This window comes from Heteronotia binoei, chromosome 7 (assembly GCF_032191835.1).
Source record: "Heteronotia binoei isolate CCM8104 ecotype False Entrance Well chromosome 7, APGP_CSIRO_Hbin_v1, whole genome shotgun sequence".
Lineage (NCBI taxonomy): Eukaryota > Metazoa > Chordata > Lepidosauria > Squamata > Gekkonidae > Heteronotia > Heteronotia binoei.
In genome coordinates, this window is record NC_083229.1 from 106,589,917 (window position 1) to 106,734,095 (window position 144,179).

The 144,179-nt window shown below is 43.3% G+C and overlaps 1 protein-coding gene across 1 annotated transcript; it reads right to left on the reverse strand.

Annotated features, from left to right (window-relative positions):
• Nucleotides 1-19,502: 19,502 nt before the first annotated feature.
• Nucleotides 19,503-76,268, reverse strand: RNF144B (ring finger protein 144B). The gene is made up of 8 exons (XM_060244153.1): nucleotides 75,818-76,268; nucleotides 55,891-56,078; nucleotides 36,364-36,468; nucleotides 24,583-24,643; nucleotides 23,007-23,211; nucleotides 21,678-21,822; nucleotides 21,087-21,176; nucleotides 19,503-20,342 (listed from the first exon to the last, which is right to left on the reverse strand). Exons 2-8 carry the CDS (start codon nucleotides 56,053-56,055, stop codon nucleotides 20,202-20,204), a joined length of 912 nt encoding a protein of 303 aa, XP_060100136.1. The 5' UTR covers nucleotides 56,056-56,078; nucleotides 75,818-76,268; the 3' UTR covers nucleotides 19,503-20,201.
• Nucleotides 76,269-144,179: the final 67,911 nt, after the last annotated feature.

Genomic DNA, 144,179 nt, shown 5'->3' on the forward strand with positions numbered 1-144,179 from the left:
CTTAGAGGTAATAATATGAGACAATTTATGTATTTTAAGAAGTATTGCAGATGTAGGCTTGTATTTTTTTTAAAGTAACTTTATGCAGAACAAGGTTAATATGTTTTCTATTCTGTTTTCTATTCCCCCTATTCCCTGCCCCTACTTTTTTTCTTTCTGAAACTAATAAAACTTTTTAAAATTGAAAGATGATAGATAGATAGATAGATAGATAGATAGATAGATAGATAGATAGATAGATAGATAGATAGATAGATAGATAGATAGATAGATGACAGACAGACAGATTCCCTGAAAATCACACTTGCTGCTGTTGCAAGCTCATAATTCACCCCACTCGCCTCCCCCATGGGATCAAAGCAGCTGGAGTGGTTTCCCCCTTAATTAATGTATCTACAGGACTGTCTTCTCCCTGGATAGCAATCTGTGGTGGTCCATGGCTCCAAAGACATATTGCTGTCCCCAACCTGGGCCAGGGCCTTTTCAGCTCTGGCCCCAACCTGATGGAACTCTCTACTGAACACCATTAGGGCCCTGTGGGACCTTATGCAATTCTGCAGGGCCTGCAAGGCAGAGATTTTCTGCCAGGCTTTCAGTTGAGGGCAGCGACAGTCTCTAAACTGGCTGGCACCCTCCCTTTTCTTTCCAAACTTACTTGTTCCTCCTCCCCACTACCTGCGGGGAGGTCAGCAGTCCGGAATGAGAAGAATTATAAACGCATCATCTGACTTTATTAGATTTTGTATTTTTTTTTCAATTTATATATCCTATTTTATGGCTTTGATGTTTTCATTATATATTGGACAGCACCCACAGCCCTGCAGTAGCAGGGATTGGGTGATTCATAAATTTAATAAATAATATAATAATTAGTGTTGCCAGGTCCTCCCTGGCCTTCAGCAGGTGGGAGATAGGGTTGCCATCTCTTGGTTGGGAAATTCCTAAAGATGTGAGGGTGGAGCCTTGGGAGGACAGGGATCTCAGTGGGGAACAATGCCACAGAGTCCACTCTCCAAAGCATCCATTTTCTCCAGGAGAAGTGATCTCTGTAGTCATTCTCTTGCACCACCATATGTTATGCCCAAATCCAGGCTATTGTCAGAGAGGCAATACCCGGTCAAACAAAATAGTATGGTTCTTCTTCTTCTTATCCCATGCTTAATAATACCAATTTTAACTTAAGGTACCAGTCCGTGGCCTGTTAGCAACCGGACCATGAGTTGTATAATTATTTCATTATATATTACAATATAGTTAGAAGAAGAAGATGATGATGACATTGGATTTATATCCTGCCCTCCACCTCAAATTTCAGAGTCTCAGAGTGGCTCACAATCTCCTTTACCCTCCTCCCCATAACAGAGGTGGGTGCGGCTGAGAGAGCTCTTGCAGAAGCCGCCCTTTCAAGGACAACTTTGCGAGAGCTATGGCTGACCCAAGGCCATTCCAACAGGTGTAAGTGGAGGAGTGGGAAATCAAACCCAGTTCTCCCAGATAAGAGTCTGCACACTTAACCACCACACCAAAATAATAGAAATAAAGTGCACAGTTGTATCATCTCAAAACCATCCCTCCCCCCCCTCCATCTGTGGAAAAATTGTCTTCCACAGAACTGGTCCCTGGTGCCAAAAAGGTCGGGGACCACTTACTTAGACAGACATTCAAATGCAGATTTTTTTTCTGACATAGTATCCTAGATTACTGACACCATGAGCCGCCTGAGCCTGCTTCGGTGGGGAGGGAGGGATATAAATCCAATAAACTAAACTAAACTATATATTTACAGATTATTGATGGAAGTATGACTGCAGCATTTTTCACACTGTGCTGTTTCTGTAGAAGGGAAAATACAGGGCAAAGTAGGAATTCATCAGTTGAGAATGGCTTTGTCTATTTGTGTGTTATCTTGATTGGGAATCCATTGGAAGTGACAAGGACATTCTGGCCATTAGTGATAAGATTTAACCAAAAGCTACAGCTTCAAAGTTTCTGTTAACAAAGACTAATACAAAATCTATTCACTGTGAGGGGAAGAATATTATCCTGTGGAGGCTATATTCTACAGTGAACTCTGTTTGACTTGAACCTCCTGAGGGTAGTTGGGAAAACGTACCAGAACTTTTTGACTTTGAGAATCCATTTGAGCTTTGTATATCCCTCATATTCAAAAGGTACCAGAAGCCTATTACAGAGAAGATGGATACACCTTTGGAGACACTCAGTATTGCTTTACTGTCTTATTATGAGGTTATCTGCTCCAAGAACATCTCTGATACATGACTCCCAATTCCACTGAAGTGTCTTACACTTCTCCCATGAAACATGCATATCTCTAGCACGTGCAAAAGACTGGTCTCCAGTGCCCAGTTCTCTAAGGGGACATGGGCATTGATTCTGTAAGTAATAACCTCTTCCTTTTATTAAAAGAATACTACATCATTGTAGTTTGGGAGGAATTATATGCTTGTTCTTTGCAATAAAACATTAACCTTGTTTCAAAGTGCTCCTTGCAATGTGATGGCAGAATGAGATATTATGCCTCAATGCTCTTTCTCAAATCCACTCACTCTGAAATAAAGATTGAAGTAACAAGTTATTAGGGAAAATCTACAATGGAGGTAACTTATATCACCAAGAGCAATGTTCTCCTATCGAAAAGGGGAAACAGTATACATTTGTTAAGATCCATGTCCACTGCATATCAGTGTCACTTAAAATAACTACCAACATTCATTTTGCCGACAAAATTTAACTTCTGGGGTTTTTTTCTGTATTGAAAATAGTAGAAAAATAGATCTGTGTGGACTATGGGAAAGGCAGTAACACAATTTTAAGAGAATAGAATTCAGGTGATTTTTTTGGGGAACCATAAGCTGATCATAACCTTTGATCACTTTTTTCCCCAAACCAGAACCTAAACTAGCTGCCTTAATTCCTTCTCTCTAAATTCTAGCTTTTGCTATGCACACAGGCAGTCACTAATAGCCAGATACTGTCATAAGTCCTAAATTGGAATTAACCTAAACTAGGTCATTTGACAGACCTCCTTTTGCAAATTGAGTTTGCCAGAGAACATATTTCCACTGCATTTTTACAGCTCCGTGAATGTTAGAAGAGGGAGAAAGAGTTGTCCGGATTCATACTGTGTCACCACAAGGTGGTGCAAAGATACTGCACTTCAGTAATGCTGTGCTCTGTTGTCTACACAGCATCAACTTCCTTTGTCTAGAAACAGACATAAACAAAAGCAGTTTGCAATGAGTCTACAATGAAAGTTCATGAACACATCAGACTGGTCTGCTCCAAGAAGGCATAATTTGGTGCTTCTGTATTATTCTAGAAGATGCCATATAGGTGTTCAAGTGAGTGTTAAGCTGAAGGTACATTCACATTTAAGAAATAAAGCCCAACCCATTTCTGTTTGAGTTGGCTGCCAGGAGTTTAAGATCCAGGCTGAGTTTTTTGATCACAAGGACTGTGTTTGGGAAAACACTGGAACAAAAGCTTCTCAATATGAAGCGATTGTGAAATTGTGACTGTCCCATCAATCAAAGCAGCTCGTTTGGTGGCTACACAAGATAGGGCCATTTGGGTAGCAGCCCCATCATTATGGAACTACTTTTGTGTAGTGGAACAAACAACAAATACTCAGTTCCATTTGGCTGAAGGCGTATCGCGTTTGCAGTCTTTCTCTGACCTATAATCAAAAGCATTCAACATAATACTCCAAGACTGCATACAAAGAGACAAAATGGGAGGTGCTGGTTTGTCTTTGGTGAAAATTCCAAGTGGCTAGTAGTTTGTTTGGATTTCAAAAGATGACTATGTTGGAGGGAGGGAGGGAGGGAGGGAGGGAGGGAGGGAGGAAGAAAGAAAGAAAGAAAGAAAGAAAGAAAGAAAGAAAGAAAGAAAGAAAGAAAGAAAGAAAGAAAGAAAGAAAGAAAGAAAGAAAGAAAGAAAGAAAGAAAGAAAGAAAGAAAGAAAGAAAGAAAGAAAGAAAGAAAGAAAGAAAGAGAGAGAGAGAGAGAGAGAAGGGAATGGGAGCAACTCACCTTTAAAACTGCTGACTCTCACGGGAAGCCCACCATACAGCGCAGCTTGGCCCCGAGCCCCGCAAGCCAGCGGGACATCAGGAAGACACCGCGCAAGCGTAGCTCGGCCCCATGAGCCCTGCCAGCCAGCTGGAAAGCTGCCTGGGCTGAACAACTTAAATGGACTCAAGGCATTTTGAAATTCAAAATAACATTTTATTTAACATTGAGGGAAAAGGTCAGGTAAAATCAAGGGTTGAAATTTCTGAGGTAAATCAATATAGGTAACTCCGAGGTAAAATCAGTACACACACTGACTTTAGTTCTTAGGTTCCAGGCTAATGAGACTTTCTTAAGCTATTCACAGTTACTTAAATGTTCATGTTGAGAAGTTTTTGTTCCAGTGTTTTCCCAAACACTCTAGTACACTTTCTTTGTATACTCTCTGACTCTTGGTTTCCAGAAGGGAGGTACAGTCTTTCCAGTACCCAAACCTCTTCTCTTGAAACTCCAGTATTCATCTTGAGTTTTTAACTGATTCTTAAGATTTCTACAGGCAGTTTCTAACCACACTGGACCAGAGATCTCTGTACTTTTTAGAGCAATTTTCCTGTTTGACTGGGTAAAGAATTCTCTCTCAGAAGATCTATCCCCGTTCCTTGGCCTGAATGGGACTCTTTTCCTACTTCCCAAACTTCCTTGCCAACTTTTCCCAAATTATCTTGTCTATATTAAACTGCTCTCAGCTAAGGCTAAAATCAGACTGGATTCAGTCAAGGCAGAAATCTGACTGAATCTGTCCTCAGCATGCAGCTTTCTTAAGACTTTCTCTGCTCAGCTGATGCTAACCAATCAGATTGCTTGGAATAGCCTCAAGGCTCTCTGTATCCATGAAGAATTAACCCTTCACAGTCCGTTGACAAGCTTTTTGAAAGTGTAGTCCATCGCAGCACTGTTCCTTGGAGGAAATTTCACACACGTACACACTAATGCTTCTGGTTAAGATACAGTCCATGTGACTGCTACAATTTATATGATGTAAGCACAATTAAAGAAAACAAATCATCATTTATTACAGTTTCAATAATTATTTTCGCTAATCTGATATCCCAGTGTCCCAGCATGTTGCTCAGTTTCTTAATTGCATCACAGCTATTTATTGGAAGAAAATGCAACGTATCAAAATATTAAATTTAGAAAATGGACAGCAGCAACATTTTTTTGAATTGTATCAGCTCAGTGATGGGACAGGGATTGATTGCACCATGATTATCTTTGAGTGCAAGAGTGCCAGACAGACCATGAATCAGAATGGTTGAAGAGGCAATTATCACATCTAAAGTGTTTTGAAATCTACATGTCAACAATGATAAAAGCCTTGTTTAACGTTAAGCAGTGGGTCAGGAAAGGGGTTTTAAAAGGAACAACAGCTGAGAAGAATTATTAATCTCATGTTGCTTTTATTTCCTTTTGCCCTCATCCTCCTGTTCTTGCTGCTGGCCTGTACTTTGATTCTGCCATTATGAAAAGCATAACCTCTTGGGAGCAAGCAAGAACCTTATCGCCCCAGTCATTTTCAAAACACTGTATGAAATATAGATGGAAGTCATTAAAATTAATGACAAGCTTTTAGCTACTTTGGACCATAAGTAAACATTGTACTGCTGATATGGGCTGGATCTTTTCCCCCTGCACACATGACACGAAGCCCTAAGGCGTGTAGCATTGCATCTCATGGAAAGAAGTGTCCAACCCTGTGCCCCAGTCAACCACTTGGTCAACCCTGCCAACATTGCCCAGCACTGCCCATCCATCTGCTTATATGGAGCACTGATGTTATGTAGTGCTGATTGACTCCATTCTATCTGCCCAGTTTAAGAGCTTACCTGTGATTGTTATTTATCTTTCACCACTTTTTAGTTGATTTAAATTGTATGGCTATTTTAAGATGTTCAACTGTTTTTAATGTTCATTGTTACCCACCCTGAGCCTTTGGGAAGGATGGGATAGAAATCCAAAATAAATAAATTAAAAAAAAATCTATCACAAACCCACTGAAGGACCTCCTAATGGCACCGGGTTTTATTTTAGATCCAAGCAGGCAGCCATGTTGGTCTGAAACAGTTGAACAAAGCAGGAGTCAAGTTGCACCTTTAAGACCAACCAATTTTTATTTAGAACATAATCTTTCGTGTGCTCTTAAGCACACTTCATCAGACGAGGAATCCAGCACAGTGAGCAAACAAAACAGCAGTATGCAGTAAATTTAACAAATTAAGCAAACCTTTGATCTGAGTAGCATGAGCATGCGAAAGCAACAAAACAGTAATATGTCAAAATGTGAGATTGTCTGTCAATGATAATGGGAGATGAGTTCAATATATGTAATGGGATAAGCAACTAAAGTCCCTGTTTGAGTGTGTCAATACAGCTAAAATAGAAATATCCAATGTATTTCTCTTTTAGCTGTTTTGTTGCTTTTGCATGCTCATGCTACTCAGATCAATGGTTTGCTCAATTTGTTAATTTTACTATTCTGTCATTGTACCATTTTACATTCTAAACCACTGCCTACCAGATAATTTTACTTCACTGTCATTGGTTCTTAAATCTGTACCATGTTGCATTCTGGGCCACTGCCTACCAGCTATGTATGGCTCTGCTCAGCTATGTATGGCTTTGCTCACTGTGCTGGATTCCTCGTCTGATGAAGTGTGCTTAAGAGCACATGAAAGATTATGTTCTAAATAAAAATTGGTGGGTCTTAAAGCTGCAACTTGACTCCTGCTTTATTCAACTGGTTTTATTTAGTTTGTTTTGGCCACTGTGTGACACAGAGTGTTGGACTGGATGGGCCACTGGTCTGATCCAACATGGCTTCTCTTATGTTCTTAACCACCATCATATAAACATATGAAGCTGCCTTATACTGAATCAGACCCTTGGTCCATCAAAGTCAGTATTGTCTACTCAGACTGGCAGCAGCTCTCCAGGGTTTCAAGCTGAGGTTTTTCACACCTTTTTTGCCTGGACCCTTTTTTGGAGATGCCGGGGATTGAACCTGGGACCTTCTGCTTACCAAGCAGATGCTCTACCACTGAGCCACCGTCCCTTCCCATCACACCTTTTTACTGTCAGAAGGGCAGAATTGTCCAGCAAAGTCGGGGAGGCGGCGTGGCAGCAAACGCGCTCAGAGCTGGCGGCTCTGAGTGTGCCCACTGTCTTTGACCTTGCCAATGCTTCAGCGAGGTCAGGGGCGGGGAGCGAGCATGCTCAGAGCCAGCGGCTCTGAGTGCGCCCGCTGTTTTCCCGCCCTTGCTGAGGCTTGGCCCAGGCCCAGGCCTCTCCCGCTTCAAAGGGGGAGAGGGCCAAGAAGTGGGGGGCTGTGTACAGCCTAATGACATCACTTCTGGTGATGTCATTGGGCTGCAAGCACAAAAAATAAAAAAAGAGCAGGCGGGGGGCGGATTTCGGCTTGAAGCACTGGAAACCCCAGCACCGGGCCTGCATGCGTGTAAAACAGCCACATGTGGTTTGGCCACTTCTAGTCTAGAGTCTGAAAGAGCTGAAGCCTAGAAGAGCTTTTCAGAGCTATATACAGTTTTATACAATTCTGAACAGATTAAAAGAAACTATGAAAAGACGCAGGTCGCTTATGCTTTCCATGCATGAAATCCATTTGCCTTTTTTAATTACAAAAACTCCTTTGGTACTCTGGCCTGAATAACAGAGATAAGGGATAATAGAAAATCAAACTCCACTGTCCTGTGTTTGTGATCTTGATGTTTAGAGTTATATTTCTTCTGCTTGTAATAATTTGAGGGTTACAAGGGCAAATATTGTATTTAAAAAGTAACAATGGAAGAAGTTATTTCCCTTGAAAGATAAGTAGATGTCACAACTCAGTACTGTTCCATTTTTAATAGTAATGGACGTGACATCCTTACACTGAGGAAACAGTCTAGGATTCACTTTAAACTTCGAGATGACATCACTTCCAAGTTTTTCACTGTGAGTGATGTCACCTGTTGACACAACATTGAGAAGAGTGTCCCTACCACCCAAACCTTATAAAATCAATACGTTATGTCAAAGGAATGTATGAGCAGTCATGCTGTATCCAGAGCCGGATTAACAATTAGGCCAAGTAGGCACTGGCCTACGGACCCCCATGCTTTTAGGGGTCCCAGGCCAGCTTTTCTCCCTGGTTTCCCCACTGCTTGCAGCCCTTCCAGTCTGTACACACAGCCAGAAACTCAGTCACTCTTTGCCCGACTTGCCTGGTGCAGCTGCTGCTGGAGTTGTCACCAAGTTTGCCTCTCTCTGCCTCTCCTCCGCAGCTTTGTCAAAGGGGTTTTTAAGAAAGTGCCTGCAGGCTGCAGTGGGGACTGTGGGTGGTGGGTTGGGCACTCAGACTCTGAGATAATTTGCAGAGGCCCCCCAAGATTTTGACTGCCTAGGGGCCTCCACAGGGTTTAACCCAGCACTGGCTGTATCAGACCTGTGATCTGACATCTAATTTCACACAACAGCCAACTAGTTGATCTGGAGAGCCAAAAACAGGGCATACAGACTAACCTTCCCCTGATGCTGCTTCCAAGTATTGGTATTCAGAGGTTTGTTGCTTCTGTATGGGCGTTTTCGCACTGACCTTAATTGGCAGCGACGCCCCTCTTCACCGCGCAGGATCTGCGCGGATTTCACACCAATTGCCGCGGAGCACCCGGAAGAGCCGCAAAGTCCCGCGGCTTTTGTGGCACAAATGGAAACCGCCAAAAACCAGTTTCCGTTTGCGCCGCAAAAGCCGCGGGACTTTGCGGCTCTTCCGGGTGCTCCGCGGCAATTGGTGCGAAATCCACGCAGATCCTGCGCGGTGAAGAGGGGCGTCGCTGCCGATTAAGGTCAGTACGAAAACGCCCTATGTGAAAGTTCCCTTTACTCACCACAGCTAGAAGTGATTGACAGATCTTTCCTTTATGGATCTATTTAACTCCTTTTGAAAGCCATCTCTGCTCCAGGCCGTCATGTCCACTGATAGCCTTTACTGAATGAGCAATTAAATTCTATTTCCTTTTGTTTCTTTTGAATGGTTCATCAACTTCACTGGGTGCCCTTGAGTTCTAGAGTTATGGGAGGGGGGAACTGTCTCTATACACCCCATGCATAATTTCATAGACTTCTATCATACCCCCATAGTCTTTTTTCTAAAGTGAAAAGCACCAGTCTCTAGTCTTTCCACAAAGACTGTCATCTTGGGTGTTTTTCATTGAAGCAGACATGAATTTGCCATATTTCAGAAGATTACATCAATGCCAGAGTCTCCAACCTTGTCAAGCCTCCTGGCATTTTTAAGAGTTTTGAGAAAAATCAATGGGAATGGTGTATGTGGTTACTACTCTATACTGGAAAGCAAACCATCATGTTTGGAGCTGAACATTTGGGTAATGTGAACACCATTATCCTCACCCAGAAGAGATAAGTGTTCCCTGCTCTCTCGCAAAGCAGATGGCAGTGCTATATTATGCCACTGTCCGTGGAGTAGGGTGGGGAGTTCTTGCCCAGTACTAGCTAGATTGTATTATTAAAAATGACTCTCTGATGCAGGGGTAGCCATTGGTAGCTCTCCAGATGTTTTTTGCCTACATGGCCAATGGCTGGGACTGATGAGAGTTGTAGGCAAAAAACATCTGGAGAGCTACCAATGGCCACCCCTGCTCTAATGGACCAGCTGTGATTACAAAGTTAAGGGGCAAAGTGGAGGGTGCCTGGGGCTCTCCTTTCTTGCGTAGGGTTGCTTTTCGCTGTTTTTCTACAAAACAACCCCTGGTGGAGTTCATTCTTCAGTAGAGGAAAAAAACCCGTAAGTGATACACAATTGGAGAGAAGAGTTTTTCAAAAAAAATTCCAGTGTCGTAAGACAGAGGTATCATTAGTATCCAAGAAAACAGGTAGGAAACTTCCATCTGCATCATGGACAATTTCTGCTGATTCCACCTTATCACTTCCAGCTCTAGCACCACATCCCACACTGTTCCTCACCCCCAGGAATTGCATGCATGTGTGAAAGAAAGGATACAATATGAAAAGAGAGGTGGCAAACATTTGTTCTACGAGGCGAGAGCTACTCCTGGCTTTTCAGATCAAAGCACTTCAGTATCCTTCTCAAATGTGGTTTACTAAAAAGTTGCTTTTTCTTGAACAAAGTCCTGGGACGTTAATGCAAACACCATCTTCCCATTTTCCATGTTTTCACATGTTTATTAATTCTTGATTCCCATTGAATGTTGCATTCAGTGACTGTGATGCAACCCGATGGGACTTCCCCTTTCTTTGCAAAGGCAGGATAAACTCTTGCATGTGCTTGGGCAGCTCTTATAAAGGAAAAACAGGTGGTAGCCATAGAAACATTTGTGGTCATTGCAGTCAAGTCACAGCTGACTTATGGAGACCCCATAAGCAAGGCATGTTCAGATAGGGTTTGGTGTTGCCCGCTTCCTCATAATGACCCTGGATTTCCTTGGTGGTTTCTCATCCAACTAAAGAGCCCCATGGTGCAGAGTGTTAAAGCTGCAATACTGCAGTCTTAAGCTTTGCTCATGACCCGAGTTCGATCCCTGGTGGAAGCTGGGTTTTTAGGTAGCCGGCTCAAGGTTGACTCAGTCTTCCATCCTTCCGAGGTCGGTAAAATGAGTACCCAGCTTGCTGGGGGGAAAGTGTAGATGACTGGGGAAGGCAATGGCAAACCACCCCATAAAAAGTCTGCCGTGAAAACATTGTGAAAGCAATGTCACCCCCGAGTTGGAAACGACTGGTGCTTGCACAGGGGACCTTTCCTTTCCTTCTCATCCAACTACTAGCCAGGGCCAACGCTGCTTGGCTTTCAAGATCTGACAAGATTGGGCTTGCCTGGGCTATCCAGGTCAGGGCATATAGAAATGCCCTATAAATATATAGGTCAATATTGGAAGAAGAAACAGAGAAGTACTAGTTTTGTTACTGGATCTTTTAAACACACGTGCATTCACACACAGATTGGCAGCACAAAGGTAATATGGGATTGGGATGCCCGGCTGTGTTAGAGGGCTGTACCACCAATTTGCTTCATAAGACATTAAGTATTTGGTTTCTTTAAGAAAACAATGCTTATAGCAACATGGACAACATGATTAGTTAAATCGATAAACTTTTGACTTGTTCAGACATGCTGGGAACTCTTTACTGGAAATACTATGCAACACAAAATGACATTCTGTTCCCCTGCATTCATTGCAAAAGCGAAATTCTCGGTTAGGTGTTCATGGTATTTCTTTAGTAAAAAGAAAGAATGTATGCCCTTCGGGACAAAGGTAGAACAAGTTGGCTCATTTTGCACTCTCATTTATTCCGTTTTCAGAGATCTCAGCTCGCCTTGGTTAAACTCAGTTATTGTGATAGTGTTCTGCACACAAAGTAAGTTTGTTTCTGACATTGAAAGCAAAGCATTTATTCTATGCACCTGATTGAAATCCTGGCATTGGTGATGAGGACGGGGTGGGTGTACATTTGGCTTGCCACTGCTGCATATAACCTCTAGCATGCCGCACTAATGATCCCCACTGCCACAATGTTTGTGGATGGGCTTCTTGTTGGAACACTTATGTTGACTTCTGACCCCTTTCCCTTGGCAGCACTCCATAAAAGAGTAGAGAACACTGTTGTTCCTTCACCGACTCATCACCGTTTATACTGAAAGACTCTGAGATTGGGTTGGGATTGGCATTAACATTGGGAGCACTAAAACAGGGCTGAAGAGAACTGTGGACATTTGAGAAATGTGTGGCAGGGGAAACAGCTTCCCAGAGCATGGGTGAAGAAATTGCCCCCTCTTCCTCCTCTGCCTCCCATTCCATTCCCACAACTTCCTCCAGTCTCTGGAGTTGGTGCTCTCCTAGCAGTGGCCATTGAACTAACATAGAAGTAAAGGCAAAATGATATTTTAAATGTTCCTAGTTTATCATATCGATAAACTAACTGCACTTGGGGGGAAAGGGGAGAGAGGCTGCCCCCTGGTGCCAGACTGGTCTTTTTTCCAGTAGTCACAAGATGAAGGAGGACAAATGAATAGATCAGTAGGAGGAACTTCACAGAGATTGGCTTAATACCAGGGGGCATGGAAGGAGGGGGAAAGCATTTGAATGAATACGTCCGCTTGCAAGGAAACCATAGGATCTGGAAGTGGATTTGTTGTTAACGCAGTCTTGAGAAACCTGCAGAAAATGGGGTTGAAAAGCAAGTTGGAGGCTGAAATCAGAAAAGAAAAGCAGAACTAAAAATAACCCTGCAGAACAGGTGACTGAGAAAATCCAAGAGAACTACAATGAAAATGTGAGGGAAAGGAGATGTGCATAAAAGAGCACCATTCAGCATTTAGAGAGTAATCCTAAAGAGATCTATTCAGAATCCTTCTCAGGTCTATTCAGTATGGCTTACTTCCAAGAAACTGTTCTTAGGACTACACTGTTAGCTAATCAGAATGACAGTTCTACATCTTTTATTTTAAATCTCTCCAGTGTACTATGAAATTACTCAAAGATTTCAGGTTTTCACGGCTGGTAACATCATTAGGGTTTGTAGAAACTTTCGGGATCAAGTGCCGTGTTCTACTGGAGAAAGTTGAGAAAGCTGAGAACAAAACGTCTGGAAGGAAAACTTTCTCCAGTAGAACACGGCACTTGATCCCGAAAGATTCTACAAACCCTTATGAAATTACTGTTGCCCATTTTGTAATTAATAATTCAAGTGTCCTTAGAGTCACCTTGCTTCACTCAAAACTTAAGGAGAGAGTTAAAAGAGAAGCCTCCAAGCTTAAATTCCTAATGCTTGTCTTCAATACAAAGCTTCCTTAAATATATATTAAGCCTTCTACTCTATTGGAGCAACCATATCCTTTCCTCCTTGGAGAATAGAGATTTTGATCAGATAAATGGCCAAAGTTTCTTTTCATTCTTGCCCCCACCAGCAGCTATTCTACTGTTGAACTCTGCATATGTTGGCAGAGTAATTAACATCACAACTGTGCACAACCTGATTAAAGAGTAGGTAAACGTTTATTTAGGAACTAACCTACTTGATAGGAAAGAAGACAGACAGAGGTAGGTTCCTAACTACATCTCTAGCTGAGAGAGAGAAAGAGAGAGAGACTGACTCATTGACTATATAGAATGTTTATAATGTATGTTACACAGGAACATCACTAGGAAAAACATGTCATTTGTTTATTCCAGACTTGCAGCAATAAAGCAATTAACGGGAAGCTTTTATTACCTTTTATTGGTTTCCCACGCAAATGCTATCCAGACCAAATGTTCTTCCAATTTGTTAATTACACTATTTTGCCATTGGATTCTAACTTTGTATCATTTTGCATGCTTAACCACTGCCCACCAGCCATAAGTAGCTCTGTTCACTGCACCCCATTCCATTGTCTGAAGAAGTATTCATGCATACGAAAACTTACATTCTGAATATAACTTTGTTGGTCTTAAAGGTGCTACTGGATTCCTACTTTGCTCTATTGCTTCAGACCAACACGGCTGCCCACCTGGATCTGACTGACTGACTGAGACCAATTTCCCACTAGCCTTACGCCAATCTCACACTCCTCTTTTCTACTGGGCTTCCATCAGATTTCACACTATCTGCCCTGGGGCTGCAACTAGCTTCGCCTTTTTCGCGCAGCATCCCCTAAAAAACAGTCTCTGTTCGCCATATGAAAAAGGCGAAGCTAGATGCAGCCCCAGGGCAAATAGTGAGAAATCTGATGGAAGCCCAGTAGAGAAGAGGAGCATGAGAGTGGCAGAAGGCTAGTGGGAAATTGGTCTGAGTTCGGCACTTCTGAGAAGAAAGAGGAAATTGCCCTAAGAGTAGCAATCTGGAATGAGACAAAGAATTGCATTTAACAGGAGAGAGAAGGTGCTGTCCTCACTATCCTATCTAAATGTCTTCTTGCTGTCCCCTGCAGGGTCTTCTTCTCTTCTTCTTTGGACATTCAACATTGCCTTTTCCAACAGCATATATTCATATGTTTCCCTTGACAGTTTTTAAAACTGCAAGTAGACTTGGGAGACTACAACTGCAATTTGCATTTACTTTGGACTTCAGAATGGTGATCAATGTGGAGTGACAAAGAGATCCTTTGTAACGATTCTAAAATATTGGTTTCTTGGCAGTGATAACAATCTCCGTAAACCAGAGACTCCAGTAATTTAACAAGGCTGTTCGGTGAAATGAAATAGTTAAACGGGGACAATATTCAGGATTGTTGTATACAACACAGGCATTACAACATAATATGACTTTCCTTGAATTATTAGATTTATTTACACTAGCATTCAGCCCCTGCATTACATAGTGCAAAACAAAATGAGATGACAAGTCAGGATAGCAATCAGGCCAGAAGCTGCAACCAGTAGCAGATGAAAGTTCAACCAAGCAAGAAAAAAAAGCTGCTACATCTTACTTATACAACACCACTTTTTACCACAGAATTTGGAAAGCAGTAATTTGCCCTGTTGAGGATAGAGTGATTCAGGGCATTTTTTTTGTAGCAGGAACTCCTTTGCATATTAGGCCACACACCCCTGATGTAACCAATCCTCCAAGAGTTTACAGGGCTCTTCTTACAGGGTCTACTGTAAGCTCTTGGAGGATTGGCTACATCAGGGGGTGTGGCCTAATATGAAAATACGTTCCTGCTACCAAAAAAGCCCTGGAGTGATTGTTGTTATGCAACTCTGAAGCCAGGAAGAAGACCAACAAGGACTGCATTCAGATCGGGAGTTCCGTGTGCGAGGGAGGCATCATAAATCTCACCACCACAGAATGGAGTGAACAAATCACACGGACACACACTCCTGCACAAGGCTGCCATATATCACACAGAGGGGGGCACATTCACACGGTTGTTGCACACCATCCCCTTAGCACAGTTTGGGGTTTTTAGTTCCCTTACATTTTTAGTAGTCATCATGTGTATATGCACTCATAAATTCATCTGCTCCATGGCAATGATTTTTTTAAAAAAGAATACCGGTGAGCATGTGGAGCAGATTGGCAGATTTACACTGCCAATCTACCTTGCTTGCACACTCCTGCGGTCAGACGCCAGGAAACGTGGGAGGAGTGCAACAGAAGACATTGCTTCCGCTTCCCAACTGGTAGCTATTTAATGCATCTCAAAGATGTGGGATAATAGGATGAGTGTGATGACAGTATGGGCAGCAGCTGCACATCTGACCTTGACTTTTTGACCCACCTGGGGGAAGTGCCTATGTTGGCCCAAATTGCCCATCTGAAACCAGCCATGGAGTCTGTCTCCTTGTTCCTTTCTTACCCTTATTTTTCTCTGATACAGCTACAGACATGTCTTGTGGGAAAGTTGATGCGACTCTAAGTGGAAGGTATAATTAAAAAAAAAAAAAACATGTTTGTGTACATGTTTGTTGTAATGTTCATTGTATGCATCAGGCCTCGGATTCAGCAGGAGATCACAGGAGCACAGCTCCTGAACCTTTCTGACAGTTCCCCTTCCTCCTCCCCACTTTGTCGATTGAATAGTATGTGCAGCTGCATAACAGTACCTGGATGAGCTCCACCACCTATTTTTCTACAAAACTACCCCTGGTACACATTATAAAAGTATTGGTGTAATGTTCATTGTATACCAAGGTGGCAAGTATGCTGAAGGCACTCTAGTGCCACCACAGTACTTCTGATCTCCCCATCCCTTGAGGTGGCTTTAACTCATCTCCTGAGCCTCAGAGTAGGACACGGAGGGAAAGAGATTCAGGCCTGTGCCCCTATCCTATGCCTTAGCCCCCCAAGTGACTCTTCTGGTCCTGTCCAGGCATACCACAAGCTCTGGTTACTTAGTTTATTTATTTATTTAAACATTTGCATGCCACTTTTCCACCCAATGAGGATTCGCAAGGCAGCAAACATTTTTAAAAGCAGTTAAAAATACAGTTAAAATTATAAAATTCAATCAAAACACATCCACAGCACTAGAAGAATGGTCAATACTGTTATTAGGGGTCTTCCAGACAAAACAAAAAGACCTTCATTTGCTGGTGAAAGACTCTAATAGAGGGAGACAGACAAATCTCTCTGGTCAAGGAGGTCCAAACTTTAGGGGCCATGACAGAGAAGACCCTTTCTCAGGTTGCCACCCATCTAGCCTCAGATGGCAGAGGCAACTGAAGCAGGGTCTCCATGAGTTAGTGGGTAAGTTCATATGGGAAAAGGCGGTCCTTGAGGTATATTGGACCCAGGCTGTAAAGGGCTTTAAGGGTCAATACCAGCACCTTGGATTGAACCCAGAAGCAAATTGGAAGGCAGTGTGGGCAGGGCCAGCCGTAGACTGTTTGGCGTCCTAGGCAAGGCTAACTTCCAGTGTGCCCCCTCCTGCACTGATAACATCATCAAGTCACATGGGAAGTGCCCAATTTGGTGCTCCCAGATGGCCGGCGCCTTAGGCAATTGCCTAGCTTGCCTAGTAGCAGATGAGTGTAGATGGAACAAGACTGCAGTGATGCATCAGGGCCAGTGTCAACATTCCCTCAGGTGGGGCAGCTGCCGGAGCGTGGGTCTTTTGCCCTTTTGGCAAGGCCCACTACTGCCAGCCTTTTTGCTGCTTGCTCTGTTGTGGGCACTTCGCCACTTTATTTAGACCAAAGGGAAGATCTCGATCCTCCTACATCTTTTTTACTTGAATTGGTAGATCTTATAATAGAAAAAAACTATTTTCGTTTTGGTGAAGAATGCTTTCTGCAACGCAAGGGGGTAGCGATGATAGCTCTCTGGCGCCATCTATTGCTTGTTTATTTATGGCCATGTTAAGAGTCGGAATATTATTGTAATGCGGTTAGGAACCCTTTTTTTGAGAATATAATATTCTATGTTAGGTTTGTGGATGACATTTTTTTGATTTTGAAACATGGGGTAAGAGTAGAAACATTAGTGGAATGGATGGATGCATGCCATTCTAGCATTAAGTTTTCTTTCAAAGAGGATCGAGACATGATTGTATTTTTAGGTACAGTTGTGTTCCGTACCACCCACAACACATTGGCAATTAAGAACCATAAGAAACCGGGTGCCAAGAATGGTTATCTTCACTATACTTCCTTTCACCCCCACCCCGCATATTTACGTAATAATGTGCCTTATGGCCAATTCTTGCGTATGAAACGGAATAGCACATTGAGATCTGATTATGTGCAAGCAAGTAACCAATTAGTGGCTCAATTTGTAGAACGGGGATATCCGGAAGCAATTATTAATAAAGCAAGAATGAGGACAATGGGACAAAACCGGGCTCAGATGATACAAGGTTGGAAGGGGCGGGAGGAGAGAGGGAGATTTAAAGAAACAAAAAATATTTTTTGGTCTTTACAGTATACCCCTAAGGCATTCGCTATAAAAAGTATTATTTATCGCCATTGTTTCTAGTATTACGGGATGTAGGTCCCCACCTACAGTGGGCTTTTGGCGCTCACGGAATCTACATGATTTTTTGGTTCGTACTGACTTGCAGAAACTGCCAAGACTATCCCACCTTCCTATTGGGCATTATCGTTGCAAGGGCTGCAAAGCTTGTAAATATTCTTTGCAGCTTAAAGAATATGTGGATGTAAGGACTGGAATTACTTAAAGAATATGTGGATGTAAGGACTGGAATTACTATTAAGCTAACTGGTTTTACAAACTGTGACTCTAAGGGAGTCATTTATGCCTTAATTTGTGGGGTTTGTTCAAAAATTTACATAGGATGCTCTCGGAGAGCTGTTAAGACTCACGTCTTGGAGCACATTTCTAGGGTTCGTCACCAAATTCCTGGCATTCCTCTTTCCCAACACTATAAGGAAACAGACCATGATTTAGAATTGTTGAGATTTTTTGTGATACAGAAGGTTGAACTTTGTAAGGGTACAGGCGGTGATATACAAAAAATTTTGTTACAGAAAGAGGGTAGGTGGATACATCGCCTAAATACAATAGAATCCTTTGGCCATAATTTATATAATGATCTCTCATGTTTTGTGTAATTCTGGGGTAGGTGCTTTCAGAAATTTATTGAGATCCCCTTGAGTTTCTTATTGTTATCAGCTGTGACTTGTCTTTTTAGGACGGAGAGTCTTGTCATTGATGTGATTATCCTGTATGCGCTGGGAGAGATATTGGTCTGAGGACCTTTTCAGGTTGTATGTTGGAGTAGTTTCTATGTCTATTTATGTATTTAATTATTGTATATTAGGTATTTTGTTATTATATGTGTTGTCACATTTGGTTTTAGAGTTGGCTTATGAAGAAGCTGTAAAGGCAGCGGAACGCAATTCAAACCGGTGGTTGCCGACGCCATGGAAGGCCTCCGTTTGAACTTTACACTTGAGTCTTAGTACTCCTTACAGACTGTATGAAGATTGTTTCGGAGTCATCCTTTGATAATGTTTATATGGGATTGTTCTTTAATGTCTGAATTAAATTGTTCTTTAATGTCTGAATAATGGTATTCGGTCTGGATATTTTCTATAATACAATGTATTAATTTTTGGAAGTTGTCAATTGTTTCTTGACACAATAGGTTTTGTTTTTCGCATTCCCTCAGGCGGGGCAACTGCCGGAGCATGGGTCTTTTGGCAAGGCCACTACTGCCAGCCTTTTTGCTGCTTGCTCTGTTGTGAGCACTTCGCCACTCACATTCCCAGTTGCATACACTGCCCAGTGCCCTCAGGCAAAGGTCTGCAGGCAGTGCAGATTGCTCTGAGCATGGGCAGCAGGAGGGCCTGCAATCAGGGCAGGGGAAGGATGCACAGGGTTGTAGCGAGACACTTGGGTGTGTGGGCAGGAAGGAAACTCTCTGTCCAAGGGCCCGCAATATCTGGAACCGACCCTGTGATACAGTCCCTACAACCCATTCCCGTTAGCACTCTTGCTGCAGCATTCTGTACCAACAGTAGCTTCTGGATAGCTCTCAAGGGAAGCTCCATGTAGAGAGCATTGCAGCAATCAAAGCTAGTTGTTACCAGGCCATGCACTACGGAGACAAGATCTTTTCTGTCCTGGAAAGGCAGCAGCTGGCTCACCAGCCAACACTGGTGAAAGGCACCCCTGGACACCACTGCCATCTGTTTATCCAACAGGAAGCTCATAGCTCATCCCCAGCTATGAACCTGGTCCTTTAGGGGGAGTGCAACCACATCCAGAACAGGGGAAAACTCATTTCCCAGGTCAGATCTTCCCCCCACCAGTAGCATCTCCATTTTGTTGGGATTCAATTCCAGCTTGTTAACCCTCACCCATTCCAAACCTGCCTCCTGGCACCCATTCGGTGTCCACAGCCTCCCTGGGATTTAAAGGTGGTCTTCTGGCTACCCATAGTTTCCATGATGCTTGATTATATTTTATGCTCCAAGTCTAAATAGCACAACAGGATTATTTGCTTGGTTTATTGAATGCTGCATTCCTCCAACAGCTTACGGTCATGGTTGGCAAAGTTGCACTAGTGCAGATACCAGTTCCAAGCACTTTTCGCTGCTGGTACAGACTTTTAACTGGGTTTTTTTTAACAAATGCATATTGTCAAGATCCCAAACATATTATTCAATACATCCCCCCCCCATCAAATTAAACAAAACTATCAATCGCCAGGAAACAAGCTGTTCATAGCAAAAGACGCCACACCATCCAAATAAATCTGTAAAATAGGTCTAGATAGCTCACCTGTATTCCTATACCTTAAAAATAAGACTACTTCAGAGGACGCAAAATTAAAGTGCTCAAAAAACAATATACATTCAGAGTCTTGGCTTGAGGGTGGGGGAGAGAACTTCATCTGCAGACTTCGGGGAGATTTAAGAGCAAAGTTGCTTTGAAGAGTATTAAAATATTTTGCAAGCCCTACTTCTTTTTTTAAAAAAAAACCTGGATCCAGCACACGCAGCTGCCCAATCCATTGATGAACTGCAACTTCCAACTAATACAGTGTCCTGTGAAACTGTAGGCACTTTGCTTGCACAAAAGTTGGCAAAGAAGGGGAAATCATTTGATAACACACTGGTACCATTAATCAGTTTTCATGTCTCTTTCCTCGCGTGTGCTAGGCAGACATTCACGCCCGACAGACGGAGAACTTTAGGTTGTCAGTGGATCATGTTTTTTCTTCTTGCCTCGGCAGGATTTGCAGACACAACAGATGATGCAGGGCGAAGCTAAGAGCAGCAAGGGAGATGTCACCAGGGCAATGATACCAAGGCCCACGAGAATCCCAACAACCTACAAAGTTGAATAGGAGAAAAGCAAACGTGAAACAGGAAAATTGTATGCATATGCTCACAAAGTTTATACATTTAAATCCAACACATGAAGACACCTTAATACTGAATCAAACCATTGGCCTATCCCTATCGATCTTGTCTACACTTATTGGCAACAGTTCTCCAGGGTCTCAGGGCTTCCACAGGAACTACTACCTGATCCTTTTAATTGGAGGTGCTGGAAGTTGAACCTGGGACCTTCTGTAAGCAAAGGAGATGCTCTGCTACTGAATCATAATAGTAAAGTGCCATCAGGTTGCAGCCAAGGCCAGCCCTAGACTGTCTGGCAACCTAGGCAGGGCTAACTTCTGGTGTCCCCCACCCTGCACTGATAATGCCACTAAGTCCCATGGGGGGCACCCAGTTTGGCACCCCCAAAAGGCCAGCGCCCTAGGCAATCGCCTCGTTTATCTAGTGGCAGGGCCAGCCCTGGTTGCAGCCAACTTTACAGTGATTCTTCATAGGATTACTGTAAACTGTTACTTCAATTGCAGGAGATGAGCAGAAGTGGTTTGCCATTACCAGGCTCTGCATAGGAGCCACACTCTTTCTTGGTGATCTCCCATCCAAGTAATATCCCTACCCAAGTCTGCTGAGCTTCTGAATACTGACAAGCTCAGTCTAGTATGTGCTATTCAGGCTGCTCCAGTGAGCCATTTCCCCACATTAAAGAAAATTAAGAATCCATTTTATTAGCCTATACCTGTGTTCTGTTCCACATAACCGAGGCACGGGAGTGGCCCAGTTTGTTTCGGCATGGGCCCTTGTCATAATGTCTTAAGAAGATATCATTCTGAAAGGCAAAGAAAAGAGCACAGTGAAATCATGGACAGGAAATCTGTAGGACAACCAGCCATTTTCTCAGAAGAGGAAGCAGCCACATCTGGTTCATCACGTCTTTAATTCCAGTCCTGGGTTGCTGCAAATCCAAGTTTCACAATCTGAATAGCACAGAAAAGTCATATCACTTGCACTGACATATACACAGCGATCGCTGACTGTGTTTATTGTGAAAACAATCAAGGACATAAGGTGGGAAAAGAGAAAGACGCAGGGCTTTTTAAAAAGCAGGAATGCACAGGAACACAGTTCCAGCTGGCTTGGCACCAGCGGGTGAGGCCTAATATGCAAATGAGTTCCTGCTGGGCTTTTTCTACAACAACAAAAAGTCCTGGAAAGATGTACTTGCAAATGTGAAAAGCCAGCTAATGAAACTGACCAAAAGGAAGAGCATCCCTCTTCTGAAAACTTCTGTACAATCCCTGCCCCAAATCCTTTGCTATATATCACTTACATCCAAGTTTTGTAGACAGTACCAGCAAAAGGTATGCTTGCAATTCTTACACATCATTTGAGCGCAGCCTTCATTTCGCTCAATGTAGATCCGGCAGACTGGGCACTGCTTAATTGGCGCTTCTGTGTCAGTCTTGATAAGTGATCTAGAAAAGCAGAGGGAAAGGGAATAGTTCAGAACCGTGGCTTAGGAATGCCTGCTGTGAGGCTGCTGCACAATTCCTTCATTCTCACTTAGCTGTGCTGCCTGGGCATGCAGTATGCGGAATTCCCCTAATGAATTTGGATCAATGTAAGCATCCTTGCCTCTGTGTAAAGGCTACAGAAAAGCACTTCCTTGTGACAGCACTATGCAGTGAACATAAGATTAAAATACCCAGCCATCAACCTAAATGTGTGAAACATCTGTATATCAGTGGTGAGCAGCAGCACATGGATAATATGCGTTGAGGACATTTTATACATTAGCTCCATTAGAACGGAATACTTTTTTGTAGTCTATACACAACGGTCATTATCAGGGCTTCTTTTGTAGCAGGAACTCCTTTGCATATTAGCCTACACCCCCCTGATATAGCCAATCCTCCAAGAGCTTACAGTAGGCAGTGTAAGAAGAGCCCTGTAAGCTCTTGAAGGACTGGCTACATCAGGGATGTGTGGCCTAATATGCAAAGGAGTTCCTGCTACAAAAAAAGCCCTGGTCATTATGATCAAAGAAATTTGCGTAAAAAGGCTGACGGTACTAGAAGACAGCACAAACTTGCTCTGTGCAGTCTCTTTTTGGAAAAGATTAGAAGCATCAATTCATATATGCTGTTTCCATGCAACCACATATTGCACACCTATCCCCATTGGAGAAGTGTGTATAAAGTTGAAGCACATGCCCCCCCCCCCCAAGACAATAATTGGTATTTTTTTCAAAATGTACAGATTACTGCATTTTTCACTACCATACTATGCAAAACGGTTCCCAGAAAATTCCTTATACAAGTTACATATTCCTACAAAAGCTCCTCACATGGGTGCTGCAGCATGCAAACATAACATGTTCTTATCACAGAAGATCAGACACATGGAATCCACAAAGAACAAGCACTGGAGGACACTGCCTAACCAGCATGGCCATACTCATGCACCTGGATGACAGCGATACGAAACAGCATATCGAACTCCTGCATTAAATGTATCTGGATGTGCCATAGCTTGTATCAGAAGTTGTGTGAATAAATTTTGTCTGCACCTAAAAATTGCATTTAAATAAAAATGGAATGTATTGCATTTGACAATACGGAAAATTTACACACACACCCCAAGTCAGTCCTTCGCTTACCCTTGTTCATTTGGTACCACAATAAGATGGCTTTCCAGACAGGATCTCTCCAGATGCCAAGGTTCTTTGCATGATGAACAAAACGTCAAATGGCAAGATGGGCAGTTTACAGGCACTGGTAGTCCAGATTCACTGGGTTCAATTTGGCACACAGTCTGACAGTCAGCAGAAGGGCACCAGGCTCTGAGTGGATCCAGGTGGACTTCTGAAGAGGGTTAGTTTAAAAAAAATCCAAATTCATACCACTTTAACTTGCATATTTCATTGTCTGCTTCTCAGCCTGAATTCTTCTACTAGCTTTATAAGTCAAATCACTGACAGAAGTATCTCATTTGTATATAAGGCCAAACCCCCTGGTATCATCATTGTTTTGCACAAGCTTTTTTTGTAGAACAAGCCCAGCAGGAACTCATTTCCATATTAAGCCACACCCCTGACACCAGGTTAGTCAGAACTGTATTCCTCTGCGTTCCTGCTTTTAAAAAGCCCTAGGTCAATCTGGCTTGGAGGCAAATTCCTTCCTGACCCCAAAGTGGAGATTGGCATAACCTTGGGCATGTAAGAAAGAGCCACAAGAGCTGAGCAGTCTTGTGCTCCCTCCCTCCCTCTCATACTCTGCCTAAGTTTAGAGAATCAGCACTACTGTCAGATGGCCATCTAGCCTCTACTTAAAAACTTCCAAAGAAGGAGAGCCCATCACCTCCCAATGCCTTAAGCTTCAATCAAACAGTGACTTAGGACTCACCAGGGCTCATGCTTTAAATCTTTTCCCTTAAAGTACAAGGATACTGCATGGGAAAGTAATCAAGACAAATTGTCCAGTAACTGCTTCTGTAGCCATTGCACTTTCTATAAGTGAGGAAGCCCATTTTATCTCCTTTTCAAAAGGATCATTGAAAACGCAGAATGATTTTGACAAGATAGAAATGCCACAAGCAAGGAAATTTTGCACAGATCCATTTTTGAGGCATCATATAGATTTAGTAACAACTTTTCTGTAATATATGAAATTTTATGTAAAATGGAAAACAAGGAAGGTATTCAACTTCCAGTCTCCACCCCACCCCCCCCCCCCCCACACACACACACACCTTCTTAAAACTTGGGCGCTTTATAGGGCTTTTCATACAGAGCTGAGAAGAGAAAAGGTGGAATTTCTTTCTTATCCCTTATTGTCACTTTTCATAACATAGTGACCTATGTGTGACAGCTGCAAGCACTGCCAAAGTAGAACTGTGTAAGCACGCACCCTTACTAAAAAGGTACTTACCAGTTATGCTCACATACAGAAAAACTTTGTTTATTGCACACAAAAGCAAGTCACTTGCATAATTGCTCCATTAGACATATTGTATCAAGAGCCTCACTTTATTTAAAGATCCCATGATTTGAAAGAAAGGTGAAATGCATGAATATCAGCATAGCCAGTGTTTGAATGTCACCACTAAGTGTAGCTTGAAGGTTTCCTACCAATTCTTTGCTTGTTGTTATGACTATTTTGCTACTCAGTACCAAATGTGACAAGACAGTCAGTATTAACATTATATAAAGTGAAGGTAAAATTAACAATGCACACCTCTCTCAAATTTCAGTCGCTGATATAAGTGAAGCTGATCGACAGGCACCAAATGGGAGATCTGAAACAAAAAGTAACAGAGAAAAAGACAAACATTAGAAATCAAAGAATAGGAATTATTTAACTTAAAAGATTATTTGAAATCTTCACTGACCCACAGTCCTTCCCAATATTATATTTTATGATGTCTCCCTTTTTTTTTAATCTGTCTTTAATTTATGGTTTCCACTATGTATCCTAGAAATCATAGGTCAACATCTTCCATTCACCTATTAATAACAACACAGTTATTTTCATGTAGTCAGCTGACCCATGTTTCTACACAGTTTGGAATACGTAACTCACATATGAAAGGTGGATTTTTCCCAAGCACTGAAAACGTTGACTTTTTTTAATTCTGTACTAGCATCCAATTAGTAGTGGAGACCAAAAAATAACTGGAGAAGGAACAAGATAGAAGAGGAATCTTCTAATCTACGTCTTATCTGAAATGAATCATTAGTTAAAGTTTAAGGAGAAATAAAGATGGGAGAACTCAGCAAGAGCAGTGCAAGCATTAGTTACTACACTTTTACATTCAGTCTGATTTGGCAGTTAATGAGGAATATAAATGTTAAGTAAACTAAAACAAATAAAATAGGTTCATGTTTGCATGCACTTCACTGCAGAACAAATATAATTATATAAACAAATTATGGGTTGATCATAGATTTTCGGTACAACCCATCAGAAAATTTTACATGACTTCTACAACCATTACTTACAATTGTGACAAAACATTCACATTGATGAGATCTTTTGCAATTAGAATGGAAGCACTTTTTTCTTAATTGGCTATTAACAACTTTTTAAATAAAGGTTGGTGATCAGCTAAGCTTGCCAATCCCCAGGTCCCAGCGGGAGTTCTTCCGCTTTCCCAGGCTCCTTCCCAACCCCAGTCAGCTGGCCAGCAGGGGGAAGCCCTGCCCCCAGAGGACCATGTGCCTTTGCACCTCCGGAGGCTTCAGTCTCCGATTGAAAGGCTTCCTCTTGGGATGGGGTGTCTGTGTTATTTTGGAGAAGTTGGCAGCAGCTCATGAGTAGAGAGGTCAATCCCTCGCTTCAGCGTGCCAGACAGGGGGAGGGAGGGAAACGTCTACTAAGCACTTTATTATTCCCTATGTGGAGATCGATTCTCATAGGGTATAATTGAGAATTGATCTGGAAGTTTTGGGGGCTCTGGGGGAGCTGTATTTTGAGGTAGAGGCACCAAATTTTCAGTATAGTATCTAGTCCCTCTCCCCAAAGTACCCCCCAAGTTTCAAAACGATTGGACCAGGGGGTCCAATTCTATGAGCCCCAAAAGAAGGTGCCCCTATCCTTCATTATTTCCTATGGAAAGAAGACATTTAAAAAGGTGTGCTGTCCCTTTAAATGTGATGACCAGAACTCCCTTGGAGTTTAATTATGCTTGTCACATCCTTACTCCTGGCTCCACCCCCAAAGTCCCCAGATATTTCTTGAATTGGACTTGGCAACCCTATGATCAACTTCCACTCTTTTAAAATACCCCAGCTCCAATGGAATTTGGACCAAGGATATAGTGGTAAAGGTAGGTAAAGGTAATCCCCTGTGCAAGCACCAGTTGTTTCTAACTCTGGGGTGACGTTGCTTTCACAACGTTTTCATGGCAGACTTTTTTATGGGGTGGTTTGCCATTGCCTTCTCCCATCATCTACACTTTTCCCTCAGCAAGCTGGATACTCGTTTTATCGACCTCGGAAGGATGGAAGGCTGAGTCAACCTTTAGCCAGCTACCTGAACCCAGCTTCCACCAGGATTGAACAGGTCGTGAGCAGAGCTTGGACTGCAATACTGCAGCTTATCAGTCTATGCCATGGGGCTCTTATAATGGTAAAGGTCACAGCCTAATTTTGCTGAAAAGTTTACTCAAAGCGCCACTACATTGTTACCCCACCTATATGCCCTGTTCACACATGTGCCTTTTGGAGGGCCAATCAGGCTGCATCGCAGCGTAGGCACCCCTCAAGAACACATGGCATCCATGACACAGACTCTGAGATACTCTCTGGCAGGCTTGGCACACAAAATGGAGCTTGGCAGCACCTTGGACAGGCTGCTCCAGCTCCAAATATGCTATTGTCCTCAAGGTTCAGCACATGCAAACACTGAGCAAGTCCAATAAGGATTCACATTATCTCTGGCTAAGGTGCAGCCCCGGTCTTGGGAGCAAACAGACACCTAGCTAATCTCATAGTTCTTTTCAGCTTCCATGGAATGCACAGACCAAGAAAAGTCTTTTTCACTTGAATTTGTCTTCTTCTCCAACCATTTGTCCCTATCAATGACATTTCCAGTCATGTCAATAACTTACAAGTGTTTCTTGTTAGTACATCGTTCCAGTTTGATTCCTTCTGCCTCCATCCCAGAAACTTGCTGCCTCCACCCAAAAAATCTAATCACCCTGCCCTTCTTCAGTTCTTCTCCACTCACCTGTCCAGCCATGAGCTATCAACACCTCTTATTCGCACCCCAAACCCATCACCCTGGTTTTCAGAGACCCTTTGTTTGTCTCAGCAAAACCCATCTTCTTGCCCTTGCATACATTGTCTCATAAATTCTTAGTCCAGTTTTAAAGACACACTCTGAACATGCTCAGTGTGTCTGTCTTGGTGTCTTCAGACTTACACCACCAAATATGTTTGGGTACTCTCCAAAGTAGGACTCTGGTCATTCTGCTGCTCTTCTCTGCAGATTTCAACTCTCCTGAATAGCTATCGATCTTACCCCTCCAACCCCATCCCTTATCTGCTCCACTAATTCCTATTTTCTGATGATTCTCGTGTGTGTGCAAGTTCAAATTCTGCATGCGTGTATTTCCAAACATTATTTTATTTTCTTCCAATAAAAAATCTTTTAATTAAATTGTTTGGGTCTTTTCAAAACCCCTTTCTCTGACGTTATTACTGGTATACATTATGTGGAGATTTCCACTCCATAAGAGCTCTACCAGGCTCAGTCTCCACTAAATTCCCCATAAAAAGAGGAGAACCCCAGCACTTCTGGTAATACATTATCATTACTTAAAATAATTCAATACATGCAAGACAATGTCAAGTCTTCAAAATCCCTCAATATGCTAATTGTTGAGCACTGTTTAAAGTTATTCTAGATAGTAGCACATTTAGGTTGTATTAACTTCTGTTAATATCTTGTATACAATTTCAAAATCAGTTGTACCACTATAATGAATGCTGTAGAGCCCTTATTTTGTTCCAAAAGACACACTTCAAAAAAGGTTTGACAAATAAAAATTCAGAAAATATTTACATGGATGATAAAAGGACCAGGAGAATCTATCTCCTTCCATTATGGGAAATGTTTGTCAGAATTATGCTCATTTATTCTAAATCTTGTATTAAGGGCTAGTTTTTCAAATCTTCTGAGATGATGCCAAAGAGGAAAGGACGTATTCTGGAGCAGTAGTATGAATCCAGTAGGAAGGGTCTTGAAAGCAGTTTGATGGATTTTATCTTTTTTCCCCATCTCCCTGTAGCAAGTATTCCTAAAATCTTCTCTGAGACCCTCCATTTTGCTCAATTCACCTGCCTCACTATGACCCCTCCTCCCATAGTGTAGTGCATTTTATAAGAACGTTGTGCATTTTGTGCATAAGGACTTTCCATTGGATCCAACACAATGGAAATCCTTGGACTAAATATTCAGCAAGATTTTTCCAGGTTTAAGGCTCTAGTCTAAAGGATGAGAAGCCATGGAAGAACAGCAACCACTGAAAACTCTATTTCTCATCTCCTGTCCTAGTATAAACTTGGGATGCTCTTTGAAATGAACTAGTGCTGGAATCCCATGAACTAAGCATAACCACTACACAATGTGTAAGATAATGAAAGGGTTACCTCAAGGAGAGACCAACCTATCAGTTGATAGTCCAGACTCCAGGGTATTAATGCTGATAGGCATAAAGGGAATGACACTAAACAACAAAACATCCGACGAGAACCATAGTGAAGAAATTTAATAGGAAGGTCTGATAAATGCCCCATGGTTGTTAGCAGAAATAATGGTACTACCAAAGAATTCCACACTCATTTAACTTCCTTCAGGACAGGTCCGTGTAGAACAGCTAATGCAGGCTGACAAAGGTAGAGTCAGATACCCACTTTTAATGGGAAGTTCTAATATGTTGAGTTTCTTTTGTTTACAGTGGTTATTCTAAATCAGTACTACCAAGGAGTTAGTATGGGATGGAAGATTCATAGGGCCTAGAAATCATATCTAAGAGTCCCAGAGTGGTAAAGCTGCAGTACTGCATTCCAAACTCTCTGCTCACGACCTGAGTTCGATCCCAGAGGAAGCTGGGTTCAGGTAGCCAGCTCCAGGTTAACTCAACCTTCCATCCTTCCGAGGTCAGTAAAATGAGTACCCAGGTCTTGAAAGCAGTTTGATGGATTTGATCTTTTCCCCCATCTCCCTATAGCAAGTATTCCTAAAATCTTCTCTGAGACCCTCCATTTTGCTCAATTCACCTGCCTCACTATGACCCCTCCTCCCATAGTGTAGTGCATTTTATATGAACATTTTGCTGGGGGAAAAGTGTAGATGACTGGGAAAGGCAATGGCAAACCACCCCATAAAAAAGTCTGCCGTGAAAACGTTGTGATGCAACGTCAAAAACTATTGGTGCTTGCACAGGAGGCTACCTTTACCTTTTTAGAAATCATATAATCGTCATCACTTCCTGAATCGATCCTACATATTAGCTGCAAGATACTAACCATTCCATCCTTAAGCTACTTCTTGACTCAGAGCAAACACATTTCTGTACATCAATGAATTAAAGAGAGCACAAACACTTAGCATCTCCCTTAGATGATTAATCATCTGGACTTCGATCCTGCTTTCACCTAAGCAGAAGCATCAAATTCTCCTGAGTTGTACCAGATGGCAGAAAAGCTATTCTAACTTATTCTTCTTGGAGATAAAGAGGCGGGAAGAAAACCAAATAGTTTAATTCCTACAAAATAAGCTGCTCTTTTTATTAAAAGAAAACCAAATAGTTTAATTCCTACAAAATAAGCTGCTCTTTTTATTAAAAGATATGAATCAGTCTGTTCAGAATATAAAATTGTATCAAAGAGACAGATGTTTCAGTTGCTCCGTTACATTACAAAAGTAACAACAGTAATACTAGAGCCAATAGTTTAGGGTGCTTAAAGGAATTAGAATTGAGGCAAGTGAAAGAATTCGGTGGTGCACTTGAAAAAATGAAAAGCTGTTTCATGGAAAGGATGAGAATGAAAATTCAGAGTTCAAGATTTATATTCCTTTGCTTTTTAAATTCAAAATATCCTATCTAGTATATCTTGAATTTAAAAGGCAAAGGAATTTAAAAATACAACAGAATGATATTTAAAAGGTATAGGTTTTGTTTCTCATAATATATCTGTACGGTGAAGTAAGATTCCAAAGGAACTTGCATCCACATATTATGTTTATTAATACATCACCTTTCTAAAGTTCAAGGTGAATTACATAAAAAACACAACAACTCTGCTATTCAGAGCAGTCTCCTCCTCCCCCCCCCCCAAAAAAAAACTACTCTTCCTCCAAAAGCCACCTGAAAAACAAATGATTTAAGGGAAGAGCTTCTTAGGGTAGCTCTCCCCCAGTAGATTATGATTGACACCGTCATTTTAGAACACCCAATTCCATAAAATCGAGAGCAAAAGTTTAATTTGCCTTCTTTCTGATATCACCACCATTACTTTTGGTTTCTGCTGTACGTCAGATGATTACTATTCCTACCCTGACCACAGACGGTGTGCATCATGATCATAAAATATTCATTTGTTCCATTAAAAAGCTCCCTTGCCATTTAGATTGTGGCTTTATTAGAAAACAGCAATGCACGGCACAAGACAGAAAATAAATAACTGGATATTCAAAAGCAAACACCTTGGGACAATGCATCATGTCTGATGCTCTAGGCTCTCAATTACAAAGCAGCACATGAGATGGTATTAAGGAGGAGCACCACACAAAAGGCAAACATATTATCCCCCCTCCCAAAAAAAAAGGTTCAGAAAGTATTCTCAGGTGCTTATCCGTCTCTTTGTCAAATAGCGAGTTTGATCTATGCAGCATGGTCACTAGATACCAGTAGAGGCTCATCTTCCCCACTTTCCCCCAGCAACTTCCTGTAAGAGGTTTAAAGTTTACTGGATTTATATCCTGCCCTCCCCGCTGAAGCAGGCTCAGGGCATCTCATGATGATGCCAGAAGTGAGGGTCCTGGCTGGAGAAAAAGCCACAAACATGGGCAGCTGCAAGAGACGCAGAAGAAGTTGCTCTTGCAGCAGTGTTGCTGCTTCAGCTAACAAGGCCAGCGGTCTTGGACCAGCAGAATAGGTTAAGCATCCAGCCTAATGAAGCTACTCTATGCAAAATGTTATGACAGTTAAAGAAAAGCAATGTTTGCATTTTATTTGTAACTTGAAGGAATTAAAAGCTTATCTTCACCATCACGACTTTCCAGATATCCCATTATGATGTCAGAATGTTATCAAGCGCATCTTCTGAATCATACCATTTAAGTATTAGGCACAGGATTGCCCAGTTGGCCATGTTTTACCTGGCATCTCAGCATGTCGCACAGTAGCCATTTGGTTAATTACCAGGCCAGATTCTGAGGCTCTAGGTCTCTAATGCTGTGTCCTGCTTGTTCTAGGGAATGAGGGTTATCATGGCTGTGATTGACAGGTATGAGAAGCAACAAGGAATGCTTTGTTTCCATGTTGTCAGGAGGCTTTGCAGCAGCGGTTCGTAGAGCTGTCTGTATTTTCCGATTTTTGCATTTTAGCCAGCTTCTACAAGTAAGCAGTTTTAAGGAGAAAAGTTCTTCATGCCTTCTTGTGCATTTTGCAAATTATTCCAAAAACAGTAATGAAGTCTCTCTCGGGTATTATGTGTATGTCTTTGAGTGTGCGTGAGAACAATGTTTATGAATCCCTTCCCCAGCTCTATCTTTAAGAACAGCAGAGATCTTTACAGGGCCTTTTTTTGTAGCAGGAACTCCTTTGCATATTAGACCACACACCCTTGATATAGCCAATCCTCCAAGAACTTACGGTAGATCCTGTAATAAAAGCCTTGTAAGCTCTTGGAGGATTGGCTGCATCAGGGGGTGTGGTCTAATATGCAAAGGAGTTCCTGCTACAAAAAAAAGCCCTGGATCCTTGTATTTTCAGCACTAGAAAAGAACTGTAGATGAAGAACTAGCAAATCAGAAAGAACCAAATTAAAGCATACTGAAGTGAATTTTTACATGTATCAGGGAAATTTAGTAGTTTTATCTCCTTTCAGTAGCCTGTCACTCTTTGCCTGGAGTTGCCTACATTCCCACCGTTACCAAGTTTGCAATGGAAACAAGGCTATGCTGAAGCTCATGGCATATTATAGGGTTGTCAATCCCCAGGTGGGGGCAGGGGATCCCCCAGTTTGGAGACCCTCCCCCCACTTTAGGGTCATCAGAAAGCGAGGGGAGGGGAGAGAAATGTCTGCTGGGAACTCCATTATTCCCTGTGGAGATTGATTCCCATAGGAAATAATGGAGAATTGGTCCACAAGTATCTGGGGCTCGGGGGGCTGTTTTTTGAGGTAGAGGCACCAATTTTTCAGTATAGCATCCAGTGTTTCTTCCCAAAATTCCCCCCAAGTTTCATAATGATTGGACCAGGGGGTTCAATTTTATGAGCCCCCAAAGAAGGTGCCCCTATCTATCATTTTCTATGGAAGGAAGGCACACAAAAAGGTGTGCAGTCCCTTTAAATGTGATGGCCAGAACTCCCTTTGGAATTCAGTTATGCTTGTCACACCCTTGCTCCTGGCTCCACCCCAATGTCTCCTGGCTCCACCCCCAAAGTCCCCAGTTATTTCTTGAATTGGACTTGGCAACCCTATGGCATAATCCTCCAAATCAGCAAATATGCCACACACAAAAAGCATCATGCGAATGATTAATTAGGACAGGAAAAATACCAAGTATAGTGACAAACATTGGGAGGAAATTTTCGGAGTGGCTCCCAGCTTTTCACATTCTTCATGACATATGATGATATCATGATTCAGATAATTCAGAATTAGCAGAGACTTGGCTTTAAAGCTGTTGTGCTCTGCAAGTAGGGCTATTTTCAACAGAGGCCTTGTAATCCCTCTCTCCATTTGCTTGCTAGTTTTGAGGAGACATTTGATAGTGTGTCAGACTCACCATCCTGGCATGGAGAACTAATGGAAGGTACAGGCAGCGCAGCAGCAAAGGCATCAAAGAAGATACACTCCGTGTTAATCGCAGGGGTAGAATTCTAGCAGGAGCTCCTTTGCATATTAGGTCACACACCCCTGATGTAGCCAATTCTCCAGGAGCTTACAAAGCTCTTTTTTGTAAGCTCTTGGAGGATTGGCTACACCAGGGGTGTGTGGCCTAATATGCAAAGGAGCTCCTGCTAGAATTCCACCCCTGGTTAATCGTAAGAGGCATCAGCTTGTTAAAACTTTATTGTACAAAGCACTTCACTTCTTACTTTTGTTCCTGTTCTGCTTTGAGTTATTATTCTTGTAACACACATGCCATGAAGACCATAAATACAAGCAGAATAACAACACTGAACAGAATCCATAGCATTCAATCATTCACGGGCCATTAAATACATGCTTTGGCTGTTTATCTGTTCAATCCTCAGCCCCACAGAGTACTAAGGGAAATGTTAATGGCCCATTAATGCATACCTTCAAGTGCCCTCTTGCTTAGCTAACTGAAATGGATCTCTAGATTTCAGGGGCTTTAACAAACAAAATCACATTTGAAAAATGATTACAAAAAAGACAAACTTTGTGCCAGTTTTCTGATGAAATATTACAAAGGGATTACTAATAATTCATATTTATATTAGCACAGCAATAGCTGGTATAGACCCCACTATCACACACTACCACACTACATAGACCACTGACAGTCAGTTTGGTGTAGTGGTTAAGTGTTTGAACTCTTATTTGAGAGAACCAGGTTTGATTCCCTACTTCTCCACGTGCAGCTGCCGGAGTGAGCTTGGGTTAGTCATAACTCTCTCAGAGTTCCTCTCAAGAACAGTTCTTGGAGAGCTCTCTCGGCCTCACCAATCATACAGGGTGTCTGTTGTAGGGAGGGGAGGGGAAGGGAAAGGAGATTATAAATTGCTCTGAGACTCTAAGAGAACAGGCAGAGTATAAATCCAGTGTCATCATCTTCATCATCCTTCTCTTCTCCTTCGCTCTCCACCAAAAATATGGAAACTGTTAGTTCAGCTTCAATACCTAATCTGACACTTGCAAACTGGGTATATAAAATCCTATAAATCACATGGGATCCACAAGTTTTTCATCCAAATGTGTGCCACAGAAGTAAATGGAGAGCTTTCTAAAGTAAGGACTTGAGGTGAATTTAATTTAGAACTTGCTCAGAAGGCAATGGGCAAAGAGAAAAAGCTGCATGAATGAAGTAATTAACTTTCTTCTTGTTTGTTGAGTGCATTCTCCTCTTTGTTCCACAAATGGAATGGTTCAGTTGTGCCCCTTCAATGGAAGAAGGAAAATATGGTGGAGAAATGTGATACCCAAATGGACTGCCATTTTGCCCACAAATCCTTCAGATGCCAGATTCCAGCCAGGTTGGTAAATGACTTCTCCAAAATATTTTAATTGCAGATGCTTTCCCACTGCCCTATCCAAATTAATGAAGCCACTGTGTGCCATTGGATTTTATGCCACAACAGCAGGACTGATGGGGAAAATATAGGGGAGGTGTTGGTAGGTATGCCACCTTTTAGCTATCCTGGCTGCAGTTCCATGTCACTCTCCACAAGGGAAATCCACAATTATAATTTTTATTCTATCAGTGTAGATTGAACTGAAAACCTTGTAGGAGAAAGACCAAGGCCAGGTTGTTTAAATAAATAAGTGCACTGTCAGCTCTAAGTAGCTTGAGCATTAAAAAGAAGAAGAGATTGGATTTATACCCTGCCCTTCACTCAGAGTGGTTTCAATCTCCTTTCTCTCCTGCTCCCCACACCAGAAACCCTGTGAGGTAGGTGGAGCTGAGAGAGCTCTTTTGAGAACTGCTCTTGAGAGAACAGCTCTGAGAGAACTTGCGACTGACCCAAGATCACACCAGCAACTGCATGTGGAGAAGTGGGGAATAAAACCTGGTTCTCCCAGATTAGAGTCCGCGGTCCTAACCACTACACCAAACTGGCTGTCTCTGGCCAACCCTATAAACACTGCCCCCTCACACACATTCTTTGTCACATCTCTCACCTTGTGAAACAGCCTGCCTAATCAGACAGAATGGTCATGCAGGGTGCCTTTATGTGGGAGAGAGAAAGGGTACTTCATTTCTTATATCTTTGTAGTCCCACATTCTGCATTGCTTTAACTACGCTGACTTGGGAAGTTGGCTGCTCACATGGTGAATTAATTTTGTATTCCTAGTTATTGCCTTATTTAGTGTGTATGTTAAACTGTATGGTTGCACTGGCATTTGCTTTATTCAGTTTTGTATTCCTAGTGCTATTTTGTTAGCCACTCAATATCCTGTACTGTGTGATTACATATACTCTCTCTCTCTGTGTACTTTATAACCTGTGTGTGTACTTCATAACCTGCACTGAATCTTAGTGAGAAAGGGCAGGCTATAAATAAGCTAAAGAAAGAAAGAGCCAACTCAGAAAACCCAACTGGTGCAGGAGCTGTGGTTGTATTAAGAGCGGTTATGCGTCCCTGCCATTGTTCAATCTACTTGGGCAGATATACAGTAATGCATAATTCAGACTGAGTTGCCAATTATATTCATGATTAATTGATTCTAGATTGGGAATACAACATTCTGGAGGAATAAATTAGAACAAAGTTTGAGTTCAGTGGCACCTTTAAGACCAACAAAGTTTCATTCACAGTTATGAGCTTTTGTGAGCACACTTCCTCATACTTCGAATAAAACTTCACTGGTCTTAATGGTGCCACTGAATTCAAATTTTATTCTGCTACTTCAGACCGACATGGCTACCCACCTGGAACAAGAATAGAGAACAAGGCAGAAAACAGCAGTTAGCATAGGCAGATGGGCTCTATGGAAACTACTTGCAAATTGCTTTAAATGGAGTATATGCATGGACTGTTGAGGCGTTGGAGGCTTTTTACTTCTTGACCTTCAGATTTCTGCAGATTTTTGTTTTGAGCCATCACAGTTTCAAGTTGGTAGCCTTAGCAATTTGTTGCTAAGATACACACCCACCTTTGTTTATACCATCACTTACCTCTATAATACTGTCTTTACAACCAGCTCTCTCAAAGAGTATTCTCACACTGCTCCACTTTACAATTTAAGCAACAAGTACCGCATTTAAAACTTTCTGAAACCTGTATTTTGCCATCCAGCATGCCTTACGTATCCTGGTTCATCACTAAAGGAGGAGAACTGGCGAAATTCAGAGGGGACTCTTGTAGCTTTTAAGCAGGTAGTTCTGAGATCTCCGGATGCCAAGTAAACATTTCCCCAGGAAAGGAAAAACAAGAGGGAAACCATCTGGTTGTTGCTAGTTTTCCATGTCAAGTGGGCCTCCCGCCAAGTAGTCATTAGAGGTAATTAAGGGGAGGAAACAGTCTAATATATTCATTATGTAAATGAACAAAGACGATTAAAAGAAAGAAGAAGGATGACAAGTGTTGATACCTCCGTTTCTTGCAGAGTCCCACGGTTTAAACACATCATGTCAGGACAAGTGATGGGAGAGCCGCATGCTTCACGAATTGCCAGCTGCATGTACTGTTTTAGGCACTAAACATGAGACGGGGAACAGAAATTTAAAAAGATACAAATCAGTTACAATCCATATTTAACACAGGAGTTGTCATAGTGGATGCATCACACAGGGCGCCTTAATTGGCTGACCTGGAATCCTAAGAACATTCCTTGTTATTCCAGAGAGGAGATTAATTTAAGAAAGCAATGCAGAAAAAAATTCATTATGGATTACGTTATCCTCCAGGTAGTTTGTTCAAGTCACAGAGTCAGAGTCAAATCCATCTGTGCTAATTTTTTTTTTCCTGTACACAGCCTTGAAAAGCATCAAGAAGGATATATTTTGGTTTAATTAAAATGTGCACAGGGCGGTTTTTGTTTTGTTTTTTTCTTTCCTAGTCTACCTTTGTGTATTCCTAATTCAAGCACTCTCACCTAATGACTAAGACCATATTGCCTTTGTTTGCTTCAAGGGTACACTTTTCTTAGTGAACTGCAGCGTAAGCAATTATGCAGTTTAGCAGGAAAGTCCTTTGGTTGTCATTACTATAAGCTTTGCTCTTTAAAAAATGTGCCTTTTGCAAGTCCATCCCTGTTGTAAATGTACGAGATGTAAACGCACTTGCCCATGCCCACATTATTTAGGTCTCAAAATAGGTCACTGTAGATTGAGTTTAAAAAAAAAAAAATTAGGATATTTCTTCAGCAAAATCAGCAGTGAAAATTAATTGCAACTACAGAACTGATAGTTAGCTACTGCGCTTTTGCAGATCTAATAAACCAAAGCAGTCATGAAAAGATGACACCCATGTGAACTTGAACTGGGGGTCTGATGAGATGATACATTAAACATAAGTTGGATTGTTCAGCGGGCACATGAAACCAGCAGTGAGACAAAGAGCCTGCTCTCCTGTTCATTTTCTGCTAGCAAAAGCACATGGGGAAAAGGGAGGGAATGAGTAAGCTCCTCCTGCCACTGTGCCTGGCTCAGGAGTTGAGGGTTCCTCTCCACACAAACACACTTAGGGTTGTTGGCTCTGAGTTGAAAAATACCTGAAGATTCTGGGGGTGGACCTGAGGATGGTGGGGTTTGGGGAGGGGAGGGACTTCAATGGGTTATAATGCCATAGAGTCTGCCTTCCAAAGCAACCATTTTCTCCAGGGGAGCTGATCTATACCACCTGAAATCAGTTGTAATAGTGAGAGAACTCCAGCTGGGGACCCCACACACCACATGGAGACTGGCACCCCTACGCACACTATTTTTAAGGTGAGTCCCAGTTAACACATGAAACACAATTTGGTGAATTCCAAAATGATGCAAAGCCTCCTCTCCTTTGCAAGTTTGCAACAATTTTGTATATGTATGTTTCATGCCCTCTAGCAAATTCTTGAAGCATCTTCCATTGTTCATCTTAAATGAAATCTCTAAGCAGCATGACGATCAAAGCTGAAATCAACAGTTATCTGTGAGAGAACACAGTTTTGGTATTTCCAAACCACACCCCAACATCTGAAGATCACAAAAGGAGAGAGCTGTAAGTGACTAGTCAGGCACACAAAGACATGCACACCGACCCAACCTGCTTCTCACAAATTTGTTAGGATGAAAGATAGTGCCGCATGGGCTGGAACACAGGAATCAGAAAACAAGTCTGCTGCCCATAAGAACCTCCTCAAAAGTCTATATACGTCAATCGAACACATAAAGCTGCCTTATACTAAGTTGATCAAGGTTGGTATTGTTTACTCTGACTGGAAGTGGCTCTCCAGGGCCCCAGGTTAAGGCATTTCACATGACCTCCTGCCTCATCCATTGGTTTAGTTGATATTCAAAAGTGCTTGCATAGCTAGAGGTAATCTCAGGATCTTAACCAGAAATGCATCTATGCTTATTTCCAACTAGTTGTGAAGAGTATAATGAAAAGGAAGAATACATATACCTGATAATTAATTGTAGGCGGCCACTGCCTCCCATTTGTTGCCTCCCCCAAACTCCATGCTCACAGGCATTCTAGTCTTAAGTGTTTCAAGAAGCAGACCTACATTTTACAGGATTATAGCTTGTAGAATCAAGGAGGTAAAATTAAACTAGCATTCCTGACTGAACAACCGTTTGTGAGTATCCTCGTTTGACTACATTCCCAAGAAAAGCTAAACTTGCCATTTTTAAAGGCTTCTTTGCTGCATTGTGTGCATTCCAAAAGAACAATCTGAATATTTTAGTTCATATTTGTTTGAATTTGTTAAATATTTCCTTGCAATGTACTCAGCAATACCAATATAAATAGTACCAAGGGGGGGGCAGGGTTAGGATGTTCTAAGTTTTGAAAGCTTAGTCTGATCAATAGTACATAGTATACAATCGTCATTTCTATTATCATCAAAGATTTCAGGTTTTCACGGCTGGTAACATCATTAGGGTTTGTAGAATCTTTCGGGATCAAGTGCCGTGTTCTACTGGAGAAAGTTTTCCTTCCAGACGTTTCGTTCTCAGCTGCGGAGAACATCCTGCAACGCCACTGAGGATGTTCTCCGCAGCTGAGAACGAAACGTCTGGAAGAAAAACTTTCTCCAGTAGAACACGGCACTTGATCCTGAAAGATTCTACAAACCCTAATTTCTAATATTGTTACTACAGAGCATTATACTAACATATGTTGCATTTCATATATATCTTTATTCTTTATACCAGGGGTGGCCAAACTGTGGCTCTTTCACACATACTGTGTGGCTTTCAAAGCCCCCAACACCCCATCAGCAAGCTTGGAAAAGGTATTTCTCACTCTAAATCACTGCTCCAAGCCAAGCCAGCTGATGACTTTGAGAATGCATTCAAAGTTGCTTTCTTTCCACCTCTCCTTCCCTCCTCCCTCCCCCATCTATATTCCTGCCTGCCTTCCTTCTCTGAAACATCTGACGTTCATATCTTGCGGCTCTCAAACATCTGATATTTATTCTATGTGGCTCTTACATTAAGCAAGTTTGGCCACCCCTGATTTATAGACATACATACAAGCAGGGGACTCACAAGATTCATGAGGGGAAACCTCATCCTCCCCTCTCAGTTGCTCACTAGGCCACCCACTTGCCAGATGGACCATTTGCCTGTAGCACCGCCACCTCCACCTACCTGGCTCCTACACCAGTGCTGGCTCCTGCTCCTCCCTTGGCTACCTGTAATGTACTGAGAACTGAGACGGTTGGAAGGCAACATTCTTTATTGCGAGCACATTACAAGAGAGAGAACACGCGGGCCGGGCCCCGCTTATATACATTGCCCGGAACTGCCCCCTGGAATTGACCAGGCCAATCCTGGCCCATCCAAACTTCCCGCCGCTGGTCTTGGTGGGCGGGGTGAATGGCAAGCTACATCCGGGGACCCTGGGTCGCCTTCTGTAGAGCCCGCTGTAGTGTATCGCAAAGACGCCATAACGAAATAACGCAATAACATAAACCAGCCACGTGCGGCCTGGCGCGGAAGCGACAGGGGCTGTCCCCAAGCGACTCCGCACAGGGCGCAAACACCCCACCAATCCCCAGCTAAGGTGGGAAGTTTAACGGGCCTGGATTGGGCCGGCCAGTCTGGGAGGCTGCTGCGGGTGATGTATATAAGCGGGACTCGGCCCGCGTGTTCTCTCTCTTGTGACGTGCCTACATTAAAGCATGTTGCCCTACCAACGTCTCCTGTCCCAGTACGTTATACCCGCCATGCAATACACTCTAAGGTACACTTTAAGGTCAATACATAACACTACCTGCAGTGTTCAGGGCCAGCCCTCCCACTAGGCAAACTAGGTGGTTGCCTAGGGCGCCAAGAGGTGCGGGGTGGCAAATTGGGCTCTTGCACCCCCCCTCCGGTGCCCCAGGCAAGCGCTTAGCTTGCCTCCCTCCCCCCTCCCCGCCGCTGCTGCTGCCGCTAGCCCCCTCCAGGCTGCCACCTGCCCACCTCCCCGACATGGCATCCCACCCCCGCCCCCCCAGGCACTCCGCTCGCCTGCCCGCCACTGCTAAAAGCAGCAACACTTCACTCTTTCCCTTCCCCCTGGGGCTCGCCGGCTAAAACTAAGCTTAGCCAGCTTCGCAGCTCATGCCTGCGCGCTTTGTCTCTTAACAAAATGTTTAGGCACAGGCTGCGAAGCCAGCTAAGCTTACTTTTAGCCGTTGAGCCCCAGGGGGAAGGGAGCGAGTGGAGTACCACTGTTTTTAGCGGCGGCAGGCAGGCAAAGCAGAGTGCCCGGGGGGGTGTGGAGGAGGAGAGGGGGCGTGGAGCCGCAGAGGGGGAGCCGTGGAGGGGGGGGGCGCCAGGCAGCAAGTCTGCCTAGGGTGCCCCAGGGCATCAGGCCGGCTCTGGCAGTGTTAGCAGTCAGACCCCGCCCCCCTTGCTGAGGGCAGTTTATAGACAGAAAACCCATAAACCCCCTCCTTTTAGATAGAACATAGAAGGGGCTGGAAGGGTGCCAGAAGTTAGCCTTGCCTAGGGTGCCAGATAGTCTGGGGCCGGCCCTGCTTCCATCAAAACAGTGAATACAAGCAAGTTTTTCTACGGCAGAGTTGTCACTCCTTAGTAGTATATTTCCATGCCACTTGTGTAACTTTGAAGTTACGGAACCAGGTGAGGAGTATCCCCTTCGTTAGTTCTTCCCATCCTATTCTTGTTACCAACATACTGCAGAACAGGGAGCAAACAGTAGTCCGGTAATGTAAGAACAACTGACTGATGTGTAGTAACTTTTTGGCAGGGAGGAGACAGGGCAGGAAGGAAATTAACAAATCCTGACTTGGTACAGTTCTGGAAACAACAACGTAATTCCTTTTAAGAGGTCTGTCGCTCTTTGGTTGTAGGCTGTAAACTAACACAAGATGTGTCTGGAACAAATCTTCACTGTCCTAAAGCTGACACTGCTGAATAAGTTTGTGATTTAAAACAAAAAACTCTGTGAATAAATTAGAACTAAGTATAGTACAATTGATAATGCTTTGACAGCGCTAGGGTTTTCAAAAGTCGTATTTTAAGGGATCTACAGTGCAAACCTAAGTAGAGTTATAGCTGTCAAAGTCAAATGAAGCCAATAGGCTTAGAAGGGTGTAACTCTGTTTAGGACTGTACTACTAAGCTTTTGAAGTTATACTCACAGGAATTTTATTTATTATTAATTTACTTTACTTATAGCCCACCTTTCTTACTGATTTCATCTAGTTTTGCCCCCTGCCTTGGTATGGTATTCAACCCATAAGATAACTTTTTTTTTAGATTAAAAGGGGGGGGAAACTGTGCAAAAATACACATTCCACACACAAAGTAACAAAATACATACACACTCAACAGCCATAGTTTGGAATGGATGGGTAAAGAGGTCTCTGTCTTTTCTACACCAGCTGTTTTTGCCGCTCAAAGTTCTTCACTGCCAGTAACCACAGTTCCCCCATAGGGTTTCATACATATATTTAGAAAGACAATTTCAGATCTATAACCCAGTGAAGAGACACCAGTTTAGGGTAAATCTGAGAAGAAAACCAGTTGATGGAGAAAGGGTTAAACAACACAATTCCTTTTTACCCCTCTCCTCTGTCAGGGTTCATTCCACCCATTGGAATGTACCATTCAGTATGCCCCTTAGGGAGGGCATTCAGATCTTATGTTGCTAGGTGATGAGTCAGCTTGGCTCCTCTCACCAAAAGTTCAGGTTACTATTAGGGATCCCACCCCCCACTCCCAATAGCTAAACACACACACAGAAGATTGATCTCAGTCATCATACTATGTAGCTTTTTCTGAGTACATCCAGTCCTTCATTCAGTATGTTCCATTAATTCTCTCCACTTCAGCCTCAAAGATTTCCATCTATAACCCTTATTTCTTTTGGAAAGTAAAACACCCAAAGTAAGAAAAACTACAAATGCTATGGATGACAAATGTTGCCATCTGGCTTTTAACTGTCAGGAGACAAGTAATTAGGCAAAACAGAGGCCAACAAGAGAATATATACATGATACACCAGAAATACTAAAGCTTGTACACATATCATACCTGTGTACAGGTAATGCTTATGGGGGGGGGAGGGCAGGCTGTCATGGAGCCCCATTTCTGCATGTTCAACCTATCACAGATACAAAGTGATAGAAAGCAGATCTACTCAGAATTCTACTCCCATCTATTTAATAGGGCTTAGTCCAAGGAAAGTGGGAAAGTGAGTGTCATAGGGGTGGCCAACGGTAGCTCTCCAGATGTTTTTGCCTACAACTCCCATCAGCCCCAGCCAGCATGGCCAATGGCTGGGACTGATGGGAGTTGTAGGCAAAAATCATCTGGAGAGCTACTGTTGGCCACCCTGTGTCAGATTAGGATTTGGGTGATCCAGATTCAAATTCACACTTTGGCATTTAAACTTGCTGGGTGATTTTGACCCAGTTACACACCCTCAGCCTAACCTACCTCACAGGGTTGTTGTGAGGATAAAATAGAAGAGGATACTGATGAAAAAAGGAGGGGAATAAATGAAGTAAATAAATAAATGAGATGCACACACACACTATTCACACATAGGCTCTTCCCACAATTGGAAGTGCTTGAAAAGCAGCATTCCAAACCCAAACATTAGGGTGGGCACAGATCAAAAGGGAAGAAGTCTAGAGAAGCAACCCCATCTCCCCTGTACTAGTGTACAGAGATATATCATGGACACAGATCTTAGAGACCTCAATCCTCCGTGGTAGCCACAGAAGTATGTGAATTTTTGAATAACTACACAGTAACTTTGGAAAAATAAGACACAAGGAAATATTCTACAAACTAAGGTAGATGACAATATTAAGTAATCCTTGTATATCTCTGTGGCATTTTGTATGCTGAAACCCATCAAGCTTACTTAGATTTACAGCACTGGACTTAATTGCTTTGCCATTCAATAGAGGGTTCTGATAAAAAAAATAATTGCTGGATTCTTGACAAATAACTGAAAATTTATCCAAAACTGCTTAATAAGGCATGTGGTAGTCTATTCACTCTTCTTTTCCCAATACCTCCAGGTTGTGGCTGGAGATCTCTCGCTATTATGTCTGATCTCTGGGCAACAGAGATCAGTTTATCTGGAGAAAATGGCTGCTTTTGAAGGTGGACTCTATCACATTATATCCCATTGAAGTCCCTCCCCTCCCCAAACTCCACTCTCCTCTGGCTCCATCCTCAAAATCTCCAGGTATTTCACAGCATGGAGCTGGCAGCCGTACTCTCCATAGAAGCAAAAATGACTAAACCACCTCTGATTTTCAGAAATATTGCTCAGAATATCCAATAAGTTTAGACTATTTACACAAGTCACTTATCCAATGCAGTTCAAACAAGCTGAGTGCATTGCATATGCTCCCACTTGTCCAATTGGCCCACATGCAGTGTTAAATTACTCCGAGTCTAAAACGGGAAAATTCTGTTCTGTTACAAAACTACATCTACCAATTTGATGACACAATCGGTTTTTTTTCTTTGCTATATTTCCCAATGCAATTACTTGGTATGCGTCTAAAATCCTAGGCCATTCTGAGAAGGATGAATCATCCCACTACCATCTAGATACACAACAGCTGCCTATTAGTTAAAAGATAAAATTATAGCTAGTTTTCAAACAAGATTGGCCTCCTATTTTCTGCATAACAAGAGACTGCACAAACACTGCTTTCAATGGGATCGCACAAGTACGTGGTAGATTTCTTAGCATGCGCAACGGAGCATGCTGACTCATTGCAAAATATCATTTAACTTTAAATGGGACTTGAAAAAAAGCAAGAAGGAGCCTTGGGGCCCCATAAATTACAGAATTATTGTGGCATAAGCTTTCATGGGTTTGAGACCACTTCCCCAGATACATGAAGTATGATCTCAGTCAGCAAATATATATCTGACGTACATGGGCACTAAGAGGGGAAAAAATAGCAAGCAGCTGGACCAAAAATCAATGAAATGCAAGAACTCAAGTCTCACATTCCTATGCAAAGCTGAGTTATATACCAGTACAGTGATCATTCAACAAGGCAGTAACACATGAAAACACAATCTTCCTGGTCTAACCTTGATGGTTTAAAGTTGTCAGAATGGAATCCTGGGCCTCATAAACAAATTGAATATTGTGACTTGTAACAACACCGAGGATAATCCGGTCTACTCCTGTTAAGCCTATGAACTTACTTTATGTTATCAAGTGTACACTGAACTATGAATTTGTGGTAAGTTACCTACTGCCCGTTCAGAGCACAGGTCTGGCCAGTATCCAGCCAGTGTACAGCATACAGCAGGAGGGGCAGATGTAGGCTTCCCAACCCTCCTGCCCTGGTGGGGGACCCCCGAATTTTCAGCGTCCTCCCCCGCTCTTAAAAAATCTGGGGGCGGGGGGAGACAGAACATACCTGTAGGCATCATGTTGTTTTACAGCTTGGGATCCGTTTTTTAAAATGTGTCCCTTTAAGGCTGCACAGGAAACAGGAACGGCCCCTCCCTTTCTTTTCCTGTGCAGCCTTGCTTTCGTTTTCACAGCGAGCAAATTCTGCTGGAAGAAGACCAAGTACGTTAAGTATTTGTGTGTGAGAGAGAGAGGGGGGGGGAGGGGGCAGGGAGGGGGGATTCCCTGGTATGGAGGCCCTCCCCCCCTTTGGAAAGCATGGGGGGAGGGAAATGTCTACTAGGCACTCTATTATTCCCTATGGAGAACGATTCCCATAGAGAATAATACGGAATTGATCCATGGGTATTGGGGGCTCTGGGGGGGCTATTTTTTGAGGTAGAGGCACCAGATTTTTAGTATAGCAACTAGTGCCTCTCCCCAAAATACCCCCCAAGTTTCAAAAATATTGGACCAGAGGGTCCAATTCTATGAGCCCCAAAAGATGGTGCCCCTATCCTTAATTATTTCCTATGGAAGAAAGGCATTTAAAAAGGCGTGCTGTCCCTTTAAATGTGATGGCCAGAACTCCCTTGGAGTTCAATTATGCTTGTCACACCCTTGTTCTTGGCTCCGCCTCAATGTCTCCTGGCTCCACCCCCAAAGTTCCTGGCTCCACCCCCAAAGTCCCCAGATATTTCTTGAATTGGACTTGGCAACCCTAGCTCCTAGTAAGTCCCCCTAGTAAGTCCAATATTTTTAAATGTGATGGCCAGAACTCCCTTGGAGTTCAATTATGCTTGTCACATCCTTGTTCCTGGCTCCACCCCCAATGTCTCCTGGCTCCACCCCCAAAGTCCCCAAATTTTTCTTTAATTGGACTTGGCAACCCTAGGCAGATGGGAATCAAATGTCTAAATCTCACTGAAAGGCCTAGCAGGCCCCTTACAGTTCCTTACAGGCCCCAAGGAACTGCAACAGATCCCGCAGGGCCCTGATTTCCATAGGGAGCTTGTTCCATCAGGTGGGTGCCAGAGCCGAAAAGGCTCTTGTCCTAGTATAAACTCGGCGGACATCTTTTGGGCTGGGGACTTTTCACAAGGGGAATTTCAAACTCTGCACCCAGACTAGTTGCCAAGAGCAACAAAAAGCCACAGCTACACTTTACTACACATCTCGCCCTACCACTTGTCGCATCAGTTTGACTACCGACCACAGACCTACGCAAAAACCTCAGTGACAAATATATGAGCACAAAGTAGACCAAATTACATGTGAAGCTCCAGAAAAGTCACTATTACAAGGAAAGATGTTGTACAACACTGCAGCACTGCAGAGGTCATTTCCCAAACTCTCCTTCTCAGCTGGCCTTTGCAGGTTCACAACGTTCCTGTCAGGTTGCAGCAGGAGGACACAAAACCAGACCCCATTTTAGGCAGAAGCTCACAGGAAGAGCTCCGGAACCTCTAAATTATATTGTGCTCTTTCTTCCTTACCACCACCACCCACATACCTGCTTCTAGGCTCCATTGTTCAACCCCCCCTGTGAGAATTTTGATGAACTCTAAGATTTGACAAACTGTTTAATGTTTTTCCCTCACAAAAAAAGGGAAAATAATCAAAACATATAAAGCAGACAGATGGAGATCTTCATCATGCCACTGTGGCCATATAGGAGAAAGTCATTTAAAAAGTATGATGGGAGTAAGATTCTATTAGGACAACCATAATTCAAGAAGCATTTTAAGGTAGATGCTGAGCTGATATAATTTAGTCCACCTTCCGGTGATGTCAGGGGTGTGTGGCATATGCAAATGAGTTGTGCTATTGAGTTCTGGCAACTCTTTTTCTATGAAATGGCCCCTGCACAAAACCATGACCAAACTACCACTGGCCCCCTTGAGCAGTACAGAAACATTACCATTTCCAAGGGATTTTTGCCAGTTCTCCCCTCCTATTGCAGATTTCTGATTTGCTTCCTGCACTGTCCTGAAAGGGCTGCCAACCTCCAGGTGCTGGCTAGAGATCTCCTAAGAGAACAACTGGTCTCCAGGCAACAGAGATCACTTCACTTAGAGAAAATGGCCACTTTGGAAGGTAGGCTCTGTGGCAGTATAACCTTCTGAGGTCTGTCCTCTCCATGAACCCTACCCCTCTCAGGCTCCAACTTCAAAATCTCCAAGTATTTCCTAACCAGAAGCTGACAACCCTATGAAACAGACAAGTTCCAGAGGTCACAGAAGGATGTAGTGAGAGGAAGGAGTCACAGAAGTTGCCTTCCTCAATGTTTAAGCCCAGTCCTGGCTTTCTCAATGATTCATTCTATTAATATGCCCTGTTGGAGAACCATCAGCCTATTAAAGTTACTGTGAATACTACTGAAAGAGTGATTTAGTCCACTTGTACCCTAGGGTAAGCTGTGGTGCATTCTCCAGTGTTTAGATGTTTAAAAAAAAGGTAGTCCCCTGTGCAAGCACCAGTCATTTCCAACCCTAGGGTGACATCACTTTCAGGATGTTTTCATGGCAGACTTTTTAGGGGGTGGTTTGCCATTGCCTTCCCCAGCCATCTACATTTTACCCCCAGCAAGTTGGGTACTCATTTTACTGACCTTGGAAGGATGGAAGGCTGAGTCAACCCTGAGCAGGCTACCTGAACACAGCTTCCACCAGGATCTAACTCAGGTCGTGAGCAGAGCTTGTTATTGAATACTAAAAATAATACCCATTGTGGGTGCTAGAAGTTTGCTGTGAGTGTTCAAAGGGGGAAAAGAGTCCACTGGGCTGGGCTAAAACCTAAAAAATAAAGAATAAAACCTATAACCTACCTAAAGTAGACTGGATCCTGGTCTTTAGCTGGTACAGAGGGTCAAACTGTTCATAACATCCACAGGTCCCTCTGAGGCATGCTTACCAATAATAACAGCCAGGAGTATGCCTTCCCACTTCATCATTCTAAATGGCACTTCTACCAGCAAGTGTCAAGTCACTGCTGCTAGTAGAGAAAGTTAGACATCAACAACTTTCCTTACAGGATGGAAGTAACAAATGCCTGTCCACGAGAAAGCAGACCTGACCATGCCTGTTAAAGGTGCACAGACTAATTACACCCCATCCACAATTCCAACAACCAGGGCTTTTTTTGTAGGAAAAAGTCCAGCAGGAACTCATTTTCATATTAGACAACCCCCCTGACATCACCATTGTTTCACACAGAGGCCGTTTTCCCACTGACCTTACTCCGGAGCGACGTCCCTCTTCACCGCACAGCGCCTGCGTGGATTTCCCACCAATTGCTGCGCACAACCAGGAAGAGCCGCGGCTTTTGCGTCGCAGATGTAAACTGGTTTTTAGTGGTTTACATCTGCGACGCAAAAGCCGCGGCACTTCCTGGTTGTGCGCAGCAGTTGGTGGGAAATCTGCACAGACGCTGTGCGGTGAAGAGGGACGTCACTCCGGAGTAAGATCAGTGGGAAAACGGCCAGAGTCTTTTTTTTTTAAGAAAAAGACCTGCAGGAACTCATCTGCATATTATGCCACACCCCCTGAAGCCAAGCCAGCCAGAACTGTGTTCCTGTGCATTCCTGCTCAAAGAAACCCCTGCATGACCCTTTGTTGCATATCATCATTGTGTATTTCAAAAGGCTGTAGCAATAAAAGTTTTTTTTTCTGCAACTCAAACCATTTGTTCGAAGTACTTCTGCTTCTGCAGAAACCAGCAAATTAAAGGCAGCTTACCTTGGATGGGAAGTGGTAAACAGGCTTTCCTGAAATGGTCAAAAATAAACTCCCCAAAACAGAAATGAGATTAGATGGATTGACTCATCAAAGGATGCCACAGCCTTCAGTTTGCAAGACCTAAGTGAGGCTGTTCATGATAGGAAATTTTGGGGGTCATTAATTCATAGGGTATATAGGACCAAGTTCCAGAGTTTGGTTATGACATGAGAACTCTAGATATTATGTAAGACTTCAGAAGTCATCTCTTTGTGTGGTTTAAAGACTTACTCTTTGGCAACATTAGGGTTGCCAGCCTCCAGGTGGGGCCTGGAGGTCTCCCACTTTGACAACTGATCTCCAGCTGGCAAAGATGAGCTCCCCTTGAGGAAAATGGATGCTTTGAAAGGGGGACTCTATGGCATTGGCCCATGCTGAGGCCCCTCCCCTCCCCAAACCCCTCCCTCTCCTGGATCCACCCCCAAAGGCTCCAGGTATTTCCCAGCACAGACCTGGCTTGTGTATTTATATATAAACTATATATATATATATATATATATATATATATATATATATATATATATATATATATATATATATATATATATATATATATATATATATATATATATATATATAGGTTTAAAATTAGAGCTGCCAGGCCTGATCGTTTCAGGATAATCTCCCCCCCACACACACACTTTTTTTCTTTTGCCAGTTAAGCTGTAATGACAGTGGGAGACTGTTCTGCAGCTACAAAATCAGTCTAAAATATGTGCTGTTAATCCTAATTACCGTATTTTTCGGACCATAAGGCGCTCCGGACCATAGGACGCACCTTCCTCCTGGGGGGCGATCCGCTGCCTCCACCTCTGATCCCGGTGCTTCCCCCGCGCCTGCCTGCCTGGCTCCAGCTTCTTCCAGCAAGCGCTGGGATCGCTCCACGCTGCCCCCACCGCAAACCCAGAGCTTCGCGAGCGCCGGCTGCGGAGAGGGCAGCGTGCTTCCTCCGTGCCTGTCTGCCTGGCTCCAGCTCTGACACTTACAGCAAGCGCCAGGATCGCTCCCTCTGCCCTCCGATCCCGGCGCTTGCTTTAAGCATCAGAGCTGGAGCCAAGCAGACAGGCACGGAGGAAGCACCCGCCCCCTCTGCAAACCCAGCGTCTTATGGTCCGAAAAATACGATAATTTGCTCTGACCATTGTTTCCTTTGGCCTTTTGCCCACCATTTGCCACCCTCTGCCCTACCAGCTCCACTGGGTGCCAGCTACCACTGCATTGTGAATTTCAAACATGATGTGGTATTGTTAGGGTTGCCAAGTCCAACCCGAGAAATATCTGGGGACTTTGGGGGTGGAGCCAGGAGACTTTGGGGGTGGAGCCAGGAGACACTGGGGTGGAGCTAGGGGGAGGGGGAAACGGCGCCGGGGAGCGTGGCGAGCGCTGCTGCCTCTTCTCCGCACTCCTATCTGCTTCCTTCTTTCCAATGGAGGGAAGGCATTTCCAAGGCGTTGAGGTCCGTGCAGATGTGAGCGCCAGGACTCCCTTGGGAGTTTAATGGTGCTTGCCAAACCCTTGCTCCTGGCTCCCCCCACCCCAAATCCCCTGATATTTCTTGAGTGGGACTTGGCAACCCCGCATGGAGACAGCAGCCTGCAGCCACCTCCTCCTCTTCCTCTGCCCGAGGCTCTGTTTACACGCCAGGCGCCCAGCCCCAGTCCACCCCCCACGTGGCCCGGGCAGACCTATCGCTAGCTGGCGGCCGCCTCCAGCCAGGCCCGGTGTCCCCCTTCTCCCCGGAAAGCCCAGCTGGTCTTACCTGCTCCGGACCGGGCACACGCGGGGCTCGCCCCGGGCAGTGCGCAAAGGGTGCACTTGGCACGGCAGCGCACAAGGGAACTTGGCACGGGCCGGCGGGGAAGGCGCGAAAAGGAGGAGGAAGAGGTGGCCGTGGGCGGGCCGAGCGGGGGCCCAATCGCCTGGCTGGGCCGCATTCCGCGCTGGAGCCTGAGCGGTCGGGAGCGGAGCTGGAGCCTCCGTAGCGGGTGAGCCGAGCAGGGGCGCGCAGGGTGAGGGCGCATTGCTGGCTGCATGCCCAGGGGGCGCTGCTCGGATGCAAGCGCTTGGGCGTGCAGTGCAGCGGTGCGGCGGCCTCGCCCCCTCAACCCCCGCTGGTGATGCTGTTCACCCCCAGCATCCTCCCCGACGCCGCCAGCAGCAGCAGGAGGACGCTGCTTCTCCCCCCGCTTCCGTTTTTGGGGGGAGCGGGGGAAGAGGCTCGGAAACCTGGGGTCCCCCGGTAGAGCGGGGGGGTTGGGACCCCTAGGTATTGTGTATGTTCACGGTTCCATGCTGCCTGTTTCTGCACTCCATCCACTCATTTCAAGGATACTGTTCTTGTTTGTGGCACCAGAGAACATTTGAAATAGAAACAGTTAAGACTGAGCTAGGTGGCGCATGTGAATGTTCCTGGTTCTCTGGCAGTAAATAAACTTTAAAAATAAAAACTTATTTGTTTAATGTTAATGTCATTGAAAGCACAAGTGCAATTGTAAAAATGGTTGTACCTGACTAAAAAAATGGTCACCAAAAAAAATGGCCACAATTTTATATTCTTGCCTAAGGCACAGAATTAGTTAGTTACAGTTCTGGGGCACATATCCTCATATGCAAATGTTTGGTATTTTGACTTATTAACAGGGTTGCCAGGTCCAACTCAGGAAATCCCCGGGGACTTTGAGAGTGGAGCCTGGAGACTTTGGGGTTGGAGCCAAGAGATTTTCCCATTCCCTTTAAAAAAACAAACAGCCAGCAGTGCAGCTCCCCTGAATACATTTCCTCATCCTCTTCTTTACCTTCAAAGGCTTCCCCAGCAGCTGCACTCCCACTAAATGAAAGTGAAATCTGTCATATCACCACAAGTCCCTTTATTAAGGAACAGACGAGAGAGAGAGAGCAGCCAAAATAAACACAGTTTGCAAGCCCACACTTTTGTGATCTCACTGGGGCAATTTACTCATGGGAGCTGTTGAATGTAACAGTGTGCTGTATTTCAACCAACCTTTTCAAACTAACACAGGAAAATGAAAGTAAGGAACAAAGGAGTCTAGGGGGTGAAGTTTTCCTCCATCCCATAATCAGGTTCTAGTTTAATCTTTACTATTTTACCATGTAAATAACTTCTGAAATGAATACAAAACAAATGGAGGGATTCTGCTCTCGTCCTTTCCCACAGCTTCACACACTCACTAGGAAGAGCCACATGGATCTTCTTGCTCGTCCTGACCCCATCCAGCTTTCCCCCCTACTGAGGTTTAAAGGCAAATACACCTTCCAAAATGCAAGCAGTTTCCAAGCTTCTTCTAAGCCTGCCAAGATTTAATTGCACATGGTAGCTGTTGGGGCGGGGCTTCCCCTCCACCAGTCAGCTGGTTGGCAGTGGGGAGGAGCCTGCAAAACCAGGGGACCCCTGCTGGGACCTGGGGACTGGCAAGCCTACTTATTATCTTCCCCAATACCAAGGGCTTTGGCTTGGTTCAATGTTTTTAACCTTAAAAACACAGAGATGTCTATGTAAAACAAAGGTACAAATAAATGCACTTTCTAATGTTTCAAATTTACTTTCCAGTTGAGTTCTTCAAACTCAAATCTGGTATTGTTTATTATATAGTTCTTAGCCTTTTCCCATGACCATTTACTCAAAAGTTCTGCTCAAATAACTGAAAGCTTCTTTTTAAAAAGAGATAACAGTCAGTTGCTTAAATTCTTAAGATCGAAGGATACTAAAAGGCACAGATATCTGACAAAGTTATCTGAAGAAAGGAGCTCTGACTATCGAAAGTTCATACCCTGGACAGATGTTGGACTCTAAGGTGCTACTGGACTGGAATCCAGCTCTAAAAGACTAGATCACAGTAAGATTCCACAGAAGTGATAAGCCTTGTTTGTAGACATAGACCTGGAAAACACCTCCAGGATCACTGAGGTTAATTGCTAGGCATTGGCAGGATGCCCAGGGCCGCTACTGAACTTCTAAGAGAAAAATGTGGGGAAGTTCCATGAGATTGCACAATGTTAACAGAGTCTTTTTGACTGGACTGCTCGTATTACCACAGAAGAAACTAACTTACCCACTGTACCTCCATTTTTAAAAAATTAAAAATACACAACACAACGTCCTCAAATTGTTTAAAAGTCATTTAAAGGATGCTACAGAAAACTGCAGAGATGGATGGATGGACGGACAGATAGACAGAGGGGTAAAGGAACTCCTAAAAACAGGATTTAGATTCTATTCAGAGCAAGGATGTTATGTATGTGAAGGCATGCCTGGACATGTTGGATGTTGTGTCCTGAGCTTGAGGCGCAACACAACAGACTGAGGGGATCCAAAGATCTGCATCCCGATTGGCTGCATAATTCAAACTGGCCAATCAGGAGGCCGTATCAAAGGATCCTAGGATCTGCCAACGGGTATGCATATTCTAATGAAGGATCTAAAAAGGGCACAATCACAGGATATTTTCTGCGTCTTGAGGGCTGGGCTTCCCCTGCCCCAACTGTATACATTGCCATATATTCTGGTGCTTGAGAGTAGTTTGTAGTCACTTAAATAACATGTTAAATCACTAATAAAGAGCTTTGATCACTAAGCACTGAGCCTCCTCATGCATCGAACCCAGTATTTAACAAAGGATAAAACAAGTTTTCCAAGTAGGGTTGCCAATCCCCAGGTGGGCGCAGGGGATCCCCCGGTTTGGAAACCCTCCCCCCGCTCCAGGGTCGTCAGAAAGCGGGGGGAGGGGAGGGAAATGTCTGCTGGGAACTCTGTTATTCCCTATGGAGATTTATTCCCATAGGAAATAATGGAGAATTGATCCACGGGCTCTAGGGGGGCTGTTTTTTGGGGTAGAGACACCAAATTTTTCCCCAGATATTTCTTGAATTGGACTTGGCAACCCTATTTCCAAAAGCTATTATGGCAGATGCCACAGACAAAAGTGATAACTTGTAGTTGTAGCCACAGACATAGTAAGACAAATTACCACCCCTCCTTGGACAAACTTACAAGCAAAGGCAGAAAATGGTGGTAATCCAATCATGCATCTTCCAGTCTGACCCCTTGTTTCCGCTCATGTTAGGAAAAATATAAAGTGCACCAATAGGCACACTCAGGATTAGAATATACAAGAGTGGATTCTGACACTAAACTGTGTTTGATTTCAATATCAAGGGGGACTGATATTTACCTTCCTTTCTTAACGACGCACAGATACTGCTGAAACATACAGAGATGTTGTTAGACTACCTCCATTTGCCAGGGTTAAAAGTCAGTCCTGCAATATTTACCCAGCAAAACAAACACTGCCTTGTGTACTCTCGATGGTAAATCTATTTCAATGTAAGAAATTGATAGCAACCCGAACAGGACTCCTATTTAGGCCTATCATGGTGAAGACTCCATAACATGATGTACTAGCATTATTCTTAGATAGTGGACTTTTTTTGAACTTGTCTTCACTTGCTTAGATGAGATTTACTACTGCTTAAGGACCTTTCAAACAATAAAAAGACTATTCTCTACAACTCAAACTCCACCACCATTGCTGTATTCCCACGTAATTGGGAGATGGAGCAGGAAATATCCTGTTTCCTCCAAAGACAGACTCCTGGAAAAAGAAGCATTTCGGCAATGGAGGGGAAGCGCTTAAAGCGTTCAAAGAAACAAAATCTATTAAATGGTACAACAGTCTCTTTTGGCATTTGCCGCTTTAAGAACCATACAATCACATCTCTGTTGGCTTTGGCCTTGTTTTAACTCTGTTATTTTTAAACATATTGTCAGCTGCTTTCTGGGTTCAATAAATTTTAAATTCCCAAGATGGCAAAACCATGCAATCAAAACTTTATGATTCATATGCTTTAAAAATGGGGGGCAGGGAGTATTTAGCATCTAAAGGGAAAAAGATACTATCTACTTAGAGCAGCCTGGGGGTTGATCTCACATCATTAATAATCTCAAGGGCCACACCCAACAGCAATAATATGATAGTACTTATGCACACATATTCCATGTACATTCACTATTGCAAACTACTGAGATAGATAGATAAGAGCTGGAGAGCTGGATCTTGGAGGAGATTTCTGTAGACAGAGATCTTCCAGGATTACAACTGATCAGCAGGCAACAGAGGTCACTTCTGAAAAAAATGGCTGCATTGGAAGGTGGACTCTATGGCATTACAGCCCACTGAGGTCCCTTCCCCCACCAAACCCCTCCCTTCCCAGGCTCCATCCTCCCAAATCTCCAGGGAAACCCACCCGTCATTTAGAAGCAGCACTGGGGGGCATTTGGGACTGTAGTGAGCGTGCAGACAAGAAAGTAAAGCTTTGCTGATGAAAATCCTTCCATCACCAGATATCTTTAGGAGGATCCAACTCATAGTCTGATGTCGTTTTTGGTTCTTCGTCATCAAATTACAGCCAACTGAACCACAGGGTTCTCAAGGCAAGAGACATTCAGAGGTGGTTTTCCATTGGCTTCCTCTGCATAGCAAGACTAGACTTCCTTAGTGGTCTCCCATTCAGGCCTCGGATTCAGCAACAGGTCACAGGAGCACAGCTCCTGAACCTTTCTGAGGGTTCTCCCTCTTCCTCCCCACCTTGTCCATTGAATAGTAGGTGCAGCTGCATAACAATCCCTGGATGAGCTCCACCACCTATTTTTCTACAAAGCAACCCCTGCTCCCATCCATATATTACGTGAGCTGACCCTGCTTAGCTTCTAAGATCTGACAAGATTGACCTAGCCTGAGCTTTCCATGTCAGAGCATATATTCAGTATAAGCTCCATAAATTCAGAAATATGGCATTATAGCCCACTGGGAAGGAGGAAAAGAAAAGGTTCTATAATCAGCCCTAGAAAGTGCTTTATTGTGTCCTAAAGATTTGTCATATCGTAAGGCCACCAAGAGGGGATATTTGTAAGAAAAGCTCCACTCTGTTCCTTATCAATGAGTCTACTAACCTGCTGAAAATTAATACAAAATGGTTTGATTGTTTCAGCCCACTCTGTTCCTTCCATCAGGATTAATGACGTTAACGTCAGTGCTTTTTTTTAATTGTGGGGTTGGGTTTGTTTCATTTGGCATTCCCTCAGTGATCCCACCTTCCTGACCAGTGTTTTAATTGTTGTTTTTATGTCTTCATAGGAATTTTAATCCTGTTTTAATGATGTCTCTGGGGGGGATGATTTTAATGGTGTTAAAATGTGATGTTATCATGCATGTTTTAATATGTTAGCTGCCTTGGTGGGCCTTGTGAGCACCGAAAGGTAGAAAATATTTTTTGTAAATAAAGTAATTGCTTACCGCGGTACAAAAGATGCAGCTGCAATCTTGCAAAGTTGTCATCTTATCCAGCGAATATTCACATAGGCACAATTTGCACAGGATCAAAGGTTCCAAGGATAATTCTCCAATTTCTGAAATTCCATCCATCATGGTGTGATAACAGATCTCTCCAACAGAGGCCATCAACACAATTAGGCCCACCAGATCTGGGGGGGGGGGGGGGGAATGAAATAAGAGATGGTATACTACCACAACTAATGCTTAAAATTCTGGCATTTAGAAGGAGATGCACTGAAAGATGCTGATTTTGGCCCATTATGAACACACAGTTTACTGCAGATTTTCAGAATGGTTGTATTTGCTTTAACTCTTAAGATGTTCATATTTCTTTCTCCTTATGGCTCTACTTTTTGTCTCCTGTGACTTTTTTCCCCTTCTTCCCTCTCCTTTTCTCCCCCACCTCTCTCCAAAACTCAGAGGCAGCAGATGGAGATTGGAATGAATGTAAATGGGGCTGTTAAAGTATATTTCTGCTTACTGATGTTCACAGATGCATCTGCTACATATCTCCTATTTCTAAATTATGCCTAAGATATTCATAACATGGAATGTCAAGGGTCTTAGGAGTCCAAATAATCACAAACAAATACTATATAATCTAAGACGACAACATGCCTGCATTTCCATGTTCCAAGAGACTCATATTTCAGGGAGAATAAGAGTGGCCTACTAAGGGATTGAAAGGAGAGGCCTACTATTCTGGGGACTCTAGTAAGGCTAGAGGAGTTGCAATTCTATTACATAAAAACCTCCACATGGATGTACTTGATTCCACAGCAGACACAGAAGGAAGATGTATTTTCCTTGATTAAACAAGAACTGATGTTTGTGCAACATCCATAAGCAATGACCCCTTTTTCTCTCTCTGCTCTGGTAGCTTTCCGAGAACTTGAGGATTACCCTGTGATCAGGGTAGACAAAAGTGGTAGGGGTTTCCTTACTTCAAGCTGATCTAGAGCAGCCCTTCAAGGCCATAAACTTGATGCTGGTTTGCATGATGTATAGCACTGGTTACTACATCCCTTAAACACAGGCTATGCATACATTTCTCAGACTCACAGAACCTTGACTGGACTATTTTCTTGTCAGTGGCTCCCTGCTACCTTAAGTGCTTTTTCTTGCTCCATTAAGAATTGTGTTATTCCCAAGCAATCCCCTATTTCATTGATAGTCTGGGAGATCCTGAAAAGAAATCTCCTTATGTTTGCAAAGTCCCTCTGCTTCTGTGGCTGGGTTCTTCTCATGCACGCACAGCACAATGACATCACCCAGAAGTGATATCATTGTGTAGGGCACATCACACAGAGACGCTCTAGGAATCATGATAGAACTCTATGATGACACTCCAGGAATCATGATAGAACTCTATGATGACACTCCAGGAATCATGATAAAACTCTGTGGTGTCATAGTTTTATCATGATTCCTAGAGTGTCATGCCAGGGACACTCTAGGAACCATGGTAAAACTCTATGGTACCATAGAGTTTTATCACAATTCCTAGAGCATCCCTGTGTGATGTGCCCACACTCAATGATGTCACTTTGGATGCGTGGATCCCCTTAGCAGCCTCCTCCCTGCCAGTGGGTTAGTGTCCCCCAAACCGGGGGATCCCCCACCCCCTGCGGGAGCTTGGAATCCCTACTTATGGAGATTCAACACATCCCTATTCCATGACAAGGCCTTTGAAAAAGGGATGGAACTACATATTAAGGACTTCCTGTCTTCTACAAAAAAATACACTCATATGACAAGCAAAAAGGGAATAAAAAATTAGAACAGAGTCTACTGGTTTTGACAGGCCTTGGTAGCTTGCTGTTATTTGTGAGTGCTATTGACCCTGTTCCTCTCACCAGCAGGTCTCCTGGGATACATGGAGGACTCTGAGAGGATGGGATCACACCCTAATATTATGCTCTGTTCCAGAGGCCCTTAGATGAAACAAAGAGTTTTTGGTGTTCAGAAGCCCTACACAGAGTTAGAGTCCAGATGAGTTGCATGCCAAGTTTTGCCAGCGGAGCAAGAAGGAGTTTTTTGGGACCATTCAGGTCAAGAAAACAGCAAGGGGAATTCAAGTCCCCCATTCCCAAGCATCATGGTTCCAATCCAAATCAGAAGAAGAAGAAGATGATATTGGATTTATATCCCGCCCTCCACTCTGAAGAGTCTCAAAGCGGCTCACAATCTCCTTTACCTTCCTCCCCCCCCCCAACAGACACCCTGTGAGGTGGGTGGGGCTGGAGAGGGCTCTCACAGCAGCTGCCCTTTCAAGGACAACCTCTGCCAGAGCTATGGCTGACCCAAGGCCATGCTAGCAGGTGCAAGTGGAGGAGTGGGGAATCAAACCCAGTTCTCCCAGATAAGAGTCCGCACCCTTAACCACTACACCAAACTGGCTCTCAGGAAACATGAGATTCTCTTATCTTGCCTATTGTCTGGACCTGAGGAAAGCATACCCTTTAAAGCTAGACCAGGTGTCTGGTCTCTCTTAAGCAGTGCATGTAGCATAAGTTAATTTGTTTAACAATCAATATCTCAGGGCTGCTTTGCCATGATATGTTTCCATTCCTGAAGTAGTTCAAAACCCAGCACCATTCATCCACTCATAGCAAAATAAGAGCCCATACTGCCCATACTTTTGTCCAACATGAAAAGTATTTTCACAAAGGAAAACTGTGAGGAGTGAAGTGGCTCTCTGTGACTGGCCTGAGTAGGAAATGGTTGTTTTGTTGCTGCTGTTGTTTTTCTGATGAAAATCAGCTGCATATAAGCATCTAATAAAAGAGGTAACTTCAGCTGGCAATATTACATACTTTTAAATGAAATACACAGCAAAAGGCTATTGACTGGTTGAGCCTATTTATGGGAAAGCAACCATCTGCCTCTAAATGCATACAACATGCCCTGCATCCTTTTCCATGCCATTAGCCACAAATAATTCCTTGTGAGAACAGGAGTCGCAGCTTATTACCCAAAGCTTTCAGAACGATGCCTTTAATCTAAGTCGGAATCCATAACTGCTACAACCACGATCGTTATAGTGAATCACCAAACAGTGCAATGATGCATCAAAGGCTACCTTTACTTTGATCTGTAGTTCACTCTCGTAGAGACACCAACAGCTGTCTTTGCAAAATTCCTACATTTCATCTCAACAGCAGGTGAGCTCTAACGCTTTACTGCCTGGAAATCATCCCATTCATTTTAGCTTTTGTAGAATAAGATTTCTGGTCTTTGTAAAACTTCTCACAGATTTCTTTCCAAAAATTAAAATGAAGAATTTAGGACACATCAGTCTGCAGATGTGGCCTGCAATCCCACACACACTTGGGGGAGTAAGCCCCACAGATCACAGCAGCCACATTTGTTGTTTCCGTGTCATTCCCAGGGGTACATAAGTACAGTTGCCAGTTCTGGGTTGGAAAATACTTGGAGATGTTGACAGTGTATAATGCCAACAAGTTCACCCACCAAAGCAACCATTTTCTCCAGAGGAAATTTGATCTTGGACATTTGGAGATCAAATGTAATAGCAGGAGATATCCAGGTACCACCTGGAGGCTGGCAACCCTCCAGTTTGGTGTAGTGGTTAAGTGCACGGACTCTTATCTGGGAGAACTGGGTTTGAGTCTCCACTCCTGCACATGCAGCTGCTGGTGTGGCCTTGAGTCAGTCACAAGTTCTCTCAGAGCTGTTGTGCTCAAGAGCAGTTATGGGAGAGCTCTCTCAGCCCCACCTACCTCACAGGGAGTCTGTTGTGGGGAAGGGGAAGGAGATTGTAAGCCACTTTGAGACTTAGAGTTGCCAAGTCCAATTCAAGAAATATCTGGGGACTTTCAGGGTGGAGCCAGGAGACATTGGGGGCAGAGCCAGGAGCAAGGGTGTGACAAGCATAATTGAACTCTAAGGGAGTTCTGGCCATCACATTTGAAGGAACACACCTTTTTTAAATGCCTTCTTTCCATAGGAAAAAATGAAGGATAGGGGCACCTTCTTTTGGGGCTCATAGAATTGGACCCCCTGGTCCAATCGTTTTGAAACTTGGGGGGTATTTTGGGGAGAGGCACTATATGCTATACTGAAAATTTGGTGCCTCTACCTCAAAACACAGCCCCCCCCAGCGCCCCCAATACCTCCAGATCAATTCCCCATTATACCCTATGAGAATCAATCACATAGGGAATAATGAAGTGCCCAGCAGACACTTCCTCCTCCCCCCCCCCCCATTTCTGGCGACTCTGAAACCAGGGATTGGCATCTCTACTCATGAGTTGCTGCCAATTTCTTCAAAGTAATACAGACACACCATCCCAAGAGCAAGCCTTTCCAATCAGAGACTGAAGCCTCCAGAGGTGGAAAATCACATGGTGGCTGGGGGGGCAGGGCTTCCCCCCCCCCCCCGGCCAGCTGACTGGGGGTGGGAAGGAGCCTGGGCAAGCGGGAGAACCTCCGCTGGGACCTGGGGATTGGCAAGCCTATTGAGACTCCTTTGGGTAGCGAAGGGTGGAGTGTAAATCCAATCTCTTCTTTTTCTTCCTGTGTAAACTGGAGATACTGGTACAATTTTAACATCAAATGGGCTACACAGCTCAGAAGAGCTGAATCCTTTCCCCTTATTACTAGCCTGGAGCTGATACCTTTTTCCTCTTTAAAACTGTGTGGTCCAAGTAAATATTTTCCCTCACCCTGATTCAGACAGTGGGAGTGAAGAGACTGGAAAGAAAATGCCTACAGCAACAGGCTAGAATAATGGAAGGCTTAAGTGTTCCCCTTAGGACAAAATGTGAACACTAAAATTAGAGCCCTATGTTTCACACTATGTAAGTGGAGAAGATACACGAGCAAGGAAAGACCTCACTGTCGTGCTTTACTTGGCCCTTACTTCAGAGTAATCAGAGAAACACTATGGCATATCATTCTGGCAGCAACAGTGGTAAGGAATTACATTTCCTTTGCATAGCTCCTCCCTCTTTATTACTTCATCAGAAAATGCTCATTGGAGGGCTACAGAGTAGGGAGACAGACAGCAGTCCATTGCAAACAATATTACTTAACCCACAGTATACCAGAAAACAACACCAACAGCTAACAGTTCACACAAGGCCTCTTAAAACTGGAAACTACAGATCTCCCAGAATTAGAACTAATCTCCAAATTATGAAGGTCAGTTCCCCTGGAGAAAATGGCTGCTTTGGAGGGTGAACTCTATGGCATTATACCCACTGAGGCCCCTCCCCAAACCCCTCCTTCCGCAGGCTCCACCCCAAAAATCTCCAGGTATTTCCCAACCCAGAGTTGGTCACCCTACGCCTTTCCCCTAAACACAGTGAAACTGCCTGGGCAGACAATCTCTTCCCCAAGAGAACTTTCAAGTCTGAACCAAAAGCACTAGAAAAACCTACAGTTCAGACATCGATTCCAAGAGTTGCCACCTCTGGCTTGGGAACTCTTGAAGATCTGGGGCTGAGATGAGGGAAGGTAGTTTATGGAGCCCTCCGGGGATCGAACTCAGATCGTGAGCAGAGCTTAGGACTGCAGTACTGCAGCTTTAACACTGCTCACTGGAGAAGACCCTGATGCTGGGAAAGACAGAAGGCAAAAGAAGAAGAGGACGGCAAAAGATTAGATGGCTGGACAGTGTTACTGTTGTAACTAACATTAATTTAAGCAGACTTTGGAGGATGGTGGAAGACAGGAGGGCTTGGCGTGACTTGGTCCATGGAGTTGCAAAGAGTCGGATTTGACTGTGCAACTGAACATCTGGAGGTCAGCAACCCTATCAACCACCTGACTACATCAAGTAGTTTAAAAGGCCTTGTACACAATAGCAATTTCTTCACTTAGTTTCTAAAGAGACAGTCAGAACTGAAGCTTACAGACCTGACTCTGGGAAACTAACTGAGTGAGGCATGGCATCCTGAAAACACAAAGGTCCACAAAGAAACGTATCACATTTAGCTCAAAAAGATTCTACACAAGACAAATCTACCTCAAACCCCAAGCCTCTTAAACCTAAGAGGAGCATAATTTTCCTTTAAAAAGCTCTTGTCAGTGGAATTTTAATTCAACATATTAGCTACTGTGCACAAATATATTTACCTTCTGCAGTGCACTGCATGTAACGTCATAACTCTGGATAGTCATATCTGATTTTTATTGTTATAGCTCAGAGCTAACACAAATATAACCCCACTAATAAAAAGCCACATCTAAAGTAGACTGGGAAAATGCTGTAGGCATCTGCTTACAACTCTTTAAAAAGCCTGGCCCACATATTTTTAGGATGACACCAGTCTATGCAGAAGCAAATCCTTGCTATTAAGTTCGTGGCATTTAGCACTGGGTGTTAATTAGGCCTATTTGCGTTGTATTTACATCACAAATCCTTTGTAGTCCATTGTCTGAAAAATACACAACATGCAAAAGTGATGTTTGTTCTCCTGTTTCTGTGAACTTGCAATAAGCTGCCGATGAAGACACTCCTGCTTCTATTATTACTGCCAGACCCTGGCACAGTTTCTCCAGGAGATTGTAATCAAGGCACATAGAATTCCCAAAGAACATAGGGTTAGCCCTAGGACAGGGCTGGCCAAACTTGCTTAGCATAAGAGTCACATAGAATAAACATCAGATGTCTGAGAGCCGCAAGACATGAACATCAGACATTTCAGAGCTGCGGGAAGGAAGGAAGGAACTTTTAACTTTAAATGCGTTCTTCAAGCTGCCAGCTGGCTTGGCTTGGAAAGTGATTTGAAGAGACAAATGACTTCTCCAAGCCAGCTGATGGGGCAGTGGGGACTTTAAGAGCCACACAATATGTGTGAAAGAGCCACACGTGGCTCCTAAGCCACAGTTTGGCCATCCCTGCCCTAGGGGAAGTAAACCGCAGAGCTGCTATGAGTTCAAGTTGGAGACCCTCAGCACTGTCCATGGTATCATATATGATGATGATATTGAATTTATATCCCGCCCTATACTCTGAATCTCAGAGCGGTCACAATCTCCTTTATCTTCCTCCCCCACAACAAACACCATGTGAGGTAGGTGGGGCTGAGAGAGTTCTTCCAGAAGCTGTCCTTTTAAGGACAACTCCTGCAAGAGCTATGGCTAACCCAAGGCCATTCCAGCAGGTGCATGTGGAGGAATGGAGAATCAAACCCGGTTCTCCCAGATAAGAGTCCATGCACTTAACCACTACACCAAACTGGCGATCATCCAAACATCCAAACATGGGCTACTTCACTAAGTATGGCTATTTAAGGTACATCAAACCAGGATTTGAAATGGTTTGAAGTTGGTTTACTAATTACAGTCAGGAGAAATAAATAAGATGAGAGTCCATGCTCCTAATCACTAACACCAAACTGGCTCTCAGCTCTCAGATGCTTCCATACTTGTTATATCTCCATCAACTCCAACAGAATTACATCCAGGACTGTTTTGGAATGTGAAGTAGTTTTTACTAATTTTTCTGGTTAATCGGTGAACAAATAATCAGAAAGATATTATGCTAGGAAACAAATTACAGTGGGAAAAGCTAGTCCAGATCTCATCCTTTCTCCAGCCACACTTGGTAGGATCATAGTTCAATGGTTGGATTGTCAACCTCCACGTGGTGACTAGAGATCTCCTGGTCTCCAGGCAGCAGAGATGAGTTCACCTGGAGAAAATGGCCGCTTTGGAAGGTGGACTCTAAGGTATTATAACCCATTGAAGTCCCTCACCTCTTTTGAAATCCATTGAAGTCCACCACCCCACCATACTCAGGCTCCACCCTCAAAATCCCCGGGTATTTCCCAACCTGGAGCTGGCAACCCTAGGTAGAAGGCAAGCTGTGCACACAAAAGTGGACAGTCCTTGGTACCTCTGATAGCAGCTGTTAGGAAAGACCAAGGTCTGGAACCTGGAAAGTACCTTCTGTTCAGAGCTACAGACTCCAACAATCTGACTATATGTAAAGCATCTTCCTGTGCCCATACATGCAGTTCTCATGCAACTTCCCATGCAGCGACTGGTCAAGCTCAAACCTGCTTAGCTTTATTTTATATTTTACAGCTTTATTTATATGTTTTAAAACTAGACCCTCCAAGGGAAAGCTTGCATTGTAGTCTATTGCTTAGAGGAAGCTAAAACTGGACTATAGTACTTAACATTTACTTAACCTTTAAGTACTTCAAGACTCCAAGATACACAGAGTACATTTGCATCCTCTTTATTGGTTCAGGATTTTTCCCTCTATCTACAGTACTAAATCACATGTAGGTCTTGAATCTTTCATGATTGTTTTGCATACATTTTAAGAAAATATATTTTAAAAAATTGATCTGCTTAATAGAACACAATACTATAGGGAAGAAGATACACAAATGCATCACTTCTTTAACAATGCAATCTTAAACAGAGCTATACCATTCTTAGTCCACTGAAGTCAACGAGCTTAAAGGGGTGTAAATCTGTTTAGGTCTGCACTACAAAAACACAGAGTACTTTTAAAAATCTTGTCAGTCTCCAAAAGACTTGGAAAAAAATGAGGAAAGTAGGGTGTCAAGTCCTACCTTGGTTCCAGCGGGGGATTTTTTCTCACGTGCAAAAAGTGCATGGCACAATGATGTCACCCAGAAGTGACACCATCGTGCTGACCATGTCATGTTGGGGATGCTCTAGGATTCAGGTAAAAACTCTATGGTACCACAGAGATTTTACCTGAATGCTAGAGCATCCCCTGCTCTACCTGCCCGATGCATGATGCCACTTCCAGATGACATCATCATGCCAGGCTTCAGTGGATTATAATGCCTTAGAGCAGGGGTGTCAAACATGTGGCCAGAGGGCTGGATCTGACCCTGGAGGGCTCTTATCAGGCCCACAAGCAACTCACTGTCACCTGCTTCCTTCTCTTTCTCTTGCTTCCTTCTGCCTCACAGCTTGCTTTGCCAGGCTTGCTCAACTGCACAAGAGCTACAGAGCAAAGCCTCTATTTTCTCCATTGGCTGACCAGCAACTTATGTACAAAAACTCATAATGCCCAGCCATTTCATGTTTTCCCCTGGGTCTTAGGCTCAAAGCATTGACCATGAGATTTCTGTAATGAATGTCAATAAATCAAGTAGGTTTGCAATTTACACACATACACCTGAACAACATTTGAACAGCATGCTCAGGATTGCTACAGTACAGACATTGTCTCCAGAGTTTGATGCAGTAATTCAGAGCAAGAGGTGTCAGTTATCAGAGACTGTTAAATAAGCAAAATATTGCAAGAATGCTAATCTTTTAAGCATATTTTATTTTTAAGTTTTTAAAAAATCTTTAATTGTGTTTGTGTCCTTTATAAAGCTTATATCTTTGCTACCTGACATTGCATTTTATGACACACATGGCCCAGCCCAGCAAGGTCTTATTTATGTTCGATCTGGCCCTCATAACAAATGAGTTCGGCAACACCCTTGAAGAGCAATGCAGGATCCTGCACTGCCCATTACCCATTTTAAGATTACAGCAGTCATATTCTGCTCATAATGTGAACTGCTCTGCTCAGTAAGGGGGAAATATTAGAGGAAACATTGGTTAGGACCATTTGTAAGTAACAGTTCCTATTTTTAGCATTGTACTTCCCCTCCACCTTCAGCACAGGCAGCATTTTAAGTGCTAATCAAAGGGTGGGAGGGAAAGCTTTACAAAGTCTACCGGCCCTCCCCCTATAAACTGGATGACCATTCAGCAACGAAGATGGGAAGAGACCAGAAGTTTACTATATCAGCGGCAAGCCTGTTTTAGAGTTCTAGCAGGCCACCTGCTAAGAAAATAAATTTATATCAGTGAATAAGTCCACTAGAGATTCTTTTTCTAACTGAAACTGTTTGAGTCTGAACTACCTTAATTGTTCGACTTACTCATAAATCAAAATCTGCATGGAATATGCAAACCTCTAGAGCGATAGCTTCACCACTGCGAAAATTAACAATATTGGCTCTCACTTTCCTCGCACTGACCATTTTTAGCAGCAATAGATGCTAACAGTTTTAGCCTATTTAATGGACAACAGAAAAACTGAGCATGCAGTAGAACTATGAACATAACTCTCCCTGTGGCTTTTGAAATTAAAATTCTCTGCCTTTCAGGGTTAACAGCAAGGAATGCACTGCATAACCCAAGAACCATCAGACGTAAATCTGAAAGTGACAGAAAAATAATGCCACCAGGAAGTGTGTAGGGTGGGGAAAACAGTGAAGAAACCACTCATTTGGCAATGTTTTGAACATGATGCAACAAAGGGAAACGCACAATTATTTTTATTTGAACATAGACCATAACAGCAAGATTAAAAATTAATCAGAAAAGCTAAGCTTGTACTTTGCAACATGGACATTTGTTAATGTTCAACTTTAATGAGCTCTTATAAAAATTAGACAGCTGTGATCTAGTCACATGACATTAAAAACACAGACGTATTACTATTCCAACTTTAGACTAACTAAAACGAACACTAATGCTTGGTGTAACTACGGAGTTTCAATCAAAGGAAGTGGTTTTCAAACTGTATTCTTGGGAAACTCCAAGAAAGCAAAACAAACTTTCTTGAAAGTAAACATTATTCTCAACCTCACTCTTTTTGTTACTATATACAGCTGAGACTGTGCAGTGAGGTGCACTATCAATTCATAGGAGCTGAGGTGAATCTCAAAGATCTGGGCAGCTGCCCAGGTATTCAAAGCACCTTCCCTGGAGGATCTCTAGAGTCTTTTTAAATCCTAAAAGATCCCTTTGCAAACAAATTAATTCACAAAGCATTTCCTGAAAGTGGGAAGTTTGTAAGCCAATGCTCTAAGGAGTTATTTAGGTACATGTTCTGCAATGGCTGCTCCTTAAAGAAAGAGTTACCTTGGTAATTCCTTTTCCTTTTATTTGAGAAAATCAAACACCACAGAAGTTACAAAGGGGCAGTGTGATGTCCTGGTCAGAGCATCAGATTAGTATCTAGGAAACCCAGGTTTGAATGCATGCCTTGCCATGGAAGATCACTTGGTCCAATCTGTCTGTCTGTCTCTCTCTCAATAACCTATCTCGCAGAAGTGCCCCTGGCATCGTCAATCACTGTGGCCAAGAAGTCTTCCTGGATTGAGTTATTTTTGAGTGACATCTCCACCAATCCCTCTCTCCTGTTTCTGCATCAATGTTGCTTGGAGAGCATCCCATGATTGACCCAATGGTTAATGTACTGAAGTCAATGAGACTACTCTCATGTAAATTTGCACTTTAACACACACCATGTATTCCAAGGAAGAGAGGTGAAGGGAAACAGGCTGAGAGGAGCTAGAGTACTTGGCAGAGGGATTGTGGAGCTGTCAAAAAGGAGCCGGAGCTTTTGATACATGCTTATGCTCATGGGTGAAGTTAGTTCAGAGTGAAATGTCTGATCAAAATTTCCCATTACAAAATAAAAAGTTAAAGGTAGTCCCCTGTGCAAGCACCAGTCGTTTCTGACTCTGAGGTGACGTCACATCACGATGTTTTCACGGCAGACTTTTTACAGGGTAGGTGGGGCCGAGGGAGCTCTCCCAGAGCTGCTCTTGAGCAGATCAGTCTTGAGAGAACTTGTGGCTGACCCAACGTTCCATCAGCAGGTCCAAGTGGAGGAGTGGGGAATCAATCCTGGTTCTCCCAGATAAGAGTCTGTGCACTTAACCACTACACCAAACTGGCTCTTTGTGAGCACCCAGATGGTACATTCTAACTCATGCCATATCTACAGACCTTCACGATCATTCCCATAATCCTGCTTATCAACTGCTTCATATTGGCATTCCTGACCTGCTTTGCATGCAGACACACAGGAAGGAGAGCCAACACCTTCAGATGGGTAATAAGGAGGACCAAATTTCTTTAGCCTTTGGCAGAAATCCAGATTCCTCATACCCCATAATTTGACTGCAGGCTTGGATTCATGGGCCTTTTCAGTTGTGCATGCTTATATAATGTGTAGCTTCTGCGTAACATCTGCACCTCCATCTCCTATATATAGTTCCTGAACGGCAAAGGTACAGCAATAGGGCTGCTAATCCCCAGTTGATGTAATTAGTGTAGGCTTCAGCTACATGTGAATGTTTGTGGTGATTCTCATGTAAACGCAAGTTCTTGTTTATAAGATTACAAGCTCTTTGGAGCCTGCTTTGACCCCACTCCAAAAGTGATAACAGTTATTAAGATTGTAAGCTCTCTGGAGTCCAGGTTAAAGGTTCCATTTCAAAGTGATACCATGTATTTATCCATTCATCTTGGACCTGATTAAGATTTGATAAATTGTGCACTTTGGATCAACCCACCATTGTCCATATATGTGTCAATATATTTGGAATTCATTTCTGGAATTTGTGTATCCATACATTGGGAATGTATATTTGGAATTAGTGTTTTGTTGTGTATGACCGGCTATTCTTCATTATTTCCAAAGGGAGGGAAGGTGTTTAGAAGATAAGTGGTCCCTTTAAATGTGATTGCCAGAACTTACTTTGGTGTTCAATCATGCTGGTCACACCCTTTATCCTGGCTCCACCCATAAAGTCTCCTGGCTCCACCTCCAAAGTGCCCAGATATTTCTTAAGTCAGACCTGGCAACTCTATAGAGCAAAGATTTGTCCTGGCTCTCTAAAATGATAGGTCTGAAAAGAATTTCTGCCCAAGAACCCAGAATTGCCACATACGAGCCCCAGTGTCAGCCATGGTAGACCGTACTTAACTAGATGGACTGTTGGTTGAAAGTGTAGTAACTTTTTAAAAAAATGTTTTTTCATTATACCATATAATAACGTCATGACAATTATCTACCACAAACATAAAAGCATATGAATTCGCTTCCCCTTTTTCATTTAAGAGATCTGCAAAGCAGTTTATATGAAATACAAGTTATATAAAACGATACAAAAAAATCATACAAAATGAGAGATAAGAACTGACAAGAAAAGAGCAGTCATGATAAAAAGCAACATAGTTCAAAACTCAGTTATCGTGCTGCCTTCTTGGAAGTTCTGCAAAGTAAAATGTCTTTACTCATCTCCGGGCCTCTTCACTCAAATTTCTGAGTGCTAACAACGAGAAATCTCTGTCCACATTCAGTTGTCCAGAGTAACTACAGTTTGATTGACAAACAAGCCTCAGAAGACCCTGGACTTAAGTCTTCCCTTTTCACCTTGTATGTGGCTTATAGTCTGAAGGCTTCCTACTTTGTAATAAAAGCGAATTTGCTTTGTAATAAAAGCAAATTTGCTATGATGTTCATAGCACACAGCAATTCACTTTGTTCCTACACACATGGATTAGCGGTCCTTTGAATGCCTCATTTGTAGGTGAGGAACAAACCACAGTGCATCATCTCATATGTTAGAGAGGTCACAGCAAACTGGTGTTGGTTTTAAACCAAAAAGCCTACTCTCTATGAGACTCACGCCAGAGGAACAGAGAGCATGTGTCACCCGTGATAAAAAAAAAAGGGACATGGGAAAGGGCCTACAAAGATGACATAGGCAACGGGGCCAGATTGCTGGGAGCAGGCAGTCCTTGAGGTCAGTGCTACTAACTCAGCCCAGAAACCAACTGAGAATTTGCAAATCTATACTACAGTAATATGCTCAGTGCGTCAAGGGCTTGTTAAAACCACTGTCACCTTCTTGACCAGCAGAAAAACCCAATCACTCCCCAGTGAGGCACACTGCAATATACTGACTTGTAAGTTACCTGGGCATGAATGTTAACAGCCTAATATTTCCTACTCAGAACAGCACCTTTGAGCCCAACATGGTATAAAGGCACTCCTGGCTACCACCGTTACCACTCAAGCATCCAGGCTCTCTGGCCTTCTCCAGAAAATGCTCCTAAGCTGCAAGCCTGATCTTTAAGACGCAGTATGATCTAATCCAGAACATGACAAACCCTACTTCAAGGCTTTGCTTCTGCCTCTTACCCCGAGAAAACTCTGCCTTTCATGAATGAGTCATATCATACTCTTCTAATCGTTTTCTTCATTATTCCCATGACTACAACAGAGAAACAGAAGCAAAGCATTATACTAGTCCTGAGCTTCGGGTACTGAAAAGTCAATACCGTTAAGTGGGAGTATGTGTAGGCACTGAAGATCAGTTGATTTTTTTTTCCAGCTTGTGGAAATAAGGCTGCAGTTTGCTCATACCTCCCTTGAAGACATGGAGACTCCTACCTAACAATCCCCTTGCCAAAGTGATGTGAAAAATTCTTGCCTCCTTTAACCATGGAACTCAGTTGCTCTCCTGAAAAGCCCTAAGGGAGAATTCCCTTAGAATTCACCCTTCCCAGTTGATAGCAGCAGCTGTAGTCTAATTTCTAGTCTCACCAACTTCAGTACAGTAATTTCCTTTCATTGCAGTGAAAACGCAAAGAGATCAAAGTGGAAGGACATTTAACATAAAATTGCATTGAATAAGTGCAATTAATAAATCATGAGAATTTGCGTGAAGACTTGTTTTGGAAAAAAGACTACAACACTCTCCCTATCAATGCCAAGTCCTATACGTATTTGTACATGCCGAGGTCTCTGGACAACAGCCAACAACAACAATGCCATTAGAGTTATGATGTCCAAGAGTTTACAATTATTAGTTCCCAAACAAAATATGTAATCAGGTAATACACCTAAAACTGCAATGTGGTCCATTCCTAAGCCTTAGACATGCATCAGGTTTCACTGAGCTCACTGGGAGATTTAGCCTAAGGCCAACACTTGGAGTCATGTGGCACACACCATATGATTTTTTTTATGAAACCACAAAAATTGTGTGTTTTGGCATACAAAGAAGCAAATGTGTCCAACTTTGAGAGTTAATACAAAAGAAACGTGTCCTGTATGATTTGGCAGTTTCTTTTTCAAAAAAAAACCCCCAACACTGTATTTCATTTCCTTTTTATATTACATTAATAGCTAGTTAGAAACTCCTGAACTAGTATTTTGTATGTTCAAAAAGACCAAGACAATGGAACCCTCCAGGCAAAGGCATTTGGCACGGGCAGCTAGGCAAACATTTGTGAACACTGCAAACTTCCCCAGTGCTTCCAATAGTCCACAAACTGCATTTTTAATATAGTTCAGTCTCCAGAGGCAGAAATGCTGGTGCTGTAGTCAAGTAAGCCAGAACAGAATAGAATGTCTTGCAGCTTGTGAGTTTTATTGCTATGAAAGATACCATCCCTTCTGTGTATAACGACAGCCAGCTTCCCATGGTTACCCATGGCAGTTTATTTTCAAAAAGGAAGGGCAAAGTATGAAGTTCTTCATATCACACCAAAGTCCATTGCTCAGAGGCAGATACACAGGAACTCATTAAAACAAATGGTCTAGGAACCTTAACAAATAAGCAATACAGTAATCAAATGGCAAAATCCCCACTCAGACCTGTAGCTCATTGGGGGATCTTGGACCAGTCTCTCTCTCCCCCCCCCCCCTCACAAAGTTGGGAAGGGAAAAATATCATGTATCATCACCCTCTGATAGGGTTGCCAGCTTCCAGGTGGCATCTGGAGATCTCTAACTATTACAATTGGTGCCCAGATGACAAAGATCCAGTGCTGAGGGAGAAAATGGCTGATTTGGAAGGTGGACTGAGGTTCTTCCGCTTCCCAAATCCCACCCTCCCTAGATTCTGCCCCAAAATCTCCAGGTATTTCCCAACTTAGAGCTGGCAATCCTATACCCTCTGCTCTGAGCAGGAGAAAAATAGATAGAATGAACACAGTCACTTTTAGAAAAGACTATCAGCTGTTCTGCATAAAATTGGGGCATTGGAAGGCGGGAGAGTTTCTAAGCCTCCTGAGCTACCAAAAGCATTGAAACAAGTTCAGGCAATTTCAAGCTCTTAAAAGGGGAGGGAATCAAGATCTTCCCATTGTCATACGTGTGCTTTTATTGCCTCCACAAGTTCTGACCTTCAGTCCCACCTGCCCATTTGTACCCATGTCCCTTCCCCCCCCCCCCAGCTTTACCACTGCCAGCCATCCACAAAATCTGAATACTTCAAGAAAAAAAAATACCACCACCTGCAAGAGATGCAACTGGAAAATCTTATCTGATCCATGTTCCAGATCAGCTAAATATGACCTGGAACCAAGACCAGGTTTTCTGACTGTACCTTCTGTATCCTATTTATCAGCATGTAGTTTGTCAGCTAAAACAGGTCTGAAGACAATTCAGCCCTTGATACCATCTTGCCATTTTACCTCTGGTCACCATGTGGAATTTATGGATAAACTCTGGCAGACTCCCACTGAAAACAGTGGAACAATAAACAAGGGTTAGGAAAGCATTAAGTCCTTCTCCAAGATTGCCATCGAGTACAGGAAGGTTGTGGCCAAAACCATATGACAAATCCTGCAGAAGAAAAGCCCAATTCATGCAATAGATAAAGGATGACAGCTGATACTCTATAACTGCCACAAATGCTCTATAATCTACACCCTAACTCAGGGGTATCAAACATGCAGCCTGGGGGCCGAATCAGGCCCTTGGAGGGCTCCTATCAGGCCCCTGAGCAACTGGCTGTCATCTGCTTCCTTCTCTCTCGCTTCCTTCTGCATCACAGCTTGCTTTGCAAGGCTTGCTCAATCCACAGGAGCTACAGAGCAAAATGTCTTTTTCTCTATTGGCTGAGCCTCCTCCCTTGGGGAAGAAAGGGGGAGGAACAGCTTGCTTTGCCAGCCTCTCTCAATTGCACAGCAGAGCTACTGAGCCAAACCTCTCTTCCTTCTATTAGCTGAGACTCCTCCCCCTCCCGGCCCCCTGGGGAAGGAAGGAAAGAGCTTCCTTTGTCCAGTTCCCTGGATCCCATGGGAGAGATACAAAGAAAGCACCTTTCAGACCAATGAGTGCTAATGCTTTAAACATGTTTTATTTTAGTTTTTTTTTAAAAAAAATTCTTTAATTATGTTTGCCTATGTCTTTTATAAAGTTTATATCCCTGTTACCTAATCTTAAATAGGTACACATACAGCCCAGCCGGACATGGCTCGGCCCAACAAGGTCTCATATATGTCAGATCTGGTCCTCATAACAAATGAGTTTGACACCCCCGCCCTAGCTTATCTTGCATCAATTAGCAGTAGGGTTACCAGCAGGGTTTGAGGAGGGGAATATAATGCCAAAGAATCCCCCTTCCAACATGACCATATCCTCCAGGTGAACTAATCTTCATCACCTGGAGATCAGTTGTAATCCAGGGGATCTCCAGCCATCATCTGGAGGTTGGCAAACATAGTCAGCAGTGAGGAACAGATTATTTTAAAACAAACCCAACACATATAACAGTTGAGAATCTACTCCACTCACTGAAGAGTTGGCCACCTCAGAGTGTTCAGTTCTTTATTCTAGGCCTTTAATTTAAATTTATTGGGTGAGCAAAGTGAAATAAGTCATGTCTTACTCTCATATGGTTAGAGGAGATGAGTGAAAGCTGCAGAGTAAACAGGCTGTTATCAGAAAAGCATTCTCAGATGTATCCCAAGGTGGACCAAGAAAGGAATTTAAGATCAGAAAAGCCCTCCTGGATTGGACCAGCATCCTGTCTCACACAGTGGCCAGTCAGTTCCTCTGGGGGGCCAACAACTGGGCATGGAAGCCAAGACCTTTCCCTGATGTTGCCTCTTAGCACTAGGATTCAGAGGTTGGCCACCTCTTAATGTGGAGGTACTCCTCAGTCACCATGACTAGTAGCCATTGATAGACCTCTGATTTATCATACCACATCCCATAGCTCAACATTACACTTTAAAATACTCAGCTTTCACCTTTAAAGGATCACCAGCGGCTATTAACAGATACAGCAGTAAAAAATCCTGTTGTAATCTCAATACACAACCTGCTCATTATTGATGAGTGAAAACAATGGTCATCAAACCAATATTGCTTTTCCCCCCGACAATTTTTTTCCAGACCTGCTGAGAACCTTTTTCAAGAGTGTCCAAGAACTGAATCCAGGACTTTAAAGGGGGGAGGCTATAGCTCAGTAGTAGACAAATACTTCACTTACTTAGACTACATGAAAATATATAAATGGGGGCAGGAGAGACTGGGATCAAATCTGCTAGTTGCATCCCCTTTCTGATTGCAACTTCTGTATGTGTAGTGTAACTCTGAATATAAGATCTGTACTCTTCATTTCTGCAAAGCATGCATCCAAGGCCATGAGTTTTCTGTACTGGCACAAAGATCTGTGTGCAGAAGCTACCACCATTCCTGGAGCAAAGGGTTGGACTGCCAGGTCACTCTTGGCCACCAGCAGAGGGATGGGGGAGGGGGAGGGTCACCAGCTCCTGGTTGGGAAACTCCTGGAGATCTGGGGTGGAGCCAGGGGAGGACAGGGACCTCGGTGGGGAACAACGCTATAGAGCAGGGGTGGCCAAACTGTGGCTCAGGAGCCACATGTGGCTCTTTGACATATATTGTGTGGCACTTGAACCATCCCACACACACTGCCCTGTTGGCCTGCTTGGAGAAGGCATTTCTCTCTTTAAATAACTTATCCAAGCCAAGGCAGTTGGTGGCTTGGAGAATGCATTTAAAGTTAGTTGCTTTCTTTCCACCTCTCCCTCCCCCCATTTTTTGCCTGCCTTCCTTCCTGTCTTGTGGCTCTCCAACATCTGATGTTCATATCTTGCGGCTCTCAAACATCTGATGTTTATTGCATGTGGCTCTTATATTAAGCAAGTTTGGCCACCCCTGCTACGGAGTCCACCCTCGAAAGAATACCTTTTCTCCAGGGGAACTGATCTCAGTAGTCTGGAGATGAGCTGTAATTTCAGGGCTGTCCAGGCCCCACCTGGCTGCTGGAATCCCTAATTCAGAGCCATGAGTGCTCTGTACTACCACACAGACCTCTGAGCAGAAGACACCATCATTGACAGAGGAAGGAGTCGAGGGCAGCAGGTACAATCTCGAGTTGATACTGCCTCCACACAAACATTTCTACCCGGTTTGCTCATCTGCAGAGGGCTAGAGCTATCAGTGAAACTACTGTTTTCTCCTTTGCCCCCGAATACACAAGCTTGCACACTGAATCTATGTCTTCAGTAATAACCCTGGCAAATTTACTAGGGGAAAAAGTGGTGCACTGTTTCTTTAAGCCCTTCAGGATATTTAACTGGAGGTATGGGGCTTGCATTTGACTAGTACTTTATCATATAAAGCCTTAAAGCAACAAATCACTCACAGACTAAAGAGAAGCGGCCACTTTGCACTGTATAAAACAATGTATACAAGAAGTCTATAAATATCCAGACATGCAAACATGTGGCTTTTATTTTCTCTACTGGATAATAAAATAATCCACATGAGGAGTCAAAGATATTTCTATTACATATTTGCCAGCAGAATGCCACTATTCCTAAATTCCTAATAGAATTATAGAGGAAAAAAATGATACTTCAGCATTTATGACTTAAATAGGATACAGGAATTTCTGTTCAGTGGATGAAATTTCAAATGGATTTGCACTGTTGCACTCCTCTGACAGAAAGTTTGGCACCATTTGCAACACGTAAGTTACCATACCATGGATTTTTTTTTTACTTCTGTATAATTATGAACAAGCATTTCCAAGCATTTTTGTATCCTGATAAACCCAGCATTTTTCTCCCCTGCAATTTTAAACAAAACAAAACAAAACACCATGGCATTTTATATCCAGGAAACTACTTTTTAACCTCATGAGATTTTTCTAAACATGGCAACAGTGGCAGCTAGCATTAAAATTATGCACCCCGAATGATTTGTTTTACTTTTACTTTCCCATCCAGCCCTCAAAATGAAGATTAACTAGCTTTATTTAGCATCTCCTTCTGTAAAGAAACCCAAGTCACACCAATAACATACCTTGCAAAAGGAGAGAAAGCTTTAGCCCCCAGCAGTATGACTTTTCAAGTGCTCGACTCGCACTTCGGTGCTTCCAAGACTCATGTCATAGTCAGCAAACGCTCAGAGCCCGGGGAAAGATTGCATTCCTTTCTTTTCCCTCCTTCCTTCTCCGCGTGTCTGAAAGCTTTACACTTTACAGATCTGAAACAGGACTCATCTCCCAACCTTCTTTCTCCTCACTCTGAGAAATAATCTCCTCCCTCCTATTAAGAGCATGTTGTCATTATCTTTGTGGGGTGGGGGGTGGGAAACCACGTCACCATACACATATGCAATAGCTGTGGGAAAGCTGCACTTATTCATACAGGAAGCTTGAGCCGTAGCACTTCCTAGTTCCCAAGTCTCATTTCAACTGCAGGTGATTATTTTTAACCCTCCCCAAACCTAGCTGATGCATACCACAGCTTGCGGGGGGCGGGTCTAAACTCTGTCAGAAAGGTTATCTTGACTCCCCTGGCTGGAGAGCTAAAGATTCAGATCTTAAACGACAACAAAAGTCTTCATATTGCCAAGAGCCATGCAGAGCTTCTTTAAGGTAGCTGTGTTTTCTGTACAGCAGATCCTTGACAGGCAGAAATGCAACCAGGGATGTTTCACCTATGACCATCCCAGAAAAGGCTACGCACTGAACTTCTGTGTGTCACACAATTATTAAAAGTACAAAAGTCATACCACTTTGTGAAAGAAGGTGGCAGTCCTAGCCAAAGAGACAGGAAGATAGGGTTGCCAATCCCCAGGTGGGGGCAGGGGATCCCCCGGTTTGGACCCCTCCCCCCCCCCCCCCGCTTCAGGATCATCAGAAAGCGAGGAAGGGGAGGGAAATGCCTGCTGCGCACTCCATTATTCCCTATGGAGACTGATTTTTATAGGGTATAATGGAGAATTGATCTGTAGGTATCTGGGGGGGGCAGTTTTTTGAGGCAGAGGCACCAGATTTTCAGCATGGAATCCTGTGGCTCTAGTTTCAAAAGGATTGGACCAGGTGGTCCAATTCTATGAGCCCCAAAAGAAGGTGTCCCTATCCTTCATTATTCCAAATGGAGGGAAGGCATTTAAAAGGTGTGCGGTCCCTTTTAATGTGATGGCCAGAACACCCTTTTGGAGTTCAATTAGGCTTGTCACACCCTTGCTCCTGGCCCCACCCCCAAAGTCTCCTGGCTCCACCCCCAATTGCAATGAACTGTAGAGTTTGCATTTGACCCTCTTCTTTCTGATTGATGTTCGCGAATACACTACACTGGCTTTCTGATTTCAGTCTGTTTCCGCTGTGAACAGGCCCTTAGCTATGAGGGGGCCTGTGGGGGCACAGCCCCCTGACAACTAGGCAGGGCCCCCTGACTTGAGGCCCCTAACCAGCCTCCAGTGCCTCGGCTGCATCCTTCTCCATTCTGCCATCATCATACAAGTTGCTTCTGCTTGCTTAGGGGACATGATCATACACAGTTGCTTCTGCTTGCTTAGGGGCCGGAAGAATTCTCTGACCCCTCAGCAAGCAGAAACAATGGGGCACTTTCAGACCCCAGGACTGAAAGTTAAGCTCCATGTTGCTTCTGCTTACTTAGGGGATGGAAGAAATCTCTGACCCCTCAGCAAGCAGAAACAACGGGGCACTTTCAGCGCCCAGGACTGAAAGTTAAGCTCCGCGTTGGACTGACATTGGACTAGAGGGCGCCTGCAAGAAGAGGCCATTCTGTTCCTCAAGTGGGGCAGCAGGGGTAGGGGGCAAATGGCTCCATTGCAGGGTAGGGTAGGCTGGCGCACACAAGTTGAGGTCCCAGCTGCAGTCTGGGGCTGGGGATCAGTGGACAGGTGATGTTCACCTGCAGGGGTGGCCTGGTCTCGCTGTCCACCCGAGCGAGGGTGGGAGCTGCGCTTGGGCAGCCTCAGCTCACCCTCCAACAGGAAGAAATCCAAATTGAAGTTCTTGTAGCCCCAGAACTCAATTGCGATTTGGTGGCGCTTTCCACCACCCCCCCCCCCCGCCAGGCTTGCCTAGCTGGATCATACTACAGGTAAGGGCAGGAGACCATGCGGCACGTATCTAAACCTCTCAGTGGCTCCCCACCAGCGCTGCTGGAAGCGGGGTGGAAAGGGATTACCTTGGGGCAGCTGTGGGGAGGGGGGAGGCTGTATGGCAGTGAGCTGGCAGCTTTCCTCCTCAGCAGTGGTAAGAGAGAGGGCCATGGAGGTTGGGGCCACTATGTGCCCCTTGAAAAAAATCAGGGCCCCCCAATTGTTCAAATCCTGGCTACAGGGCTGACCGTGAAGCTAGACTCCCATAAAGAAGACTTTTCTAGACTTTCAAAATAACTTCAAGTGAAATGGTTTACAAAATAAGGCATCACATTTTGACTGCTCACGTATCTATTTTTATCCAAAATTCACACAATGGGAGGGGAAAAGCTGTTTTCTTTGCTAATCACCGCTGTTGTAGCCAGTTGACGTTTGCAGTGAGGATGTTGGCTCCTACTCTTTACTGTTGTAAATAAACAATTTTATTGGTAACATATGGTAGCAAATCTATATCTATATCTTACAACTTAAAAAAGGAAAGATTTATCTACCCCATATCTTACTTTTTCCCCCACCCCTCCCCCCGTTACTTGACCCCCGCCAGTGTTATTTACTTAGAGAAAAACAAATATTAAAGGTACCCTTAACTATTAAAAAACCAAAAGTTATATTCTTGTTTTTAAAAAACTTAATCATTATCAAAGATTGTCCAATGTCCTTTTATTTTCCACTCTTTTTCTACGTATCTTCTGAACTTCTTCCACTCCATCTTAAAAACTTCTAAATCATAGTCTCTTAATATTCTTGTTAATTTGTCCATTTCACTCCATGACATAACTTTTATAATTCAATCCCATTTCTCTGGTATTTTTTCTTGCTTCCACAACTGCGCATACAATTTCCTAGCAGCTGAGAGCAAGTACCAGATTAAAGTTCTATCTTCTTTTGGAAATTTTTCCATTTGTAATCCCAACAGAAAAGTCTCTGCAACTCTGTTAAACTCATATCCCAAGATATTAGACATCTCTTGCTGGATCATCTGCCAAAACATTTTAGCTCTTTCACAAGTCCACCACATATGGTAGAAAGAACCTTCATGCTTTTTACATTTCCAACACCTGTCTGGCATCTTGTTATTCATCTTTGCTAATTTTTTAGGAGTCATATACCATCTATACATCATCTTAAAACAGTTTTCTTTAATACTTTGACATGTTGCAAGTTTCATAGAGTTCTTCCACAAATATTCCCAAGATTCCATCTTTATTTCTTTATTTACATTAATTGCCCATTTTATCATTTGAGATTTTACTACTTCATCTTCTGTAGACCATTGTAAAGGTAATTTGTATACTTTTGAAATTAGTTTCTCATTGTCTCCAAGCAGAACTATTTCCATTTCTGTTTGTTCTTTCCTTATTCCTTCAGTTTTGATATCATTCTCCACCAAGCTTTTTATTTGTTGCATTTGAAACCAATCATATTTATGACTGAATTCTTCAGCAGTTTTCAGTTCTATTTTCCCACTTTGTATTTTTAATAATTGATTATATGACAGCCACTTTTCTTCACCTGTCTTAGCCATTATCTTTATCACTTCAGCTGGCACTATCCATAAAGGTCTTCTCTCATCTCCATATTTCTTATATTTTATCCATGTATTTAATAGGTTGCTTCTTATATAATGGTGAGAGAAAAGACCATCCATCCTTTTTTCCATAATACAAATATGCGTGCCAGCCAAATTTATTTCAGTGACCTTCCAACACTAAAAGTTTTTTGTTTAACAGTGTTATCCATTCTTTCATCCATAGTAAACAAACTGCTTCATGATACAATTTTAAATCTGGTAGTTGAAATCTGCCTCTCTCTTTTGCATCTGACAGAATTTTCATTTTAATCCTTAGCTTCTTCCCAGCCCACACAAATTCTGAAATTTTCCTATGCTATTTATCAAATTGTTTGGCATCCTTCACAATAGAAATAGTTTGAAACAAATAGATTATCCTTGGTAGAATATTCATTTTTATTGCAGCTATTCTGCCCAGCAATGACAAATTAAGCTTGTTCCATTTTAGCATATCTTCATCCATTTTATGCCATAACTTCTCATAATTATTTTTAAACAGATCAGTGTTTTTCATTGTTATCTCTACCCCTAGGTACTTTACCTTGGAGGTAACTTCACAGCCCGTTAGTCTTTGTAATTCTTGTTGTCTGTTCATCTGCATATTCTTACACAGAATTTTAGATTTTTCTCTATTTATAGAAAGTCCCGCCAACTCCCCATATTCTTGTATTTTCGTTAACAACAAAGGTGTAACTTATATGGGGTTTTCATTTATAAACATTATATCATCAGCAAATGATACAGCAAAGTACATCCTTTTATTTGTAAGCCTTCTATATTTTTTTCTTCTTGAATCTGCATCAATAAAATTTCAAGAGTCAATATAAACAACAATGGTGAGAGTGGACAACCTTGTCTAGTACCTTTGCTAATTTTTATTTCTTCTGTGAGATCTGCATTAACACACAGCCTTGCCCTTTGTTCAGAGTATATTGCTTTTATCATTCTTATAAAACTTTCTCCCAGCTCCATCTTATCCATTACCGCAAACATAAAGTCCCAGCTTAAATTGTCAAATGCTTTCTGCATCTGCAAAGAATAATGCTACTTCTTTTTCTGGATGTCTTTCATAATATTCTACAATATTTACAACAGTCCTAATATTGCCTCTTATTTATCTTTTGGGAAGAAACCCTGCTTGATCTTCCTTTATAAAATTTATCAAATGTTGTTTAAGCCATTCTGCCAAGATTCTTGTAAATATATTATAGTCATTATTTAATAATGAAATTGGTCTGTAATTTTTTACATTCGTGGCATCTCTATCTTCTTTAGGTATCAAGGAAATAACAGCTTCTTTCCATGTATTTGGTACATTCCCTTTTATTCTTATTATATTCATCAACTTCTGCAATTTTGGTATTAATTCGTCCTTAAAAGTTTTAAAATATTTAGCTGTATATCCATCTGGCCCGGGAGCTTTCCCATTTTTCATGGCATTGATTGCTACTTCAATTTCTATCTTTTCAATTGGATCATTCAAAACTTTTTGCATGTTTTCAGTTAGGGGCTCTATTTTTAACTTTTGTAAATATTCATCCATCTTCTCTTTTTTTACTTTAACACCTTTAAACAGTTTGGCATAGTACTTAAAAAATTCTCTTTTTATTCCCACTTGAGTAACCACTTCTCTTCCATCTATCACAATTCTATTAATAATTTTATTTTCTCTCTTTTTCTTCAATTGCCAAGTCAAATACTTTCCCGCTTTATTTGCCCCTTCAAACAATTTCTGCTGAAGTCTTTTCAAATTCCATTCCACTTCTTTATTTAACAAATGTCTCAATTGAGTTTGTAATATTGAAATTTCCCTTAGAATTTTCTTTTTTCCTGGTCTTTTTCTCAGCTCCCCTTCTTTTTTCTTTATTTCATTTTGAATGTCCAACAACTGTTTTTCTTTTTTTCTTTTGTCTTTATTATTCAAAGTAATCAACACCCCTCTCATTACTGCTTTATAAGCATCCCAGACCGTCTGAAAATCGATATCTTCTTTATCATTCACTTGGAAAAAAGCTTTAGTTTCCTTTTCTAGAAATGTCACTGTTTCTTTATTCTGTAGCAAATCTTCATTCAATCTCCATCTTCTCAATTTCTTGGACAATTTTGTAATCCACATTATTGGGATATGGTCAGCCCCAATTTTAGGTAAAATCTCTATCTTCCTTGTTATAAGACTTAAGTCTTTAGTTCCTCACAGCATGTCAATTCTAGAAAAAGTTTTATGTCTTGCTGAAAAAAAAGTGTAATCCCGTACTTCTGGATTAAATTTCCTCCATATATCTTCTAAATTTTCTTGTTTAGCCAATTCAAAGAAAGACTTTGGCAATTTCCCTTCTTTCCCATCATTTTTTTTCCTCCAGATCTATCCAATGAGTTCTTAACTGTTCCATTAAAGTCTCCCATTAACAATACTTGACCATAAGTCAGCTCATCCAACTGTTGTGTAATGTCTTTAAAAAAGGCATCCTTTGCACCATTAGGCACATACAGTCCCAATAACAATGGTTTTTTTCCCATTTAATAATAATAATAATAATAATAAATTTTATTTGTACCCCGCCCTCCCCCGCCGAAGCAGGCTCAGGGCGGCTAACAATACGGTGACCAATGGTGCACCAACAATAAAACAGTTACACTAGAAACATTAAATTAACATTAAACTAACCTTAAAAGCCTGAATTAAAACAATTAACTAAAACATTTTATATTATCTCCGCTGCTACAAATCTTCCATCCTTATCTTTAAATACTAATTTTGGCTCCAATTCTTGTTTAATATATAAAACCACTCCCCTTTTCTTCTGTTCAGCTAGTGAAAAAAACTCTACTCCCAATTGTTTGTTCCATAAAAATTTATAATCCTTTTGTTTAATGTGTATTTCTTGCAAACAAATTATATTACAATTTTGTTTCTTAATCCAGTGAAATGTTGCCCTTCTTTTTTGTGGTGAATTTAGTCCATTAACATTCCAAGACAATAAATTGTAATCCATCATGGTGCAAATTCTTTATTTTCTTCAAAAAATCTACGCAACTCCTGAGCATTTGTAATTGTGACTCTTTTCCCCTGGAGTTCAAAGCTCAAACCTTCAGGTATTATCCATCTAAACCGCGTGCCATTGTCTCTCAGTTTTTCTGTCAACTTTTTATATATTCTCCTATCATTTATCACTTGCCTTGGCAACTCCTTCATGATTCTCACTTTACAGCCTCCCACTATCAATGCCTTTTCAAAATTTTTATTCACGATCCTTCCCACCATTTTCTTTGTCATATATCTTTGAGGGGTCTCAGGGGAAGTTGCATAGTCATCGTCTGCAGAAGTGCCCAGAGTTTCTAAATGCTCATAAGCATTTTGGCCAATACAGGTGACCATGTTACAACAAAACCATTTCTTTATTTAACACATTTCTATGTTGCCTTTCCACATACCTCAGGGACTTCCAGACAGTAAACATTTCAAATATTTAAACAGAGTTTTAATCCCAAACATTTCAAACATTTTTTAAAAATATTTTTTTTAAAAAAAGGGCCATTAAGAGTTACTACATGTAAGCCAAACAAAACAAAAAGGTCTTCACCCAATGGTACAAAACAAAGAGATAGGGAAACAGACAGATCCCCCTAGGGAGGCTGTCCCAAGGTTCCGGTGTCCCGGCTCAGGCTGCTACCTGTCTAGCCTCAGGCTGCTACCTGTCTAGCCTCAGATGGCGCAGAAACCTAAAGCAGGGCCTCTGAAGATAGCCACGGTGGTCAGGTAGGTTCATACTGTTGAGTCTGGTTTAGGATGGCTGGAATGGTCAGGCAGCCGTCCTAACCTTCTCTTAGCAAAGTGCTTCTTCTGAGCTAAAGCGTAGCAGCATGGTCTAGTCAAATTGTTACCACATTATCTCACAAACTGCACAGAGAGCCTTAGCTTTAAGTTAAGAAACCAATACTGGTGGATTTATTAAAAGAAACATAACATATTAGTGTAGTGGAGAGAAAAGAGTGTCTAAACTATTCAAGATAACTGGATGGCTCTGGATTGTAAATAGGCCATCTGCTTAGTTCAGTTCAGCAGCAGAGACACCATGCTGTTCCTCCTGATGCATGCGGGGAGGGGCAGGGGGAGAGAAGAGGAGGAGAACAAACAGGAAGGAAGTTCCCTGAGATTACTGGTTAGAGAGGGTGAGTGAAAGCAGAACCAGACAGGAAGAAGACTGATATTGTCCTAGATAGATAGATGCTATGGTGTTTGTAGTCTTGGGGGACTGAGCAAGAACCATCGTCAGGCTGTTGTTCTAACACATACAGGAGTAGGCAGTCCTTACTATGTTGGCCCACAGTCATAAAGGACCTTAATATTTAATTACTTACAGCAACCCTGAATTAGGCCCAAAGCCAAACTGGGAATCAGTGTAGATGGAACAAAACTGGAGTGACATGGTCACTAAAACCCAGATCAGTCAACGTTCTGTCTGTAGCACTCTGTAACAGCTGCAACTTCTGGACAGTTTTCAAGAACAGTGCCTCCTAGGCTTCCCAACCCTCTCGCCCTGGCGGGGGACCCCAGGATTTCCACCCTCTTCCCCCGCTCCCCAAAAAAACGGAAGCGGGGGGACGGGGAAATGGTGCCAGGGAGCATGGCGAGCCGCCCGATCCTGGAGCGGGCGAGGCCGCCGTGCCGCTGCCACCCCCTCCCTGCCCACCGCAGCTGCTCCTCCGAGATGGGCCCAGGCTGAGCCCATCTCGAAGGAGCAGCCAAGAGGCAGCAGCAGCGCAGGGGAGGGCGAGGCAGGCCAGGAGCATGGCGAGCCACGAATCCAGTCCCTTCTAGGACCCGGACTTGCGACTTGCCACGCCCCCGGCCCGCCCCCCCCCGCTTCCACCCCAGAGGCGGAGCGGGCGAGGCCGCCGCGCCGCTGCCGCCTCTTCTCCACTCGCCGTGGCTGCTCCTCCGGGATGGGCTCAGCCTGAGCCCATCTCGGAGGAGCAGCCATGGCGAGTGGAGAAGAGGCGGCAGCTGCAGGGCAGCTTGCCACACTCCCCGGCGCCATTTCCCCCCCCCCAGCTCCACCCCAATGTCTCCTGGCTCCACCCCCAAAGTATCCTGGCTCCACCCCCAAAGTCCCCAGATATTTCTGGGGTTGGACTTGGCAACCCTAGTGCCTCCTCCCCCCCCCCATTGTAGTAGACTGATGTAGATGTTATCAGGGGCAAGATAATTTTTGCCCAGGAAGGGCCAAAGTGGTAAAGGGCACCGCTGGTGACAGCTGCTACCTGTTTATCCAACAAGAGGCCATATCATTTGGCAGGATAATAAAACCAAGCAAAGTGTATGGCTAAGAGCACTTGGAGAAGGAAACAAAACAAAAGTGTTTATATATAAATGCTAGAAGCTTCAGAGCCAAGAAGGGAGAGTTGTTCTTAAACGAGAGCATAAATATAATGGACATTTCAAAGTTCATTGGGACACAGCTACACTGGATGTAAGCTATATGTTGAGGACATATTGGCAGTGGAGTGGTTCTGTATGTCAGAAAGGTCACAGTGTCTGATAAACAAGAAAATGGAAGAGGTTTGAAAGCAATCTAAACAGAGTTGCATCCTTCTAACGGCCAAACTGGATGAAACGGTTTTCTGCAAGTTGGATCTGGATTCCCTGGATCCATCCCTCAGGCTCCTACAGTCAGATGTCAGCTACTGGGAACTAAGTTTCCTTAGCACCACAGGGGCCCTCTTCAGAGCAGGATTAATAGGGTCAGTTTCATTCTACATCATTTTCCTGACCAAAAAGAACCCAGGAGGCATTATTTGCCCTTCTGGGCAGCTATACTGTGGCTTCAATGGAATTAGAAAATTCAACTCTCTTTCATATTGCACTGTAATAGTGAAATTCTGTATATTCTAGTCTAAGTCTGATGGCTGGGCTTTTCCACACAAGCTACCTGCCCCAGTGGTGCCCCTAAATTCAAGGCTTTTGAGAAGCATTTTTTCCCTGCTTCCCTGCAACATCATAGTCCATTTGTGCACTATGGCGGAACATACCTGATGTGGCCTGCAGGCCCTGCTGCACCCTGCCTTCCAAAGTTTTTACAACACCTGGAGAGGCAATAACCCACTGCCACCACCTGACATTTGTATGGAATTGCCCACTGGGAGGGTCAGGACTCCCACCCTCCCTTCCAAGTTCTGAGGCCTTGCCTCTGTGTCTCCTGTTGCCTAGCACCTGGTCACCATGGGGACAGTTTACTGCCTTGTGCGCCCCTGGAGGAATAGCCACTTGCCAACTGCCTGCCTTCCCCCTGGCACCCCCATTAAAATAGCATGTCCAAAATGGTGTAGGTCTCTGCAGTACTGAGAACCACTACCGGCGTCAAAAGTTATAACGTATTTTTTAAAAAGAAAATATTTGCAAGCATGCTTTTAGCGCAGCACCAGATTGAGCAAGGGATCCAAAAGAAACGGGTAAAATGCAAATCTTCTGTCCCTCTTTCTATATATGCCTTTCAGATATTAAAATATAGGACAGGCTCTTTAACTTAGGGAGTTGCAAATCTGTACAAAGGTACCATTACTTTAAAGCTCTTTCCAGCTCTTCAGGAGAACACATGGGAAAATGGCTGCCTCAGTTAAGAGACCTGTCTGATCTCCTGGACTCAGGGCCTAAAGAAAGAGAGCTTCCTCCTTGCTCCCCTCCTTGATCACCTCTATGTTCACCTCCCACTGACCCAGTCAGGCCAGATCAAGGAACACTTTCCTGACATCTCCAGAAATTTTTTCCTGAATATTTTATAACCTTAATTCCTCCAAGTCTCTGTTCCCTCCTTGGAAGTGGCAGGGAGCTTGACCATCCCATTGTCTAGACCAGGGGTGTCAAACTCATTTGTTATGAGGGCCAGATCTGATATAAATGAGACCTTGTTGGGCTGCACCATGTCATGCCAGGCCATGTCCGACTGGGCCATGTGTGTACCTATTTAAGATTAGGTAGCAGAGATATAAACTTTATAAAGGACACAGATAAACACAAAGATTTTTTTTTTAAAAAAAAAAATTAAAATAAAACATGCTTAAAACACTAGCACTCGTTGGAGAGCCAATTTGGTGCAGTGGTTAAGTGCGTGGACTCTTATCTGGGAGAACCAGGTTTGATTCCCCACTCCTCCACTTGCATCTGCTGGAATGGCCTTCGGTTAGCCATAACTCTGGCAGAGGTTGTCCTTGAAAGGGCAGCTGCTGTGAAAGCCCCCTCAGCCCCCCCACCTCACAGGGTGTCTGTTGTGGGGGGAGAAGATATAGGAGATTGTAAGCTGCTCTGGGTCGCTGATTCAGAGGAGGCAGGATATAAATCTGCAATTCTTATTATTATTATTCATATCATACTGTGGTTTTAAATTATTAGTTTAAATGCTGTTTTAAATGTAATTGTATTTTTAATTGTTATCAATTTTATTGCTGTATTATTGTAATGATATATTTATGTCATGTAAGCCGCCCTGAGCCTGCTTCGGCGGGGAGGGCAGGGTATAAATAAAAAATTATTATTATTATTATTATTATTATTATTATTATTATTATTATTATTATTATTATTATTATTATTAAAGTTGCTTTCTTTGTATCTCTCTCATGGGATCCAGGGAACTAGGCAAAGGAAGCTCTGACTCTTTCCTTCCTTCCCCAGGGAACAAGGAGGAGGAGGGGCCTCAGTCAATAGAAGGAAGAAAGGCTTGGCTCAGTAGTTCTGCTGTACAATTCAGAGAGCCTGGCAAAGCAAGCTATTCCTCCTCCTTCCTCCCCAAGGGAGGAGCCTCAGTCAATGGAGAAAATAGAGGTTTTGCTCTGAGCAATTGAGGAAGCCTTGCAAAGAAAGTGGTGATGCAGAAGGAAGCAAGAGAGAGGGAGAAGGAAGCTGATGACAGCCAGTTGCTCGGGGGTCTAATAGGAGTCCTCCGGGGGCCTGATTCAGGCACTGGGCCACATGCTTGACACCCCCCGGTCTAGACCTATTAGCATTTGTATGAAGGTGGGCTGAGGTAAGTCTGAAAAGCAACTGGACTTTCCCCCTTCCTGCCTGTTCTCTACCCAAAGAGAGAGGAAAAAACTTTTAAAACTCACAGGCACTTTGGTGTAGTGGTTAATAGTGGTGGACCATAATCTGGAGAACAAGTTTTGATTCCCCATTCCTCCATATGCAGCCGCTGAGTGACCTTGGGTAAATCACAGTTCTCTCAGAGCTGTTCTCTCAAGAACAATTCTTGAAGAGCTCTCTCAGCCCCACCTACCTCACAGGGTGTCTGTTGTGGGGAGAGGAAAGGGAAGGAGATTGTAAACTATATGAGACTCCAAATGCAGAGTAGATTATAAATCCAATATTACCATCTTTTATTTCCTGTCTGATCAAAACTCAGAATGATCCTGAAATGGAGAAAGAAATAAGGAAAGTTGCAAAGGACAAAATTGTGTAACAAGAGATGACTTCAGCTTCCATCACTCTGACTATGTTAAAGTGTGTTGAAATCATAAGAAAGGCAAAGGTTTGAGCTACCATAAATGTGTGCCTTAGAGCAGCTGCTCATGCTACCAACTAAAAGACAAGGCAGCCTTGGACTTGGTCCTGAGTGGTGCTGAGGTCATGATGCAAGATGGAAGTATTGTTGCAGCAACTGAGAATACTGATAATGCTATTAAAGTTTAGCATTTATGTAAATAGAGAATTGTCCAAAAATGATCACATTTGTTTTCAGGAAAGGAAGCTTCTAATAAACGATCTCAGAAAAGGAAAAATGTAAAAAATGAGGAGCTTGGCCATAAGGAAGATAAAAGGGAGGATTAAAAGGTCAAATCCCTTCAGGATTCTTGGAAATTATTTAAATCCATGATAATATAAATTTAGACAGAACGCATATTGAGATAGGAAAGGTACCACCAAGGCTGCCATCACACACACTAAATAATGCACTTTCAATCCACTTTCAATTCACTTTTCAGTTGGAAACTGCATTGAAGGTGGATTGAAAGTGCATTATTTAGTGTGTGTGATCACAGCCCAAATCTAAGCAGACAGTGTGATTAGCAACAAAGGAAGTGGCTTCTTGCCTTAGTGAGATGAACAAGAAAGAGCACAGATTCTCACAAAACAAATACAATGGCAGGCAGAAACTGAACACAAAAAGCATTTTGTTTTTAAAAAATTAAAATAAATGATGATCTTTTTAAAATATATCAGTAGCAGGAAACTGCTTAGTTAAGGAGAGTCTGATGCCCTCAGTTTACAAGGTAGAAGGATTGCTATAGGTCAACAAGAAGATGGCAGAGAAACTGAATTAATCCTTTGCAGTCCTTCACTGCAGAAAATGTGGGGCTTTGGATTCTTTTACTCCACTGCCACTACTGAATAGGTCCTAGGATTGCCAGCTCTGGGATAGGAAATACCTAGAGATTTGGGGGAGTGGAGCCTGAGGAGGTGGGACCTGGGGACAGGACGGGTGGGATTTAAATGGGGTATAATGCCATAGAGTTCACTTTCCAAAGTGGCAGCTCAGCTAGAATTTCTACCTCCAGTTCCTTCTCCTGTGACATAATAATGAATTAGGCAACAGCTGCCAAGGGGAAATTCTACTATGGTATAGAGACATAGAGGCTGCGATCAGACTTTTTGAGCTGGTGTGGTCGCTACTCCTCCACGGATCTAAAATGCACAATCAGACAGTGACATCTGTATTACATCCCACAGTCATCGACCTCCCACAATAAGCCCTCTTCCATCACATTTTTTCCGACACTGGGAAAACCAGGTATCTTACAGTTATTTACAGCTTCAACCCGTATTTCCACCTGTCTGAACAGCCTCCCCCAGATCTGAAGCTGTTTCAGACATCTGAACAGTCTCCTTTTGCTTTCACCATTTTTAAAAAGCAATTAGCGATGTGCATATGACCAACTCACCACTGCATGCTTTGGTTGTGCACATATCCACATGTGCGAAGGAAAAATATGTTTTAAAAAAATAACTGGCTACCTTATCACTGGTTACTGCACAGCAGCAATCTGAATGGTCCAACGGGGCTTCGAGGCACAGTGGAACCAGTGAGAGGTGGGATGTCAGGATGAAATTACAGGTGTAGCTGTATTACTCTAAGCCTGCCATGTGACCACAGCCTTTGTTTGGAGGGGAAAGATAATTTTTTTAAAGCCCCCTCCCCCAAAACATTAAACAGACTAGTGTTGCCAGTTTCACTAAACTTCCTGGTCTTAAAGCTACATATTAGCCATGGTCTGTTTTTTGCAAGAAGGATGCTTAATAATTAGTATACATTATGCTTTTTAATCAGAATGCTTTATGGCAACTTTACAGTTGTTCTATAGCACTGTGAGTCAGCAAGATATCCACTGATTTCACATGTAAGAACATAAGAAGGTCCATCTAGTCCAGGATCCTGCCTCACACAGTAGCCAACCAGTTCCTCTGGAGGGCCAACAACAGGGTATGGAGGCTGATACCTTCCCCTAATGTTGCCTGCTGGCTCTGAGACTCAGAGGTTTACCAAATGTGGAGGTTCCCTTAAGTCACCAGGGCTAGTAACAATTGATAGACCTATCTTCCGACAATCTATCTAATTCCTTTTTAAAGCTATTTATTCTTGTGGCCGTCACTACAGCCTTGGAAGCAAATCCCACATTTTAATCACTCTCTGAGTAAAGCAGTGTTTCCCTTGTCCATCCTGAACCTACTGGCCATCTGCTTAACTGGATGCTCTTGAGTTCTAGTATTTTGTTTTAGCATTACATAGCCACTTTCTGCTTTCCAGCAGGAGCGCAGGAAGAGCTAGGAACTTTGAAAACAATTAATTAAAAATTATGGTAGTTTGCACCAATCTCACAATGTAAGCCTGGGCAAAGTCATAACTTTATATACTCGTTGAATTCAAAGGATGTAGAAGGTTATACCTTTGCTTAAAATTACAGTTGTACCCTGAATCTTCCATATCTTTTTCTTTGTCCCACTTTTTTGCAAATAAGTACACCTTGCACAAGTGTCTCAGAATGTCAGATGTTCCCACAACACAACAGTGCTTCATTTTGCTGTCATGCACATTAACACACCATTCCCAGGCTTGTCCCTACTAAGTAGCCAGGTTTATAGCCAGAAATTGTACAGTGTGGAAGCATGAGTACACGGGAGGCGGGGGGGATGAGGTCCAGTATTTCCACACACGTCTATGTGCATCACTGTATTTGTGTGTAGTCACAATCTTGTGCCTTGAAATGACTGTTTATTTACCACACTAAAACATAAAAACAACACAGAAATTAACTATGGGTAAAATGTAATATACGTGAGCTTTTAGTACGCATAATCTTTTGTTCATTAAAATACTTATATTCTGCCTTTTCCTATGGTTCAAGGCCCCTTAAAATACATAATGAAATCATCAAACAACAATAAACCCCTAAACTCCCCCCAATCCTGTAAAGCCTAATAACATGCAATAAAATGTTTGCAGCCTTCAGTCTATGAAATCTCCAATGAATAAAACTGCCTTATAGGTTCTCGTAAAAGTTTTGATGGCAATCGATGTGGTTAGCGCATAGTCGGGAGGAAAGGTATGTGAATGCTCAGAGTATTTCCAAACTTGGAGTTCAGAAAAAGAATTAAATTTGTTTCAAATTAATTTCAGATCTTCCTTAACCGTCTGTTCTCTGTAATGAGAAATGGTGTGGTAGGGTTGCTGGGATATTATGCCTTTCAGCCTTTGGGTTATCTGCAGTGATACCCCCAAACAGTATAAATCTCTCTCTCCCAATATTCTCACTTGTCACTGTGGCTATTAAAAGAAGACAAATTTGCACAGAACAGCAACAAAAATCCAGCTTTCTTCTCCTAATGCAATGCTTTATTTTAAGCAACACTGGGAAATCCAGGGCAAACAAGTTAACTAAAAGCAGAAGGAGGACTAACAAATGATTAATTAATACTTTTCCTAGACTCCATCTGTTAGGGATGCCAGCTTCCAGTTTGGACCTGGGGATCCTCTAGAATTACATCTCCAAACTACAGAGATCAGTTCCCTGGAGAAAATAGATACTTTGAAGGGTGTATTCTATGACATTTTACCCCACTGCAGTCCCCTTCCCCCTCAAGCTCAGTCCCTAAATCTCCAGGAGTTTCCCAAATCTCCAGAGAACAAGTTTAGTGTAGTGGTTACGAGTGGTGGACTCTAATCTGGAGAGCTGGGTTTGATTCCCCATTTGTCCTCCACATGCAGCCTGCTGGGTGACTTTGGACCAGTCACAGTTCTCTTAGAACTCTCTCAGAACAATCTCACAAGGTGATTGTTGTGGGGAGAGGAAAGCAAGGCAATTGTAAGCTGCTTTGAGATTCCTTAGGGTAGAGGAAAATGGAGTATAAAAACTAATCCTCCTTCTTCTTCCCAACGTGGATCTGTCAACCTGACAACCCTAATTTAGGGACAGAATTTTCCTGTTCTGGGTTTGAACAGTTTATATACCTACCACTTGTACAGATTACCAGCAACAACACTGTAACTTTTTCTTCTAATTCTCAAGGCCTGTTAAGGCCTTCTGGGTTAGCCTATTAAAGAGGCAGCAGTAGCAGAAGCATACAGAAGAAATAGGGAAAAGTGCAGAAAAGAATTTGGTCAGGAAGGATTAACTGACTCAATTCCTGTTCCTGTAGCTTCCCCTGCCCCATTCCTTCCATACCACCTGGACAAAAACTGCTTGCACATTTCCCTTTACATCTCTGAAACACAAAGGGCTCAAGTCATACTTTCAAAGCAATGAAAGCTTGTTATCCTGTTAACAGATTTCTAAGAATTCTTCCTTTAATTTGTTCTAAGAACTCTTCCTTTAATTTGTTTTAAAATATTTATTTCTGATATTTCCCCCAAAAAGAGCAGGTTCAAGAATCTGGCCTACAATCATGGAGAAAGTACAATAATAAAATCACACACACATAAATTATTCACCTGGTAACATCCAGTGAGAAGAAACTCAAACCCAGACAGCAAAATAGCCTTACAGCACTTCCTAAACACCTGTAAAAAGGAAGCTCTCTTCACTTACTATGGTGGCATATTCCATGAGGTAGGTATGACAACACAAATCACTGTGGCAGAGGAACAGTGGGAAGACGATAACATCATGAACACAACTGGCAAATCGATTCATTCAAGGTGAGATGGATCTTTCCAAATATGCTTTTTTGATCTGGTTTAACACTGCAGAAACTAAATGATTAGTTTGAGGCAGCTTCCTGCATGAAATGCAATACTGTTTTTGTCTCCCTTTTATCTTATCAATTTATGTTGACATAGCTTTGAACTTAACCACTTACTGCATATGGCTGACATCCATCCTGTTCCATTGCTGGGAGGTTCCAGGATTGCTACCCAAACAAGCCATAGAATCTCTCCCGGAGAGTATATCCTGTTTATTGCTGCTATCCCACATAGGAATGCATTGTGGAAAACACTTAAGAAAGAATCATGGAGATTTGGACTAATTCTTTAAACAAGTAAGCTAATGCCACAATTTAAAGGGACTGAGGTTTTCAACGACTTCTTTCTTACAACTGGAACTGATGTTCTCTAGTGACTTCTGGGTGGACAGTAATTGAAGAATGGCAGAGGAGCCTCTTAAGTTGATGCCATGCTTTGCTGAGTGCAATAGTGCTGAGCGCAATATAAATGCTGCACATTCTTGGGGAAGCATTTAGAGCAAGGAGCTATCTAACCTATAAGAAATGCCTTTCAGTGCAAATTTCAGGATTACTTCACAAAGGCTGTGATCACACATGCTAAATAATGCAGTTTCAACCCACTGTTAGTGCACCTTCCAACTGGATTTTACTGTGTGGATTGGCAAAATCCAGTTTGAAAGAGCACTGAAAGTGGATTGAAACTGCATTATTTTAGCATGTGTGATTGCAGCCAAAGTGGTTAAAACCCAAAGCAGCTGAAATGTTACGCAGACAACCCTTCTTTCTACCCTATGTTTTAATTGTTTTTTTTATGTTTTTGCTTGTGTGTTTTAGATTTATTGTAATGGCGTTAAGGATGCTTGTTTAGTTTTAATGGTTAAGGCATGTTCTTATTATGCATGTTTTTAACTTGTTAAGCACCTTGGTGGCCCTGGGGAGGGCAGAAAGGTGCATCTGGAAGTAAGGCTGCCAACTCCATGTCAGGAAATACCTGGAGATTTGGTGGGGGAGGTGCAGCCTGAGGTGGGCAGGGCTTGGGAAGGGGAGGAAGCTTCAGGGGGCATAATGCCGCAGAATCCACTTTCCAAAGTGGTAATTTTTTTCCAGGTGAGCTGATCTTTTTCACCTAGATCATTTGTAATCTTGGGAGGTTGGCAGCCCTATCTGGAAGAGAATTCCCAAGCAATGTGGATTGGGCTGAGGAAACAAAGAAAGGTAAAACATGAGGAACAGAGTTATGTATATATGCTGTAGGGCAGGGGTCCTCAAACTACGGCCCGCGGGCCAGATGCGGCCCGCCAGGTTATGGCAAAATCAGACCGGAAGTGACGTTCGACCTAAACTCGCATTAGCAACGCACACTTCCGGCGCTGGGCTGAGGCGGCGGAGACAGAGTGTGAGGTGATACCAAGGTGAGGTGAGTTCCCAGGCTGGTGTGTGTGGTGTGGGGAAGGGAGAGAGATGCAGAAGACAGAGAACTGACGGCCCGCGGCCTTGTACAGTAACAGCAGTCCGGCCCTCCAACAGTCTGAGGGATAGTAAACTGGCCCCCTATTTTAAAAGTTTGAGGACCCCTGCTGTAGGGAAAGGAGAAATGTGTGTTGCATGGGTCAGGCAGACAAAAGGCTTTTCATAAGAGACAATGAAGAAGGTTTTGTGTACAGCTCAGTGGCAAGCTTAGAATCTTTGGACAGCTTCTGAGGTAGAAGAGTTCATTTCGGTTTATTACCAGAAAAAACAAAATCGTCATCAACTGCCATTAAAGTATCACTGTTTCTCAGCAGACTTGAAATTTTAATTATTCCCTCAAGCTAAACCATAATTAAACTTTCTCACATATGGTATTTAGCTGTGAAATATAGCCTATCAAACTGAATAATTTAATAAAACCTCTTAAGTAACAAGCTTCAGCAATAACACTGGCACTTCAATATGGGAGGACATTTGAATGAAAAGCCACGTCACTCTGAACTGCTCATTTTCTCATCCCAAAACCAGCACGTTACTGAAGTTACTGATATATTTCCTTCTGAAAACCAGTTCTTATATGGTTATATGGGATAAAATGAACACTCTGATAACTGCTATTGTGGACACAGTGAACAAAGGGAAAGGTTTTCTGAGTATTAACAGCCCCAGAATTGTCCAATCATAGCCTGCCCTGACTACATGTCATATGGTCATATGATATCATTAGTCATTTGTTAAAATGGAAACCTGGAAGTTGATGAACATGAATGACTAGTAAACAGAAGCCTACATGTTCCAATGAATGGCCATTTGGATTTGGGATATCTGGATTCAAGCAGGAAGTCAGCCATAGCATCACTAAATAGTCCATCTCTAATAGCCATTTATCCAGAAGCCATTTTGATGTGGCCTTAGAAACACCTCATATTGGACCAGTCTCCTTCCCATTTTGCTTTGGGTAAATATGTATAAGCCAAGCAGGTACTACGCAAACAAATTTACTCACAATGTTATTTATGTATTTTTTAAAATTTACTTCACCTATGTCTTGCTTTTTTCCCCAATGGGGACATAAAACCACTTACATTAGTCTCCTCTCTTCCATTTTATCCTCACAACAGCCATGCCGGGTAGTTTAGGCTAAGAGTGTGACTGGCCCAAGGTCACTCAGCGGGTTTTCATAGCAAAGCGGGGATTTGAAATTGGGTCTTTTGGATCCTAGCCTGACAGTTTAACTACTAGAACACTGGTTCCCTCAGTTACAGATACTACACCAATAACTTTAGCTACAGATATCTGACTGAATAAGAGCACTTTAAAGATGCAATCAGGGTTTGTAATTTGTTAATGTAACTGATTTTATATATATATATATATATATATATATATATATATATATATATATATATATATATATATATATATATATATATATATATATATATATATATATATATATATATATATATATATGTATGTATTTTTAAATGTTGTACATTGCCTTTAGCCTGGTGCTAGCCAGGATAGGGTGATTCATCAAATAATAATAACAACAGCCATGTTTAAGCCAACAGCAGATACAAACTTGATACTTTTGAGATACTCAGTAAGTGTTGCGGTACATGGTGTAGTGGTTATGGTATTGTTGGACTAAGATCCGGAAGAACCAGGTTCGAACCCCATCTCTGCCATGGGAGCTGGCTGGCTGACCTTGAGCCAGTGACACACGCTCAGCCTAACCTCTCTCACAGGTTATTCTGAGGATAAAATGGAGGAGAGTGATGTCGGCTGCTTTGAGGAGAAAGGCAGAATATAAATTAAGGTAGAACAGGTGGCTTATATATATCAAGAACTGCACAACATGCAGTGCAATTAGTCAGCAATTCTATGCTCGCTTTCTTGGGAACAAGCCAATTGGGGCTTATTAAACACCCAAAGGGTATGATTGTATAATATCAAGGTAGGGAAATTTAAATTCTGGCAGATTCATAGACCCATTCAAATATTTGCATGACCCTTAATTGGCCGATATATATCTTTCTGGGCTTGACTGCATGCCAAAAGAAATACTGTCTCCTTTACTGTTAATTGGGGTGGGTGGGTTTGAAGCAGGAACTCCTTTGCATATTAGGCCACACACCCTGATGTAGCCAATCCTCCAAGAGCTTACAGGGCTCTTCTTACAGGGCCTACTGTAAGCTCTTGGAGGGTTGGCTACATCAGGGGTGTGTGGCCTAATATGCAAAGGAGTTCCTGCTATAAAAAAAAGCCCTGCTGTTAATTATACACCTCAACCTACTGAATGTTGCAATGATTCCGGGAGAAGAAGTTACATTGCATTAAAACCTGGAAGATCAAAAATGTTGCCAAACTGATCATAATCATTGTAATAAAGATCATACAAAAAGCCCTGTATGGTGGGAGCAGTGGGAGACACACATTTATACACACAGCCTGAGATCACATACTTGGGCTTCTTGGGACTGAGTTTTTTATCCCCTAATCACAGACATCAGTTTAAAGTACTAGCAGTCCTAAGGGGGGAGGGGTGGGCAGGCCTGGAAGTGCTCAGGGAACTAACTTATCCATATACCAGTGCAGGGCTTTTTTGGTAGAAAAAGCCCAGCAGGAACTTATTTGCATATCAGGCCACACTCCCTGATGCAAAGCCAGCCGGAACTCCATTCCTGTGCATTCCTGCTCAAAAAAAGCCCTGTGCTAGCGTATCTCCAAAATAGGCTAGCAGCTTTGAATCCTCACTCTGCCATGGAACCTCACTCAGTGTTACTGGGCCACTTGCACAGTCTCAGCCTAATCTAACTCACAGAGTTCTTGGCAGACAAGATGGAGGAGAGACATAAGACAGTTTAGTTTATATATGCTGCTCCCCGTTATAGAGAAAGGCACAGTATAAATGAGGCAGATAAATAATAAGTATAGTTGAAGATGGAGGAAATAACAGGTAGGTTTCTTAGTGGGTGGGAAGGAGAGAAAGAAGCAGAGAAAGGTGAGGCTATGGGGGTTGCTGGGAAAAGGGAAGAGGAAATAGTGTCAGGAAGAGGATAGAGGGGAAAGTGAGGTGCCTCCTTCCAGCAAGTCCTTGTGGGTTCACTATAGCACCATGCAGTTTTTTCCCAAGGAGAGGCTGCCAGAGGGAGGGAAGGAGAGAAAGCTGATGATGGGGAGAGGGGCAGATAAAAGTAGGTTGGCTGGTGGGTGGGAAGGAGGCAGGAAGAGTGGAGAGAGGCCATAGATGCTTTCAGAGAAATAAAAGAAGAAATAATGGAGAAGGAGAAAATGAAATGCCCCACTCAAATCCTTGAAGGTCTCCTGGAGACTAAAGTTTGGATCAATCTTTTTTTAAAGCTATCTTTAGATTGGAGGAATGGTGCTGGGACAGGTATCAGAGCATGTGAAAATGGTTAAGCACCCTTTCCCCTAGTATTGCTGCTCTGATCAAACTCAAAGCCACCCACAGCTGATTAATAGTAAAACACTGGGTGTTCCAGTCATGGATCTCTCATGTAACATAGTTTGGCCTGTACACTATAAAAAACCTACAAATTACACTATGCATGGAAATTCACTGCATGACAGAACAGTGCCTTCCTTCTTCCACAGTTTGTGTCAAAAGCATTCGTCTCCCTATGTCTGCATGTGATCAAGGAATGAAGGGTAATAAAAAGAATCCCTTTGGAATGTTCTACCTCACACCCACTACCTAAGTGCTGCATGCCTGAGATTGCTGCAGTAGATCAAAACAAGCCGGATGGAGCAAGAACATTTCCACTTTACTGAAATTTACTGAAGTAAATTGGATCTTTTTTCACCAAGCTGAAATGCCAAAGGTTCCTTTTTATCTAGATTGCACTATATCTATACAGACCACATATTTTATGAAAAACCAAGATACTCTGTTTATAAATGTTGTAATTTAGAACCTGCTTGCTATAATGGGCATGACCAGTAATCATTTCACCTAGAGTTTCAATGGCTAATGATATTGCTTAAAATATCTGTCTGTTATACCAGACAAAATCAAATAGGGTGATATTGAACTGTGTAAGCCAAAAATGACTCAAGAGATTTTCATGTCAGAGGCAGAAATCCAGATAATTTCTCCATCTATGGGACAGCCTGTGTGCCCCATCTGTTCTGTGTAGAAGAGAAGAAGAGATTGGATTTATACCCCCACTGTTCACTACCCGAAGGAGTCTCAGATCAGTTTACAATCCCCTTTCCCTTCCCCTCCCCGCAACAGACACCCTGAGAGAGCTCTGACAGAAACTGCTCTTGAGAGAAACAGCTGTGTGAGAATTTGTGACTGACCCAAGGTCACATCAGCAGTTGCATGTGGAGATGTGGGGAATCAAATCCGGTTCTCCCAGATAAAACTCCGCACACTTAACTACTACACCAAACTGGCTTGTGAAGCACAAGTACAGCATCTGCTACCATTATGACATGATCCAGCCTGTACCTGATCAAGTTAAGAAAGAAAAACCACCTCCTCTTCATTCAGGAGTTCAGGCCCTTATGCATAGTTTTCAGGCTTGACTGTAGGAGGAATAGGCTTCAAAGGCTCATGCACAACTTCTAAGCAATCTGGGTGGCAAGAAGATTCTGAGCTATGCTGCTGTCATGGTGTGTTTAATAGCACAGAAGGAAATAGCTTGCATTTCTTTTCACAGTTGTTTATGTTCAGTGATTAGCCTCTTTTGAAAAATACCATCTATATAATGTCTTCCATCATTTCTTCCAAAGTACAAGAATGGTTCAAGGTTTACAGACAGATTACCAGAATGAAGAATGCCTTAAAACAATTTTTATATGAACTGCAAATAAAATATCTTGTGTAGTGGTCTCTAAGGCTTGTAAGAGCCAATCTGGAGTAGTGGTTAAGTGTACAGACTCTTATCTGGGAAAACCGGGCTTGATTCCCCACTCCTCCACTTGCAGCTGCTGGAATGGCTTTGGGTCAGCTGTAGCTCTCATAGAAATTGTCCTTGTCATAGAAATTGTCCTTGAAAGGGCAGCTGCTGTAAGAGTCCTCTCACCCCACCCTCCTCACAGAGTGTCTGTTGCGGGGGAAGAAGATAAAGGAGATTGTGAGCCACTCTGAGATTTGGAGTAGAGAGCGGGATATAAATCCAATATCATCTTCTTCTTCTTCTTCTAAAACAGGGATGTCGAACTCATTTGTTATGAAGGCCGGATCTGACATAAATGTCAGGACAGGCATGTGTGCCATAAAAAGTAGTTCCAGGTAGCAGAGATACAAACTTTATAAAGGACACAGACAAACACAATAAAAAAAAATTAAAAAAATCTAAAATAAAACATGCTTAAAGCATTAGCACTCTTGCAATATTGCAATCAGTATCAAAGCAAGCTCTCCCCCTCCCACTTCGTCCCCAAGAGAGGAGCCTCAGCCAATGGAAAAAACAGAGGCTTTGCTCTGTAGCTCCTGTGCAATTGAGAAATCCTGGCAAAGCAAGCTGTTATGCAGAAGGAAGCAAGAGATAGGGACTGTCAAGTCTGCTATGGGTTACTCAATATCTGTATTAAGGTTGGTTCTGAAGTGAAGGAGTCTGGGTACTTTACAGTGTACACCGGGGGCTGCTAGCTCACTCTCCTGCCCCCTCTCTAGAAATGCCCTTTGTTGTGTAACCTGCTTTGAAATGCTAACCTGTGAACAAGATAGTGGCGCCTTCCCAGCCTTGTTCTCTGTGGGGAGTATGGGGTGTCAAGACTTCGGTCTGGGAACGAAAGAAGTAGCATCCTAGTGTGAAGATGTGTTGCATAGATTGCCCCCCGTAGGAATCCTTTAGATTCATACTTTAAATACTGGATTAGTGCATATGTGTTTCAGTCCTTCAATCTCTGCCATGGTCCACAGTTCTGATTACAATAAACTTGCTACTTTATCAAGAGACTCGTTATTGAATTCAGCCGACTTGACATTTTGAAGGACTCCCTATCTTGGAGTTCAACCTTTCCGGCAACTGAAAAGGCGATGTCCGAACAGTCTCCGGAGAATGGAGGATTCCCAACCAGAGTGGAGGGGGCCGAGACACCCTGGCACATCCATACTGCCAGAAGGACCGCGGCCTCCCCTCCACAGTTTCAGCTGGTGGCGACCCCACGGCAATACCAGCCAAGAACCTCCACTACGCTGATGGATCAAGCCCCGGCCCGTCGGGAGGCGATCATGACCCGCCACACCAAGCGGGTCCAACTGGCCGAGGCCGCCGCCGTCCACCCGGGCGAGGCGAGCGAAGGCGCCAGCGCCGCGGGGGCGCAGGACCTCGAGAGTGGAAGCGAAGGGGCCGAGTGCGGAGCGGAGGACGGAGGGGCGAGCCCCAAGGACCAGACCGATGAGGAGTACGAGACGTTTCGCGCGATGGTCCGCAGGGAGATCGACGGGGCGGTGAGAGACCTAAAGGACCAGATGCAGACCCTGACCGCGCAGCTGGGCAGAGCGCTGGGGGTGACCGGGGCTCGCCAGCAACAGCCAGCCCCGGCGGGTCCGCGGGGACCCCCGGCTCGACAGGGCCCCGCCGCTCCTCCACCCGGAGCGGCCCCGCAAGCCCCAGCGGCGCCCCCCCCTGCCCCGGTCAGACAAAGAGACCTGGGGGGGGGGCGGGAGCTGGACGCCACGTTCGACGGGGACCCGGAGGAAGTGAACTACTTCGCGATCCAAGCAAACAGCTACATGCACTACTGGGGGGACTCATTCCCCGATGAGATGAGCCGCGTGGACTACCTCGGGTCGAAGCTACGGGGCGCAGCGAAGAAGTGGTATGTGAGCCTATGCGAAACCAACAGCCCGGTCCTCCATTTCGTAAACACTTTCGTGCAGGCCCTGCTGACCCAGTACGAGGACCCCCTGCAAGAAACCCGAGCGCTGGCGGCGCTGCGGAACATGAAGCAAGGGGCCCGATCCATCCGGGAGTACGCGGCCGACTTCCAGGCCAACGCCGCCCGGGCTCGGAACTGGAACGAGGTGATGAAGATCGAGCACTTCACCAATGGGCTGAACCCGAGCATCCTGGATAGAGCGCTCACGCAAGCCCGCCCCGATACCCTGGTGGGGTGGATTCAGCTGGGGGGGGAGGTGGAGACCAACCTGAAACGAGTGGCGATGCTGCGCCAAGCACTGGCCGCCGGCAGGGGAACGCCGAAAGCAAGCCCCGGGAAGGCTGAGCCACCTAAAGTCAAGAAGCAGGCGGTGGCTGCCCCGGGGGGCCCCGACGTTGTTTTCGGTGTGGGGACCCCAACCATCTAGCCTCCGGCTGCCCCCAATCAGCCACCGGGGCCGCCCCACCGCAGGGAGCCACCCGCCCGGGCACCCCCGGCCCCAAGAAAACCACCGGCCGCCCTAAGGACGCGGCAAAGAGCAGCGCGCTCCTGGTGCAAGACGACCTACAAGAGGAGGAGGTGCGTCTGTCAGAGGAGCTGGCCGAGCTGGCGTGGGAAGAGGAGCCGGCGGGAAACGACGCCGACCTGCTTTGAACGGTGCCAACCAGCAGGTCGACCGAGAGGAGGCACCGCTCACGGTGAGACCCACGGGAAGGTTGTACTTTATAGTGGTCAAATTGTTGAACCCAAAGCTAAAAAGGTTCCTACAGATCCGGGCCCTCATAGACTCGGGCTGTAATAGAGAGCTGATTTCCCCCAAGGTGGTGGAGGCTCTGGGATTGAAACGCTTACAACTGCCCCACCCCATGCACTTTGAACAGATGGATGAGTCAGTAATGGGGGGGGAACCCTGCACGCAAGAGACTGAGCCGTGCCCCCTGGGGATTGAGGATCACTGGGACTCAGAGACGTTTGTGATCGCGCCCGCCTGCGGCTACCCCGTGGTCCTGGGAGTGGGGTGGTTGGAAAAGCACGAGCCCCTCATCCGCTGGAGAGCCCAGACCATCAGATTTCCCGACCCAAGTTGCAACCAGCACCTTTGGCAGGCAGCATGGGGGCCACGAGCGCCAGCCGCTCGGGAGAGGGCGTGCGTCCTGGTGGAAGAGGTGCACCATGTCCCGGACGCCTACCGCGACCTGATGGAGGTATTTAGTGAGCGGGAGGCCAACCAGCTACCCCCCCACAGGAGCACAGACTGTGCGATAGAACTAATCCCCGGGGAAAGCCTTCCCAGGGCCAAGCTCTACCAAATGGGGTGGGCTGAGAAGAAGGAGCTGCGAAAATTCCTAGACTTGAACTTGAAAAGGGGGTTCATCAGACCCGCGACGGCCCCCCACGCGGCCCCCGTGTTGTTTAGAAAGAAAAAGGACCACAGTCTTAGGCTTTGCACGGATTTTCGTGGGATTGACGCGATTTCCATGTCAAACGCCTACCCCATCCCCCTCATCAAAGATTTGCTAAGCACGGTGGCGGGGGGGAAGATTTTCACAAAGCTTGACCTGTGGGACGCGTACTTCCGAGTGCGCATCAAGGAGGGGGATGAGTGGAAAACGGCGTTCAACACCCCGATGGGGCAATTTGAATATTTAGTCATGCCGTTTGGATTGCAAGGGGCACCGGGGGTGTTCATGAATTTCATAAATGATGTATTGCGGGAATTTCTGTACAAGGGGGTGGTGGTGTACCTTGATGACATCATTATTTATTCGCAAGACGAACAATCCCATGTGAAACTAGTGAGGGAAGTGCTGGCCACCCTGCTGAAGCACCAGCTCTACGCCAAGCTGTCTAAATGCGAGTTCCACCGCACGGAACTAGACTATTTGGGCTTCCGGGTGTCTGGGGACGGGCTGGCCATGGATCCAGCCAAAGTTCAGGCAGTTCTAGAGTGGGCCCCCCCGAGGACACGTAGACAGCTCCAAAGTTTCCTCGGATTCTCCAATTTCTATAGGACATTCATTGAGGGGTTCGCCCAGATCGCTCTGCCCCTAACAGACCTCCTGAAGACGAAGGGGAAGGGGGAGGAGGCAAAGCGACCAGGGGCCAGGCTGAATTGGACACCGACTTGTCAGGCGGCTTTCGACCGGCTTAAACAACTGTTCACAAGCGAGCCGGTCTTAAGCCACCCAGATGAGCGGAAGGGGTTTGTGGTCCAATGCGACGCCTCCGACGTCGCCGTAGGAGCCATTCTCATGCAGAGGGATGAGGAGGGGAAGCTGAGACCCTGCGCTTACATTTCGCGAAAGTTCTCGGAGGAGCAGAGGAACTGGTCAGTGTGGGACAAAGAGGCTTTCGCTGTCATGTTTGCACTGAAAACTTGGAGGTCCTGGTTGGAGGGAGCCAGGGTGCCCTTTGAGATATGGACGGACCACAAAAATCTAGAGGCACTAACAGGGAAAAGAAAATTGAGTGAAAAGCAAATCAGGTGGGCGGGCTTCTTCTCCAGATTCGACTTCACCCTGAAACACATCCCGGGGACCCGCAATTTCCTAGCAGACGCCCTGTCCAGGCTCCCACAGCATGAGAGCCAGAGAGAGGAAGTGGTAGATTCCCTGATCCCCCCCACACAAGTGGCGGCTATGGTCACTACCCGCTCGCAGAGGAAAAAGGAATTGAGCGGGCTAAGCAAAGAACGAATCACCCTAGAGGCCGAACGGGAGGGAGGTGGGCGGCCGGAGGGGTTGCAGAAAAGAAAAGACGCTCTTTGGTACAAGGGGGAGAAACTGTACATCCCGGAAATATTAAGGAAAGAAATTCTCCAACTATGTCACTGCTCCAAATTAGCTGGGCACTTCGGCTATGTAAAAACCTTGCACTTGGTGCACCGGCAGTTCTGGTGGCCGTCCCTAAAGAAGGATGTGTCGGACTTTGTAGCTGGTTGCCCGGTGTGTGTGATGGCAAAAAGGAGGGGGGGGAACCCCCGGGACTCCTACAGCCTCTGGAAACAGCAAAACGGCCATGGGCCATGGTGTCCATGGACTTCATAGTCGAGCTACCCCCCTCCCGGGGGAAAACAGTCATACTGGTGGTGGTGGACACGTTTTCAAAACAAGCCCACTTCATCCCCTGCAGCCAATTACCCACGGCCAAGAAACTAGCGACTTTATTTTTCGACCACGTGGCCAAACATCACTCCATCCCTGACAAGGTCATAAGTGACAGGGGGCCTCAGTTCGTTGCCACCTTCTGGCGGGAGTTTTGTAAGTTACTAGGGATGGAACAGGGGCTAAGTTCTGCCTATCACCCCCAGACGGACGGACAGACTGAGAGAGTGAACGGGGTGCTAGAGCAGTACCTACGGTGCTTTGTGAGCCTACGCCAGTCGGACTGGGTGGACCTCCTCCCCTTCGCTGAATACGCTTACAACAACAGCGCTCACAGTTCCACAAAAGCATCTCCCTTTGCAACAGTGTTCGGGTATGAGGGAAAGCCGATTCCCATGCTGCCAGGGGGGGAGGGATTGACGGGCTCAAGTTTCGAGCAATGGTGGCAAGGTCCCAGCCAATGTTGGCCAGCCATTCAAGAAAACCTGAAGCTGGCCAAGGAGGCGTATAAGAAACAGTACGATAAAAGCCATGTGCCAGTCTGGGACTTGAAGGTGGGGGACTCCGTGTACCTGTCAACAAAAAACCTGCCTCTGGCACAACCGTCTAGGAAATTGGCTTTTAAGTTCTTAGGGCCATTCAAAATCAAGCGGGTAATCAACCCGGTGACAGTAGAGTTAGACCTCCCCCCTGCTCTTGGTAAAGTCCACCCTGTTTTTCATTGCAGCCTACTGCGCAGATCTCCGGGGCCGTCCAAATGGCATTCACAAGATTCACCAACCCTCCCCTCGAAGGGGGAGTGCCGGAGCCTCTCGGGGCCCGAGTTCCGGAGCCATAAATGTGGCTCGCCCTCCTTGCAAGGCCGCCCGGCAGGAGGGGGATCCTAGGGGGGGCAGTATGTCAAGTCTGCTATGGGTTACTCAATATCTGTATTAAGGTTGGTTCTGAAGTGAAGGAGTCTGGGTACTTTACAGTGTACACCGGGGGCTGCTAGCTCACTCTCCTGCCCCCTCTCTAGAAATGCCCTTTGTTGTGTAACCTGCTTTGAAATGCTAACCTGTGAACAAGATAGTGGCGCCTTCCCAGCCTTGTTCTCTGTGGGGAGTATGGGGTGTCAAGACTTCGGTCTGGGAACGAAAGAAGTAGCATCCTAGTGTGAAGATGTGTTGCATAGATTGCCCCCCGTAGGAATCCTTTAGATTCATACTTTAAATACTGGATTAGTGCATATGTGTTTCAGTCCTTCAATCTCTGCCATGGTCCACAGTTCTGATTACAATAAACTTGCTACTTTATCAAGAGACTCGTTATTGAATTCAGCCGACTTGACAGGGACAAGGAGGCAGACTTGCTCACAGGCCTGATAGGAGCCCTCCAGAGGCCTGATTTGGACCACAGGCTGCATTTTTGACACTCCTGTTCTAGAAAAAACTAAGGCCAAATGATCTAAGGAAAGAAGAAGACGAAGACATTGGATTTATATTCCACCCTCTACTCAAGAGCAGCTCACAATCTCCTTTATCTCCCTTCCCCACAATAGACACCCTGTGAGGTGGGTGGGGCTGAGAGGACTCTCACAGCAGCTACCCTTTCAAGGACAACCTCTGCCAGAGCTATGGCTGACCCAAGGCCATGCCAGCAGGTGCAAGTGGAGGAGTGGGGAATCAAACCTGGTTCTCCCAGATCCATGCACTTAACCACGCACTTAACCACTACACCAAACTGGCTACAAACAACCAATTTGTACCAGTACTATATAAGGGCAAGTATTATCCAAAAGGAATTAAAGACCAAAGTCTTACTGTAATGTACTGGCATTGAATCCACATAAGTAGTTCCAAGTAAATAGTCTCTATTTGAAAGCCAATTATATACATGAGACATTGGGATCACATATAAAATTACACTTTTCCTACATGAAAAGAACACATACATTTTGTACATCACCTAGCCTTACATTATAGGGAATAGGTGGTTCAAAAAATAAAATAACTAAATAAAATTTTGAAGGTATTTATACACTCCAGGAACTAATACATGGATTGGGATTACGTCTGTGTGCTTTGAATGTTATATGTTGTAAATATGAGTTCATGTCCCCTGCCAAATCCATGCCTTAGGAAGAAGCATGTGGACACAACTGGCAAAATATTGGAAGGTGGCTGGCAGTGGCGGTGCGGTGGTGGCGGCTTGGCAATCCATCCACCAGCATGCAGATAAACCAGATAAACCAGAATATAGTGCAACGTTCTTTCTCCAGCTTCAGTAAATGCCTCCCATCTTGCCCCACAAAAACTTCCAGCCAGTTCAGTGCACGTGGGACTATCACCTGTGCAGGTAGACTGGTGCGGCAGTAGAAGTAGGCTCTGAGACTTGCCCATGCAAATTCTAGTCTAGACAGAGTCTGTTTTTTTTTTTTTAATCAAGAAAATCAGTCTGCATGTGATCAAGAACTTTGCCATTTGATAATCTGTTAAAAGTTTTCTTACCTTCATGAAAGGAATTGCATCCATACTCAGAGGTGTTCAATTCAAGGCTCCATACTTTCTGGAACAAAATGTTACATTAATCATAAAAATCTGAATGTGCATTTTTTTAAAGAGAGAGAAAGAGAGAGAGAGAGCAGATTTCATGCCTGCAAGATTATAGTAGAGAGCACTGAGATACATTTTCAATTTATACTCTGAGATAAGGAACCAAATAGAGACTGGGTGGCACCTCTTAATATATATTAATTGGGACATCTTCCGCTAGCTCTAGGCAATACAGTAATTGCCTTACCCACACAATGTCCTGAGAGTTTTTGTCTCCTCCAATCCACGGCAGAAAATAAAATCATTCTTTAAAGTACAAAATATAATATCCTCTAAAAAAAATCTTTAGTTAAGATAAATTCATGGCACAAATCACAAATTCCCTATAACATCAGAGACCTTATTTAAATGCTCCTAACCTCAGCTAAAAATGTCATAGCAACACACTGGAAAGACAAGCACTTCCCATAGGTGCATCAGTGGTACCTTAAAGTTTGAAACTACTTCAGTTTAGATAAAATCTCAGATTGGGTTACTCAACATGAAGACGGTCTTTGTTCCTCCAGCCCAGGGGTGTCGAACTCAGTTGTTACGAGGGCTGGATCTGACATAAATGGGATTTTGTAGAGGGGCAGGCCAAGCATATTATAAAAAGTAATGCCAGGTAGCAGAGATATAAGCTTTATAAAGGATACATTGAAACAGAATTAAAGATGTTATTTTTAATTAAAACACAAACATGTTTAAAACTCTTGTTTTGTTTAAAATTAAAAGGTTTTTGTTTTAAAATAAGTTTTAAACTCTTGTTTTGTTTAAAATGGAAAGGTGAGGGGATAGTGGGATTTGGAAATGTAATTTTAAAAAATAAAACATCAAGAAAAAGCACAAGGATCACATAAACCAAAAATATTAAATGCTCTGGGCTTAGGAAAACATGAAATGGCTGGGCATTGCAAGCTTCTCCCCCTGCCACCAGGTCTACTCAGAATGGCAATGGCTCTTCAGTGTAATATCCCCCTTTGGCTGTGGGTTCCCAGGTTAGAGTACTTACTAGGCACCTGCTCTAAGGTCCATTCAGCAGAGATATGCTGGCTCAAAGCATGTCCCACATGTGCTGAACTGGCTGGGAGGCATTTACTCAATCCAGGGAAGGAACCTTGCACTATAATCTGGTTTATCTACATGCTGGTGGATGGATTGCCAAGCCCAGCACCATGTATAAAGTCCTTCCAATGCACCTTACAATGTTTTGGCAGTTGTGTCCACATGCTTCTCCATAAGGCATAGATAAGGCAGTGGGCCTGAACTCAGAACAGCTCCTAACTGGCTATATAAATGCTGAAAAGTGCAACTGAGCTCCACTCTATAAAAATGCATTGCCACCCAGACAAAGCTGCAAGAAAAAAACAGAATGTATTTTCCATTAAGTTTCTGTGCCCAGATGGAGTCTATTTGGCACAGAGACCTTAATGGAAAGTTCATTTTGCATTTTCTTTACAGCTTTGCAAGCCCAGAATTGTTTCCTGCTCCAGCCTGTAAAGACAAGGCAGAAAGAGCTGGGAACTTTGGCAGCCTTGGAGCTTCAAAGGGTGAGATAGGAGGGAGGAGAAGAGCCCTAAGGACCTGATTAAAGCCTGTGGACCGTGGGCCAGACATTTGACTCCCCTGCTCTAGCCTGATGGACAAGTGGTCCCCATTAATAGAAGGCTCAACTGGCACTTTCACCTGTTCTGTCCAGTCATCTCCCCATAGATATCAGGCTCCCATTGACTGATTGGGTTGTATGCCTAGAAGTGAACTCCTAGAAGTTAAGTATTTTGACTTGACTTAGGACACATTTCTGCACAGCCATGAGTTGTATCTTTGCTTCACCTGGTACTATATCCTGTCATTTCTGTACTGCAAATGCAATGACCTTGTTTGACTGTACTCTAGAACTATGCTTCAAACATATCATCATAATAACAGGCAAATAATATTTTTTTTAAAAAAGATGAAGCATACAAATTCTGACAAAGTTTGTGCATGTGGAATTGTAAACTGCTGCCTCTGGAACAAATAGAAAGGCCTGTAATTGTCCACACTTATGTTGTTGTAAATCTGGAACCCAGTCTAGTAGACAACAAATACTAGATGAATAAACTATTCCAACAGGTTTGACAAAAAGGGACGCCAGACAAAAACATGATGAGACACGTTTATACCTAGTAGTGTTCATAAACAGATTCTTGGAAACTTGTACAGGCGAACTACCTTCGATGGCTGTCAAGTTAGAATCTGGTTTTATGTCATAAGTTCGGCCTAGCTAGCAGCTTTAAGATTCAAAATCCAACTTTTTCCATCAGTGATCAAAACAATTTTCTTTGTCACCTAATGACTGATTGGAGAGTGCAGCGTTTTTGCTGCATCCGGCCGCTTTCGTCCCGAAAGCAGTGGGGCACTGCTAAAATGCTATTTTGGTAAATGGTTTTGTTTTACTGTTTTACTGTTTTTACTGGTTTATTGTTTAAATGTTATAAATTGATGTATTTTAAAACTTAATCCTACGTTAGAACTTTTGTGTTGTGAGCCACCCTGAGCCGCTTTGGTGGGAAGGGCGGGATATAAACTAAATAAAATGAATGAAATTAAACGAGAACGTGGTGTTTTAGCAGCGCCCCGCTGCTTTCGGGTTGTAAGGGAGTAAGGGGGCACCTGGTGGCACCGACCCTGGCCTGGAGTTCTTTTGGATCCACAGAGATCAGTTCTCCTGGAGGAAATTGCCGTTTTGGAAGACAATCCCAGCAGCAGCCATAGAAGAAGAAGAATGCAGATTTATACCCTGCCCTTCTCTCTGAATCAGAGACTCAGAGTGGCTTACAATCTCCTTTATCGTCTCCCCCCACAACAGACACACTGTGGGGCTGAGAGGGCTCTCACAGCAGCTGTCCTCTCAAGAACAACTCCTACGAGAGCTATGGCTGACCCAAGGCCATTCCAGCAGCTGCAAGTGGAGGATTGAGGAATCAAACCCGATTCTCCCAGATAAGAGTCTGCACACTTAACCACTACACCAAACTGAGCTCTCTTACCTTCTCAAACTCCACTTTCCTCCCCAGGCACCACCCCCAAATCTCTAGGATTTTCCCAAGGTAGACCTAGAGTTGCCAGGTCCTCCCTGGCCACTGGTGGTGGATGGTGAGGTAGGATTGCCATTGTCAGATCCAGGTCGAGAAACTCCTGGAACTTTGGAGGTGGGAGGACCGGGACCACAGTGGGGTACAATGCTATAGAGTCCACCTTCCAAAGTAGCCACTTCCTCCAGGGGAACCTATCCCAGTAGTCTGGAGATGAGCTGCAATTCCAGGGGAATCCCCAGGTTACACCTGGAGGCTGGCATCCCTAGTTAATGGCAACCCTACAACAAAGTCTCACAAGCTCCAGCTAAGAGAAAAGATCCATGCCGAGAGACACACAATTCTGTGTTTAATAATGCCAACGGTTGTGGGGGGGTTTTGGAGGGGGGTGGACTCCTTAATACTGCCACCTCTAATCAAGCTTTTGACAGTATTCAATGCAGAACTGAAAGAAAGAACTTTAAACTTCCAAAAAGAATGTTACCACCACAGAATCACATCAAGCAGACTATTACCAACATTGTCTCCAGACTCGCTCTGCCTGATTCATAACCGCTTCAACTGTGGGGAAAAAAATATTGTTGAAAAAGCCTCAGAGTTCACAAAGGTTCAAGTACAGCCTACACTGAAAAACGATCTTTGAAGTATTTTCTTTCATCACGTTAGCTCAATGAAATGCTTCAAGTCACGTCTCAGAGCAACAGGAGGTGTGAACAGACAATCCAGACAGTCAGCAGAACACGGCTTAGATTTATCAAGTACTTCTACATAACAATCAGATTTGACAAATAATGGAGAGACCTAGGGCTCGATGGTGTAGCTGTACTAATTGCTGTTTCGTTGGAGCCTTGGATTCAAGTCCTTCCTTTCCGGGCCAGGAGCCTATAGGGGGCTCTATATTTATCATTGGTGAGAATGGGGGTGACACTGAGACAAAACAGACACTTCAAAATTATGAGTGTTGTGAGGAGAAAGAAAATATTTGCTAACACTAGGACTTGGAAAAGAAGTAGTACCCAATTAAAATGCTTATTTTATTTTTCTATTGTTTTGTTTTGTTTTTTCTATTCTGTTTTTTTCCCGTGTTGCTCTGGGTCATTACAGGCAGAAATAAAACAAGGTATAAATACATAAGTGAAGCAAAATAATTAGGAGCCATTTAAAGCCAGGCAAAAATAAGCACTTCTTAATATGTTGCTAACTTATGAAATTCATCATAAAAAATAGCACTAGCCTCAAGGCTAGGTGGATTTTTTTTTAAAGGACTGCAGAAATTAATGGAGGATAATTTTGTTAACAACTATGAGTCATGATAACTAACTCCCAATTTCAGAGGGATTTTTTAATCCTTAGGTGATTATGGATGGAAAATAACCTGGAAAAACTAACCACATGATCTACTCTTGGCCCTTGAGGAGAAAATACATCCCCATTCAGAGTTTAGTGAGATATTTTTCACTTCGTCTAGATGTTATTTCTCAGAGATACGCCAGATTGTTGAAGATCATCACCATGGTTAGAAGTTAGCAGTTTACACCTTTACACTTATTCCTTTAGTTGAGAGGTGGCCAGCAATTATTCCATCGGCCGTTTGTAGTTTCCAAGGCCTTTTCATCTTATTCCATGCAGCTCTACCAAATTTTAAGGAAGATATAATCAAAAGTTTGGTCACAACATCACACTTCAGGAGAAAGAAAAACAATGGTTTCCAGAAGTTATTGAACACACATACACATTTTCGTGATGATCTCCTGACCATCACGACTTATTCAAAGAATGGTATGCAGCAAAACAGCCTCATGCCCTCAAACAACTTTCTGAAAAACAGACTCCCCTCATAGACACTCGCCATCTCTGCTTTAGAATATGTGACAGACTGAGAACAAAAGAGATTAGTGCTAATCATTATTGCACTTGTGACCTAGTTGGATGAACAAGATGAAAATTGTGCAGCTCCTTTAACCTTTCCGCTCTTGCTGGCAAATATAAAAGTAAGTGGAAATCTTTTCTGACAGACACTTCCAGTGTTATTGGCAGTCTGTCAGGACTCCATTTAAACATGCTGCTTTGTCCTGGACATGAAACAATGCCCCCTAGGTACCACTTCTGAGGTCGGCTTTCACCTTGTAGTGCGCATTACCCACCTTCTGAAAACTACTTCCCCCAAAAAAGAATGTTAATTTTACTGAAACTATAGACATAGAGCTCTTCTGTTAAAATGTCCTGTGTTATACAATGGAAAAGAAGAAGGAAAGAAAGGAAGCAAAAAGCATTCCTAAGGTTCTAGTATAAGCTTTTAGTTCTATTCACAGACATCTTAATAAACATCTATGAACTGGCATTGATCCAGTGAGGTAACTGATCAAACGAAGCATAGGCAATAGAGCATAAAAGCAATGTCAATTTTAATATGTTTTTGCCCCACAGTCTTGGCAGGAGCAATCTAACATTGGGGAAACCAGAAGAAAACTGATGGAGGATACAATATATACACCAATAGTAAACTGTTTCCACTTTAAGCACTGATCAAGCCAGTCCTCTAATCATGGCCTTTTTTTGAGTAGGAACATGCAGGGACACAGTTCCAGCTTGTTTGGTGTCAGTGCTGTGGCCTAATATGCAAATGAGTTCCTGCTGGGGGGGTTTTCTACAAACAAGCCCTGCCTATAGTCTTACCACACTAGAGAGCTACTATGCCAGTGCTGCACGCATGTAACACAGTCATTTTATGCACATATAAAATTTAAACCATTCTAATTTCAAGGGAAACATGAATTAGCACCACAATACTGACAGCCACATTCCCAGGGTCTCTTGACAGCTCCTTCACCTCTCACTAGTAACTGGTCATTGTTAAGGATGCCTCACATTACCCATGTATAAGAAGCCATTCATATGCATGTGGCGCCAGCAATAACAGCATGATGGCATCAAGGAAACAATCCCACACTTTTAGTGTACAAACAGGTTAGCAGAAGAAGCTCACAACATCATCCTATGACAATCCACCATATTCCAGAAGGTAGGAAGACAGCAACTTCGTACTTTCTGCAACCACAAGTTAATAAAAATCACTCATTCAGAGGTCTGCACACAACCCAAAAGCAACCAGCAACAGTCTCCAACCAACCCTTTTGTTAGAGAAAAATATAGAACTGGACAAGAGTGCTATTCCAGTCAAAGCACTCTGTTAACTCTGTCGGATAATGGTGAGAAAGCCTGTCTTTATAGCACATGAAGAACAAGCGCCTCAGGTGAAATGCTGACAGGCTATCCAGGACTCCACACAAAGCTGATGAAAAGAAAACCTTGTTATTAATGTCTCTGTGAGGGGAAGAAGGGTTTTGCCAGTTGAAAAGCTACAGAGCCAGTTCGTTGTAGTGACCTTGAGTCAGTCATAAGTTCCCGCAGAGCTATTCTGCTCAAGAGCAGTTTCAGGAGAGCTCTCTCAGCTCCACTTACCTCACAGGGTGTCTGTTTTGGGAAGGGGAAGGGAAAGGAAATTGTAAGCCGCTCTGAGACTCCTTCAGGTAGTGAAGAGTGGGGTATAAATCCAATCTTTTCCTCCTCCTCCTTCACTTCTTCTTCTTGAATACACATTACACTATGTTGGAGGGATGGCTGATAGCTTTGTGAGAAAGAGCTGTGCAAGGAGAAATAAAAGCATTGATCTGAAACAGTGGACGTTGCCCAGTTATATCGACACAGGTTGTTGTCGGCAGACAAGAGGCGGGTTTGTTCTTGGGGTTTTTTGCAGGAGGCCCCTGCCAATGTATTGCTGTTTAAACCCCAGACCCAAACAAACCAAGGGGTAGGGCTGCTAAGCCCCTGGGCCAGATGGGGGTTCTCTCGCCCGGGAGGTTCCCAACCCACCGGCCTACATTGGACTGGAGGGGGGAACTTCCCCCCACATCACCATTGCAATGTTGTCACCTGCAAGTGACATCATCGCACCGGCAACGTCACGCACCAGCCACTCTAGACATTTCCAGGGAAACTCTATGGTTTTCCCGGACATGCTAGCATTTTGGGAGGGAAAACTCTATGGTACAATAGGTACCATAGAGAAGTCATTTTTTGAAAGCAATAATTTTAAAAATGTATTTATAAAAGATTGTATTTTTAAAAAAAATGAAACCCCAAGTTTTTGAAAGGGTTCTGCTTTCCCCTCTAAGTCGAATAATAAAACTTGACAGAATTATTACTATTCAAAATGACACCTATTGGTTGCACCTGTTAAATATAAATAGCATGGAAATAGCATTAAAAAGCTACATAATATGTACATGACAAAAAATTGTGCAAAAGAAAGGAAGAAACCAAGGATTAAAATGAAAGTTTTAATAGATGCTAAAGAAAGAGGAGGATTCCAATTACCATATTTAAGATTATATCATGAAGCAGTTTGTTTAGTGTGGATAAAAGATTGGGTGACACTGTTGAATAAAAAACTTTTAGCATTGGAAGGTCATGGAAATAAATTCGGCTGGCACGCTTATATGTATTATGGGAAGAAAAAGATGGGTAGTTTTTTCTCTCACCATTATATAAGAAATAATTTGTTGAGTACCTTGGATGAAATATAAGAAATATGGTGATGAAAGAAAAACATTATGGATAGTGCCAGCGGAAATGATAAAAATAACAGCTGAGACAGGTGAGGAAAAATGGCTGTCATACAATCAACTATTAAAAATACAAAGTGGCAAAATAGAATTGAAAACTGCTGTGGAGTTGAATAACAAATACGATTGGTTTCAAATGCAACAAATAAAGAGTTTGGGGAAATGATATTAAAACTGAAGGAATAAGATGAGAGCAAACAGAAGTGGGAAAAGTTCTGCTTGGAGATAATGAAAAATTAATTTCAAAACCTTATAAGTAACTTTTAAAATAGTCTACAGAAGATGAAGTAGTAAAATCTCAAATGATTAAATGGGCAATAAATGTAAATAAACAAATACAGATGGATACATGGGAATATTTATGCAAGAACTCTATGAAACTTTCAACATGTCAGAGTATTAAAGAGAACTGTTTTAAAATGATGTATAGATGGTATATGACTCCTAAAAAAATGGCAAAGATGAATAACAAGATGCCAGACAGATGTTGGAAATGCAAAAAACATGAAGGTTCTTTCTACCATATGTGGTGGACTTGTGAAAGAGCAAAAAAGTATTGGCAGATGATCCAACAAGAAATTTCTAGGATCTTGGGTTATGAATTCAAGAAAGCTGCAGAGACTTTTCTGTTGGGATTATAAATGGAAAAATTTCCGAAAGAAGATAGAACTATAATTTGGTACTTGCTTTCAGCTGCTAGGACACTATATGCGCAGTTATGGAAGCAAGAAAAAATACCAGATAAATGGGATTGGATTGTAAAAGTTATGACATGATGGACAAATTAACAAGAACTTTAAGAGACTATGATTTAGAAGATTTTAAAAGGGAGTGGAAAAAATTTAGAAGTTATGTAGAAGACGAGTAGAAAGTAAAAGGACTTTGGACAATTTTTGATAATGATTAAACTTTAGAAGAAAGAAGAATATTAATTTTAGTTCTTAGTAATTAACGGTACCTTTTAATGTTAGTATTTTAAGTAAATAACACTGGCAGGGGTCAAGTAACGGGAGGAGGGGTGATTAGAAAGAAGCATATGGGATAGATGAAAAGAAGTTATTAACGGAAATTGTTACCATATGTTATCAATAAAATTGTTTAAAACAAAACAACTGTGCAAAAGAAATGATCAGGAATGTCAGCAACAAAAATGGGAGAAACACAAAGGCTGTGAAAACATACGAAAACAGAATAGATGAAAGAGCAGGGCATTTTTTGAGCTGGAACGCACAAGAATGCTGTTCCAACTGGCTTGGCATAAGGGGTGTAGCCTAATATGCAAATGAGTTCCTGCTGGGCTTTTTCTACAAAAAAAGCCCCAAACATACATAATTTCATTGGCTGGTTTTCTCAGACAATATGTGGATGTCAGTCACTGTGTTTAGCGAAGTTAATTTTCAGATGAGAGTGCAAAGGATTGCAGCATGCATTATCTGTGAATAGTTACTCTGCACTTTTTTTCATTCTTTTTGAACTGGAATGCTGAAAAACTGTTGCTAGCACAAGTTCTTATAGTTTGGATAGATTTGTCTCATGCTGAGTTTCTGCCATAGATAGCAACCTGATTGGTCTCATAGGTGGGCTGCATGTCCAGGATGCTGGGACCCTGTAATTATGTTCTGTTGATTGTTCCATGTTAAATTAATGAGCCCACTGTGCACAAATTATTTATCATGCATTAGTTAATGAGCTGTCTTCCAGGGGAGGGGGGAGACCTTGCCACCCTCATTCCGCTTCTAGGACCCCACAAGAGGGTAAACAGAAAGCAGCAGATCCTCTTCCAGCTGTATGATCCATGACTTTCATAAGCAGTTAAAAGTTAGCTCTCCTTTCAGTAATGTCCTGCCTTGTATACTGGATGTGTAGGAGCACAATGCAATCGGTAATGGTATAACATGTTATATTTAGGTATGGAAAAGACAGTTAAAAGAAGGCATAGACAACATGAGGTGTTAATTTTAGCTATTATTCTAAATGTATAGCCAAGCTGCCATGGATGTGTTTGATTCCATTATCAACAATAAATAAAAAATAATCAGAGGTATATACTGGTAAATTCATTCAAGGAGCTATGTGATGTGATTATATCACCATAACCTGACTACAGCCTCCAGTTTAGCAACATACAATGCACTAAATTGCATGTATTATTGCTTCAATCTTTCTCCCAGAAACTATTGAAAAGCATCCAGGACATGTAGGCTTAGTGAATTTATCCCAGCGTATCACCACCATTCTACCAGTGGTACATTATGCCAGAATAACCTCTATATCATGAGTATGTATGTATGTATGTCTTTTCTCTCAAAATGCATTTGTTTAAAGAATAACAACAATATTGCTCTTGTCTCATTTTAGTTCTGCTTTTCTGAGTGCTTTTTAATACAAAGAGAAAATGTATATTATATTTCAATCCCCTGAGGCACGGTTGGTAGAGGTGAGTTTATCTGTTCTGCTTTAGCCCTTCTCTTTCATAGTAATAAACACACGGGAGACTCTAGTTGCTTCAGCGACAGACCTCTCTACTGCCTCGAGCTGGGAGAGAACATTTACAAAAGGTGAACACACCAGTATGATCCTAAGAACACTTCCCTTGGAGTGGTGGTGGTGGTGGTGGTGGAGGAAGAGGGGGGGAGGAGGGGGAGGAGGAGGAAAGTCGCAGCTATGCTGTAGGGTTTTCAAGACAAGAGACTAACAGAGGTTGTTTGCCATTTCCTGCCCCTGTATAACAATCCTTGTATTCCTTGGTGGTCTCCCATTCAGGGGTTTTTTTTTGTAGCAGGAACTCCTTTGCATATTAGGCCACACACCCCGATGTAGTCAATCCTCCAAGAGTTTACAGTAGGCCTTGTAAGAAAAGCCCTGTAAGCTCCTGGAGGATTGGCTGCATCGGGAGGGGGGGGGGTGTAGCCTAATATGCAAAGAATTTCCTGCTACAAAAAAAGCCATGCTTCCATCCAAATACTAACCAATGCTGATCCTGCTTAGCTTCTGAGATCTTGTGAGATCAGGCTAGCCTGATCCAACCAGGTCAGTAAACTTCATCAAATAGACCTAAGTAAGATTCAGACTGAGCAGGCCTGCTTAGGATGGCACTGTAAATCGCATTGAGTGATTACATCCTCATCACAAGACCCAAGTGAAGCTGTGAGGATGGATCAGGAACCAGCTCTTGAAGGCTTGCTCAAAGCTATCCACACTCTCATACGTCACAAGCATAAGCAGTAGCCTGTATCTTGTGCAAGTTATTTATTAGAGACTTGTGCACAGCTAATTCTGATCTTATGCATACTTAATGCAATATAAGTACCACAGAATTCAATGGGGCTTGCCCCAGTTAATAAATGTGCTGAAAATTTCAGCCTTAAAGATTTTTCTACCCATGAAAGCATTGTTTTTGTTGAAATACAGTATGAAGAGCCCCCTAGTGATCACATGGATACTTTTTCACCATCAGATGTAAATAACAAACTAGGGAGCCATTCCTGATAGCATAAATTTCATAGCACAAATTTATCCAGCACCCCATTAAAAATATTATTAAAATAGATACCTTGTTGAATAATAAGCAACAATAATACACATTAGGATTTAACAGGCACTATGCACGAAAAATAGTCTGATGTATTTTTATGCAATAAATAAAAAAATAAATAAAGATTGCCTTAACTTTGGAGAAAGAAAACACATCAAGGGGTTTAGCCTACAGAAGGACAAGAAGCTGATCATGGATATTTTCTTCCACGCACCACAGCATGGGCCTATGGTATGGCTCAAGGCATATGATACAGCATTATTATTGAAGCTAAGTTGATCTGTAGCTGGTTAATGCCTGGCTGGGAGACCTCCTGGGTACACTATGGCTGCAATCACACACTCTAAATAATGCGCTTTCAATCCACTTCCAATGCACTTTCCAACTGGATTTTGCCAATTCGCACAGTAAAATCCAGTTGGAAAGTGCGTTGAGTGTGGATTGAAAGTGCATTATCTAGTGTGTGTGATCGCAGCCTTAGTAAGCTTTCCTATGTTCCATTACAGAAGAAGGGGAGGTATAAATGCAGTAACTGTTGCAAAATGATGTGGTATGTTACCATTCCAGTTTTCCTGATACCAACATGAACAGCTGCTGAATATACCAATAGAGTTACATAACTACTATTGAACATTTCTGCACATTATGTCCTATTACTGATTAAGGTTGCTAATTTTAGGTTGGGAAATGCCTGTAGATTTAGGGGCAGAGCCTGGGAAGGGCAAAGGTTGGGGACAGGAGACAGCTCAGCAGGGATATGATTCCACAGAGTACACCTTCTAAAATGGCTAATTTTCCCCGTAGGAACTGATCTCCAAAGTCCAGAGATCAGCTGTAATTCCAGGAGAACTCCAGGCCTTAGTTTGCAGAAATGTTTGTTAGTAGTTACAAAACACTGTTGGTATACTCATCAGCTGTTCATATTGCTATCAGGAAGATTTGAGGTTGGCAAGCCTAGTGCAGGCTTAAGACAGGGTTGCCAGGTCTATGTTGGGAAATAACTGGAGTCTTTGGGGGTGGAGCCAGGAGAGGGTAGGGTTTGGGGAGAAGCCTCAGCATGGTACAGTGCCATAGAGTCCACCCTCCCAAGCAGCCATTTTCTCCAAGGGAGCTGGTCTCTGCCAGGTGGAGATCAGTTGTCAAAGTGGGAGATCTCCAGGCCCTACCTGGAGGTTGGAAGCCCTTTGAGAGCAATGGGTAGCATTATCCTCCTGAATTATGAGATTCTATTAAAATTCTATTGGATTCAAAGGGAGCCAACCCAGAACTGTAATGGAAAACCAAAACTGACCAAATTTATCTATTTAATGCTCCTTTTTTTTTGCACTCTTAATGTTGTTTACAAGACCAGAATCTGTATTAAAATAACACCAATATTTTTCAAAAAAACCACTAGAGTCAAGACAGTCTTTATTGGCATAAAATAACAGTTAGGGTTGCCAAGTCCAATTCAAGAAATATCTGGGGACTTTGGGGGTGGAGCCAGGAGACTTTGGGGGTGGAGCCAGGAGACACTGGGGGCGGAGCCAGGAGCAAGGGTGTGACAAGCATAATTGAACTCCAAGGGAGTTCTGGCCATCACATTTAAAAGAACGGCACACCTTTTCAATGCCTCCTTTCCATAGGAAATAATGAAGGATAAGGGCACCTTCTTTTGGGGCTCATAGAATTGGACCCCCTGGTCCAATCTTTTTGAAACTTGGGAGGTATTTTGGGGAGAGGCACTAGATGCTATACTGAAAATTTGGCACCTCTACCTCAAAAAACAGCCCCCCCAGATCCCCTGACACCCACGGATCAATTACCCATCATTCCCTATGGGAATCGTTCCTGGAGGTGCATAATGGCTGTGGGGGTGGAGCTTCCCCCGCCGGCCAGCTGGCTGGGGGAGGGGGGAAGCCTGTAAAACCAGGGGATCCCCTGCTGGGACCTGGGGATTGGGAAGCCTAATAACAGTACAAAGTTAATATAGTGTAAAGCAGGATAAAAACACAACTTTCATGTACACTTGTAAGAACAGAAATTATTTCTGTGATATCCTTTGGCGCAACTTTGGAGCAGAGTACAGAAACTTGGCTGACCTCTGTAATATTGATAGAAAAATCATTCAAGAGTCTATGGACCGTAAGTGCATCAGAGCAGTCAATCATACTGGCTAAAACAAGGTATAAATACATATAATGTAGCTCTGTATACAGATGACAGTGCAGGAGAACATGAGAAATTGACTCAACATATTTTTGTTTACAAGGACAATACCTAGCTGAATAGGCTATTTTATTGAATCTGCCATCAAGAACGGCAGAGGGCACAGCATTGCACCTAGTGAGAGAAAACACTCTGCGTTGTTGTGACACCTGTAAAGACGATAGATAAGAGGTCATCTTCCCCGTGTTGAGAGGAATCTCAAAGTTCAGAGGGGAGCAAATTTTGTTAGCCAGACTATTTAACTTCTGGCGCTCAATGTCTAACATCCTGTTTTGGATCGGTTGGAATGCAGCAGAAAATGTAAACATGGACAGTGATTCTATAAACAGGCCCATCACTTTAATTTTATTCTCTATGTATGCTGACCAATTTGACACATTGGACTCAGAGACCATTTGATATATAAAGCTCCCAGGTTCAAAACTATAATGTAGGCGTGGCAAGAATTTGAATGTCATAAGCCATGCACTGGTTTCCATTAAGGTCTGGCCAGTTTCTAAGCAGATAACTGCATATGAAACACATTTTGGCATGTCCAACATTTTTCTCAGGAATTTGGATTGGGCACATTCAACAGCACAGTCAAAGGACCTAATCCAGACCTAATCTTCTGGAACCTGGAAATCTATTAGATATTTCTTGAACCTTGTTGGTCTTCTATGAATGTATTGTAAGAGATTGAGTTTCAGTGAAAAATAAGCCTCCAAACTGAAGAAAGATGGATCAAATGTTTTGATATCTAGAAAAGACGTCTTTGGAAGGGCTTCCTTTAGCTCTATGAACTAAATACTGGGATACAGATATTCCTTTATGATTGGAAAGTTTGTTGAACTGCTTTTGAACTGACTTGTGGGAATATGCTTTTGAAGCATGTTTTTGTTCGTTTGAAGTTCTATATGCAAGCCTGGTCAGAACACCACTGACCTTCACATTACATTGTTTTGTCATTTAAAATTTATGGTGTCTTTTAGCGTTTTTTTATTTACACATTTGTTCATTAAGATCCTATAGTTTCGCTAATCCCCAGGTGAAGGCAGTGGATCCCCTGGTTTGGGGCCCTCCCCCCACTTTAGGGTCATCAGAAAGCAGGGGATGGGATGTCTGCTGGGCACTCCATTATTCCCTATGGAGAATGATTCCCATAGGGTGTAATGGAGAATTGATCAGTGGATATCTGGGGCTCTAGGGGGCTGTTGTTTTAGTTAGAGGTACCAAATTTGCAGCATAGCATCCAATGTCTCTCCTCAAAACACTCCCCAAGTTTCAAAAGGATTGGACCAGGGGATCCAATTCTGTGAGCCCCAAAAGAAGGTGCCCCTATCCTTCATTATTTCCAATGGAGGGAAGGCATTTAAAAGGTGTGTAGTCCCTTGAAATGTGATGGCCAGAATTCCCTTTGGAGTTAGATCATGGTTGTCACACCCTTGATTCTGGCTCCACCCTCAAAGTCTCCAAATATTTCTTGAGTCAGACCTGGCAACCCTAGTGCCAGCCTATTTTACTTTGTTTTGTACTGCATGAGTGATTTTCAGAATGCATGCATGACTACAAGAGATGTGCAGACTTGTTGAGTCCTAACAAGAAAGGCAAATGATAAATAAATACCTGCTTTCTAATTTAGACTGAAATTGTAGCCAGTCTAGAAGAGTGCAGACTTTGCTAGCATGATCAGACCTTAGGATCATAGCCTGAGAAATCTATTTTCTAATTTTTCTTTCAAAATTGTGTAACAGGAAGAGCTCTAGTGAGCTCAAAAGTTTGCAGTGTTTTGTGTAGATATGATTGGTCCTATGGTATTACACACATTTTGCTTATGGATACTGTCTGCCTTTTGAGAAGCAGGATCTCAAAAGTTCTGTCCAATGTAACCAGTCCGCATCCTTGATACTCCATGACCACAAAATAAACTACATATGCTGTCTAGGTTGCAGGAAAATAGATCTTTTTGGAATGTAATAATTCATACACCCTTTAAGATCACTGACCACCCCAGAATGAACCCATTTCATTTAGCACAAATGCATATATTTTACTTTATAAGATACAAAAGTTTGAAAATGATCAAGTGTGCCCTTTAAAAAAATCTACAAGTATCTTCAGTGTGTCCCAATTAAGCTAGTGTGGGCAACTTTTTGGCTCAACAGCAAATTTCCACTAACTTCAACTGGACCACAAGTTTCCTCTGTGAAAGCAGACTGTGCAATGCTATGCCAGCGGGCGTAGCTGCTTCAAGAAAACTGTAGTGAGAGCGCCACTGATCCTTTAGAAGGCATGATGCCCAACACATGCACACACGCACGACTTCACCACAAGTATGAATGCAATGCTTTGCTGTAACTGTGAAGTCTGAAGGACAGTTAAAGGCAAAGGCAAAAAAAAATCAAGAGAGAAAAGATTCGATCTCCTGTATGCACGACAAGGTCTGGGGGGAAATTTCCCCAGGAAATATAACAGTATTTACAGTGGCATAGATAAAAGGGGGTCTCACCTTTCTCTTCTGCCTTGATTATTCAGAGCAATTCATTAACCCTTCAGGAGCTGCTTCTGCAGGATACAGTTGGCTTGTTCTCTGGTCGCAGCAGCTGTTCCTTCAGCGTTAGATGTAAAGAAACTAATAATAGCTTCCAGTTCAGGTAATTTAAACTCCTTTTTCTTGGCTAGTCCTTTTGTTTGTTCCCTATACCCCCTTTTAGTCCTAACTTACTGTCCTTCCACAGTTTCCACAAGAGATAGGAGCTGCCAAAGTTCAGAGTCTCCATGCTCCAGCAGTCTTAGGCAACCTAGTATGGGAGTTTTTCTGCTGTATCTTCTGCTTTACATGAGAACAGGGCAAACTGCATCTCCAGCAACTGGCCCAGCCCAATAAGGGTCTTTACAACTCCAAAAGTCTACTCACAGCAATTGATACAGGCAGTTTGTGTCTGAAGGCACCACCTCCTCCTCCTCCTCCTTCTCCTCCTCTTCCTACAAAGGGTAAATTCATGCTACATTTCAGGAACAGAGTGCTAGAAAGAGGCTGCCTCGAAGGTTTCTCACAGTTACTGCTTGTTGGGGTGAAGAATAAGAAAGTTCACCCTGGAAAGAAAGGACTGCTGTATACTGACTAGAGGAGGATGTGAAATCATAGCTACCAATTATGAATTTGGGTTTTTTTTATATTTCTAGTAACAGTATGGAAAAATCAGAGTGTTGTAGCTGATTAGGAATGAAGGCGAGATGTCTATGTAGGATTTACAGTGCAATCCTAAGAGCACTTTCCTGGTAGTAAGCCCCATTGAAGAGACCTTAGTAGAATTCAGAGTAGACCTGCTTAAGATGTACTGAGCAAATATAAATCTGGTATACATTTGGTCTCTAACTTACAGGCATATATCAACTTTATTTTTTTCCTTAACTGTAACTGTAGATACAAGCTGAGGATTTGATGGATCAAATTTTTCATTTATTTACTTATGGACCACCTTTTTACAATTCAGTGCACAACTCTCTAAAGAAAAGCATGGCAGATGTGAAGGTTTGTAGTACAACATAAACTATGCTTTAAAAAGGTAAAGGTCGTTTCCAACTCTGGGGTGATGTCGCATCACGATGTTTTCACGGCAGACTTTTTACGGGGTGGTTTGCCATTGCCTTCCCCAGTCATCTTCACTTTCCCCCCAGCAAGCTGGGTACTCGTTTTACCGACCTTGGAAGGATGGAAGGCTGAGTCAATCTTGAGCCGGCTACCTGAACCCAGTTTCTGCCAGAACTCAGGTCATGAGCAGAGCTTGGACTGAAGTACTGCACCACAAGGTTCCTAAACCATGCTTTCCCAGGTATATATGTACATTAACTGCAATATCCTGAACAGTATTGTTGTTATGAACAGATAATTCACCACTCACTCTTAATCATGCTGTTTAGATGATCTCCAAGCTACTGAATGGCTGTGCCTTACTTATTCCATGTACTTTGGCTGTGAATCAACAGACTTCCCCTCTGCTGGGTATGAACAGTTATGGCTACTGCTGCATACACACAGTTTTCCTGCTCTGTATCTGGCAATGAGAACCCCATGCATACAGAGAGCTCTGTATTGTGGTCTTTATTTTTAACTTTTTTTTCACCATGCTGAGCAGTCTTTGAGGAATGTGATGTCCTAATTATTAATTTAACTTTTTTATCCCTCAGGAGCCAATTATACACAAGAGTGTTATCTACTATCTCTGTCTAGACTCTAGACAGAGGCTCAGTTTTCCAGGCTAAGTGTGGTTATTCAGCACAACCCACTGCCTCTATCTGCAGAGCCTTAGATGTCCATCTGTTTTTTTTTTTTTTTCTCCACGTGCTTATCTCGTAGTATAATGCTGAGGTGACTTTTGCCCTTTTGGACTGGAGAGGCAGCTGTATGCCAACGAAAAACCAGTGTATCAGCCAGAGTATCAGCCAGTCAGACCTATTTCTGATGATAGCTCTTTAAATTTAGTGATTCCCAAGCAATACTCTTTCAAGCTATGGAGTCTTGTAAGCAAAAATTCTACTTTGTGAGCTACTGGCATTAAAGTTGTGAGCTACTGCATATATTAGTTTGGTCTGGGGCCATTTTTCCTGAGCTAAGACAAAAATGTGTGAGCTGGAAGCTAAAAAACCTAGGGTTGCTAATCCCCAGGTGGGGGTAGGGGATACCCCAGTTTGAAGGCCCACCCCCTGCTTCAGGGTCATCAGAAAGGGGGGGAGGGAAATGTCTGCTGGGTACTCCATTATTCTCTATGGAGACCAATTTCCATAAGGGTTAATGGAGAATTGATCTGTGGATATCTGGGGCTCGGGGGAGGGGCTGTTTTTTGAGGTAGAGGCACCAAATTTGCAGCACAGCATTTGCCTCTCCTCAAAACATTGTCCAAGTTTCAAAAGAATTGGATTGGAGGGTCCAGTTCTGTGAGCCCCAAAAGAAGGTGCCCCATCCTTCAATATTTCCAAAGGAGGGAAGGCATTTAAAAGGTGTGCTGTCCCTTTAAATGTGATGGCCACAACTCCCTTTGGAGTTCAATTATGCTTGTCACACCCTTGCTCCTGGCTCCACCCCCAAAGTCCCCAGATATTTCTTGTATTGGACTTGACAACCCTAAAAAAACTGTGAGCTAGCTCACACGAACTCAGCTTTGAGGGAACTTTGGTCCCAAATATGTAAAACAAATCTAATCCAAAAATATAAAACATAATTTGTTTTTCTCTATAAAATAGTACAGCAGGAAAGAAAAAAAAACTGTCTCTAAAGCTTCATCAAAAATTCTTCAAAATCCATTTATTTCACCTTGGAAACAAGTCAGACCAAATTCATGTTATTTCTTGAATAGTTATTTTGATATTAGCCACAATTTGCAGATTAATCATATATGGACTTGCATGATAATTCCTTGGCCCAGGTTAGCCCACCATCATTAGATTTTGGAAGTGAAACAAGATCAGCCCCAGTTAGTGCTTGATGGGAGACCACCAAGAAAGTCCAGGGTCACTACACAGGAGCAGGCAATGGAGAACCACTTCTGAATGTCTCTTGCCTTGAAAACCTGACGGGGTCTCTATCGGCAACTCGTCAGCATTTTCCACCACCAATTATTCCTTAATCCGTTTTTATTACTTTTTAAAAATAGCCCAGACCTGATAAACATCTTCCCTCTACACAAACAATGGCTAGCAGTGTGGTTTACTTAATGGAGAAACTTCATAAGAGAAGTCGAGAAAAAAATTATTTCCAGACTAACAGCACATTCCTCAAGCCAGCTTGAAAACTGCTTAGGATAGCAACTGAGGCCCATGTTAGAAATACAGAGATAGGTTGATGTATTTGGACATGAGCTGAAGAAGTAGGCCCTGTCAGATTAAAGCATCAGGAAAGAGCACAAAACAGAGGGTGTGTGTGTTTAGGGGAGCGCAGAGTGGTAACGCTGCAGTATTGCAGTCTGAACTCTCTGCTTACGACCTAAGTTCGATCCCGGTTTCAGGTAGCCGGCTCGAGGTTGACTCAGCCTTCCATTCTTCTGAGGTCGGTAAAATGAGTATCCAGCTTGCTGGGGGGAAAGTGTAGATGACTGGGGAAGGGAATGGCAAACCACCCCGTAAAAAGTCTGCCGTGAAAACGTTATGAAAGCAACATCACCCCAGAGTCGGAAACGAGGCACAGGGGACTACCTTTACCTTTTTTTAAATTGGTATCCTAATTCTGAATCCCACCTAATCAGCCTGTATTGACACAATGTTATACCAGTGAAATGCTGGCAGTACTATAATAACCTCCCACTGAACTCACTGGAGTACAGAACAGCACCATTTGATATTGTTGCCAACTCTGGGTTGGCAAATACCTGAAGATTTTGGGGGTAGAGGCTGGAGAGGCCAGGGTTTGAGGAGGGGAGGGCCTTTAGCAGGGTATCACACCATAAAGTCCACCTTTCAAAGCAGTCATTTTCTCCAGGGGAACTGGTCTTTTGGAGATCAACTGTCATAGCGGGCGATCTCCAGGTGCCACTGGGAGGTTTGCACTCCTACCATTTGATCTGGTGCTCTCTTTACCACATCACAGCATAGGAGTTGCAGTTCAATCCAAAACAGAATTTTAACTCCACTGATTTCAATCCTAAACGGAGATGGGAACTCTGAAGAAAGGGCACTTTGCACACACACAAAAAGGCACTTTGCAAACATAGCCAAAGACAGGACTTTTTTGGAGAGCAGGAACTCCTTTGCATATTAGGCCACCCACCCCTGATGTAGCCAATCCTCCAAGAGCTTACAGAGCTTTTAGTACAGGGCCTACCGTAAGCTCCAGGAGGATTGGCTACATCAGGGTGTGTGTGGCTGAATATGCAAAGGAGTTCCTGCTACTGGTGGAGTTTGATGGTGCCAAACCACAGATGTGTCTGCTTTTCCTTCCACAAATGTCTAGTGGTTAGCTGGATGCAGGACTCTCTCATGCATATTATGTGTGTGCTTCCCACTGACTCTTCTGTGAGTTTTCTCTGCCAAGTGAACTGTAAGTCTGAGTGATATAGTCAACTCTCCATGATTCTTTCCCTGTGTTTTTTTAACCCATCAAAAGTGAATTTGTTGCAGAAGGGGATTTGAACCCTGACCCATGGAGCTCCCAAAAATGTAGGAGTCATAGAGCTCCTTCTGGACATACCACAGTCTTCTATACAGCTGAGGATGCAGAGCAGTCCTTCTCTTTCACTGTTCTGTGGGTGGGTGAAGACAGAGCTTTTTTAAAAGAAAAAGCCCAGCAGGAACTCATTTGCATATTAGGCCACACCCCTGATGCTGAGTCAGCTGGAACAGCATTCCTGTGCATTCCTGCTCAAAAAAAGCCCTGGGTAGAGATATGGTGACTTTAGGGAGGTGTACTGGTATCACCTTTAATTAGTGAAGTGATTCTTTGTATAGCTGGCAAAGGGACATCTTCAAGCATGCCACTCAGGGTGTGGCAGTGTCACTATGGACTCAGATGCAGTTGCTATGTTCTAAGTGCCTTGGAACTGGGGCTTTTTGTCATTTGTGTTCTCTGCAGTGGAAACTCAGGATACTGATTAGCTACACTGACCAGTGGTAATGATGTACCACCAACATCCCAGTTTTAGGCTTGAGCTCTAACATTTGTTGTTTATGATTATGAAAGCAAACCGAGAACATGACTTTTTCATGAATTAAACCAAAAACAATGAGGAAAGTTTGAAAGCTCTGAACCCCAAAATACAGTCTGGATAGGACAGGTGCCAAAGTTCCTGGTGCCCTAGGCCCCACACTCGACTCCGCCCCACCCGTTCGCTCTCACCTTCCCAGGTCTGCGCAGACCCGGGAAGGCAACAGCCGTGGGGCAGTATGTGCTCTCTTCAGAGCCCGCCTTCTCTTGCAAGGGAAGGCAGACTCCAAGGAGAACATACACTGCTGCCATGCTGCTCTCGCCTTTCCAAGTCTCATTTGCATATTCCAAGTCTCATTTGCAAGTCTGTGCAGACCCAGGAAGGCAAGAGTGGCGGGGTAGCACGTGCTCTCCGTGGAGCCTGCCTTCCCTTACAAAAGAAGGTAGGCTCTGAGGAGAGCACACACCACCATACTGCCCTGCCGCTCTCACCTTCCTGGGTCTGCACAGATCCGGGGAAGGTGAGAGCAGCGGGGCAGGGGAAGGGAGCGCCTGGTGGCACCTCTATAAGTTAAGTGGAGCCCTAAGTGGCTGCCTACCTAGCTTACTTCTACAAGCTGATCCTGGGTCTGGACCACCATATATCATACACCCCCACATTTGTGTCATGGTCCAAAGAGCAGATCTTGTGCCAAATGCTCGAAAGCAGAATGCCCCTAAGACAATCACACAGGCAGAGATTTGCATGTTATGGTGCTTTGGTGGTTTTTCAGATGTAGTATTGAGAATATCATTGCAAATGAAGTGACTGCATACATCTTATATTAATTGTTGAAATAGAAATTGATTGTGTATTATATTTATTGTATACAGAATTTATAATATGTAGCTTCTTAAAGGAAACCCTGTATGGTGTTAATTTTGCTGCATTACAGTATTTCACAGTGGTCCTATTGGATATGTTGTTGTCTCTTGGGAGCTCAGCACGCCACCTGTTGGAGTATCAGCAAATTCCCCATCTGAGTCATGAAACAGTTAACCTATTTGTTTACCTATGCTAACTGACAGAATGAATAAGGCACCATCAAGGAGAGATTCCCACATTAGAAGGGGAACCCTCTTGCATAATGGGTCAGTTTGTCATTAGGATATGCTACCTGTTTTCTGTTATGTAAGCATGGGGAGGGGGGCCTTCCCCCGCTTCCTTTGTTCTGAGTTCAGTGTTGAGAGAATGTATCTTGGTGCTAGCAGTAACTAGCAAGATGTAGCTAGCTAGCTAGACTGTTTTCTTGTTTTTATTCCTCCATGTAACCTTCCCTAATAACATAGTAAACTTCTTTTTAGCTAATTTACACAGGTGTGCTGCATTGCTGTTTTTCTGTCCCACCACCATTCTTCAGGAGATTCGGAAATACTCAGGAACAAAACAGAAAACTCTGGAATTGCTCCTTAGGTCCTTCCTTGCATCACCTTATCTTTACAGCAGCGTGAATTCTGCTATATGAACTTTCACATACAAGCCTTTTACTCATGATGAGAAGATCCACCATCCTTTTTCATGAACATCATGGCACTTGGCATTTTGAATGTTATTAATGTTGAGTAATGTATTTTGTCTGCTTGTGGATAATGTCACTTGTGACCTGGGGGGTGAGGTCCAGTTGCCAATGTGTTGGCTGTGTGCATGCATAAGGGATGGGGAACACCGCACTTTCCCTTTTCTCTCCTCTCCCACCTCCTTTGGCTTGCTGCCACTTTCAGCCTCCATCACTAAGCTTCATTCGGACTAGTGCTAGCAAGAAGCCACAAGCAGCCCTCTGCAGCGACTGGGAACCCTTTTCTGCTGAAAGAGGTGGAAGAAGACACTTCCCTGAGCTTGAAAAGATTTAAACAAGTTTAGAACAAAAGGCTTTACTGAGTTTGAAAAGATTATCGCAAAACGTAGAGGCCACCTATTAAGATGTGCATGATAAAATGGATGCCAAATGTTGGTAAAGAGATATTCTTCTAGCATTGGAAAAAATTATGGATGAAAGATATAAAATCCACAGACTCTCAAGCCTCAAAAGAAAGCTGTACAAGATGCTTTTCCACTGACACCTTACTCCAATGGACAATAAAAAGATGAAAACAATTACAAAGGCATCTGTTGGAAAGACAAATAGGAGGCACCTTCTATCTCAGGGGTGGCTAAATTTGCTTAACATAAGAGCCACATAGAATAAATGTCAAATTGAGAGTCACAAGACATGAGTGTCAGTTGTTTGAAGGTCGCAAGACAGGAAGGGAGGGAGGGAGGAAATGAAGGGGGGAGGGAGAAAGAGAGCAACTTTAACTTTAAATGCATTATCCAAGCTGCTTGCTAGCTAGGCTTGAAGAAATGATTTAAAGAGACAAATGCCTTCTCCAAGCTGGCTGATGGAGCAGTGGAGGCTTCAGGAGCCACAAGATAAGCATGAAAGAGCCACTTGTGGCTCCCAAACCACAGTTTGGCTTCCCCCTGGTATAAGCCTTCATGTGCATTGAATTATAGCTGCCTCTGTGAGTTCAGACAGCCTTGGAGACTTCTTAGGTTTTTACAGTATGGAACTGAGCCTTCACATCACTGATAGTATTTGATTTCATCTGTTTAAGACAGGTTAGCCACCTTTCTACCCTGCAGAATGTAAGATGACTTACAATGTAAATAAAACAACAATATTTTTTAAAAACCATCAAAGCCCATGATTTAAAATCTCCAGTTATGGCTGCCAAAGTATAAAAAGCCAAATTAGTCAAATACAGTCCTAAATAAAACCTTCCACTGCCTCCTAAAAGTTGAAAGCAAGGGGACAATACACACCTTTCTGGAGAAGACCAGGATTCGGGGGCTGCCACCAAAAAGGTCCTCTCTCATGTGCCCACCAGATGAAGTTTGTTTGATTAGGGGGACAGTCAGAAAGTAAGTCTCATGGCTGTTTTCAAATAATGTCTCCATTTCTTCCCAGGCAGATCTTCAATTCTTTGCATGCCCATTAAATCCAACCCCAACACAGTTCCTTCTTGTTCTGCCTTTTGCTCCAATGTGACCTTAGGAGACAGTGACTGAACTGTGCCTCAAGCTGTACCGAATAAACTGGCTGGATCACTAGGCCTACCAATGGACACTCACCATGATGACCAAAATGAACCTCCACATTCAGTAGCAGTAAACCTGGAACAACTAAGAAGGACAAAGATGGCCACAAGTGCAGACCCTGAGCAGGCCACTCAAGTTCTACAGGAGCCTTTAAGTGCTGTTGAAACTCAGCATGCTAGTCCTGACTTTGCAGGACCCTTGGAAGAATGAGGGTGGGTGTGCACTACATAAGCATGCAACCTGGCAGGCTAATAGCTTCCTGAGCCCAAGTTTCTTGAATCAGAATGGTCTGGAAATCTAATCAGCAAGATCTAACTCCAGGGTGCCTCAACCAATTATCCCAACCTGTTATATCCCAGGATGTTTATTATTATTCCAGGACTTGGAGATAGTCCTTTAGATGAAGCTGCAGACTGCAGACCAAGGAGGCAGGTCACAAGGCCTCCTTGGCTGAGTGGCAGAATGGGGATCAGGAGGGAAGGAAGGGAAGGGAAGGAGTGGCGGGGGGACTTTGCTCACCTGCCTGAACCGTCGTGACTCTCTTGATGGCTTGCAGGTGCACCTCACCCAAATTCCACCCTGGGACATCCCTGCAAGGCAAACTCAGGGTAAGCAGGGACAGCTCCTGCCCTTCTCTCCACCGGCAGACTCCAGACTCCTCCACTGCCATCAGTTGGCCAACAAAAACCTGCAGCTGTCGGCCCACAACTGCTTCAATCCATTAACCTCCACTAGTCCTCGATTCAACCCATCACATTCACTCCTCCATTCAGCTTACCTACTACAGATGGGTATGAAACAAGGTAATGTGGCCCTGTTTGTGACTGACTTACGAACTCAATCACAAATAGAATGGCCCATCGGGAGGCAGGGTTTTAAAAGAGGAGGCAGAGAGGAAGGAAGTAGAGAAGGAAAAAGAGAAAGAGAAAGAGGAGGAGGTGGTGAAGTAGGAAGAGGAGGAGGAGAAAAAGAAGGAAGAGGAGGAGGAGAAGAGGAGGAGAAAGAGCAGGAGCAAGAGAGAAGGAGCAAGAAGAGGAGGAGCAGGAGCAGAAGTAGAAAGAGGAGGAGAGGAGGAGGAAGAGAAAAAGAAGAAAGAGAAGGAGACAGAGACAGAGGAGAAAGAGAAGGAGCAAGAGGAGGAGGAGAAGAGGAGGAGCAAGAGGAGAAGGAACAAGAGAAGGAGAAGGAGGAGAAGGAGCAATATGAGCAGGAGCAAGTAGAAAGAGGAGGAGGAAAAGAAGGAGGAAATTGGGTCTATGCCCTGCCCTTCACTACTCGAAGGAGTCTCAGAGCAGCGGACAATCTCCTTCTCCTCCCCACAACATACACCCTGTGAGGTAGGTGGAGCTGAGAGAGCTCTAACAGGAATTGCTCTTGAGAGGAACAGCTCTGCAAGAACTTGTGACTGACTCAAGGTCACATCAGCAGGTGCATGTGGAAGAGTGGGGAATCAAACCTGGATCTCCCAGGTAAGAGTCCACGCACTTAACCACTACACCAAGCTGGCTCTCGGAGTACTTTTCAAGCCATGCCTTCTGGTCCCTGCCAAAGAGCTGAAGGGCAGGGAGAAGACTGAAGAGTCTCGGAGTCACATGAAACCCCTGCTTTCTGATCTAACTGTCACAAACTCTTGAAAGTTCATGAAAGTTGGTGACAGCAGGCGGCCACCAACTTTGGTTCGTCGAGCAGGAACCTCCTGGAATGGGGCATGAACTTGAGTTTGTAAGCCGCTTCATGCCCATCCCCACACACGCCTGGTGCATGGGTCGGAAAGGAATGGGCAGCCCGGCCCTGTCCCTCTGAAGGGATGGGCATCCAAACTCTTTCCATTTGAAGGGATGCCCCAGTCCTATCCCTCTGAAGGGATGGGCATCCACGCTCCACTGACCTAACGGACCTTAATGCACCAGGGCTCTAGACGTCTCAGGGTTCCATTCACTCACACTTTCGCTCCCCTTCCCCTAGCTGCCCGCTACGCAACCCCCTCCCTCACCCAATCCTGCTGCCCGACTGCTGCCAGCTTCTGCCAGCCAACCTCATCAGGAGCTTCAGGCCATGGCACCCTGCCAGGCTTCAAGAACCAGTTGCCTCCTGCTTACACTGCAAGCCCTCCCGCTTTCGCAGAAGAACTTGCCTGCTGGATTCTCTCCCATCCATCCTTGCCTCTTCGAATCAGCTCTCCTCCTCTCTCCTTGGCCTTTTTCTGCCAGCTTGCCTCAGTCTGGTGGAGAAATAAAGAGGAGGACTTAAAGGCTGGTCTGAGAACTCAGGGCCCTCTCGCTCCCATTCCCATGCCCTGTAATAGTAGAGTGTTGGAATATAGGAAGATCTCAGAATGGCAGGTAACTGCAAACCAGGTTTGAATAACTGGGGTCAAGAACCTAACATTTTTGTTGAAAAACAAGTCAGGTGATAATAATTTATAAGTAAAAAATTATGTATATACTGCAGAAACATTTATAAACATATAAGAGCCAAAGTCAAGCCTTAGTACATCCTGAAAGTTTCATATACACAAGAGGAAACCCTTGTGGGGAGGGACGATGGCTCAGTGGTAGAGCATCTGCTTGGTAAGCAGAGGGTCCCAGGTTCAATCCCTGGCATCTCCCAACTAAAAAGGGTCCAGGCAAATAGGTGTGAAAAACCTGAGCTTGAGACCCTGGAGAGCCGCTGCCCATCTGAGTAGACAATACTGACTTTAATGGACTGAGGGTCTGATTCAGCATAAGGCAGCTTCATATGTTCATATGTTCTTATGACCTAACTTTTTTAAAAAAATATTTCAATAGAAAAACATACAACCAAACTATAAAACATAATAGCCAAGAATACCATCAACACTCTGTTATAAACCCTAAATTCACAGTTACCAGCTATCTAGCTTTAGTTGCACCAAGGGAATTATATCCTTAAGAACATAAGAGAAGCCATGTTGGATCAGGCCAGTGGCCCATCCAGTCCAACACTCTGTGTCACACAGTGGCAAAAAAATTTATATATATATACACACACACACACACACACACACACACACACACACACTGTGGCTAATAGCCACTGATGGACCTCTCCTCCATATTTTTATCTAAACCCCTCTTGAAGGTGGCTATGCTTGTGGCCGCCACCACCTCCTGTGGCAATGAATTCTACATGTTAATCACCCTTTGGGTGAAGAAGTACTTCCTTTTATCCGTTTTAACCTGTCTGCTCAGCAATTTCATCGAATGCCCACGAGTTCTTGTATTGTGAGAAAGGGAGAAAAGTACTTCTTTCTCTACTTTCTCCATCCCATGCATTATCTTGTAAACCTCTATCATGTCACCCCGCAGTCGACGTTTCCTCAAGCTAAAGAGTCCCAAGTGTTTCAACCTTTCTTCATAGGGAAAGTGTTCCAGCCCTTTAATCATTCTAGTTGCCCTTTTCTGGACTTTCTCCAATGCTATAATATCCTTTTTGAGGTGCGGCGACCAGAACTGCACACAGTACTCCAAATGAGACCGCACCATCGATTTATACAGGGGCATTATGATACTGGCTGATTTGTTTTCAATTCCCTTCCTAATAATTCCCAGCATGGCATTGGCCTTTTTTATTGCAAAAGCACACTGTCTTGACATTTTCAGTGAGTTATCGACCACGACCCCAAGATCTCTCTCTTGGTCAGTCTCTTCCAGTTCACACCCCATCAACTTGTATTTGTAGCTGGGATTCTTGGCCCCAATGTGCATTACTTTGCACTTGGCCACATTGAACCGCATCTGCAACGTTGATGCCCACTCACCCAGCCTCAATAGATCCCTTTGGAGTTCCTCACAATCCTCTCTGGTTCTCACCACCCTGAACAATTTAGTGTCATCCGCAAACTTGGCCACTTCACTGCTCACTCCCAACTCTAAATCATTTATGAACAAGTTAAAGAGCATGGGACCCAGTACCGAGCCCTGCGGCACCCTACTGCTTACCGTCCTCCACTGCGAAGAGCGGTTTAGATAAAAATATGGAGCAGAGGTCCATCAGTGGCTATTAGCCACAGTGTGTGTGTGTGTGTGTGTATAATTTTTTTTTGCCACTGTGTGACACAGAGTGTTGGACTGGATGGGCCATTGGCCTGATCTAACATGGCTTCTCTTATGTTCTTATGCCCATTTACTCATTTCCTATTTCCTATTACTCAGCCAGTTTTTGATCCACAAGAGGACCTGTCCTTTTACTCCATGACTCTCAAGCTTTCTAAGGAGCCTTTGATAGGGAACTTTATCAAAAGCTTTCTGGAAGTCAAGGTAAACAACATCTATCGGGTCTCCTTTGTCCACATGTTTGTTCACCCCCTCAAAGAAATATAACAGGTTAGTGAGGCAAGATCTTCCCTTACAGAACCCATGCTGAGTCTTCCTCAATAACCCGTGTTCATCAATGTGCCTACTCATTCTGTCCTTGATAATTAAGAATTAATAAAATATCTACATTAAGCAGAATGTTGAGGAAACGAAACTCCATGTTGAGAGGCAGCATGCTGTGAAAAGAGGATATATCTACAGGGCTTTTTTGTAGACAAACCCCAGCAGGGACTTATTTGCATATTAGGCCACACCTCCTGACACCAAGGCTATGTATCCTGGCAGATTTGGCCAGAGATCCTGGAGGGTTCTGAGGGGTTTTTTATCTTCTGGGCACAGAGCAGGAGTCACAGGGGGTGTAGGGGGAGAGGTAGCTACAAATTTCCTGCATTGTGTAGGGGGTTAGACTAATTGACCCTGGAAATCCCTTCCCTATCAGATAATAAAAAAAACAGACAACTCAGCAGCACTCAGAAAACAAACCATAAACACATATTTGAGTTGTCTGTTTATAAAATGTTGTATTGTATTTTATTGTTTTATCATATGTTGTACTCCGCGCTGAGCCCTACGGGGAATGGGCGGAATAGAAAATATACCAAAATAAATAAAATCAGACCCCCACAGCAATTCATAAATGATCAATAAAACAGAAAGAAGTGAATGGGTGCATATGTTCAAGGAGGGCCAACAGAACAAGGCCTCCCTGAACAAACCCCTGAACAAGGTCTCTGAAATTCTTGCTGGAAGGTCCACTTCCATGTAAGGCAGCTTCATATGTTGAGATGACTGAGTCTTGTAATAAGGGTGGGTGAGGGAAAACTGAGTGCTGCAGAAATGTTGCTAAGATCTAGGGTACTGGGGGTTTCAGGAACAGGTTTTGAGGTAAAATTCCTTAGGGTCACTGGGACAATCCTCCTGAAAAGTCCCGCCTCTCCTCCAAGGCTTTGAACCAATCTTTGTGATGTAGGCCTCATGCAAATCCAAGTGATTGTCAGCCAATCAGAGCCCATGGAAGTCTACTGGGTGGGAGGGGTTGAGCCAGCCTCAGTTTAAGAAGGGTGAAGAAATCCCCTCCCCCTCTTTGGACAAGGATTTTCATGGCTCAGGAAAGGAGAGACAGCTTGGCCAGGATGTTATTTGGCTTCTGGTTTGGGGGCCAGCTTAAGTAAGAAAGCTCATTTAAGCAAAATAAGCAGGAATCAAATCAGAGTTTATTTGCTTTACTTGAGAGCCAGTTTCAGTATACATATTGAAGTCACCCACACATAATATTTACCTTATTAAATATTTTCTGTTAAATAAACCTTTGTTATTCATCTCCGTCTGTGCCTTGTCTGTTGAGTCAAACATCCAAAGGAAAAGGATCTTTGTCTACCTCAAGTAAGTACATCCTGGTCTAACAGGTTTTCAAATAAGAAACCTTTAGGGAGGGCATAGCTTAAATGCTACTAGTCTTTTATTCAAAGCTTGTACCCCCCCCTTTTTTTTTTTACTTTGATTCTGGGCAGCTGGTGCTTAAAGAACGTAAAGGAAAGGCCAGATTGGGGGACTGGATATTCCTTTGTCCAGAAGGCAACTGCCTTCACACACATGCATACATACCAACAGCCACCACAGTCACAGAACTCGGATATGGCCAGTTCTATGCATTTATTGCAGGGGACTCAAAGTGGCTTACATTCTTCTCCTTTCCACCATTTTATCCTTTTTTAAAAAAATATGCAAATTTCATTTAATGTGCCGTCCACAGCACTCAGCTCCTGTTTATTTTAATCCTTCTCTGCATGTACACAAGTGCCATTGACTTATAACTGCAAAAAAGCCACCCACCCAGGTTTCAAGAGGATTGGATTGACTTTTATTTGGCTTACTTTATACCCTGCCTTTCTACCCAACGCAAACACAAAACAGCTTATGTCATTCTCTTCCCTTATTATCCTCACAACAACCCTGTGAGGAAGGTTGGGCTGAGTGTGTGTGACTGGCCCAAGGTCACCCAGCAAGCTTCCATGGCAGAGTGGGGATTTGAACCAGTCTCCTAGTCTGACACCCTAGCCACCTCACCACGTAGGCTATCACCAGTATTCAGAAACCAGTGAGTGATACTTGCCTCATAAATGCCTGCAATGCACACTAAAGAATATACCACAAGATGGCTATCTCGTGCTTTTACCCTAACAGAAAGGGATCTGTTAATAACAAATATGAAGCATAGGTTTGTCCTAATATCCATATTCACAAAGTATTGCTGTCTGCCTGGTTTAGGGCTAGTCACCAGAAGGTGTCTATGCTTGGCTTTTCACCTGAGTCTTTACAGATAATGGGCCTAGACCAAGCAAGAGCCATAGTCAAGCAGAGAATACTAGACACTGAGAGAAAGAATGATATTGCCAAGGTTTTGAGATTGTATACTCCCCTCCAGAAGAGATATGTAGTTTCCCCAGCCCCCAAGATATGTAGTTTCCCCAGTTTCTATCAAATCTGGTAATTCCATCCCATAGAAGGGCCTTTTCTATGGCCCAATGTAACACTTTTCCTTCTGCAGTTATAGAGGGTCGCTATAAAAAGGTGCCTATGGCTGAGCATGTTTGTGTGGCACAGGTAAAGTAGAAACTATCGAACATACTCTGCTTGTGTGAAGGCTCTATAAAGAAATATGAACCAAATTTATCCAACCTTTACTGGTGAAATTTATGGGTCTTCCGGACTCTGAATTAAAGAATATACTTCTGGCAGATTCTGACTCCCAAGTTACACTTGCTTGCTCCAGATTTTTGGCTGCAGATTTCAGAATTCGCAAAGACTACACAAAGGAGTGATAAAAATGTCCCTTAGGCTTTGCATTCTTCTCACTTTATTTTCTTCCCCCCATCAAGAATGCTGTAAGATCCCCTCTCCCCTTAAATACCTCCTTCTTAAGTCCTTGTATATTATACTATAATACTCTCATTGGCTACAACCTTTCTTTATTTTATGTAAATTAGTTTGTTTTGATCTATGCTGGCCGTGGGCCATAATAATAATAAACTGAAACTGAAGTATTGCTGTCAACTTGTCTTCCCAAATCAAGGTACACAAACCCATTCAGGCTGTGGTTTCAGTTTGCAGTCTGAAGGCTGGTTACCACAGCAAACTGGTGCATTGAAATCCAGGATGAAGGAAGGGAAAGCTACAAGTACAAAAGTTTGGGGAGAAGTGGAAGGGAAGGAAGGAGTGTACCACCTTGTAGAATGTTGACATTAGATCTGAAGTGAGGCAGGACCTGCCAGTATTTCAAATCAGGCTACAATTTGCCCAGATACACCATAGCACAAATTAATGTCTCACAAAAGATGCCAAGAGATATTAACTAGATGCTTGACTTCAAAAGTGTATTCCTTGGTTCTCAGAACCTGTTAGCACCATGCCAGGCTTCAAAGAAACCTTTTCAGTTCAGACCACTGCAGATACTGGTACATTCTGGGTCCAAAAGAACAGGACACCCTTTCATGATGTTGTGGCTATGGAGGGCACACTAACTCTAGATCTAGCCAAAATATTAGTTGTATACTTTGACCCATACTTAGGTTCCTCCCATTCTGTCAGACCCACTGTGATCACCCCTGAACACCAGGAGTGGGGAGAGGTGTGTGTGTGAATGCATCTTCAAGCAGAGTGTGGCCTCTTGCTAGTATAATGCTTACCTCCAGTGATACACTCGGAAGGGTAGAGCAGTCAAGACTCTCAAATCCATCAGTTGCCCCTTGGAAGCTGTCAATTGGGTATCCTGTAGTCTTACAGACAGCTTCTTCAGCATTCAGCACCCTACACCAGCCCTGCATTGCCTGTCTCCCTTGGACAGCTCCCTGCTATTACTCCATTTTCCCTCTGCTCCTTGTAGTGGCAACTACAGGATGGGGTGGGGGTGGGGATTGGGAATCAGATTTTATGATGTCTCTGTGATGCAATCCTTTGTGACAGAAAATGAGTCAGTCATGCTCCTCAGCCTCACCTCTGGTGGAAAGAAAGTAATCTCCCTTGAATCTTCTGGACCAGGCCTCATTTTGGGCAGGAGCTCACAGGAGCGGAGCTCCAGAACCTCTAAATTTTATTGTGCTCTTTCTTTCTTAACCCCCCTCTCCAATACTTGCTTCTGGGCTCCATTCCCCTGTGAGAATTTTGCTGAACTCTAAGATTTGACAAGCTTTCTAATATTTTTCCACACAAAAATGGGAAAATAACCAAAACATATACAGCAGACGGATGGAAATCTTCCTCATGCAACTGTGGCCACAAAGGAGAAAGTAATTTTAAAAGGATGTCAGCAAGGTTTTATTATGAAAATTAAAATTCAAAAAGCTTTTTAAGATAGATGCTGAGCTGATATAATTTAGTACACTTTCCAGTGATGTCAAGAGTGTGTAGCATATGCAAATGATTGTGCTAATGAGCTCTGGCACCTCTTTTTCTACGAAATGACCCCTGTAATCTGGACCAATAATCATGGGCATTCAAGGGGTCATCTTCATCAGTGTTTAAGCTGTCATGATGATGATGGAACTGTATGAGGCTCAGGGAGAACATATGGGTGGAAAAATCCAAAGGTGCCTTTCTTCACGTTGGAATTCTGCCATGATGGTGCTCAGAATGGTCTTTATGGCATAACTGGTGTAGACTGAAAACCATGTCTGGGGAAAATTCCATTTTTCAAAAGCCTCAGGCTGCATGCTGCCCTGGTTTGCTACATGTTGGGAAGAGGTCAGGGCATGTTTAAAATGGGATTGTGGGGGGGAGAGATTTCTCTTTAAAATGCTTTGTACCAGGTCTTCTCTCGATTTGTGTGTGAAGGGGGTGCAGGTTGGACCTGAGAACGGGCAAACAAGCTTTCCTGGAGGTCAGACTCTCCCTGGACACCGGATTATAATGATAGTATGACTTGAATAGACCCATGACTGATTATCCAATGGAAACCGCATGTAGTTAGACAATAGGTGGTTACCAGATTTTAGATGAAAGTTTAAACAGCTTTTAATGCTTTATTCAAGTATTTTAAAATCCTGGAAATTTTGTATGTTTGCATTTTCCTTCTGTATATTTGGTCTAAGGACCACAATAATAATAAACAAACAAATACAGTGCAACTTAGAATATATTAAGGGCCACACAGACCGTTATAAATTATAGTACTTAAATTTATTGATAACACTTTTGCATAAATAATAAAAGGCATTTTAATCGTCCATTCTTAGCTAAGTTTCATGGTAAATATACTGGTTCTGGTTGTTGTCTTTACTTTGGATGCTCACAATTCTGCATTTCTGGATTTGTCCCCAGAATCACCAGATACATGGCTTATACCTTCTGCATCTACAACCAAAACCTGCATTTTTTGCTTAATAGTGGATAACGTCACTTGTGACCTGTGGGGGGTGGCATTGGGATTCCCAGTAGAAGCTCACAGGAAGATTCCAAACCTGAAACTTCTTGGCCACATGACTCTCTACTTACCAGTATTTTCTCCTGCTTGGTGACAAAGAAGATTTCATTTTCCTCTGTGTTATCTTATTCCTCTGCGCAGGCCTCAGATCCAGTGGGAGCTCACAGGAACACAGCTCCTGAACTTTTCTGAGTTCCACCTCCTTATCCATTGAATAGTATTGCAGCTGCATAACAATCCCTGGATGAGCTCCACCACCTATTTTTCTACAAAATGACCGCTGCCTCTGTGTATCTGGCCATGCCTATGCCAGGCATATTCTTGGCTCTTGGGGGAGTCCCTGAAAACTAAAGGGGGGAAAAAAAACACCAACAGGTAAAGAAAGATTCAAAGCAAACATTTATTTATTTTTATTTTATTCAATTTTTAGCCCGCCCTTCCCGTAGGACAGGCTCAGGGCAGGTTACATCATAAAAACAATCGACAATAAAACAATAAAAGACCAATTTATTACAACATCTAATTTTGTTTCACAGACGCCATTAAAGTGGGAACTTCTAACCATTGCCTGTCCTTGATGCCCTCTATTCATTCAAAATTCATGTTTCTTGCTGCATAGCCACAGCCTGTCTTTTTCATCACAACTCCCAATAGAATTTATCACAGTTGTGGGAGGGGGTAAGATCTTAGCCATAACCATGGCTTTTTTTTAGCAGGGACACACAGGAACACAGTTCCAGCTGGCTTGGTGCCAGGGGGTGTGGCCTAATATGCAAATGAGCCCTGCTGGACTTTTTCTACAAAAAAACCCTGGCCATAACATACTACTCCCGTGGTTGGGAGCCGCGGCTGGGTGGTTACAACAGAGCCAGCTGAAGCTGAATCCAGCTAAGACGGAGGTCCTGTACCTGAGTCGGGGAGGGGTGGGTATAGGCATCGAGCTCCCAGCTTTGGACGGTGCCACATTGGTGCCAACCCAAAAGGTGAGTAGCTTGAGAGTGACCTTGGATGCCTCCCTTTCCATGGAGGCCCAGATCACGATGGTTGCCAGGTCTGCCTTTTGTTATCTTCAGCAGATCAGGCAGCTAGCACCATATCAATCCCCCCAGGACCTGGCTACAGTGATCAATGCAATGGTCACTTCCAGAGTAGACTACTGTAACTCGCTCCATGCTGGCTTACCCTTGAGACTGATCCAGAAACTGCAGCGGGTGCAGAATGCGGCGGCTCGCCTGCTGACTGCACCACCTGTATGTGTGTCTGCACTGGCTGCCCATCGAGTACCGGATCTGCTTCAAGGTTCTAGTGCTAACATTTAAAGCCTTACACAGCCTGGGACCAACATACCTGTGGGACCGTCTCTTTCCATATACGCGCATGAGGTCGTTACGTTCGGCCTCCCAACATCTGTTGGCTGTCTCCGGCCCAAGAGATGCCCGCCTCGCCTCAACCAGGGCCAGGGCTTTTTCAGTCTGGCCCCAGCCTGGTGGAATCAACTCCCTATTGAGATCCAGGCCCTACCTGGCTTATTAACCTTCTGTAGGGCCTGTAAAACAGAGCTGTTCCGCCAGGCTTTTAGCTGAGGCCGTCTATTCTTGATCTGGTTGGCCTCCCTGGCCAGCACTGTCATCTGTGCTAGGAACTGGAATTAAAACTGTCATTCCTATGAGACATCATGATGTGAGATGGCTAGGCTGGGCAATATGTGATGTCATGGTAATCTGAGTGCTGTTGAGTTGTCTGTTTTAAAACGTTTTTATTGTATTTTATTGTTTTATTATATGTTGTACTCTGCCCTGAGCCCTACAAGGAATGGGTGGAATAGAAATTTACTAAAATAAATTTAAAAATACACAAGCCCAGCCAGCTAGAAGGGGAGACACTGAGTGTGTTCTATGAAGATATTAATTGGTTTCCAGAAACAAGGTCTTTTAAAAATATGTGCTATTGCATAATTGAAAGCATTTTTCAGATCCCTCCCTATTCTTCATGAAAGCAGAGTTCTGCTTCTTGGCCCATTGTAGCTATTGCCATTATTGTGAGGCACTTACAAATGTGGAGGCTTGGAGGGCGACAGAGAATTCTTCATGGTCTCATCCTGCTCACATGTGGAGTGGTGCCCTAAAAAAACAGAAGAACTGAGCTCTTTGTGTACTACCAGGTGTGAGAAAGCGGCTCACGCAACTTGGGCAGGTGAGGGGAAAACCACAGGTGCCAAAGATCCTCCTAAACAAAATAGTTCATGGTAACGATGCCCGAAGGACAAGAACTCTTTGGGTTTCAGTGGTCCAGCTGCAGAGTTATTCTGCTTAGTCATGAACCTGTTAGGAAATCAAGAACTTCCCACAGACCTTTCTGAAGGAAGCATCCCCTGCCCTCTGTCCTATTTATAGGAAGTTTGTTTTCTTCCATACATAGGTGGCCGAAGTTAAGTTTGGGAAGATTCAGTATTTTAAACTAGGTTTTCATCCCAGTGTCCAGAACGGGACTGACATATGCCCATTCTCCTCCCCCCCCACACACACACACATACTTTAAGGACGACTTTTAGAACAAGTGTGCTTTCTGTCTTGGAAAAGCAATCATCCTCTGTCATTTAGTGGCTTAGAATATGTTTATCACAGGAAATTTTCTGTTTTAAAGGACTGACACCTTAAAAGAATGGGAACTAGCTGGGATGAGGAGACTGAGATAATTGACAGAAAGCTCTGGAAAGTTCTCTCTCCCCAGGCACTCAAACCAAGTGCAGGAAGGAGCAATATTAACCCTTAAAGGTGTTGCAAAACACCTACCTTCTCCCTGGAAGGGGACGACATTAATTGTTGGCAATGACAGAGGGCTTCTTGCAAATGAGCAAGCCAGAACCTTCTTCTTCTGCAAGATTTCAGGGCAGAGTGAAACATCTGTTCTGAACGGCAGGTCACAGCAAACCAGGTTTGAATAACTGGGGTCAAGGACCTTAACATTTTTATTAGAAAACAAGTCAAGGGCCAATAAATATAGAATAATTTATAAGTAAAAATGCATGCATTTATTGCAAAAACATTTAGAAACATATAAGAGCCAAAGTCAAGCCTTAGAACATCCTGAAAGTGACATGCACAAGAGAAAACATGGCTCAATAGGGCATTCCTAATAGGTCAAACATGTAGGCTCTCATTACAATTATAAGGCAGTAAACAAGTTGATACAGAACCAAGAGGAATTCTGTTGAGGAAGAAAGAAAAAAATTGTTTTCTAAATAACAAAATGAAAGACTGGGCCCATGGTAATGATTATTACCAAAACTTCCATTTTTTATCCCAACTTCCAATATGAAATCAAATGACCCAGGGAAAATATTATTTGTGCGGCCTCCTTGCAACTAGCCTTCTTTCAATTGCAGATACATACAAGCTGAAAAATATTGCAAGTGTATGTCTGGGAATAAAAATAAAGAAATATGCAAATACTAAATTACAGCTAATGAAAAACCAATAGAAAACCTAATGCAAAAGTTTACATAGAGACAATATCTTCCAATTT

Excerpts from the sequence above, each read along its gene's own strand:
- RNF144B (XM_060244153.1), bottom strand. The coding sequence starts at position 56,055 with ATGGCCTCTGTTGGAGAGATCTGTTATCACACCATGATGGATGGAATT. Across the intron at positions 36,469-55,890 it reads GCTGCATCTTTTGTACCGCG|TGCCTAAAACAGTACATGCA; the intron begins GTAAGCAATTAC and ends TCTCATGTTTAG. Across the intron at positions 23,212-24,582 it reads GCGACTGAAATTTGAGAGAG|AAGTCCACCTGGATCCACTC; the intron begins GTGTGCATTGTT and ends AACCCTCTTCAG.